Genomic DNA, 143031 nt, shown 5'->3' with positions numbered 1-143031 from the left:
TCTACGCTTAAAACCCACAGGAAGGGGGTGCAGACGTGGACTTGCGGATGACCTTTGCATAATATTGCAGAGGCAGGTGCATAAATAAGAATGAGTGATTTCTATTCTGATAGCGCAGAGAGACAGCTACGCTCTATCCAGCTGGGATCTTGTCCTTGGCTGGGAGTGTGCTGTTACAAATGAATTTGTTCCTTTTCTGCACTGTGTGTGCCAGGCTGATAAAAATATCCCCTGTCAGCTGTGTGCGTGAAGAGGGGAGGACTCACTACAAATGAGGCAGACCCCCTCACTGTCTTCTCCTCCTCACCAGCTCTCTCTATCTCTGAGAGCACTCCTCCTCCTCCTATTATGCTCTTGGTTTGGGGCTAGTTGGTTCAAGGCTGACTTCCTCTCACAGCCGCCACCACCACCACCACCACCACCACCACCACTGCACAATGTGTGTGTGTGTGAGTGTGTGTGTGGATGTCAAGTGGGTCCGGTGAATAGAGACAGCTCTTCATCACCATGGCTACATTATGAAGAATGAAAAAAAATGAGACAGAGAGAGGAACTGGGGGCGAAAGAGAAGAGAGGAAGCCAGGAGCCGACGATGTGGGGACTCAAGGACACAGAACAGAGGATGAGAGAAGTCCTGTCGCGGGGGGAAACTATAGTCTCCTGAAAATAGCTCAGCTGGTACTGCAGGTAGAAACGTAAAAGGGTCGTCTCACCTCTGAGCAAGTGGTTGTGGAGTTAGGCAGCCACATTATAACTACCATTTATAGGCTCAAGGATGTTAGAAAGCTGGGTACTTAACTGGTGTGCACGAGTCATGGTCAAAATAAATGAAGCGTGGCAAATAATATGAAAAAAAGAGGAGCTTTTGCAAACCAACATTTCTTGCATTTTTAGGACACTGTTATTCAAATTTAAATAAATTATTTTGACTAGTAGCCTATACTGGATTTTTCAAGAGACCTGTTCAAAAACTTAACACATACACTTTGTTAAAGCTCACAAAAGAAAATGTGATTTTCTAGGATAATTAAATAACTCAGAAATTAATTTGGTATTTCTTCAAATAAACACCAGGCTGAACTTAGACCTAAGCTAGAGTTAGTTGATGTGTAGCCGACTGGACCACTGTCAGTTAATTAGTGTGAACTCTTGTGAATTATTGCCACTGTTCACATCACGTATTTTTTGTGACATTACAGTAACCTTAACCTTTGAACTTTGATGTCTGTGCTAAATTTTCAGACATTGCCTCAAGGCAATCCTGAAATATTGAGTTAATGAGCTTGAAACATAAACCTGTGCAGACAGACAGATGGAAGAACAACCTGAAAGCATGGCGTCCCCCCAGCTGTCATCAACATAAAAATGTGTATCGACTGAAATGTGGCTGTAGGAGGTATAGCCTATGTGTCTGAATAAATGAGAACTCAACAGAAATGTGGTGGAAAAATATGCATTAAAAAATCTTTCTGTGCCTTTTACAAAATCCACAAAAAAAAAATTCAATCATCCAGATTTTGGAAAGTATAAGAGAAGTAAAGAGACGATGGATGAGCATGGTGCAAACTACTGATAGCAGGTGCAGCCAGGATCATAAACCCAGCTGCCCTGTAGCAGGACTTCCCAACAGAACAGAGGAACAGTGTCGACCAGGATGTAATATTTTTCCTGTTGGCCTTTCACAAAGCGAAACATTCATGTCCAGTCCTTGAATGAAAAATTGAAGGCAGCTGAACTCGGTGTGTGCTCTGTGATGGATCAGAAGAAGACAAAAAAAAGAGGGGAAAAAAAAGAAAAAAGCAGAGCAGGAAATTGCTTGTGTATTGTGTATTGTGAATTGTGTCTGTGTCGATAGCAATTGCGAGTTTACCTCAGATCTCCCTGGATTCATTCATTTGACTGTGAATTTGCACCGCGCACGACATGGTGCACAGCCGCTTGGTCTGCACAGATGGAGTCAATGTTGCAGTTTACAATTGGGTCGTTCCCAATTAGCATCAGATGGGAGTCAATGGGGGTTTTCCCTTGTGCACGTTCTGTGAACCACTGACACCAGTGAGAAAAAGTCAGCTGATCACATGGTTCCCCACTGTGAGACATTTAATCGCTCCATTGTCACGTTGCTAAGCATTATTTAGAGCAACGTGGTATAAAAATAGCAGAACAAGAAGATCTGCTTCTGAGACTAAGAGCTGCACTTTCTTTGTGAAACTAGAAAAGTTTCACAACACGAGATGGTCTGCATGGAGACAAGACTCTCGCTATCAAATTCAACTGTTGGCGTTTAACTTCATGCTTACTGCTGGACAGCTGACACTCCTGCTTGGCAGTGAAGGTGAGTACAAGAAGAAAATGCTGTTTTAAATGCTAATGCTGACAAAGCTGATATAATTTGGGTTAGAAAGCAGAAACCCCTCAAGCCAATATGATCAATTTTTAATTTTTGGTCTCCATAATTTCAAACCTCCACAGTTTTGGCAGCGAAACATTTAATAACATTCAACAGAAATGAGATGCCAGCTCTTGTGTGGACCAAGACTCCTCTGTGAGGGAGTGGATGCATTTAAAGCAGATACTTATTCCAACATTCATCACGTCCTTCTGTTCTGTCCCTTACACTTCCCTTCAGCTCTGCTGCCTTGTATCTCAGGATAATAAACGCAAGAAGAAATCCTGCCTCTCAGACTCTCTCATTCCTGATGCAAATCCACTTGTCGAAGATGAGAGCGCTGACTTTAGACCTAAAGCCAGGCTGTTGACATATGGATGCAGACAGCTAATTGCAGGCTAAACCAGGTGGAAAGGGAAAGAAGAAGTCCTACATCATTATCGTCATCATCATCACTCTCTGCCAGGTTTGGAGGAGAGAAAGACGGAGAGGGGAGCAGTCAGGAGAACAGTTTGTACAGTACATACATGCAGGATGTGTGTAACATCCAGATTCTTCCTTGGGAACAGAAACAAAAAAAACGTGTGCATCCCTGACTATAAACACGTCCTCAGTGTGTGTGTGTGTGTGTGTGTTAAAATACAATTTCTGCACCCAGCAACACACACAAACATCGGAGGATTAAACATATGTCCAGGGGACAGCTTTCTTGGCTAATTACAAATGCAAATAGTTCATCAGTTGCATTCTGCAGCTGCGCTCGTTGCTGCTGGACCGTGTTTCCTCCAGCTCCCATGGTGCAGAGGGTCGTCAGAATGCCAGACATGGATCAGCTTCACACCCCAACATCATTACATCCCAGCAACGATGCACGCCACACATTGTCCTGTCAAATCTAATGCACTGTCTTTTCTTTAAATTTATCCTTCCTGTCACTGTCACATCACACGCTCCCACTGAAAATATAAATAGTTCATAAGTTATGAACGACCATCATTTTCCAGCAATTGGCTCCATATCCTGAGGTGACGTTGTAATTCATTCATTAGTGTGCCATGACTCTGAATGGTACAATTAAAAAGAATAGAGGCTTCAGCAAAGTTTCTTCTATTGCAGATTTCAAATTTAATTGCTAAGCTTTTGGTCATGGACGTTTTTCAGACTGAAGAATGTCTGAATAAAGCTATGACTAAAAGCTTTGCAATAAAACATAAAATCTCCAATAGAGTAAGTGTAAAAAAAAAAAAAAAAAAGGCTTTATGCTCTTTAATTGTACTGCAGACTGCAGAATATCCTCCGGCACCTTTCTGAGACAGTTCGCAGTGGGTGGACGTTTTTCTAGTATTTATATAAGAACTCTGGCCATAACAGGAAGCGATGAAGACGGATGTGCATACAGACACAGAGCTAAGGAAAAACTGCAATCACCAAAGCACAGTCGTATGCGGCCCGACAACCAGAAAAGTTGCAGGAAATATAGCCACAATCTTTCTTTTTCCTGAGTTACAACATGAAGTGATGGTCATTAAATGCAGAAATGATTTGCAGAAATTACGATGTGGGAGTGAAGTTGACCTCGACACTGGTGTATAAATTCATGAGTTATGGCCAAAAGCTTTTTTTTTGTGAGGGCACAGTGACTTTCAGTTGTAACTTTTGGCCACAAAAAATCCTCATCAGTTCATCCTTGAGTCCAAGTGAACATTTGTGCCTAATTTGAAGGAATTCCTTCAAGGCGTTACGAAGACATAATGTTCACGTGGGAGCAACAGACAGACGGACGACCTGAAAACAAACTGCCTCTGGCCATGGCTGTCGCCGGCACGAGGCATAATGAGAGGGACCAATATGGTGCCCCAGTTGCATATATATGTAGTAATTCCACGTCTTATCCAGCACGTTAAGGATGTAGTGCACCCGCACTGGAAAAATGCCAAATTCAGTACGACCTACTACTGCCACCATGCATACTGATAAGAAAGAGCTGCTGACAGTCGGAGTAAAGTGTGAACATCTAAACTGAGGGATGAGCTCTGGACTTATAACACTTACAATGGCTCTGTTCCATTGAAGTGTCCTAGCTATGTGGGATACTGAATGTAATACCAGAGGTGGAACTGAGGAGATGGTAACACAGCTATTCCCGACGTGTAGTTCACAAATCAAAATATCTGTGAAAACACAAACTTGTCACCAAGTTTTCATTTTTTAAAATGTTGTTCCCAAGCTGCAGCTTGACTGGCGTCCCACACGGCTTGTTCCTTGTTAGTACAAAACAGTATACTACAGTGATCTCACTGATTCTTGTGCACTGTTTCTGCCAAAACAGTGTGCTGTCAACATTAGTACATGCCGTATTAACACATAGTAATTAGAACTGGGACGCCCTGCCAGTCTCACTTAGGAGCCTGTGCTGTTTGATCCTCAGCCAGCAGGGGGAGGTGTACCCAGGTCTGGTAGGAATAAATGTTCCAACCATGCATCAAGACTGTGAAAAAGTAATGATCCATCACTTCAAGGCTGAAGAGATAGCTGCATTAATTTAGAGAGTTGATTAATATCTCAGTCTTATCACTGAAATAGTAATAGTGGAAACTGTGTGTGCCCACAGTGACGTGTTTCTGTTCCTTCAGGTATCTGACTTTGCTGAGTCTTTGTTTTTTTGAAGTCAGAGTTTGGCCTTGAAAACGGTTATCATAAGTGGAGCTGTTATACTTTTGAAAGAACGAAATTGAAATTGCGCCGTATCCCATCGTGAGAAGAATGTGACATTTTATGATGAACTCATTATTTGCTGAAAGAACTGAAACCACCTTGAAATGCTGTCGGTCTCTAATATAAAACAGACGTCCATTTTTCCTCTGTGTGTTTGAAAAAGAAGAAAATCTTCCACAGATTGCTTCAAAAAAGTTGATTCATCTTAACATGCCTGTTCATTCACTCACAGCAAAGGAAGCTATGGTGAAAAAAGAAGAAGAGCAGAATGGATCCTTCCCATCTGTCCATGTGCGGCAGCGTTGCAGAGGTTGGGGAACTGCTCGCAGACCGTGGGATCCACAGATCAAAGACTGGTCTCCCGTCGAGCTCCACGGTCCCAAGGAACACAAGCCGCTATGGGCCAGAGCCAGCATCACATTTCCAGCTAATTAACTAAAACCCCTTTGACGCCATGTTATTTGCATTCCTAATATACAGCACTCAGTGTAATATCTGCCACACATATTAAATAAGAAGCGCTTGTGGGTTTGTCTAACAAGGCACCCCAGTGTTTTTTGCACAAATACATTTGTAATCAATTTAAAACATTGTGAGGGCGGCAGCACAGAGGAGCTGAATTACTCCATAAAAGGGGTGAATTTTACAACTTAATTAAGTGATCATTTGCTTGAACTTGCTGGGTGCACATGCTGAACTTTTGGTTTGTTTATTTTAATCCTGATTGGCATGTGGTTCCCTGCATTGTGTCTATTGTAGCACACACACACACACATACACACAGCTGTGCTACACACTGAAAAGACACACACCTTGCCCCGGTGAAGTTTCAAGTGCCCCACGGTGCAGCCCTCCAATCTCAGCACTCAACTGTAGTGAGAAAAGGGCTTGAATTATAAATCAAGGGGCTTTAAACGGCTATGTAGATTAGCAAGCAGTCGTGTTTGGTGTCCTCAATAATTAATGACTTGTTTGTACCAGAGTGGACTTTGCTTCTTTTTTTTTGTATGGCTCTCCGTGTCTGCAAACAAACACTCGCTGACATGCAATCAGGAGCTGTCAGGGTGTGAGGAAGGCTCCTGAAGAGTGCGGTGTAGGAACTGACATCACGACTAAAAGGTCAACGCTGCAAGAGATCATTCTCATAGTGTGTGAATATGTGTTTATTTTTATACTTGAGAAAAAAAACTCGCAGAATAAAGATGTTTTGCTTGTCATCGTGTCTTCGTGAGGCTAATTCGGGCTGTGACCTCAGATTTGTGGTTTTAAATTAGCATTTGGGTCGGCCGTGGAGTTCAGAGGGGCCAGAGTTAGAACAGCTTTGCTGTGTGTGTAGATGTGATCATGTACCCTCTGGCAGAGACAAATGTTAATTAAGTTTCAGCACTCTCTCAGCATATGGATCGCTCCCAGCCAACAGGATCAGCAGCCAGCTACAGCAGAATGACACCTGTACGGCAGTCTGTCACAACACAGCAGCTTTCATTAGCTGCTTGTGTACAACCTGCTCAAGGCTGGGAATGTTTGCGATGGCAGAAGATGTAGTCACGGAGCCAAATCGATGTCTGTGTGAAAAGGAGAGCCATTTTTTGTCTTGGTCCGTGCAAAAACAAGCAAGACCGAGCGGCATCTTAACAGCAATATAGCAGGATCTCGAGTTCAACATCACAGGTTTATAAAAAAACGAGGCTATTGTTTCGCTATCGTGTCATAAAAAACGTATGATAGACCTCTGCTCCTTATCTCAGCCCTCTGGCCCTCTCTCGGGGGCTGCCCAGAAACAGCCCTGTAAGCAAACTGAAGACAAGTGGGAGGATGAAATAGCATCTCGCCTCCCCCCACACCCTCCCCGCTGAGAAGCAAAATGATGAATTGTGTAAAATTATTTGGCACCTCTTATTAAAAAAGTCAGAGATTAAGCCGGCGACGCGAAAGGCGAGAAAGAGCTGATGCAGACAGAGCAGAGGAGGGCCCATTAGAGAAAAGCTCCCTGTCTGTCTGTCTGTCTGTCTACCTGACTGTCTGGTTGTCCGGTTGGGTGACACCTCGTCCCTTAATGAGCTGTCTGATGTCAAACAGGAGAAATACCAACACAATAAATTATCAGGCTCATCGCTTCCTGTTTGCCTCCACTCAGACACGGCTGAATAATCTTTCTATCTGGCCCCTCGCAACCATCCAGAATGAGATTCTGTCAAATCACATTCTACAATCCTCGGGCCCATTTGCATAACTACATACGATGTTTCCAGCCAAACTGGTGACATGTTTTTCTGCAGTTAATTAGATTTTAGAATTAGTTTTCCAAAAAAGAAAAAAGAAAAAAAGAAAGGAGGGGAAAGAAAAAAGAAAAAAGAAAAACAAGATGATTTCTCCTCTGCTTGGTCTTCTATTCCCATTTGGAAGTGACAAGATAAAATTGTGTATAAGGGTAATTGCGTGGCAGTGTTGGAATTAGAGCTAGAGAGAGAAGGTATTTTTGCAGTTAAGGAGCTAATACTCTATTTCCAATTTCGGTCTGTTTAGCATGCAGGCTCTGAACTGTTCCCTCTGACATGGCAAACCTCATTAAGATAGAGCAAACTAATTCACTTGAGGACGAAAGCTAATTCTTCATATCTTTTTTTCCCTCTTCTTCTTAGAGATATAGAGACAAACTGAAATTAGGTCTTAGGGGTATACACACTTGAAGGTAGAGCTCTTTTCCCGGCTCTTATCATAACACATTTACTGTAGATTAAAGTGGAGAAAAGGGGGAGAGGACGTAACCTTAAGCTACCTTTGAACTGGTGCTGTCAGAAATAGAGAGGAGGCGCAGCCTTTGTATGGCGAGCCCACACTGGACAGAACTGTCAGGAGCTTGGACATCTGAGCTGCATGGGATCAGTCCACTCATGTGTCTATTCCTGCTGATAAAGCACAGCTAACCTTTTATGAAGCAGAGGAGGAGGAGGAGGAGGAGGAGGAGGAGGAGGACAGGATGGAGAGAAAGAGAGGGGAGGAAAAATAGGAGGAGAAAGTGCCGACGCTGGGGCTGCAATGGGCAGACATCCATTAACCAAGCACTCAGCATGGGATATGGCATTTACCGAGAACAGCCAAATGTCATGGCAATTAATCAGGGCTTTGAATGCCAGCTGTATCAATACCCCTTGTACATGGTCATCATAGGCACATAGAAGGAAACATACACACTCACACCCACCCCTCAAAACAGACCTACACTTCCCTCTGTTTTCACAACATTGTGTAGATAACAGTACTGTGGGTTGTGTCTAACCTTAATATTATTTCAATGTCTCAAACTAGGACGCACACAGAGCGACGGAGTGAACGCATCACTTACACAATCACAGAGTAAGGCCTGGGAGATGGCACACATTTTGCTCTGCAGGGAGTTGCAAATTGCTTTTGAATAACCAAGGTCTAATTGACAGGAAAAGAATGCGCTGTCACTTTGCTGGTGCGTGTGTCATTAACACATTTTTCATTTTGTACATGCTCCAAGGCATTATTGTTTTGTTGGCCTCAATCCCTCCCCGGTGCAGTGAATATGTTTTAAAATGGTTGTGAGCTGAATGTTGTTAGCTACACAACGCTCCCCGAGGGGAACAAAACACAAGAACAATTGGCTCATTAGAAGCAGAAACACTTCAAACCACAATATGGCTGAACACACTCAGAGGAGAGACAAAGTCAGCGAGTGAGGAGCACAGATGGATGGATAGGAGGGAGGTGGGGAGGGGGGCAAAGGCACCCCAACAGAGGAGAGGAAACCTTGTGTTCAACACACGGCGAGCTCAGGGTGCACAAAAGGAATCTAATGCTGAGATGAAGTGAATTTATAATAATCTTGCACATGAAGAGGCAGAGGAGCAATGTGTTACACTCAATTAGATGGCAATCAGATTGTAATTTGTACTTCTTACAGCGACGTGGTATGTTTATAGTGAGTTTACCATATGGGAGTATTACACATACTTTTTAAATTAAATCAAACATTAATAAAAATAAAAAAAAGAAACACTTGGAGTGTCTGCTTACACATTTCGAAATTACAATTATTATATCTGAAGGGGATTATAATATTTCTAAAGTTTAGACTTAGTACAACATTTATATTTTGTGATAACAGTACTGGTGCTTTCTCAATATGACAGTGTGACACCGACATAAAATACACAGAGAAGTCTTAAAATATAAATGTTGCATTTACTGTATCAAATCCTGATAGTGGAAATGGTAAAGTCAAGTACTACACTGCTATAGGCCTACATACAATTAGCATGTAGTTCGTACTGCACAGAATTGTATAATTAACAGCTGGGGTAATGTAAAGCAGTGTTAACAACTCAAGTGCAAAGAGCATGGGTTACATCACAGATTTTACATCCCTGGTCAGTAAAGTCAAGGGATCTATTGTTACTTCAACTGATTGTTTTTGGCTTGCACAGATTTAAATGTCAACTTCATTTCCTTTTAGAGACATAAACAGTTGTCATTGCAGAAAAGGATTATATGAAACCAAACTTAAGACTAAACAGCATATAAAGTAAGTGACAGCATTAAAAATGTACAAAATAAATAGAGAGATTGTTTTTTGCATTGTAAAATTGCTCTTGTTATTGAAGTACTCTCCTACCTTGTGGATGCATAACTCCCAGCAGCTCAGCTCAGTTCCTCTGCGGCCGCTGCATCAGACAGAGCGTCTACACCTCAGTGTTTGTCACAGGATGTCTATGAAAAAAGGGCATTGTGTAAAGCAGAGAGTGAATGACCTTATTGTAACACAGATGTCCCGGTTACATCAAACAACTGTCCAAGCCATACACCTGACCGGTGCTGTGTCTCTGTGTGGCTCAAACACAAACACACACATACACACATGCACACACACTGAGACACTGAGAAAGGATCAGAGAAACAGTGGGAGTATTTTATGACAGACACCAGTCTGTCCTCGTCTCTGGCTGGATGTTTTGAGGCAGACTGGAAGAAGAAGGAGGCTAAAAGAGCTCCTGGGGTCTCTAATGTTTTGTTCAGAGATTAGAGAAATATTTTCCAGGACATATCATCTATAATTCATTCAAGTCTATTGAATCGCCAAACACCACTCACATCCTATTAATATCAGATTCACTGAGCAACAGTCTGATGAAAGTGCTGCTGCATGCGTTGCACATCTGCAAACATGAACACTTCACTTCATTGTAAGTCAAAGTCAAGAAATCCCAAACTGTTCTGCTGTATCTTCCTCTTCCTCTGACTTTACCTTTGAAAATATTAGACCTAAGTCTTGAATATGAAGCTGCAGCACCACTTCTGGATTTGTTTTGTTTAGCTTGTCTTCTCTGTCTCTGGCTCATAGACTGTAAAAAAACAAAAAAAACAAACAAACCAAAAAACCCCAAAAAAACCCAAAAAACAGGCTATTCCGCCTCCATCATAAACCTAACACACCTGATGCTCTTCAAATCTTTAATAAACAGTAGGCCTCACACAAAACCACACACCTGTGCCATATATCCTTACCTGAGGTGTCAGTCAAAACCTCCTGCTGCTCGGATTTGTCCTGTTAGCGACATCTACCGATAGTTAACGATTGGTCAACTCCTATGTGTTAATAAAAGTGCATGGGTTAACGCCGAGTTTTCGTGAGTTTGATAACTTTCGACAAAAAAAAAAAAAAGAAGTCAAGAATTAGCTAGCTTATTTCATACACGAGGTTTAGCCACTAGCGCATTGATACGTGAGTTGTTGTTCGGTTACAGGTGCAACCTAGGTTAGTTTGGTCAATTATGTTTCACGACGACCAGTCAGTTTGTAGTCTACCGGGTTTTTTACATTTTAGCAGGTAATAATTTTACTTTACATTTGCATGTTACAGTCTTAGCCCAGTATCAGGATGTCAAATCAATGTCAGTCATAATTATACTTTAAGTTATAGGCCCCATTTCTGTTTCTCGTGCAGTGACGATCAAAATCAATGCGCGCAGTGACTGTCTAACTGTCTATGAAGGCTAACTTACCGTGAATATATTAATTTAGGCTATTATTAGAAGAACTGTGGTTGAAATCCTAATGTAAAAACAAAACAAACCAAAAAACTATTTATACATTTTACAGTGACCGGTTTGACACACAAGAGGGCGCCACCATCTTGGATTATTTTCTCAAATAGCTCCAGGACCGACCTGCACTAGATTAGGTTCACCTGAGAGGACACAGGGAAAATGTGAGTAGCCTATACCTGCATTTCACCCCCGGAAAATGACTTCTCATTATTATGAAAGCTTGTTTAGGCTGCAGTTGACTGGATGAATTATAGATGTGAGGTGTGTGGGCTAATCTATGATAATAATTTAATCCCTTTACATCAATCAGAAACTCTTAGTGGAATTTCCTTGACATCCGCCTTTCCATCCTCCACTCTGTGTGAGCCGGTGAAAGTCGTAATTACACTATGTCAAAGCTGTATGTAGGCTATTTATATATTTATGTTGGGTATATCCATGTATTATTCAAGGGGGTCTTTTGGGATTCAAAAAAGTATTTCCTTGAAATTATCTATGGTGTTAGGAAGGAACAAACCTCTCTCAGTGCAAACTCCCCTTAAATCTCATTACAGTTTGCATTACGTGGGACAGAACATGAAAATATGCACTGGAGTAAGTAGTTTAACACCTTAATCGTAAGAGCAGACTGGGGAATATTATTAAAATCTGGTGTCAAAACTAAAGGGGGTTTAGAAATAATAGCATTAACAGATTTCCCCCCTAAAATCCCTTCATGTACCACATCTTTACTGATGACATTAACACAATAGTTAGAGCCAACCCGTCTATATAACTGCACCCAAAGGATGCTGCTTGCAGAAGTGAGGAATAAACAACAGCAGCATCCGTTTATGATTTGTATTCAGGTTACATTTATTGATTTTAACCTTGGGTAACAAAACCTCAGCTCAAAAAAGATTAGTATCATAAACACCGTCCATCAAGCCATTACAACCGCAAAGTAATAGGTTTAAATGAGACATGACAGTAGCATCTGACATCCTTCACCCTGGAGACCAGAGGGGGGGTAAAAAGTGGAGGAGGGTGGGCTGCTTAGATTACGTAAACTCATCCAAGAGCCATGGGAGAGCAGAGAGAGAGAGAGGAGTGCAGTAATAACCTGTGGATCACTTATCTCTGAGTCAACATCAAGGCTCTGTGTTTATTTTTCATTATTTCCCAGAGGCACTGAGCTCCTGGAAGAGAGGCCTCCTCGCTCGTACACATGAGCAGAGTCTCATCCACACACACACACACAACTCGACCCCAGCACTCCTATATTCAGTCATGAAAACTATTGTGACCGTGAAGGCCGAATGACAGCTTTGCCCTTTGGGTTTGCACGTTTTCTCAAGGTGATGTTAAAGCCCTGAAACAACAGCCCACACCCAGGAAGACGAGCCCATAATCTTTTTAAATATGTCTCTGGCTGTTGCTGTTGTGATAGAGCTGTTATTACAGGCATTACTGTGAGTTTGGCAAGTATCTCTCCTGGCAAATGTTTGCTTCACTGTCACGGCTCAGTGAGATCACGGACGTCAACAATAAGCGGATGATAGAAGATACATATATACATGCAGAGATGTATGATGGGATGCTTGAATTCACATGTTGAACTCACCGAATCAAAAGTAAGATGAGGCCAAGAGAGTGAAAGAGAAAGAGAGGGATTCAGTTGGAGAAGTTGAGAGAAAGGTTAAGTGGCACCTGCAGACAGCGGAGCATTCAGGACGTCATAACAACAGCCGTAAAAAAACGCTCTTAAGGCAGCTTGTAACAAACCAGGTTAACACAGTGGACTCGTTTACAACTGGGACTGATGCACAGTAAAAGCACTTTACGCAGTCAGTGAGGCTGACTGGTTTGGCATATGCTGCCTCACATGCACACACAGGCTCAGAAACACACTCACAGGGATTTTTTTGGAACAATGATCTTTATTTTGATATGATCCAGCTGAGTCAGTGCTAAGAAAACACATCACCTGTCACTGGAGCCGTTCTCGTCTGCTTCTACCTGACAAGGCATGACCTCTGATGTCACTCTTTCATTTTCACCTCACTCCCACAGTCAAGCCCAAAAACATTTGATCAAACGTATCGTATAAATTCCAACATGCTCACCCTTGATCACTTGAAAGACTGACCTTTTAAAAAGGCCACCTTTTGAAACTCTGCAAACACTGATCAAATATACTGCCTTTTTAAAATTCTTCTTAATTCTCACACATTGAAATTCTCCATTTGATGTTCTGCTGCAGGTATGAAAAAGTGTTTCAGTCAGGGTCACAGAAGGACTGGCTCGTGAGGCAACGGTGATCAAACAGTCTGAATAAATATCACATCATTATCTAAATCATTCTGTGCCCCTCTTAGATCACTAGAGATCACTATATTGCTATTAATAATTGTTCTGAATGGTGGAGTAAATATATTTTCGGCTCAGTCCTAACTACAGCAACCTGAGTTCATATCTGACCCATTATTTACATGTATTCTCTTCTCTCTCCTCAGCTTTCCAGTCGACCTCTGGCTGTCCGTCGCTTCTTCTTCTTCTTAAAGACAGCTCCTCGTTGCTTGTTTATACTGAACCCAAACATTGTAAAAGACAAAAACTGCAGTTCCTCTAATGGCTGGCTCCAAAGGTGAGTAAATCTTCATAAACTCTGTGTGTTAAAATACCCACCTTTACAGCAGAAATGTGTTTACAGCCTGACTAATAACTGGCTTTGCTGTGCAGTAACATATATAAGGGGAGTTGTGTGGAATACCCTATATGTAAGCACTAACTAGCAGGCATCTGTGTCTGCACCGCACTCACCATACCTGGCTTGTCATGCTGGCCTATAGCTACCTAATTAGTGAATAAGCCATGGGCTAGCCTTCAAGCAAGATTTGTGTGTGTGTGTGTGTGTGTGTGTGTGTGTGTAGCGCTACAGCCTTCAAGCAAAATGCCCAGCTGTGCTAACTGTGCTAACAGGAGTGGATGCTTACCACAGTGAGTAAACCTGCATGCACCAAAGTCTTAGCTACACAGATGGCCCATCTGTCTTTGCCCATTTGTTAAAATTTAGGTGGAGTCAGGCAGTGCCAACATGGCGACAGTGGAACCGCCCACTCTGACCTTACAAAACCACCACATCCATTTATATAGTACTGGATAAAAGCAACTTTTATTTCCCATGATTCTCATCAGTCCATTGCTTTGAAGACATTATCCTTAGGCGACTTGACAGAGAGTGCATTACAACCAGAGAGCACGATACATTGTATTGAGTTATCGCTGACAATTTGTCTCAATGGGCAACTTTGGCACAGCAACGCCAAAAAAAGAAAAAAAGAAAAAGAAAAACTCTTGCATCCTAAATTTAAAATTGATGGCATCACTGAGACTGTTAAGAAAGCATCAATATTAATCAGTCTTGATATTAGTTGAATTTGTCAAATCTGGTGACGCATGCAGCAATTCTCTCCAACTATTGCTGCGTAGTTGTTGTTTCTTCACGCCTCCATTTGTGAATTTATCACCACTTTATCAGCACTCGAATCATATGCACATCACTTCTCACCTACTGCGGCAGCCTCACTCCTATTCTTCATGCCTGATTTTATCGCCAGGCAGAATTGTGTTCTTAGCTCCCGGATAACACGGTGAGCCTGTATTTGCCTAAGTCAGAGTACAAACACAGCTCATACCAGTCTGGTGGCTGCACCACCTCTGCTGCTGAGCCTCACCCAGTGGGGCGTTGGACAGGCCGAGCTTGACAGTGGTGTTGCATCAGGAAGCCTGATGATTCACACACACTGTTGTGCCAATCGGCAGGTCTCAACACACAGCAACAGCGCACACGCCTAGGTAGCCCAGCTGGTGGCTCATTGTGCAACAACAGGTCACCAAAAACTTGAGGAGAAAACTCCTGAGTACAAAACACCCTCTATCCTAGAGCATTCGCCATTTATTGTGCAAGATATGGGTCTCACTAGGACAATATGATTCAGCACTTAGTCTTGAAACAACAAAATCCATTCAGCTGCCTCTCAGTCTGGTATACAGTAAATCACTTGGCATTAAGGTCTATTTGTGGCTGTCAATGGAGCAAAAATAAGTACGTCAGCAGCAGTTCTGACCCCTGCTGCATTGTTTGGAAATGTCAAAGAAGGCTTTTTATGATTCTCCTCTGAATAAAACTTTGGTTTTAGCTTAAGGTCTGTGACCAATAGGAGGTATTTTAGTCCGTCAGAGAAGAACTCCTTTTGTTTCTCACATCAGGCAGCGTCAACTTGGCACTTAAAGCAGTTTACGGAGAACTTTCAAACTCTGTGGCTCATGCAGAGCGGCGAACCTGTCTCCTCGACCTTTGTCGTGCGATACTCAAACTCTGCAGCTTTGACGCAGGTGAGAGCCATGTCACCGATTTGCACCTGTAATCTGAAGAACCGAGGTCACCTCTGGCGCTTCAGACTACTTGTTCTCTCTTTCATGCTAACTCCTGTTGTTGTATCCCCGTCGTAGCCATCCATATCTGTCCCGTGACAAAGAACCTCGGGTGGGAACCAGAGCCGACGCAGGTGGTGAGAGGATGTGCAAGGTTCAACCAGAGTGAAACGTGAGAGTGCGAGAGAGAGAAGACCGTTTAAAGTAGGAACACTGTTTGTTCTAATGGCTTCCAGAGAAGGCAAACACTAACCAGCGCTACCCAGATGTTTTCTTTCTTTCTTTACTTCTATCTAAAATGAATATTACCTTGTTTTACTCAAGTAGCTGGATAATTTGTTCCATTTGAGGGGAGGGGGGGAGACATTCAGGCGACAGTCAGGCGAGCAGCCGCACAGGTTCAGGCTTTGTTGCAGAGTATCACGTAGCCACTTTTACGACCTGTTTAACACCAGAGAGTTGAACGCAGCCATTTATCCCTCAGTGTATGACACGGTGTGAATGGGAATGGGTGAACACGGCAGTAAAAAAAAAAAAAAAAAAAAGCTCATGTTCATTGCTGTGAGAGGAAATCAGGCAACATGGAAAGAAAGAGAGGTCGCTGTTTGTCTGAAGTAAATTAGACTGACGCCTGCCTCTCTGGATCCTCTGACAGAGGTTGTTCCTGCTACAACTTTCCACTGTTGAAAAAGGGAGACACAATTTAGATCGTGTTCGTGTGCCAAGGGGAAACCCTGATGCATGAAGCAATTATAAGATTTAAAACAGCCATCATCAGCTGCAGTGGATCATTTGCATAAAAATCCATGAACCCATCATCTCAAACACAGAGTTTTCTAATGACCTCCCAAGAAGACCATCCAACCCACCAAAAACATAATTCATCTTACGAAGTCGAGTGCTTCATCCATCACTTTGTGTATGTGTCTCTTTACACATTATGGGCTCAAAGCTAACGACTGCTCTCGTATGTGATGTATATCACATAAGAGAAAACATTAACGTAAGACGCTTAATCTCTTCCTGCGAGAGAGACAAAGTGAGGGGAGAGAAAAGTGTTGTGTAGATGTGTATCTAGGTGTGTTTGTGTTGGAAGTGAGGAGGTAAAGGAAGGGAGGATGAAGCGCAGGAGTGTCAGATCGGACAGCTGTCTTCATCTTTACAAGGTCCTCAGCAGAGCGAGGAACATTTGTCCTGACAGGAGCCAACAGGAGCCACCGTTAAAAACCAAGGCTGTGTAAGAGAAAGAGAGAGAGAGAAAGTGAGTACGCTAGGTATCATGTTTATCGCGCTGATGTTTATTACGTGTGTCAGAGCCAATATGTTTATATGACCGCTCTTTGGCTCGGGAGCCTGATCCTCAATTCCTTGAAAGATCACTGGAGGGTCCCCCTGTGAACACTTAGGCTCCGGCTTTCAGAGGGAGAGGAATAACAATCCCCTCTATGATGTCTTCCACATGCGTTCCGTGACGTGCGTTCATTTTTTTTTCTGACTATTTTGCCCTTCATCAGATGTGTTGGAGGCTGGGTAAGAAAGAGAGAGGAGAGAGAGAGAGAGAGAGAGAGAGAGAGAGACAAGGGTGAAGGAAAGTGAGTGGGAGAGAGGAAAAAGTGAGAGCTGATCTTAAATTTCAACTGAGCCCCGGCAGCTACACAAACAGTGGATGGAGGTGGGAGGGGGGACAGAGCAGCTGAGGCAGAGGGATGGATGGATGGATGTGGATGTGGAGTGGGAAGAAGAAGGGAGGGGAGTGAGGCGCTCGGCAGAGCCACTCAGTCTAGACTCCAGATGTGCAGGCAGCAGCAGTGTGGCTGTTTTGGCCCCCACCAGGCAGCTCTGGGAGTATCCCCAGCACATGTCCCCACGCCGCCTGTAAATCAGCCCAGCCAGGCCTCAGGCTGCACCGCAGCCACAAAACCCCTCCGCCCGGACCCCCAAAACGGGCTGGCCAGCGACAGACGGACGCCGATGAGCCCGCTGTGCCGCGTTACGCCTGTAATAGTCTCCCTCACTGCCTATATGAGGCAGAAAAGTCCAAGTTTTAAAAGTTACCACCCTTTTCCATGTATACCTTTTTTTTTTTGCCTCTTGTTTTTTAAGTGTGTGTTTTGCACGCTCCTCTAAATGGACGTGATGCCCACCGCTGCACAGCTGCCTCCAGATCAGAGAGGAATGCAGCGTGGTGTCATAAACGCTGCCGTCTCCCCTGTTTTTGCGCCACCACAACTCGTCTGCCGCTCTGCTCCCTAGTCTCACTGGCACCAGGGCATTCCTTCAATAGCACACTGCTTCCCATACTTGACATCCACTCCAACATCCACAGAGCGCATTCACACAATTACAGATTCCTGCTGGATGTGAGTGTGTGTGTGTGTGTGTATGTGTGTATGTGTAATGCTTTCCCATCAGCGCTCAACACATAATTAGATGTTGGACTGGGAGGCACGGCCCATATATAGTAAGCAATGCAGACCACAAACATGCACTTAAAACCAGATTTCTTATTGTACTCCATCAAACCAGAATGAGCTATTTTGAATGGGAGAGGGGGGTTTCAATGGGTCACCGGGCAGCGTTTATCACATCCACGCAAGTCCACGCGAGCAGAGGGAGTGCAGCAGCAGGAGGAGGAGGCCTGTGTGTGTGTGTGTGTGTGTGTGTGTGTGTGTTTCCAAACCAATCCCGTGCTATTGTGCAAAGTGCTAAAGTCAACGCTTCACTCAGCTGTTCAAACAGGTAGCGTGGAAACATTGGTGCTGTGTTTAAGTTGATCAGGCTGCAGACATCCTCTGAACAAACAGGTGAGCGCAGAGAAAAAAAATGTGGAGGTCAGTGTATGTGTCTCTGTTTGTATATGTGTGTGTGTGTGTGTGTGTGTGTGTGTGTGTGTGTGTGTGTGTATGTGTGTACACTCAGCCGTGACTGTGGCCCTGTGAAAACAGGCTGCTTCCCCCTCTGTCCACTGTGTGTGTGTGTGTGTGTGTGTGTGTGTGTGTGTGTGTGTGTGTGTGTGTGTGAACAGGTGAGCAGGTCCCCATTTTTAGTCCAACCTGGAGACACAAACATAGTAACTGAAACACACACAAATACACCTATTCACACACTCTTACATACACAAATCCCAGCTGATCCTCCTAAATATACCCTGCTTGCTTACTCATGGTGAAACTCCAGTAGCGGCGACGTTCACACACTATCCTTCTCCATATGTATGTGTGTGTGTGTGTGTGTGCACTTTGTCGTTGTTCAAACACCTTGATTGTGTTGCTCCTCGTCTCGGGGATACAAAGGGAGGTTTCCCAGCATCAAGGCCCGCAGACCCTCAATGGGACGCTTCAGGACAAAACCAGCTGACAGTCTGAGGAATGCTCCTGGACATATGAGGTTAACTGGGCTTTAACCTCTGCACTGTGGGAGGGGAGCGCTGCCGAAACGCTGCGCAGACCTCCGACCGGACTGTAATCAGAAGCTTACATTAGACAATGAAGTGCACAAGACTCGACAACATGAGCGCGGTGAGATTTGTCGCCAGCAGTCTCTCGTTAGCACCAATGCCGAGCTTTCACGTGATGACAACAGACTAACTCAGAGGGATGTTTATGAGTCAGCAGGAATACTGTCAATGAAAAGAACATTTACCTTTATTAAGGCAAATCAAATATTCTCTGATTGCAGCTTCTGTCGTGATAGAGTTTGCCGTTTATATCCGCAAACTGAATATATTTAGATTTTCAAAAGAAACAATTTGAAGATGGCACCTCGGGATCTGGGCAATTGTGATCCTGTCAGTCAAGTAGCCCACAATATAAAAGTGGTTCTAGTAACAGCTGACCACGGCTTTAGGTTTTCACTTGTAGAGGGGTAGAAGTTTAACACAGTAACCCTGACTCAACATGCAGGTTTATCTTCGTCATAAATTATTATATATTTAAAAAATGTTCGGATTGTCAGAGCTGTGTTGGATTCTTTCCAAAGACCCTCTTGAAACTGCTACGTTCACACCTGAGATACAAGAAACCCTGGCTGGGACCAAATGATGAATTGCTTAATCCTAAAAATATCTGACAGATAATTTGATAATGAAAGTAATTTAATTTCAGGCCTTGGCAGCAGCTTCAGTATGAGGCAGCAGCCATGTTTGGTTCAGAGAGGAAGAGAGGGAAGGAGTTGAGGTGCACATCTTATACTCCACAGCCGCCGTTCTGTACCACAAGAGGGCCACCTACACCATCTAAGATCCTCCTGGGGTCCACAATAGATAGGAATCAGTGTGTCTAAGTGTGTATTTGCATGGATGTCTGTTAGCATGCATGCATGAGCAATCCTGAAGTTGGGGGGGGGGGATTTGCAAGAGACAAGGCAGTCAGTCAGAGGGCCCTGGGCTCTCCCAGTTAATTAGTAGCAGGGCCAGGCCACAAACAGGCCAGCAGCAGCAGCCGCCTGGCCAGCAGTCATCATGTGAAACGGCTGGAGGGGAGAGCGTCTTCCTGACGCTGCAGATAGAAGCGTTCAAAGAGCTTATCTCAGGCTGTCTGGCCTCACCTTATCTGATCTGACCCCGGCTCATACGCCTCCTGTTACACTATGTTTCATCTGGTGCAGTGTGTGGAAGCTGTTCCTGTGAGTGCGTGTGCAGGCATTTGAAGGCCCATGTGTGTGTTGGAATCTGGTTAAAAAGTTAAATGCTTGAATTGGATCTCAACCAGGCCAGTGTGAGGTCACCATCAGTTGTAACGCAGTTAAAAAGAAAAAAAAAGGAAAAAAGAAAAGAACAGGGCTAAGTGAGGCGGTTGCATATCAAATCAGCCACAGGTAATGTCACTGTTGCAAAGCAATCTGAAATCGTTTAAGTGTACATTTGTGCTGTGATTTATGGAGTGATTTATAGGAGAGTTACTCAGGCGAGCGCTGTGGCCTGAGCTGACTACATTCACAAGTGTGTTTTTGTTTAAGTGTGTAAGGGCCAGAGCTCAAGGAGCGCAGCAGAAATCTAGAAATCTAGTCTGATACGGTTAAATGTGGAGGGTAATGTAATCAGTAATCTGTGCAGAATTGTTTTCCTCAGACAGCCGTCTGTGCTGAGTGTGTACTCATCCTGCAGGTGACCGTTTATTTTCTATTATATGCTAACAAGCAGCGTCGCATCTTTCAAAATGTACCACTGCTCGGTAATTACGTAGCCGCTGTAAGCCTTTCTCTGCTGGCAACACACCGACTGTGGGCAGGGACGAACAATTCAGACACAATTTAGCTACAATGCTGCAGTAATTGTTGTTGCCCACTGTCTCCCCCAGGGGTGACCCCTCACTTCCCGAAACACAAACACATGCAGATACAGATACACACACTCACACACATTAACACACAGTGTTGACACAGCTTCAGCACTGCCCCCCCCCCCCCCTCCTCCACACACACACACACACACACACACACTCTCCTCTACACTATGACACCCCCCCCCCCCCCCCCCTTCTCTACTCCTCTTCCTCCCCTTTTGCCTTCTTGATCCCTCATCCCATCGTCCCTCCCTACACACACACACACACACACACACACAGTGCTGTTTGGTGGAGATCAGAAGCCCAGCTCGGAGGCCCCACACCTGGGCATGTTTGCGGAGGAAGCGGGCCCTGGGCGGGCTGCGCTCCATGCGCCTGTCGACTGGCTCCACCAAGTCTGGCCAGCTGTGCTCCTGGCCTGGCCTCGCGCTGTGGGGGCTGTGCAGCTGGGAAAGGCATGTTTCCCAAAAGAGGAGAAAAAAAGACAGAGAGGGGAGGAGGGAGGGAGGACACAGAGAAGAGAAAAAGAGAGAAAAAAAAGGGCTTTAGGTTATTTCGAGCTCATTACACATTCATCCCTGAGCTCTCCTAAAGCATCCCCTTTTATATGAAAAAAACATTCTAGGCTAAGCTGATTAATACCTTGGAAGTATTTGAATTCATTATTAGATGTTTTTATGGAATTGCCAAGCACGTTTCTGTGATTTGAAGCTAAAAATAAAAGTTTTGCAAGTCAAATAATCACATTAGAGCTCTTTTGTTTGTGTGACTGTATCAGCGTATTAGCACACATTTATCAACATACTTGTTTTCTCAGCTGAAAATGTTTCTTATGTGTACGATTCTTTGCTGAGTGTCATTGTAGATAAATAGGCCAGCTGGTAATACTTTGTATTCTTTCAAAAGCTGACACTGTCTCTCATGAAGTGTCAAAGAAATGAGAGAGAAACTGTAAACAACACATGCTTGAAAGCCTTTTTTTATGAAGTAGAAATATTTATTTTGAATTTGAAATGCTGGATGCCGGTGTGCGCCTCAGTGCGATGAGACGGTCCCTGGGATACAATGGACGCACTCAAAACTTTCACCGGTGTGAAGACATGACAAACAAACCATTGCGGCATTTGCTGTTTCAGATGTCACCTCTTCCTGTGTGTGTACTTAGCCCGCTGCCATGTGGAGCTCCCAGAGGCTGCCGGGCCCAGCAGTAGCTCAGGAAGTGGGGGACGTGTGGAGAGGGCCGCTGTGTACTCCTGTCACTCAGCACTCCAGGGAACGGCCAGCCTGACCGAGCCAGGCGGACCACGGCCAGGGATGGGGGATTCCGTCGGAACATGTCCAGGGCGCCGGCCTCGTCCTCCTCCCCCCTCTCCCTCCTACTCCCCCCTCCCTCCGCAAACCTCCATCCTGGAGAATGACTCCCAAGAACTACATCACCTTAATTATGATGGATTGAGAATGAGATTGTATCGGCGCTGCTGTTATTTTCATTGTGTGTGAGGAAAGCGAAAGTGCCACAGGTTGCTCTACATACAAGATACCGCTATCGATCTCCCCCCAGGTTCCTCCACTTGTTCTGAATCACTTGTCTGTTTTTAGGCGTTTGCAATGCATAGCTCAGATTCTAGACACCTTGATACAATCTGTGCAGATGTTAACGGAGGTGATATAAACCTTCAGCGCTTCAATAGGTATCCCTTGGGCTTGTTTGACTATAGGCCGAGTGTTAAGGTGAAACAACACTAGTTATCCAGTCCAGCTATTTATTGCCCCTGCAAGGTCATTCCCCTCAGAGAACCTCAAACATATGAGAGCGGCCGTGCAAACAGAGGTGCAACACACTAAACCCATTTGTCCGCCGCACAAAGCACAGAGCCCGCTGACACACAACGTGTTCTGTCTGGAAGGAGCACCATGTGTGAGCCACGTCCCTTCGGTTCAAAGGAGCCTCTCACAGTTTGGCCTATGTGCATGGGGGGGGGGGGGAGTCGAGGTGGCACACTGGCTCTCGGTGGGTCCATATAGCTTCACCTTAGGCTGCATTGGCCGGCACCCCAGGACCCCATACCTCCATCCCCAGGCTAGTCCTGCTCCGTGCTGCCCTCTCTCCTCTGGCCTGACCTCCGACCTCAGCCACACGGCCGCCACCAGTCGCCCAGGTGGCCAGATGGACATAAGGAGAGGAAATAGTGGGAAAAAAAGCTTCATTTTTTTTTCTTTTTAAAGGGATAGTTCACTCAAAACTGAAATTTCACTCATTATCTACTCACCCTCATGTCGACTAAGGGCTGGGAGAAGTTTCAGAGTTATCCGTGGCTTAGCAGTGCATGTCCATATAACGGTTGCAAATGGATACCAACTGTCTTCATGACAAAAAGACACACCAAAAAACATCCAAATACCTCCATGCTGCTCGTATGTAATGTCCGTCTTGTATTGAACCCCCGAAAAGCGAAATTGTCCCGAAAAATTGAGGTATTTGGATGTTTTTTGGTGTGTCTTTTTGTTACGAAGACAGTTGGTATCCATTTGCAACCGTTATATGGACATGCACTGTTCACAAATTTCAATTTTGGGTGAACTATCCCTTTAATGACACATATGTGAGATAAAAAATTGTTGCACTATTGCACAGTGAGAAAAAAAACACTCATGGATGATGGGTGATGTGTTGGAGGATGGGTTACACCAACGGCTCAGACAGAGCGGCGTCTGAAATCCAACTATATTTTCTCCTACACCTCCTACACTCCCGCTTCTTATGCGTCTTTTCGCTCTATCGCTCTCTGTTTCTCTAGTCTGTAGGCCTGTGTTTACTCACCCACTGAGGCCTCCTTCTAACAAGCTGTCTGTGCTCTGTCCTGCCTGCCCCATCACAGGAGCCTGCTCTCGGGCTTGGCGTACCGACTAGAGCCAGTCTCTGCTCGCTACCAGGGCCCGCACACCCACACCCACTACATTCCTCCACTCGCTGCCAGAGGGGAGGGCGAGGTGTTGGATGAGGTGAACATCAGCGCTAATGGATGGGACAGCCTGGTGCGATATTGCAAGATATTCCTCTCACCAGATCAGCAGGTATGAGGAGCTGCGCCTTGTGCCCCTGGTCTGATACCGTTAGGATGGATGGTATCTGTTAGGCTCATTTTCCTGTGACGTCGTGCTTCATAGGTCTTTTGCCCGTTCAAGAAGATGATTTATCTCTGGGGGATCAGATTCGCTTTGCATCATATCAAAAATAAACCTGCAGCTTAGCAGAGTAAATGGAAAAACAGTACGAGGGGGAAAGAATACCTCTGGAGACACGGGGAGAGAGAAAGAAAAAAAAATCCTGACAAAGGCAGAAAAAGAGAATTATCTCCCCAGCTGTCTGTGCATCAGGAAGTCTCTCCCAGAGAGTCAGCTCTGACCGGCCTGATCACAGAGGCAGCACAGGAAGTCCCACAAAAAGAAAAGGAAGTGAACACCAGCTCCAGGAAGTGAGTTTTTGCAGCTTCGGCTCCACGAAGTCTGGATCCTGAAGGGAGGGGAGGAGGGAGGAGGAAGGGAGGCAACTCCAGCTGAACACCAGAGTGTGAGAGAGGAGGAAAAAGAGAGGGAAAGACGCATAGAGAGGGGAGGGAGAGACAGATTAGGGCGTAGTGACGGCAGTGACAGCTGTCTCCATGCCGCCAGCTGTGTGTCATTTAGTGAGTGCTTATAAAAATGAGCCTGGCACCAGTGAGTGATGATGCTGATGCTGTGGCGCCAGGCGCTCCGCTTCAAATGACATTGGGTGCCACCACTGACTTCCTCTCAACCTACACACACATATACACACACACACACAAATGAGAGAGCACAAAACGCTCGATTCAGCACAAGTAAATGCAGGCTTGTGTTTGTGCAAGGCATATTTTCAGCTGCTCCTCTCCCTCTGTAGTCTCTTACAATAGAAAACTGAAATGTGTCTCCACCAAACATCTAATTACACAATACCGCGATTCAACAGTATCTGAGCAAGCACGGAGCACGTCAGGACAAACAGATTAGTGGCTCCCGTGACAACATCCTCCACCACGTCCCACTCACACACACACCTGTGTTCACACATTCTCTGACTAAGCCCCATCGCTTTGCATGTAAATAGAGTGAGTTGCTGTGGTGAGGAGGTGCTAACTTCCTCTGTGTTGCACCTGGACCGACTTCATCTGCATGAGGAGAGAGGGAGGGAGGGGGTGAGGGGGAGATACAGAGAGAAAAAAGAGAGGACATCAGAGGTGTTAATGGGTTAAAACCTGGTAATTGGGGGGTACTTAGTCGTCCATTGTCGTCGTCAGGTCCGAAGGACAACAGATGAAGCCTCATTTGGATTTCTTAGAGTTCACACGGCAGTAACACCTTTTTGATTCATATTGCAACCCAAGTACTTTTTGTCTTCACCCCAACTTGTCTTTACAACAGGTATACACTTATTATTTATGTATTGTGTATGCCATGTTGTATATACAGTATCATTGTTTTTGGTTAATATCTCATATCAAATCTGCTTCTTACTTTTATCTCCCTGCATCAGATCAACAATCACCTCACATGTCTGTTACAGTATTAACCACATTAAACAATTACAGACTGCGTCTTTACAACTGTAACATATATTTTCAGTGTACAGTATTTTAATGTGCGTCTATGTCATAAACATGCAGTCGTAAAACGCCGGCCAGCCTCGAAACCACATCTCAAAATGTGCTCTTTGAGAACGCTCCAAAATTGAAAGAACCACTTCAGCAGAGAGGCAGAAAATTGAATGACATGTAATAAGAAGGAACAGTTTGACTGTGCACAAACGCAGATAAGTTGAAATCATCACGCCTCAGCTCAGCCGATACGAGCTGTACTACAGTATCTTTGTGTCCTTTACCTCTGGTCCTGTTCATTCTTCCCCTGATAAATGATAGAGCAGAAAACCATATGCTCTCAGTTTACTATCAGCGGCTATCAGGGCCTTACAACAGTATCTACGAGGGCCCGGTCATGGTCAGACCGCAGTTCATCTAAAAACCCTTCAGGCTCACAACTGCTTTTCAGATGGGACTCTGGCATGTTGGAGTCAGCACAGGACACACAGTCATAACATTTGGGTTGGAGTCCTCCAAGCAGACATAATTCAGAACAGCTTTAAAAGCAAAAGCTGATAATATTCAAAATGACTGCTGTCATCATAGTCAAGAGAGTGAGTACTCTGGCTCGGGGCCAGACGACTCACTGCTCTATATTTGGGCATTTCTCCTGTCTTACAATGACTTCACCAACGCAATTTTAGCCCAGGCCCGTGTGTTGTTTCAGTCTCATTTTCAGTAAACTCTGTGATCACCTTGCCTTTGCGTTCCACAGGCCTTTCACTGGGAGCACAAAGAGAGAGAGGGGCATTAGTCCACAAGAAAAGCCCAGCTTTGGCTTCTTAAAGAAAGCAGAGGTTTAGCTCTTTCACTTCCACTGCATTGTTATGCTAAGGCCCAGCTTGGGAATAAGAGTGAACCATTAGCATCTGAAGAAGAGCCAACATCTGAGGGAAACATGTCTTTAAGGCCCCAAAGAAAAGAATCCATGCTGTCTCTCCCTCTCATTTTCTCATTCTCCAACTCACTCACTTGTTCCTCAACTCAACTCTCATTCCTTCGCCATTCGAAGGCCCATTCTCTTTTCTTTCAGTTTCTCCTGCTGGCTCTTTCGGCGCGAAGAGGGATAAGAGATGTATGTGTGTGTGTGTGTGTGTAGGTGGAGAGAGGGATTAGGAATTGAAATGCTTCACGAAACAATGAGTATAGCTCTTAACTCTATATCAAGCATGTTATATTCATTAAATGTTAATATCTGTCAATAAAGATACCATCCACCTGTCTGATGTAACCAAGACGACGCCTGCTTCACCTCCACATTTTGAAGCATTATAGCAACTTGAAGCAACGTTTTGCATAATCATGTCGGAGGTAGTTTCATGACTTTGACTGAGCAGTGTTTGAACATTTTCATTTTTAAGAACCCATGATACTGATTTGAGATCTGCCAATGTACAATAACGATATCATTATGACTTTAATCAGTTGTAGTGTGGCACTTCTTATATCCCTTTTCCATTTTTTATGATTAGCTGTTATTGTCAGGAGGGTTGATTCTGTTTAACAAGGGCGCAAATCTTGTCTTCATGAAAGACCCGGTGGCTGAAAAGCTTCTCATGTGGGTGTGAAGTTAATGTTCAAGGCTTGGGAGGCAGATGAAGAACTAGTGGCCTACTGGTATCAGTTCATATCGAGTATACAATACAATTCACAATACACACATTGCTGTAAGATTAGAAACTGACTCTGTGGCAATTTACTGATACAAGAAACACACTTATATTTTGACACTGACATAGAAACTGTACTTAATCTAGAACAGTCCTGTCACGGCTGATTCTGGATCAGTGTAATGAGGTCAGTGTTGCTGCAGATCCCTATGTGTTGTATCCCTATTGCATTAGAAGAATATAAGCACGTCAGGGGCAAAATAATTTATGAGCCTCTTGAATTAAATGCCATGGGACCAGGGTTTAGTTGATGACTCTGCTGCAGAGTTGTTTAATCACTCTAATGTCTATGATACTTAGCTTCTGTACTAAAATGCATTGTCAGGCAACGTCAACAAAATCAAGGCCCTGCAGATGTTGTGTGTCTCACGTGAGTGCAGACTAATCTGTCCAGAACAGTTGTGTTCCTGGATGAGTGAAACATTATGGCTTCCAAGTGCAAAAGTGACTTCATTTTCCTCACCGTCATGAGCTCAGGTTTGTTTTAAACAGTTTGAACGTTGGCCGTGTGTTGCTGTTGCAGAGCCGGAGCCGGTAAAAGCAGGAGGGGGGCAGCTGTGGGATGATTCACAGCCCCAGCACACATTCGTCATCCTGGGTGGGATCCCACAGACGCTCCCCCGGGTCACAACTGGACATGGAGCGGTGGATCGAATCCTGGAGAGAGAGACACTGATACTGTGAAGATAAACTAACACTGCAGGGCAAAGAGCAACAACTGAGAGAGCCAGAAACTGCTGAGTCACTTGAGTTTTCTGTGGCTGCTGAGGCGTCGGTGTCCTGCTCCCAGCTGGCTGTTGACAAGTACAGGAGCAAGCGATGAGCCGAGTGATAACAACAACACCATCAACAGCAGCAACTGTGAAGCCCGCTGCATGATAAACACATGACTCTGACAGGCAGGGCTTCTCGGTCAAGCCCTTCTAGCTGACTAAAGCTTCGGTGAAGCACACACAGCCATTTGAGGGGAAGGAGAAGAATGACTAAGTCGTGCACCTGCCTCTCTGTCAGAACAACACCGCCAGCGCACTGACAGGAGGGGAAGGGGGTGAGAGGGCTGCATGAAAAAAAGGAATTTCCAAGGACAGGGAAGATGTTGTGAAATCATATTGCGCATGTGGCCGGCACAGCTGCACAGGGAGTGAATCGCTCCATGTGTAACAGAATGAATCACCAGTAGAGTTCCTCAGAAGTCAGATCACACTTTCGTCTCTCTCTCTCTCTCTCTCTAGTTCTCTCTCTACCTCTCTCACACATTCCTCCCTCCTTGTTTTGCTCTCTGCTGTTTTCCATAGTACCGCGCCTTCCTTATCACAGGTGCAAATGGTGAAGTAAACTGACTAGATTATCCACATGTGCCATATATAAGATAACTCCCCAGCCTCCCATACTACACAGGTGCACTACGTATAGACACACACACACATATCAGCAATCACAATGAACAATGCTGAAGTCATCCAAAGTCTCTTCATCAGCATGACATCATGTGGCACATATAACACACACATGGCTCACACACTTCCTCCTCCTTCTTCTAACCCCGGCCACAGTCTAACACAGGTGGCCGACTGCAGCAGCCATAGCAGAATTCCTGCGCTGCTGTTAAGTGACATCTCCTCTGCAGAAGTGTCCTCATCCTCCTCCAGGAAAATCAGATGACTCACTAGGTTATTTACTTCAGATGGATTGCATTAGGGTTTTTATGTCACTGCTAATGGAAGAGGAATGCTTATGGGGGGCTGCTTGTACCAGTAAGTCTCCAGCGTATCACTGCAGATGGTATGAATTGTAATGTCATTATTTATTTTATTTTCCTCGCTGCTGCTGCTGCTGCTGCTGCAGCTCACTACAGGCCTGGCGGTCACACACTATTATTAAAATATCCCCCCTTATTGCATGAAATGATATAATATACAGCATCGAGTGTGCAATCAGAAATGGAGAGAAATGAATTGGAAGATCGTCTATAACCACCACACATTTCACAAACAGGAACAGATTAAATTCGCTGTGCTGTTGTGATCGGCGTCTCGATAGTGATCAATCTAAAGGAATTCAACCTCTAAATTCCACAGTGAATTATGGGATGATGGGAGGAGGAGGAGGGAGGAGGAAGAGGAGGAGGGGGGGGGCAGCTGATTGGGAGCAGCCTCTCATGAAGTGGAGAGGCTGCCGACATCTTTATCTGTGATGCTAAATTGACAGCTTTTGAATGCGTCTTTAATGCAAATTCAATGGCTAAATCCACCCGGAGCCCGGCTCGCTGTAGTGCCCTATAGGGCAGCAGTGTTATCCAGGGTCCCTAAGGACTGTCCAGTGCTGCTCTGTGTGGTCCAGCCCCCCCAGGAGTAGGGCTTGGGGATGGATGGGGTGGGGTGGGGGGCTCTGGGCCTCTGCCTCCCTCTCCTTCTTGTCCTCCTTTGATATCAGGAGTGCTGGAATGGAGGAGAAGCACTGGAGGGAAGGGGAGGGGAGGGGGTGCGCTGGGTCTCCCTAGTTGCCAAGCGAGCGCCATATGGGCAGCTCACTGGTGTTACTGGGGGCCCGGGGCAGTTCCCAGAATTCACATGATAATGAAGCCCGGGGCCATTCAGAGTGCTGGCCTAAAGCTGGGCCTAAGAGCTTTTGATAGCCCCCAGCAGCCTGTAGGCCTACCCACCCCGGGCCCAGCCAGCTTTCCTGCCAGGCCCAAACCACCTGTTTGATTTTCCCAGGGCCCTGCCACAGCAGAGGGAGAGGAGAGAAAGAGGGAGCAGAGAGGAGGAGGAGGAGGAGGAGGAGGGGAGGGGCAGCAAAGGAATGTCTCCCTCTTATTTTGTCACCGAGTGTGTACTTCCCATTCACTTCCTCTTTATAATCCTGCAGCCCTCCCCTCACGTGCACACACACACATACACGCTGTTGCATAAACACAGGCGTGCACGCGAACACACGCACCCGAGTATAACTTAGATGCACACACACACACAGACACACACACACACACCCCTGCTGACCCGCACACAGTCTATTTCCCCTTTTGTTAAAGCCCCTGAAACAATCCCAGGGAGAAGAATGAAGTTTAAAAGTAGGGCACCTTCTGCTGCAGCGAAGTTTCACACAAGCGTATTCCTGGAACAGGGTGAAAATCAGGGCGCTTGTCTTCGCTGTGAGTCTCTCAGCTCTATATGTGGGAACCAGAGGAGGGTTATCTTCAGCGGGCAGCCCGAGGGGACTGGGACACTGGCAGGAGAAGGACCTGGTGGAGGGGGGGGGGGTGCTATTGGTGGTGGATGAGAGGGTGATAGAGAGACTGGGGTGGATGAGGGGACAGCCAGGCGTGAGAGGAGAGGAGAGGAGAGGAGGGATGGGAGGGAGCAGCAGGGTAAGGGAAGCTTGTGGCACTTGCGGGGGGTCGATGTATGTTTACAAGAAGGGCGCATTCCTTCATCGTGAGAATGGCTGCTTGATGCACAGCAATAACACCGGCGGGACGGATGGACAGCCGGGGCAGATGGTCCCAGGCCTCTTTCCCTCTCTCTTTCTCGATAAACAAAGCTTCTGTCCTTGTTTTGTTGAACAGTGGAAGTGAACTTTCAAAGTCAGATTAAAGCAGAAGTAAGCGATCTGGTCGTTTTGGCTAACTTCTTGTCAGCCGCTGGAGTTAGCAGTCCTCGCTCTCGTCCCTACGTCACCACATTCACGCGCAACCCTTGGCTGCACACACAGAGAGGACCGCCCCTTTATGCCGTTCTCTCTCCTCATTGGATACAGGTTGTAGGATACAAGGAAAGTTTTCTCCTCGGCTCAGAGCAGAGCAGAGTGACTGACAGACCCGTGTTTCAGACCAAACACTCTATAAAAGTGATTGCTGTCGGAAGATATAACTATTTAAGACTTATATTAACACAAATATATCACTTACTTCTGCTTTAAGACTTATATTAACACAAACATTCCGCTTACTTCTGCTTTAATTCAGCCACGGGGTTTAAAAATGACAGCTCCAAATAAAAATGCTGATGGCATGTGCACTTTCCTCTCTGACGGGATTCTGCTGCTGGAATGATTCCTGTTGCGAAATCATGTGATGTGATCGCTGTAGCAAAAACATTTGACAGGAGGGAGCAGCGCAGGTGTGCAGGTGTGACGCTATAGTGTGTGTACTCTGCGGCCACTGCTAGTTCCCGGTGTGAAGGCGGGGCAGCGTTCCTACAGTTTAACCAGAAATGCTGCCTTGCTGGGGGCTAAACACCTGCGCTGCACTTACAGAGAAAAAAAGGTGGGGGTTGGTGGGGGCGCACCTTATCTGCTTGTGTTTACCCCCCCCCTCTTCCTCCTCCAAAACACACCTAACAGGGTCTCTAGTTACTGTAGTCCCCTGGCTGAGCTGTTTCTTTTAACACTTTATTCAGGTCAGGTGTACGTGGGGGACATCTGCATAGAAAACATTACAATGACGCCGCACTGTAGCTCTATTGACTGTGACAAGAATATGCACACCTACACCTGTTGCACCTGCGCTGCCTTCTGTAGACCACATGAATAGATAGCCACAGATTCCCACACCCACAAGTAAATTAACTTCCTCTTGCTGTTGCGCCCTCTATACAGCTTTGATAAATAGAAACAACAAACAAGGAGGGGAAACTCGAGCAGGCTCAGATCACAGCTGAGCCAGCAGAGACTGTTAAGGTGGGACTTTAGTGTCAAGAGCATCAGGAGAGAGAAACAAAAACTCCCCAAGGCCCAAATAACTTGATTATACCCGCTCCACAATCAAAACAAAAGTGGCAGGCCCAATCTGTTCACTGTCAATGGCGGCTCTCATTTGTCAAGCCCATCCAAGAGGTTGGTTCTCAGGCGACTTGCACAATGCCCAGTGACAAACAGGAGGGCTCTCCTTTTAGCCCTGCCTGCCACTGGGAAGCCCATCTGAAGTATTAATCTTTGGGTGGAAGAGTGGAGGAGAGGGCTCAGCCTGGCCCAGCCATTGTCCCCAGGCCTGGGCCCTCTGAATGGGGCTTTGTCAGCTCCCCAGCTGCCACTGTCCATGCTCCATCTTTGGGCTTTGGCTCCCATGTCCCCTGGCCGTGCTGACTGGACGCCTCCTTGCAGCTGTGGGGATGTGCAGGGTTTGTGTGTGTGTGTGTGTGTGTGTGTGAGAGAGAGAGAGAGAGAGAGGTCAGGTGACGGACCATTCGTCTCACACACACACACACACACAGAAACACACACAAATACGTGGCTCTACATAGGGTCTTCCTTGTCATTTCAAAGTGGTGGATTCAGTTGCCATGGAATCTGAAAAACAGCAGAATGAGTTCACGTGTTTGATAGATTAGTTTGGTTTCATGTTGAGACGCCATCATACATTTAATTTATCTGGTGAAAACATGTATTTAGAAAAATGGAATAATGGTCATTCTCACACTGATATTAATTTTTATCGCTCTTCTATCTTATTTGACAAAATCACAGAAATACTCTGAGGGACGTTTGTCATTGTTTATGTTGGATATTGATGAGGATCATTTCCCTTTCTTAGTCAGCTATGTGCTTAATTAAAATATGCACAGTGGGTATATATCCATCTAAATTAGCAAACAGTGGATGTAGAACAATGACATTACTGGAGCTGATCTGACGGTTTCCCAGAAGCATTTGCTTGTCCTCCCTCTCTTTGCTACAGCAGGGGGCAGCTGGAAGGCAGCAATCAGGCCTGTCCCCCATAGGCATCTTCTGGCTACCAGCTGGGAACAGCTGGCCTCCCCTTCTGCTGCTGGTGGACCTGGACCCCGCTGGAAGTCCCGGAAAGGAGAAGGCCTCATAGGATCTAACAAACAGGCAGCATTCACACATAGACAGGTTCTGCTAATGAAGAGGCCTCATTAGGCAACATTTACAGTTTCTATAGAGGTGCACCCATTGTTCCAGAGGGCGAGCTACAGCCATGGGGCTCCTCGAGACAATGGAGCACCTCATCAGGTTGTGTTGCGGGTTCCACCGTAAAGTCAGAGTCCGCTGCGTGGTGTCAGCGGCAAACTGTTGCTTAAGTGGAAAAAAAAAAGTAGAGGGAGGGGTGGAATAGTTGCTGGTGGTGCTGGGGGGGGTGATGAGCGGACGGAAAAGGGACTCGGGCGTTATTAGATTTGCAACAAGCCGTAACACTGTCTCCTATTGTGTATCCCTCCACCCCTGCCCTCCCCCAAGCCCCTGACCGTAGAGAACTCTATGCAGCATCCCCTCCTCCCCCTCCTCTTTCTCACCCAGCCCCACCCCAGCACCCCCCCACACCCCCAACTAAAGCTCTCTCACCAGGCAATTGCCACTGGAGTGGAAAGTATTCCAGAGCACAATGCCTATGCTCTCAATGGGTGCTTTAGCATGCCACCAGTGCGCTGTCACCAGCAGATGGGGAGCTAATTAGAAGCCATTAAAGGGCTTTGATAGTGTGTGTGGGAACCAGGCGGAGGGAGATGGCCACAGGGGTGTAGAGGAGGGGTGAGCTCTGGGTCCGGTGAATGCACACACACACACACACACACACATATACACATGTACACAAGTGATAGAGACCAAGCTGTCCTTGCGAGTCCACCAGGGGCCAAGGACACAGAGCAGAGGACACCTGTGGGGGCTTCAAGGGCCTCTGTGCTGCGAGGCTTCGCCACACACTAACTATCAGATGGAGATACTGTTCATGCAACCTGCCCTTGGTTCTCAGGCGGGAGGGAGGGAGGCATCCGTCCACCCACCGTCTCCTGCTGCTGCTGCTGCCCTGCACACAGGAAAAACACCCAACAGGCGGCGAGGCTCCAGTCCGTCTGCGCTGCTGCTGACACATCTCTGAACCAGGACTCCCACAGGAAGTGACTCCCAACCATGGGTCCTCAGTCATTACAGAGGCTGGGCTGCCCAGGGAGGTGCCAGGCCACGCCGAAGCACACCAGGAATCCGGGCGGAAACATACACAACACACACACACACACACACACACACACACACACACACACAGAAACAGTGACATACTGTGTTACAAACTCTCACATCCGGCACAAACTTCCTTCACTTGTACCTGTGACTGATGAGACTGTGAGTGTCACAAATCAATCACCACTCGGCCCAGGATAGATGTGACATTGTGGTGCGGTTAAAGCTTTTTTTGTTGTTGTATCTGACACCACACACACACACACACACACACACACACACACACACACACACACACACACACACACACACACACACACACACACACACACACACACACACCCCTCCCAGTCTCATATGAGCCTCCCCACACACCTGCACACAGGTGTGATCATTATCAAGCAAACAGGAAGAGCCTGACTGGGAACTGGAAACTAATCCCACAGCTGCGAGGAGATGGCCTGTGTGTGTGTGTGTGTGTGTGTGTGTGTGTGTGTGTGTGTGTGTGTGTGTGTGTGTGTGTGTGAGTAAAAATTGTTGAAAACTTGCATGTGGTGCTCTCCTCTCATTATCAAATTCCTCTCAGTTTCTTTTCAACAGTGTATCTCAATAATCATACTGAAGTAAAAAATCCTCTGTCTAAGAAACCATTTATTCTCCTCCACTATGATTGTGGTTTGGTCACTTTCATGTTTCAGGAAGTACTATGAGCGTTACTTATTGTCCCCACAGTAATAATAACATGCAGCAAAAGTGTGAAAGCATTGCTGGAATGTCCCATTTCCTTGAATGAATTCCTGCACCAACTTTTCCCCCCGTGGCTTCCTGTAGTGTGCTTTTGTAGATCTATTTGCTGAAGCGATAAAGAGGGCGTATTAGCTAATATGTTTCCCCTCCAGCAAATGGAAAAGTTTATACTAAAAAAAAAAAAAAAAAAATGCTACTGGGAAACGGTTTGTGTGCTGGCACAAATATAGCCAAGATACACAATGTCCTTAAAAAAAAAGAGAGAGAGAGAGTGAAAGAGAGAGAAGTGTTGTGTTTGCTGTTTGATGGATGCAGGATGTTGCAACAGTAGCTTGTCGCAGAAATAAAATACTAAGTGATAATCGGCTCACATATAACGAGTCCCTTGGGAAATTAATTGTGTGTCAGCGACGAAGGAGGGAATGGGAGCTGGGAGAGGGCACTGCCATTCTGTCAGTTAAAATCAGGAGCTAATATGTTTCACTTTTCTTTCCCCTCCTCTGCCTCATCCCTCTGTCTTCTCTCTCTCCCCTCGCCTTGATGTGCTGTAAACAGGCTAAAAAGGGCCCAGCTGTGTGGAGTTATTGTTGGTGTCAGTAGGAAGTGCTGATAGCTTTTGCAGCTGAACAAAAGCTGGATGAGGGGAGTGGAGGGGCGCTCCAGACACTGTGGCTCCAGCCTAGATTCTCTCCCACAATCCCTGCACCGCACTCCCATTGTTCTACCCACCCGGCCCTCCCTCCGCCCTGTCAGCTGCGACCTAGGACAGAGGGCAAAAAAAGAAAAGGGGGAAAAAAAGAAAGTTTAAAAAAAAAAAGTTTTTACAGGCTACTGCAACAGCTAGAAGAAACAGTCCCGGTGGTAGTTAACTTTGTTAAAAGAAAGCAACGCTGACGTTATCAGTGGGCTGGTATAACATCTGTTCGGATATTAGCAGTGGCTCTTTAAATAGCATTTATATTCAAATCTGAAGAGAAAAAGCTGTTTTTATTCCCTCGGGACAATGTGAAAGATGGTGCATTGTATTCATCTGTACAAATACCACAAAATTCATGTTGACTTATGTATAGCCTATTTGTATTTACAAAAATAAAATAGGAACAGTCACATTCTGCAGATCTTGGCCAATAAAAACAATTATAAGCACAACATAACATGTGGGGTTGTACAGTCGTGAAATGTTACTAATTACTTTTATTACTGTACTGACGCAGAGTTTGACCTACCCATGCTCCATTATTTATATGTTTTGCTACTTTAAATTTTAATTTCATTACATTTCAGAGGGGAAATGATGCACTTGTTGCTCTACCACATTTATGTCACAGCCAAAGTTTAACTACCCTCCAGTATGGAAAGTAGGAAAACTAGACTCACATTGCTACAATATAAAAGTACTGCTTGCACATTAATACTTTAGTATTCATCACGTACTAATATGATAAATTAACAATCATAGGGGTGATTGCTTTACAGGAGTTGCTGCTTTTACTTTTGATACTTTTAGTACAAGTTTCTGATTTTCCTTGGGATCAATAAATATCTATCTATCTATCTATCTATCTATCTATCTATCTAATTTATTCATTATTATAATAATTGATATATTATAATATAGCATTGCATTACTGTTGTTGCAACTATTATCACTGTTGCAGTAAAGTTGTGGAAAATACTTTTTTTCTGTGTTCTTTATTGGTTAATTTATTTGTGTTATTCATAAAACAAGTGTGTATAGCTACAGCTAAATAATCTATTTTAACACTTAAAACTATTTGACATATATCCCAACAAATAAAATGTAACAGAACAGATTGTAGCTACTTGTTCTGTATAGTTTCACAGCGACCACAGGTTTGTAGCTACAGCAGTGACAGCAGGCTGTGTGTGGGAATGCAGCAGTTATTTAGTGTTAAACGCGCTAACAGAATAATACGGAGCCCTCCTCCTCCTCCTCCTCCTCCTCCTCCTGCTCCTGCTCCTCCTCGGCGCTGTTAACCGGCTGACAGCGTCTGCTCTGCAGGTGCGGGGGGCGGTAATCCCATCCCGCTGCTTTTTAAGGTGATAAATGAAACGACAAAGCTCCGGGGCCGGTTTGTTCTCAGGGCTTCGAGTCCGCGCGCCACGCAGGTGAGCCGGAGAAGCCGCGGAGCGCGAGCTCTCTTGTTTGACGTCTCCATGGAGACCGCCCGAGCGGCGCCAGGCTGACAGGCGTCAAGGCTCCGATGAATGGGTGACGTCACCGCGCTGGCGCCTGCCAGTCTGCTCGGGCTTGTTTGGACAATCTGGGGGGAAGATCCAGAGCAGGGCGATGTGATCTGAGTGAGCACACAAGGCTGAGCACACACGGCAGAAACATGTGAAGGAATCCGTGAAGCTGCTGCTCTCACCGGGCTTCCTTTAGCACACACAGCCCGTGAAAAGCTCCGGGGAAAAGAGAGAGAGAGAGGGAAAAAAAAGCAGTTTGTGAGCATAAAAGATATAGTAGCTAGTGGTGGTTTTTCGTGTCGTTGGTGTGGGAATGAGAGCACAGCATGTTTTCCAAAACGATCACCAGTTTGCCCTCACATGGTAACGTTATTAGTCTAATGGTCTGATAAATTGAATAATCTGCTAATCTTCTTTGTGACTGAATTCCAACACAGTTCACAAAAAAGTTTTTTTGTTTTGTTTTGTTTTTTTCCCCGTTGAACCTCATCATCTTGAACTAATTTAAGTTAATAAAAAAAGTGAATCTTTTCCCAGAATTGTTTGGCCCCTGCTGTCTGTGTGATCGGTTGTCTAACTTTACTGTACTACTATTGTCGCCAACATCTGCAGCGCCATCCACAATTGTGAGAGGCAAATCTGGGGCACTGTGGTAGCCTAATTATCATTAGCCATTCATCCTATTCATCCTTTCCCATCCCACACACATTCTCACACTACATACAGAGGCATTCACCACCCCTTGACTGTCCCCAGGCAATCTACACCTGCAGAGTCCCCAAGCCATGGACAGCTGGATTCCCACATATTACCAATAAAAGACACACATTTGTTTCCATTTGTAACGCCATCCCTCAAACAGATTGTAAATCCCGATAACCAGGCGAGCGCAGCCATTGGCTGAAGGCGCGGTTTGGGACCGACCCATCAATACAAACGCAGCCATCTGATTGGCTCACCGCCTTCAAACAGGAGCACTCCGCTACGCCCCCTGCTCCTGCGCTGCTATAAACCGGAGGAGGTTTGCCCATGTGGATGTTGCAAACTGTCAACATTGCCTTGCTCACATCTCCAAGAGGAGGAAAAGCCTCGTTTTGTTCAACTTACTTCTGAACTTTTACCTTTTTCAATCCTGGAAACTACTCCAAGAACACTTATCAAGATGAAGGTTGTCGGATCTACCTGCGCCCTGAAGAGCAAGGTCGGCGGCGAGGACGTAATGCGATGCCTGTCCGAGCAGAGCCTGGCCATCTCCAAGTGCAAGATCCCGCTCCTGGACGAGCAGATGAGCGTCTTCCTGCAGGACATGAACAGCTGCTACAGCAAGCTGAAGGAGCTGGTGCCCACTCTGCCCACGAACAAGAAGGCCAGCAAAGTGGAGATCCTGCAGCACGTCATCGACTACATCTGGGACCTGCAGGTCGAGCTGGACGAGCCGGAGAAGAGTCGCCAGCACTCCGCCGGCAGCATCCCCCGCACGCCGCTGACCACCCTGAACGCAGAGATCGCCAGCATCACAGTTGAGGTAAATATCTCTTCACATGCTCTCATACATACACATGTCGCAGTGCAAGTTCTTTTTTTTTTTTTTGCATTTGAATATACCAAGATATGCAAAGCCCGTGCGTAAAAGTTGCCAAGTTCCCTTTGCGCACCGGGTTGTTGCTTGTTGCTGCTTTGCATTGCATCCTCCTATAGCAGATGTACTAATCATCCCTCTCTCTCTCTTCTTCCTTTCTCGCAGAATGGATGCTCAGATGACAGGATTATGTGCCGCTAAGAGCTGGTGGAGCATCGCACCGTGACCCCCAGAGCGAGCACCGCCAAGAACGAACAAGGCTTAATACCATGATGATGTGACTTTCTCGACCACATCGATTAAAAAAAACCTTGAACTGTGTAAGGGACGTTTCAAACTCCCACCGCTAAAAACAAAACAAAATAAAATAACGTTGTGTGGACGTCCTCCGGCGGCGAGGGGACAGACCTCTGCCAACTCACGGCTCTCGATTCATCAGAGGGTCCGGAGAGAAGAAGACCGGTAGTGTCCAGATAGAGAGAGACTGGGTTAGCCGAGGGACCAAGACAAGATCAGTGCAGCCAGCAGCCGCTCGTTGCTTGTAGAGTTTTTTTTTCCTAAAGAAAGCTAATGTTGCTGTCACGCTCTTTGTATTTTTTCGTGTAAACCATGTAGAGAATTCATCGTTTTGTAAAATGAAAAAAAGTAAAATTTCTCAGATTCTGAGCGACAAACTGTATTGTATATTACAATGCCTCATTATGTGAAGATATTGTTTTCTTACAATGTACTTTATTGGTGTTTTTATTAAAACAAGACAATTATTTTTGAACAAGAATCTTTCTGTGTCACTGTGTTTGTGTGAATGTGTGTGTGTGTGTGTGTGTGTGTGTGTGTGTGTGTGTGTGAGAGAGAGAGAGAGAGAGGGATAGAGAGGGGTGGTGTGTGTGTGTGTGATGTGTAGAATCACATCATACAGTGTTGATTTCTTTACATATAAAACAGCTGGGACTTAAAAGGCTTATTATGGGCTGTTATGGCCTTGTTACCATTGTGATTACCCACAGGCCTACTCCTATAGGCCTACATGTGAATAGCTTTACCTTGTAGCTGAGTAGCTTTTTGGAAGAGTGTAAAGTGGTTGTCACTTAAAAAACAAAAAAGTGCTACACCTGAAGCTGTTAAGTCATTCAGGTAACATAAAACCAAAGCTGGTGGTCAACATAATGGCTCACAGCCAGTTAAATTGGTAATTTGCCTCTCTATGGGTCATTAACGTATCACATTACCAGAGGAAGTCTCCCTTTAAATCGTCAGGTCCACACATCTTGACGAAAGGAGACAAGAGTTTGAAATAAAGTTAAATAAATGAATAAAATCATTGCAGTCATGACTCTAAAGACTGTAGTTGTGTTCAGGGCATTTACAAAGAGAGATTCGGTGATGTAAGGCGGTTTACTGACGATGAAAAATAAAATAAATAAATGAGATAAAAGTTAGTTTCACTTCATAAAACATCCATTTAAATGTGCTGTTTCGATGTGTAATCGCGTAAATCAACTGTTTTCTGGTCTCCACCGGCACCGCAGGGGTTAAAATTGCTTTGGCGAGGCGACTCGTTATAAGATTTATTCTGTCTCCCTGGTGCAATGTTTTTCCCATTTCCCTGCGGTGCGATGCGCACAGCTGCAGCCCCGGCGTGGCCAGTGTGTGATTGTGTTTGTGTGATAGCTTTGTGCCAAGGGCAGGGGAGGGCGGCGGGGCCCAGACTGAGCGGCGCCTCGGCACACCTGGGGAAGTTCAGGTTAAATAGCTCCACATTCCTCAACACACAGCTGATTGAAACATTAACAAACAGTAATCCAAGGGCCAGGCCGCAGATGGGCCGGGAACCACGCCAACACTGCGAGAGAGAGAAAGAGAGAAAGAGAGAGAGAAGAGTGAGTCGCTCTCGGGTAGAGATTCCCACACTACAGTCGTATGTTATAAGTTTACTATTAATATATACACTCCACTTTTTTTTTTTTTTTTTTTTTTTTAAATAGAAACATACTCAGCTCGAGCTGAGGGAAGTGTCAATAAGAATTTAAAATGAATTGTTTAACATGTAAAACTGCCTCAATGTTTCTCCAAATCATAATAGAGTTTCCTCTTTGAACCTTTAATCACTTGTAATTATCTATAAGGCAGATACAAATCTCTTATGTAATCTGCTTGAGCTGTGGAGACAATAAAGACCAGGCCACGGTGGTTTCTCCATTTAAAAAAGAAAAAAGAAAACTCTAAAAAAAAAAAAAATGTATTTTTACTCGTTATTTTATCACTTTATAACCATTTAATCCAATTTATATCTGCTTCACTCCAAATGATTGTTGTTACTTTAATCCCTGTCCATAAACATGAGTCAACCCTCAGCTCTCAGGTTTGTAGTCAGCGCCCCCTGGTGGTTTTACAGTGAACCGCAGCTTCTCTCACAGCGGCGACATCAGCAGCTGAGTGAGGCGATGGAGGTGTTGAAGAAGGGGAAATGTGTAGACAACAGCGCCGCCCTCTGGTGAAGGTTTATATAGCTCAAGTTCTGCATTTAAACATTTGATTGTACTCAGAGAAAGTACGATCAACTAAATAATAATGCATAATAATAATAACAATGCACTGTTAAATCTGTGGCATTAAAATTCAGCAATGATAATCTGATAATACAGAATGAAGCCTGTTTAAAAGCTTCCCACTAAAGCTCCATCAGCAATGGTGGAAATGTAGCCAAGTGTGCTTGCTTAAAATACCCAAGTACTGTACTTTATGGTTCAAACTGTTACTTCAGTGACTTCTTCATAGCCTATTATGTAGGAATTACACCAGACCATCATCAGAAACATGGACCACCAGACTAAAACACACCTTTAGTTTCATCTCTCAGATTCGGGGCCTGTCCTGTCTGATGAAGGTGGTTCATCATCCTCGATCCTGCTGCTGTGACATCTTCACCTGTCGCCTTCGTGTCTCATTATTATTTTTCTGAAGCGACAGAAATATTATATCAAATGTGAAGTGTGGAGGAAGAACATCAACTTCTATGGTAAACCTCCAAACATATTTACTAACATGAACTAGTGACTGTGTAGACCAGTGTTTACCTGTCTCCTGCTGTTGACCTTTCTTGTCTCATCTGAACTCGTCTTGGGAAGCACATGAACTCGTCTCTTAATGAGTTATGATGCTGATCTCTTCCTGACAGTAGCTGCTCTTCTCCTCTAACATTATTCTGTCTCCAATGTCTCACAAACTGCTGCAGATCATACACAGAGATGATACATCAGTGTCATTTTATCTGTTCACTTACTGGTCCTACCCCTTAAGGCTTAATATGCACATTCAGTTATTACTGTGGATGTATATCATTTATGCAATATCATAACTCAGAAATTATGATGTGATCATGTGAATATAGTAGAAGTTAAATATAAATTTAGTAGCTGAAAGTTTTGTCAACAGTTTAAAGTTTAAATGCAGCCTCTAAGTGAGAGTTTGCTGAAGCAGCTGCAGCTCAAAAAGCAGAAAGAACTGAACATCGTCTTGATTTTGCACTCGGAAACAAAAGCAGATAAAGCTTAATATTTTAAGAAATGAACATAATATCAAAAAGCTGCATAGCGTATCTGATGATCTCCAAAAAAAGAAAGCAAAGATTAGAGAAACGTGAAAACAAATGTGTGCGTCAGTGCCTTGTTTTTCTTTCATTAATCCTCTCACAGCCAAAAGATTTATCTTGTGATCCTTCAGGGCAGCTCAACCTTTGAGAAACAGTGATTAAAAAAATACCAAACTGTATATTAAGTAGTTAAAACCAGCTCCACCTCGGAAAGCTGCAACATGATCAGTATTAACATGAGTCACACGGCTGAATTAGTCATCACTGAAGTAAATTCTGCAAATTAAACATCTGCACAATAGTTGTTTTACAGTGTGATAACTAAAGTACCAGTTACAAACAGTTGGACCTACTTTTTCATAGTTTTTGGAAAATAAAGGATGTGAATTCTTCTTCCACCGTGTGCACTTGTTTTAGAAGTTAGTGCGGCGTACTGTGTGGGAGTTACAATAACCTGAAAGAAGCAAAGTTTTCTGCAACACCAAGCAGGGAGTGATATTGAATGATACTTTTCTTTCAACAGAAGAATATTAGATCTAAAAATGGAAGTGGATTATTTCTTCATAACCTGACAAGGCTGCAGCAGAGCTCATTTGTTTTGTTTGATAAGATGTGATTATTATGTCTACATTCACTGGCTGATATTGACTGTTACCAGACTGAGAACTGCACGAATGGCATTACATGCATTATAATTAGAGAACAAGAGTCAAGAGTGTTTAAATAGAAATTTGTATTTACATCAATATCAACATCAAAAGAAAAAAAAAACTGTAATATACATCCTGTAAAATGACAGCTTATCTTACCTCCACACAAGGAAAAACAAAAACAAACCAAATGATCTCTTGCCTCTGTTTGCACTTCATTCAAACTCTACAAAGTTCCTTTTTCCTGAAGTAACAAAATCTGGAGATAAAATGAAGTTGTTTCCTGAAAAATAGAAGAGAAATTGATATGTCTTCAAGTGGATTTCATTCCATTGGTATTTCTCTTTCACAGCAAAAACATGCTTTGTTTTTTTTTTTTCTGGATGTAAAAACTTTTCTGCTGCAGGGCTGAGACCCCCCAGTCCTCGTTTGCACTGCACTGATAGCTGATACACTTACAGTACATAACCATCATATGCCATTACAGATCAATGATATGTACCCATTTACCGTCAGAATAATATAACACATATCATAAAAAATGTACACCAGAAAACCTCAGAAACTATACAGAGATGTGGAAAAATATCTTTGGATTGCGCATGTTGAAAGGTAGATTCAGCGAGTTGAGAATAACAGTCAAAAGAAGATGCTGTGGATAAAATACACTCGACAGACACAAAGATGGTGGGAGGGAGAGAATTCTGCAAGGACCGGGCCTGTTGGTGAACCGAGGGGTGTGTTCCCGTCTTCACCATACTGCACACACACACACACACACACACACACGCACACATACACTCTTACACACCCATACACGCACACACACACACACAGCCAAACAAAACAAAAAGTTTACATAATCGACCGGCCGACAGAATCCACCGCCCCCATCTGCTAATAAAACCTCTGGTGGTGTGAAAGCTCAAACCTTCAACTCATCAGATCTTCGTCACAAGTAAAAAGTGCCTCGCTAAAACATGAAATACACGACTTCTGGGAAAAAAAAATAAAAATAAAAATACAGCATTAAGAAAAAGACAAACAGAGGAAAGGAAAACCCAAAACACACCTGTGTTTGCAAAGGCAAAAAAAGGAGGAAAGCAAAAATAACCAAATCAGTATTGACCTATGGGACACAAAAATACAACCAGGTCTCATACTTTGTGCAATAATGGGTCTTTAAAAAGCATGTCTGATATATTTTGTAGGATATTTACAATTCATATTCACAGAGGACATTTGAGACATCTAATACTGCAGTACCATTTGTTTGCTTAGAACAGGGTAATGACGCTCAGTTACAGTCTAAAGCATAGAGGCGAGAGTTATTGCTCCAATCTGCATAACATGGTAAAACTGTGCTTATAGCTTCCAATGACTTTAAGAATGAGGCGCATCCAAAGGATAAGAAAAGAAAAACAAAACAAAAAGAAACCCATTGTTGTGAAGGCATTGAATCTCTCGTAAGGCTGTAATGATGAAGAAATATTGCATCAATCTTTATTCCACGCAGAAGCCTCCAGGTAAAGTGCAGCCACAGCCAGTTGTACCGTAGTCCCGTTCTGCAGCCTGACTGTGACGCTGAATACTGCCCGACAGCTCCAGGTCATTCGCGTGAAAACACACAAACATGCGCGCAACACACACACACACACACACAGATATTTTGTGTTTGTGCGTAACCTACACAGGCTGAGGCTACAGCATGTGAGGCTTCGGTTGGTGATGAAACCTGATCCATGCTTGTCCTTGTAGCCGACTTCCTCAGGATGAGCAGAGCGTTGTGTTGAGTCTCCCGTGTCATGTTTTATGCTGGAGAACTCCCACTGTGTGTGTGTTTGTGTAGGTCCAGCTCCTCTCCTGGCCCCGGCGCTACAGATGAAAGGCTTCAGACTCTGCTGTCAGCCACAGGTCGTCAACAATACTTCTGCAGAGATGGAAAAACAGTCACATACTGTACATGTTAACACTTATTTGTTCAAATATAATGTCTGTATCTGTAGCAGATAACCAAATCACACAGAAATCAATATTTCAATGCAAATAAAAAAAAACATCTTGGAATTCCATACCTGTAAGATAACATCTACACATGCACACACGCATACACACTTAGGGTTTTATGGAGGCTTATGTAGGTTTTGTTGTTGTCACCTAACAACCACTGTGTATTGGAGTGTCTTATATATGTTCTTTGATTTAGGATGACGATTCATACCTATTGTTAAGATTTAATGTAAGTTTTCGTTGACTTGTCTTATCTTATTCATGTCTTGATTGTAAATGTATGTTTTAAATGAACTGTTTTTAAATGTGGACCCCAGTAAGGCTAGCAGTGCTCTAGAGCAATGGTTTGCAAAGTGGGGTCCGGGGACCCCCAGGGGACTTCTTCTTGAAATGTTACCACTTTTTTCTAGAATTTTTTAACTTTAATTTTTCACACCTTCTTTTAAATGATTATTATTTTCCTTTTTTTTTTTTTACCACTTTTTCTTTCTTTTTTTTCTTCTAGAATTTTTTTTTTTTGAGGAATTTTACCATTTTTTCTAGAAATGTTTCAACTTTTTTGGAGAAATTGTACCACATTTTTCCAGAAATATCTCTAATCTTTCCAAAAATTTCACACCTCATTTGAACGTACATTGACTAAGTAAATATTTGTGTATTTCTGGTGTTTGCTTCAAAATTTTGTCCAATGGGGGTCTGTGGTATAATTTGTGTCAATTTAGCTGTCGTTGGTGCTCTAGAGCAGTGGTTCCCAACCTTTTTCTTAAGGGACCCATATTTTTACCATTGAAAACTTTGGTGACCCCCCCCATGTAAAATAAAATAAAATAAGGAACATCATAACTTCTTTTACATGAAATACTTTATTATATTTCAGTAATTTAATAACAGCATGTAACAAACAATCAGGAGAACCTGTGTATGATTACAACATATTTCTTCAGAACTTGTACTTTTAAAAACATGTTCTGAAGAATATGTTGTAATTTTACACAGGTTTTTTCTCATTGTTCCATGCTGTTTTTCAAATTTATTGTGACTGATATTGCCCTGCTGTATATTATGTATTTAATGTTTTAAAACTGTTGATATTCAATCATCTATTGATATAGGCCTATAATTTATTTGTTTATCTATTTAAATACACGAATAAATGTTTAATGTGGCCCTTGAATTTAGTTGATTTTGTCACATATATGAATTAAATGCTTAGCCTACTCATTTATTTAACATTTTAATTACATTTAATTACAAACCCCTTAAAATCAAGAGGGCTTCGCGACCCCCCCTGGATCTTTGGCGCCCCCCTTGGGAGGTCCCGCCCCCCAGGTTGGGAACCACTGCTCTAGAGCACAGCTAATGGGAATTCTCACAAATAAACAATAAAAAAGTCTCTACAGAGTTTTACAACATCAGCTCAGTCTCACGTAAGCCCCCTGAAACAAACAGACAAACAATTAACTACCTGATCAGGTCCCATTGGCATTCTGCCCATTCCCATTGGGTTCATGCCCATTTGTCCTTGCATCTGTCCTGGCATTTGGCCCATCTGCCCTGCGCCGGCCCCACTGACTGGCCCGGGTCCGCCCATGGAGTTGTTCATCATCATCGGCCCAAACTGGCCCTGGCTGCCCTGCTGGGGGAACTGCTGCTGAGGGTATGAGCTGGAAGACAATGGAAATAGATTTTGACGTCAAGAAACAACACGCAGACAAGACTCCAGTTGAGTGTTGTGCTCAGAGAAGTCTGTTGTTACGTACTTGCTGCGTGGCATGGCGCCCTGAGGCCAGCCCTTCATCTCTCCAGATGGGTACATGGGTCCTCCCTGTGGGTTTCCCTGCATCCCCTGCATCATGGCGCTCTGAGGGGGGCCAGCCATTCGCCCTTGCATCATGTTTCCTGGTGGGCTGCTGCCCGGAGCCATGAACGACGGGTCCCCCTGCTGGTTAATTCCTGCAAGTACGACAACGATAGTGAGCAGCTGTAAATGTGGAACTTGAACATCCAGGTGGAAAAGAGACAGGCAGCCAACTCTGAGTCAGTCAACTCACCATAGTTACCTCCATAGTTGAATCCCTGCTGTCCAGGTTGGCTCAAGGGGGGGCCTCCCATGGGGGCGTCCATGCCTGCTGGTGCGGTGACATTTGGAGGAGGGCTGAAGCCTGCTGCTGCTGCCCCTTGTCCCTGCTGCTGCTGCTGTTGCTGCTGCTGCTGTTGCTGTTGCTGCTGCATCAGCATCATCATCCGCTGCCTCCTCATCTGCATGGTCATCATCTCGCGGCTGCGCTGAGCCATCATCTGAGCGTTAAGGAAACCAGGCTGTGGAGAAACATCAAGAATTTGACCTCCGTTCTTCAAGTGGTGACAAATAGACTGATTTTATTTAAAAGTGTCAAGTGAAAACACCTCATATCAGATGTGAGGATGAACTGACTACATACCTGACCACCCATGCCTGCTGGCTGCATGCCGGGTTGCATGCCGGGTTGCATACCAGGCTGCATGCCAGGCTGCATGCCAGGCTGCATGCCTGGACGCATGGCAGGGTTTCCTCCAGGGGCATTTTCCATCTTTATGCCTTGTCGGGTCTGGTTCATAAACTGCCGGAGGAGAAATGAGAAAGAGTTTGTTTATTTTGACTTTCATTCTTCACATAATTCACAAAAACAACCCACTCTTCCTAACGAACAAGGTGACCCGTGTTTTCTATAGACCAGTATTGCGGTCATATGATCTGTATTCCTCAGTGAGCTCACCTGCTGGCCTTGCAGTCTCTGCTGTAGCTGCAGTCGTAGAGGCTTGGTGGCCATCATGCGTGGTCTCATCATGTTTGCACGGGGGTTGCCCATGGCCCCCATACTGCCCATGCCAGGGAAGCCCCCTGCTTGGCCCATCTGATTCATCATGGGGTTGAAGCCACCAGGAGACTGACCTTGCATCGTGCTGCCTCCATAACCTCCCTGCATGCCCATGGAGGGGGGCCCTGGGGGCCCAGGGTAGCCCTGGCCGTACATGGGCTTTTGGTCGATGCCTATAGAGGAGTCCGGTCCTGGGAAAGGCTCCGATGGTGGCCGACCCTGACCTTGATCCTGGCCCTGCTGGTGACCTTCAGGTCCGTGGGTCTGGGGTAGAGAGAAGCTGCATGTGATGCCAGTTTGGACAGATTTCACCGTCATGCAAAGTTAACACATGGCTGACTAACACCACCAGAGCATAGACATAAAACACACACACATCCATTCAACAGCTGCATCAGTATCAAGCTTATGGTTTAGGTTTCAACAACAAGCTACAATGAACTGGAAGCTTAATAAGAACATTCACATTATGAACATTCAAGTTCAAACTTTTAAATGAGCTCACATCATATCACACCTAATTAAAATAAATTCATACAGTGATTTTGGACCATTTTCTCTGCTTTTTATTCTTACTGACTATGTGTTCACTCTACCATGTCATAAAATTCTGTTTTTATACTTTTCACTTGATTCAGCATCACCGTGCAGTTTAAGACTGATTTTCATTTGTGCCTCTGGTGCCAACACTGCTATTATCTAATAATGTCCTGTTAACAAAATCAATGTGATACATCATTCACACTGCTGCATGTCCTGTACCTGGCCCACTATTTCGGGGATGCCCAAGGCACGGTCTATTTCCTGTAGAGCCATGAGATCTGCGGTGTTAAGCAGAGAATCCAGCTGGTCCAGTAGTGCTCGTTCATCACTCGGGCCATCGCTGCTGGTCAGCGGCCCCAGCAGCTCATCCAGGGGGTGTGCAAACTGTTCCCTGAAGCAACAAATGACCCAGATGTTTAGTCACTTAAAGAATAGGAGGCTGTGATCGTAGACATGATTAATGTCAACTTCTGAATTTAGACTGAGCCCAGTAAGTTGGAAATAATGGGATGGGTTTAGGACCAGTGGTTTACCTGTTTGTGTTTGTCTGGGGTCTTTCCATTCCCATGGCAGAGTCTGGCCAGTTGGGGGACCGAGGTGGTGGTCCATGTCCACCAAATGGGCTCATACTCATACTGGCTTCATTGGTACCTGCAGATGAATTCACAGAAAAAAGGTTCAGATATGTACTTCACTTCATCACTTTATGAATCAAGCAGTTAGTTACACCAGAGATGTGTGACATGTGACGTACCCATATCCATGAGTTGCTGCTGCAGCATGGACCTGGGGTTTGCAGGTACGCTGTTGGAGCGGTTGATCATGGGTCCGCCGATCGGGCCAGAGCGCCCCATGCCTGGGTGACCTGGGCCGGACGCTGGGCTGCCGCTGGGCCTCGGCATCCCCCACTCCCCTGGTCCTGCCATGGGAGGGCGCTGGGGCATTCCCATACCTCTGCCCATACCTCCTGAACAACAAAAAACACCACCAACTTAGAGCATTTCATCAGTAAGCTTATCTATGTTGTGAAAAATCTGAACCCTAAGCTTTTATATTTCATGCCTATTCTGTGAGACCAAGTTGTACATAGAAAGCCAGGCTGTCTTGGGCCTGCAAAGAAGTAAGTGCTTAAATTACTTGGATGTCCTCTGGGTGGACAGACACCCATGCCTCCAGGAAAGCCGTTGGGTACGGGTCCGGATCGGATCGGAGCATCAATGTTCTCCTGTTTGACCAATGTGGGACAGGGGACATTTCTCCTCATCGCCAGCCCGCCTCCTACTGGTCCGTCTACACCCATGGGTTTAGCATCTGCGGACAAGGCTCTTTGATAGACACTACGTGGAGTTGGAGGCATGGGGCCTTTCTCCCCATCTGAAACACACACACACACAGTGCCAAGGAGAAGTTACATACCTTCGCACATTTAGGTTCAAAGAGTTGAATAAAAATTTCATACATATCATTGTATTACCGGTACATGCTTTGGATTTTCATGACCGACTTACCATGTAAATTGTCAGGCATGTTTCCTGGTTTATTCCCCACTTCCTTCCCTGCTCTGGAGTCTGGTTCGGGGTAGAAGCCAGAGTTTTTCCTTGGGACACCCAGAATGGTCTCCAAGGTCTCCGTCTGAACCACAGAGACAAAAGATTGATTAGAAAACAATCTAGTGGGTGTTTTACGTCTAACAACTTGGCTTTTTAGGAAAGAAAAAACAACTTACCTCATCGGATGGCTCCAGCTTGACCTTTCCCTCCATGCAGTGGGTGTCTGAGCTGGAGACCCCTGCCCCCTGAGCTCCTCTGGCCTCCAGCTCCTCCAGCTTTGGCTTGATATCACCACTTTCTTTAGAGTCGTCCTTGTTGAGGAGGTAGTGAAGGAGGGCGTGAGGCTTCTCCTTCTTCGGGCTGTGCTGCTCCTGTTTTGTTTCAGGCCCCCTGGCTCCTCCGGGGGCTGCAGGCCCAGGGTCCGAGTCCAAGTTGCTCTTCCCCGTGGCCTCGGCCGTGATGCGGGCCACCTCATCAGGAGTGTTTCCGTTCTGGAGGAGCTTGTGGAGGATCTTGTGCTTCTCCTGCAGCGACTGACTCGTTAAATGTCCTGCGCCAGCGGATGAGGACACAGCGCTGTGATTCCCACCCGTAGAGGAGGACACTCCCGTTGAGGAGGGGCTGGTGACGCCCCCTGCCCCGTCTTTAGCCTCGGATGTGGAGCTGGGTCCGGAGTTTGACGGGTGATTGGGTGGCACCAGATCATCTGTGGGGGAGGTGAGGAGCTGCAGGAGCTTCTTGTGGCATTTTGTGTCAGGGACCCGTCGATTGGGTTCTCCCCCGGTCGGGCCCGTCTCTCTGCTGGCCTGGCTGTCCGGCTTTTCGGGGGCGCCCTCATTGGTGGGGGTGTGCGGGTGTGGCTGCGACTGCTGCTGCTGCTCTCCGCCGGCCCCCAGTGAACTGCCGGGGCTCTTGGAGTCAGAGTAGGGAGGGAGGCCCGGTTTGCACGGTCCTGCTGACTGGTTGTTGGTGGAGTTGATACTTGGCGAGCTGTCGGGTTTGTGAGGGGGAGGAGAGGTGAGCGGCGAGGGCATCGGATTGCCCACTCCCTCACTGATGGCTTGGAGGGCATTTAAGGAGCTGCTGGAGAAGGTGGTGCCTCCACCTCCAGAGTTACCAGGGTGACTGGAGCTCATGGGAGAGTTCATACCTGCACAAATAAAATAAAAAGAGAGACATGTGAACAAACTATTATTTTTACTAGCAACATCTTCCCTTATCTTTATTTTTTTCCTTTATTTTTTTTTTTTAAATTTTGTTATTTCTCTACCTTGCACAAGGTATGTGATTATTATTTCTTTACTGTGCTTCAATTATTTGTTAGATCAAGGTGAGGTCATGTCATAAGCCTTTCAGGTTTCAGACCCCACCTGCACATTTCTTTTTTTCGTATCTTTCTAGATAGGAGATAGGAGAGATAAGTAAATGTTTTGTTCTATTTTATATGTGCAAATAAATGAAGTCTAAAAGTCTTGTGAATGAAAGAAGAAGCAGTTCATACCTACATCTAAATAACCTGCAAAGTCTTAAAAAAAAGTTTGGTTAGTACCTCCTGGAGAGAAGGGGCTGGCCATCTTGGGGCTTCCTCTGACTCTGGGTGAGCCCATAACGTTGTGTGGGGGGCCGTTAATTCCTGGACTAGCCTGAGGGGGACTTGTCATTCCCATCCCGTACCCTCCACCTCCAGGTCCACCTGCTCCACCTCCATGGAACTGACCCATCTGCTGGTGCTGGTGCTGGTGCGGGTGCTGGTGTGGATGTGGATGTGGATGTGGATGTGGATGCGGATGTGGATGTGGATGCTGGTGTGGGTGCGGGTGCTGCTGCTGCTGCTGCTGCTGCTGCTGCATGCCGTGATGGCCCATCTGATTCATCTGGTTCATCTGATTCATCTGGTTCATTGAGTTCATGGGGGAGTTCATTGGGTGCATGGAATTCATTTGATTCATCTGATTCATTTGACCCATGTTGTTCATCTGATGCATAGGATTCATCTGATTCATGGGATTCATTTGATTCATCTGGTTCATGGGATTCATGCGGTTGCCTCCAGCATATGGAGGCATTCCTCTCTGTGGCATGTTGCCCTGTTCGTTCATGCCGTAGCCCCTGTTCATCCCCATGCCCCCTCCTGGGCCCATGTTCATCTGTTGGTTGGGGTTGTTCACACCCATGTTTTGAGGCCTCATGCCTCCTCCTTGGTTTCCACGATAGCCATTCTGCTCCCTACAGGAAGACATGAAGAACACCAGTCAGACATTCATTAAAGTTTGGTTAATTCGTATTCTTGACAGTTTGAACTGGAAAGAGCATTTGCACCTTTGAAGCAAGTGAGTGGATAAGAAAGAGTGTGGTTCATTGGTGTTGGGATTCCTGCAGAGATCACTCCTGGTCTGGGCTGTGACTGGGGTGCCGTCAGCGAGCGAGAAACGATAGAGTGGGGTCTCAGCATGGCCGTTATGGAAAGCTGGAGCAGAAAGAAAATAATTCAAACCATCAAAAAATTTGCAGATAAAAAAAAAAAAATGCAGATAATGCGACAAAGCATGCAACAAAAAAACTGTGTCTTCTTGACTTCTTGACTTTTTCATTAAACAAGGAGTTCACTCTTCAAATCTAAGGCCTAGTCCATACGAGCCCGGGTATTTTTGAAACCGGAGTTTTGCTTCGCGTCCACACCAGTGGTGTAATAAAAACACTCCGTACACACGCAACCGTGGAATCCGCTACCAAGTGACGCAATGCACGTGTGGAAGGCTGTTTTAACCAATCAAAATACAGTGGAAACCGCTTGGATCAAAAGGCTTGGGACGGAATCATTTCTATACAAATGCTGTTTAAATAATTCGTTATCAAGAAATCCGCTTATAGTGTTCATTTTTGGTCATTTTATGGATGTAAACATGCGCAAAAACAATTTAAAAACTACGTGTTATTATAGCTTTATTTCACAGACTCCAAGTCCAACAATTAAATATTAATTAATTTAATAAAAACGTGTAGCCTATTTATTTTATTTTCGGCGATGTCCCTTTGACGTGCACTGCTGCAGCAGCCTGCACATGTTGCTGCGCTGTGTCTTGACTCTTGTGCTGTGTGTTGTTGTGCGCTGTGTTGTTGTGCTGTGTGCGTCACTGGCTGCTGAGCCACATGACTGTCTGTCGGTCATTCACTGGCCGTTGTGTTGTCTGTCAAAACATGGATGAATGAAACATATCCACTTTATATCGACCGCGGACGTCACGGATACATTTTCGGCTTTTGGCTGTTCCTCATCTCCGCATAGGCTCTTTTTATCACTACATGACAGCAGCGCGACCCCCCCTCCCGTCGTACCCGGGACATAGGCTATTGCCTGTTCATTCATGAAAATCATCCCGAAAAACTCTCAATCAAACAAGGTGGGGAATAAGAAACTGCAGCGCTACTGTAGTAGTTCTGTCATTTAAAAACACACCGCAGCGGCCCAGCTGATCTGTAGCGTCACTTGTTACTGTAAATGATGCTGTGTGGAAAACCAGCTGTGGTCTGTGATTGAGGGTGAGTTTGGAGCTGACAAGAGGATCGCCCTGACGACCGTTTCGTTATATTTTTCTCATCGAAAAACTATACAAATAGCCTAGCATTTAGATGATGTAAAAAAAATAAAATAAAAAAGTGATAAAAATCCACTTTGTCACCTCCATTTTTGCGAGCTCACCTGCAAACCGCTGCAAACAACCTCTGCAGCTGCAGTGTTTACATCAGCACGTGTGCAGCTATGACGTAAACGAGTAAAACAATCACGGTTGCAGTGTCCACACGCACCCGGTGAAACCAACCCCGGCCCAAAACCCCACCCTGGACTCCGGTTTCAAAAAACCACGGTTTCAGGGTTCCAAAAGCACGGTTGCATGTGGACAGGACATACAACCGGGAACATATGTTCACGGTTTCAAAAATACCCGGGCTCGTGTGGACTAGGCCTCACACTTTCACTACTGGTGCCCATAATAGTGGACCATAACGTCCGTGGCATGCAAAACAAGCCTAGTGTGTAAAGTATACATACCATCTTGGTAGTGACGTTTGTAGGACCAGGGTTGCCCCTCGCTGCATTTGAGAAACATCTGCATGCTGCGCCTCACCAGATCCTCCCAGCCTGGGCGCATGGTGGTGTGGAGCGAGGCGTGCTGTTCAATTTCAATCAGTTTACCTGGAACAGAAGATGAAAAGTTGAAATTAGCCAGAGAATGATTGATTAGTACTAGTTCATTAGTGGTGGGAAATAAAAAAAATAAGTTAAGAATAAGTTTAAGCAGAAGTAAGCGATCCGGTCACTTTGGCTAATGCTGCGTTCCAGGTAGGCTTTTGAAACCATAAATTACGGCTTCAAGTCACGACTCACGACTTAGTAGCGTTCCAGGCAACCCGTAAATCGTGTTTTTCCGACCTGTTTTACCTGTGAAAAGTGCACTATAACGGCCACTCGTAACTTCCGACCCGTGAACTCGTACCAGATCGAACTGGTACGACTTCACAGGTCAGAAAAACACGAGTTACGAGTTGCCTTGAACGCACCATAACTTCTTGTCAGCCGACGGAGTTAGCAGCCCCCGCCCTCGTCATGGATCTATTGGTCCTCGTCCCTACGTCACCACATTCAGGCGCATCCCTTGGCTGCACACACACAGCCCTTCACGCCGTTCTCTCTCCTCATTGGATAAAACTTGTAGGATACAAGAAAAGTTTTCTCCTCGGCTCAGAGCAGAGTGACTGAGAGACCCGTGTTTCGGTCGAAACACTCTATATAAGTGATTGCTGTCGGAAGATATAACTATTTAAGACTTATATTAACACAAAAATATCGCTTACTTCTGCTTTAATTTAGAGATTGCATGCTCATTTCAGGTTTAGGTAAAGTAAAGACGGCAAATCTAGGCAATTCTAACATTTATTCTTTAAATGGACAAAGTTTGTTTGACCTCAGGCCTTTCTGAGGTGATAAACCTGATGTCACATGTAAACAATAGTAACACACACAGGTCTGTAACATGTAACACAGTGGTAACTTACCAGACAGTTCATGGCGTGTGCTGAACCTCTCTGTTCTCTCTACTGCAGTGATGCGTCGTGCCACACAGATCATACAGGACTGCAAATCTGATGAAAGAGACAACATAACAATGTTAAGTTCAATTTCAACTACAATGGAGGAGAAACTGGACGTTTGATGTGTGACTATCACGTTAGAAGCGATAAGTAGGCACAAATACACACTATATGCAAGCAAAAAAAGACACTAAGTACAGTTAATGTGTTGTAAGTGTTGTGACATATTTTACCTGTTATAGTTTCTCTTATGTTCTATTACGAAACAACTTTTTACAAAACAAAAAACCTTTTAAAGCTGTTCATCATGATTTTTACCTTCTCCCTCCTCCATCATCGCCCGCGGCTGCGTGAGGGCAAAACACTGCATGGTCTCATAGCGCTGGCCTCCAGGCCTCTCCTCTGACAACCCATGACCATGACCAAAGTTCACCAGCATGCGACAGTTGAATGTGTGACTCTTCTGCCGGGGCGCATCTCCACCCCATGGTGCCCCGTTTGGAGCTGCAATCACAAAAAAAAAAAGATATTCAGAAACATGAATTTGTGAGTGTGTGAGAGTATGTATGTGCGTTCAGGTGATGAAATGTTCAATCATCCAGGTACATGGCTGTGAGTAGAGATTGAGTTGCATATGATCCTGAGTGTGTTTGTACCAACATGTGTATAAAGTCATAACTCACCATTGGACTTGGGTAGATTCTTGTGAAACTCCTCCCTGTCCTCATCGTGGATGATGTTGTATACGCTGGTGTTGATCAGCTCCTCCTGCTTGTACTGCAGGTACTGTGTCACATTGTCTGACACGAATACTATGCTGCCTTCTCGGTTCACCACAAACAGGAAACCGTCCAGGGCCTGAAAAGACACCAGGGCAACAAAATGTTGAGTCAACTGGAGGAAAGACTCGTTTCATTTCCTGTGAAGCAGCTGAGACTTTTCAAGAAAGCAATGACAGCAAACCACTGGTCAAGCATATGGAAGGGCAACTAATTGGTGTTGGTCTTTTGCCCCCACAGGAATTGTCCCCAAGCTGACCTGTAGCAGCAGCGGTCCCAGATGGTCCTTGTCAATGACCCCTTGACCAGTGGAGGACACATCCGCCTTCTGAACATCATCATCACTGCAAGAGCTTTTTCCTGAAGGACAGATAAAACACAAAGCGTTAGAAAGGAAGAGAATAGTAATTTTATAACAATCATATATGGATTTTTAATACTTTAAATATTGTGTGACATGACATGAAAAGCTATTATTCGAACAATTTTAAGGATCTGTGGTAAAATACGTGTTTTTTGGTATCTTTCTTGTATTTTATGCAACCAATGACATGCACAGCTGGCTGCTTCACTTACACAATGTTATGAAATACTTCTTCTGGCCACCGGGAGGCAGCACAAGTCATGGATGCATGGTTAGCATGCCTTTCTATTTTTAAAATCAGCATGTGTCTGAGGCTTTGTTAGATACCACTCACTCCGTGTAGCAGGGTCATCTGCGGTGCGAGACACTAAGCTAAATGACAAATAAGACTTCATGGGTGGACGTCGCTGCATTTCAAACTGAACTGGCTTCATGAGCAAACAGGACAGGAAAAAAAAAAAGACACAAAATAAATGACTGACAACTGAGGAGCTGATCCAAGACGCAAAGATGTGTAAACAGGGGGAGGGAAAGGTGTGTTAAATGGACAACAGAGTGAGAAGAAGAAGAAGAAGAAGAAGAAAAAAAAAAAAAGGCCCTCCATCATTCCTATCCTGTCACTATGGCAACCTGGCTGCACGACGCTGGGGCCAGCAGTAGCCAGCTGTGACCCTCTGGGTAGATTCCAGTATGATTGCTCTCTCTCCCTCTTCCTTACCCACTTAACCTCACAGATCTAATCTCGAACAAGCTGGAAGAAAATATCTTCCTTTGCGTATCTAATCAAGTCAAATCTGCAAAAATGATTGGAAAAGGGCCCGGGGAGGAGAGGAGGAGAGGAGGAGCGACGCTTTAAGGGGGCTGATTTCTGAGTCGCCAGTGTCGTTAGTCTCCCAGAGAGAAGCAGGTTTGGCACTAACTGATCCACGCAGCCACTGACAGCCTTGAGCCATGACCAACAAGGATTGGTCTCAATTACTGGTGTTCATTTACCCCCAGTGATACACACACACACACACACACACAGACACACACAGCCCAACTGGCCGTCGGTCTGATGCAGCCTGGCTATGAACCAAACGCACCACTTCATCGCTGGCATCATCTGTCCAGCAGCAGGGTACTCAGTGATGATTCAACTTTATTCACTGTTTACACCCCACAAACACAGATAAAGAACAACATTTATTTATTTTTTAAGCGGTTAAATTCTGATGAAATTCGTATGAAGTTCTGGTGAAATCCTAGTCGTATGGAGTGTGTGGTGGTAGTTGGTTTGCACAGCGGCGGTACCTTGCTCTTTGATTTGTCTGATCTGCCTCACGGTCTCCTTGAGGATGGCACATTTGTCAGGCTTGACGTTGAAGCTGTCGATGTTGGAGAGATTGGCAGAGATGAGCTCCGCCAGCTCCTCGATGTACTTGCTCTCCTGTTCCCTCCGACGCTTGTCACACCTGCTGGGGCGCCAAGGGGATTAGACATGTTGCCATGGCAACCTCACCTCCCTATGCCCCGTTCGTATGCAGGCCATACGGCGGCGGGGGCTCTGATGCTTCAATTATTATTTTTGCTTTCAGCGCAGACGGCGCACACTCACACTCACACTCACACTCACACTCACTCGCTCACACTCACACATGCACGCACCGGGGAGGTTGGGGTGTTTACGTGAGGCCGTGGAGGTGCAGGAAGTGACCTGATGCACTTGCTGACATTCACACACAAAAAAAAAACAACACAAAACAAAAAAACAGCAGCAGCCAAAGTGAACTGATACATAACAGAAATTACAGCACTCACCCTAAGCCTGGTGTGTCACAGGTGGACAGTTTACGTTTGCGGTCAGAGCACAGCGGCTCCAACGAGTTATCTCCTACGCCACTCATCTTCAGCACATATCAGCACCTGAAAGCACAGAGCCGCACATCATTTGTACATACACAGACACACACAAACACACAAAGACACGGACACAGGGGCAGTGGCACATGATCAAAGGGAACGGACTGAGAGCGCGGTTTTATACGCTCACATGTGATGTGTGTGGTAGAATCTAATGAAGAGATAAGCGTGGATTGGACTGTGCCTTCAGCTGACAGTTCTTCAAGTCCACTCTGAAATTACTCTTAATACAGACGAACCTTGAAAGCTTAGTGTCAAGTTAAGAGAAAAAAAAAAAAAAAAAATCAAACAAACTCCCCAAGCTACTGGGGTTATAAATGAAGTGACTTCCATGGGGAGAAAGAGTGGATTGTAGATTCCTACAGATTTATGAGTGTAGACTATCCAGTTAGCAAAAGCAGCCTTGGTTCCTTCTTAGTGCTTGATGGGAGTGAAATCTCATCTGTTCCACTGCGAGGAGCGACTGATGATGATGTAGTGATTTGGAGCCTCAGGGGAGATGGGTCATCCTGCGTTCAGCCAGCCTGCCCGCTAGAACGATACCACTCTTGCTAGCAGCGGAAGCACACACACACTCACACACACACACTCACATGCAGCGTATACAACCGTTTCCAGTACACTTGCATGTTTAGGCATGTCAAAGCACAGTCTGTAAAGAGAGACGGGTGTTCACAGCTACTGTCCCGAGATTCAGGCACAAGACATATTCATCAGCCTTCTGCGTCTACGTCGTTGAACTACCTGGCTGGTCCTACACAGCGGTTTGTGTAGCCTAAAACAATCCAGCCGTGGCTCCGGAGTAGAAATATCTCTCTTCCGCATTCCCCTTTCCTCTCCATTCTCCATACTCGCCTACATCTGCTCTTCCTTCCAATAGGTTTTAACTGCTACCCCCCCCCCCCCCCATACCATACCATACCATCCTCAGACAACCCCTCCCTTCTCTCCCTCCCACCATGGGTGTAGCAGTACTGTGGGCTGGGGACCCTGCCCTTATTTTCTTGCTCTGGCATTGCCCTGTGTCTGACCCCCTCAGAGTTCACGTTAGAGGAAACCTCTGCAGTCAGCCTCTAAGGTCACGGCTCTTTCCTATTCCCACCCAGAAACACACACACACACACACAAAGCTGTAGCGTCCGGCTGCTCCACCAGATTGTTTCTACTACTACAAGTCCATCCTGGACTTTGTGTTTTAAGAGGGGCTCGCATGTGCACACACACATACAAACACACACACACACACACACACACACACACACACATACAAACACACACACACACACACACACACACACACACAGGCAGACACAGAGTGAGCTCATTCCAGAGTGGAAAACTGTAGAACGGATGAGAACCATTATGCAACTACCGCTCCACAACAGCAGGCTAGGACATGCAGTCCAGTCACCCACCACCGCCACTATGACTAGAAGAGCACCGAGCCTCAGACGTACGCTCTGTGCCGTAAATCTGAAATCGCATGCTTCTTGTCCGTCTACCTTTCAGCACCCCTCTCTCAAAATCTGCCTGTCCTGCTCTGGCTGTGACTCCCCCCCCTCTCTCACTCTCCTTCTTGCTTCCTTCCTTCCTGGTTTCTGTCCTAAAGCTCACCTCTGCAGCAGTGGAGAAAGATGACATCAGCCCTCAGTCAGCCTCACATCCTGAAACGGACAAACAGCAGAGCTGGGGGCTGCTGGGAGTCTTTCTGAACACAGAGAATACACAGCAGAGTAGAAACTAGGATTTCTATCTACTCTAGTGATAGAGGCAAGTTGAAATCCAGAGTAAATGTAAATAGGTTTAAATGAATGCTTAAATCCAATTTTCTTGTAAAAGCCTCCTTGTTGCAAAACACAACTTTGTTTTCCTGGAATTTAGGTAACAGCACGGTACAATCTGCCACTCACTGATTGCACTGAAGGTTTTGAAAACTGACAACCCGAGTAGACAACACCTATAGAGCAGAGTGAGTCTGTGAGCAGCAGCCGACCAAAACCACAGATGAGTCTAAACAGGCCTGGCAGTATGCCACTGACCTGAATCAGCTTCATTTGACAATGTGAAACTTGCTCGGGGACAAGATGAGGTGTTGCGCAAACCATCAGGTTTGCAAACAGCAGCCACCAACGTGAGAAATATAACATCTCATGGTCAAATATAAAATGGGTTTGGGGTTATTGTTGTCCACCTGGAGAGTGTGTGTATTTAAGTGTGTATTATTCTTATACATTGACCACATGCTCACCTTGGCCAGTACAATCTCCTGTCAAGCTCCATTCAGGGTCTAGTGTCGTGTAAATGTCTTAACATCTCCTGAAAACAGAAAGAGAAAAGAGAAAGTTCAGTAACTTGATACACTCTCTGAATGTCGAAGCATGAGCTCTTGGAGGTTTTTACGTTCACAGAAAATCATGGGAAAAAACTGATTTCTAAAATTGCACAGGAAGCCACAGCAGAACACATCCTGTTTGTGTCCTCCCCTCAGCCCGATCCACTGCGTCATCACTTCCCTTTCCTGGAAATGTGGCCACTCATCCTCCCTATTTACATATTCTGTTTATCGGGCCTCTTTCCCCCCACCCCTGTCTTCCTGGTTGCTTCTTCTCACACCTTGTATGTTTACTGCTGCTTTCTGTAGCGTGACCGAAGGAAGAAGACAGTGTGCACATGACAGTGTTCTCACAGAGGTCAGAAAAATTCCTGAAAACATGTTATCTACCAACAATAAATGTAAATTGTGACTGGTCAAAGACCAGTCTTCACTGTGCACAAAGCTAATCAGCTCTTTCTTTGTTGCTCTGTCACTATTTATAGAACCAATGAAGCGACTGAGCACCTTTCTTTGCTGTGCTGTTTCTCTTGCTTTTCTTCCACAGGGGTTCAACTTTGAGAAGCATTTGTCAGACAACACACATGTGCCTTCATAAGCTTCAATACTTTAACCATCATATTCATAATCACAGGACAGAAGGCCCTCTGGTGTTTTCTGTTTTCTCATCATAGCAATTGGATGAGTTTTCATCATAGGAACAGAAATGAATCTCTATCCTGAGCTTGTCACTAACATCTGTGCCACAGTTTTTTTTTCCATTTCAAACCGGCAGTTACAATATTACACTCCAATATAACTTTTTGTGTACTTTTTTTATAGACACATTTTCATTTCAAGGGACCTGTCATAGGGCCCTGGCCCCACACACTGGGAGAGCCGTCAGTGTTTTGGTACAAGCTGCTCCAAAACCGCTGACCTTTAGCACCATCATCACATTGTCACAGATAAGCCTGTCAGATGTTCTTCCCCTCATGAAATATAATAATCACACAGCTCTAAACACAAAATCTTGATCATAATAATCTTTCAACATCGAGAATTTGAAACTGCTGCTGGTTTCTAAGAAGATAAACAAGAGATGCCATAAAAAAGCAAACTTGATAAGTGAATAAACAAGGAGTATTTTCTATTTGGAGGCTTGCTACATGCTCTATCCACAACTGGTGTGTGTGTGTGTGTGTGTGTACACGTGTGCGATCCTCCACTACAGACCACTGATCACATCAGTCCTAAACGCTGTGCTGCTACTGAGCTAATACTGCAGCTGAATAATTTAACAGAGAGAAAAAGAGAAAAACGCTCTCTTTCTGTCAACCGCCCGAACGCGATTTAATAATTCGAAGTCGACTTTTCTTTGACGCCTAAACCAAAAAAAGATGAAGACTTCACTGAAACCAGGGTGAAGACACAACATGTCACTCATTTTAAGCATCTATTACTAATGTTTAGGTCATTTTCATTCCTTAACTCTCATTGTTGAGATTATTGCTCCATCCTGCCCTTGTTGACTGACTGACACACACACGGGTACAAACACTCACCATCACATATGCACAGTTAACCCCTAGTAGTGAAGTGTGATGCAGATTAAGAGAGGTGAGCTTGAATCAAATGAATATAGACCACAGGAGGCGGAGGAGGAGTCGAGGCAGATTGAGCAGAATGAAGTGGGGGAGGAGGAAGAGGCACTGGGAGGGGGAGGGGAGGAGAGTGGTGACACAGCTCATCATGGACCTCAACAGAGCTGGGTATCATTCAGAAAAATGTAGATATTGGTAGCAATGCTAGTGACTTGACCTTGATACCATTATGAACTGGCCTTGTTTGATGCTTCTTCTTCTTCTGTTTCATTACAGCAACACTTTGTGAGTCTGGGACGAGTCGAATATCACATAATATTTATAAAATCATTAACATAGAATATCTTATTAATAAGATTATGGTCATCATTATCATCATCTATTTTGACAGAAAATTCTCTGTTTTCAGTGTAATGCCAATAACAAAACACTGGCTTGTAGATGAAATAAAAATATTTATGCTATTCTTCTTAAACAGTGTAATACAACGAGCTACACATGTCGAATGCTGAGTTGTGTTGATACACTGAAGCAACAGGAAGTGACGCTGTAAACTGCACCCAGAGGCCCTGACCAGATCTGGAGTTAATATGAATCTCAGGTGATCTGATCACAAGTGGACAGCGCTCAGGTGTGAATGCACTTCAGATCTGAGACCCAATCTGGTTTCTGAGGTGGTCGCGATTCTTTTAGCAGTCAGTACGTTCACATGCAGAGTTTAATCGAGCTATGCTCAAAATTCGATTTTGGCGTCTAATCGGACTTCTGTCCCTGTCCCAGTTTACATGCAACTGAGAAAAAAGGGGGGAACGTGTCCTCCTCCTCGACACCAGGTGGCGACGTGCGTCATTTCAGCGGGTTAATACGGCCCCTTTTCCAGTTGACCTATTAGCCAGGCGGTAGACCGGCATTTTCGAACAGACGGTTAATCGTACAGCTTTGTTCATCTCGTACGTAATGTGCGCGTTACTTATTGTGCAGATAAGGGGCACGCTATCCCTCATGGTCATGGTGATTTCGAGAGGCAGACAAGAACGCCGTAACACTACAACTGTAGCGACTTCAGCCAAAAGAGCCGCTGAGAGACTAAGCATGGGCCGGTTGTCAGACGCGCTATCAAAAAGAAACTCACTGAGATTCAGAACTAAAGATCAAAGTGTTTATTAACCAAACAAAATAGGTTAACTCATAATAAAGTGTACAAACTAAGGCAAAGTAATCCAGAAAATAGCGTAACTATAGCGGTCAACAAAAAGTACGGCAACCCACGCTCACCCCCTCTCTCTCTCTCTGAAACAAAGGAAAAGCAACAGGTGAACATAAGTGCTTAACCCCGCCCATAATGACGTGACCCGCTACTGAAATAATAACAAACTAAATCATATTCAAAATAAACAACACCAAAACAACCCTTAAACTTAACTAACAGAAAACCCAATTCATGGCTCCTACAACAACAATAGCTTCTGTGACCGGCTTTCTTGGATGTTTTTGTTCCGGGGTCTTATCCCAGCGCATGCGCACATGTGTTGTCCAGTTAAACTATACATGTCGGAGAAAGTCGAATTCCAATCGCATTATCTGGGTGTCTTAATCGGAGTTGGAGAACTCCGATATTAGTCGGATTAACGCGTAAACTTTACACACACTCAGTTGTCCAGTTTTAGTCGGATTGAGGCAGTGTTTTTCAACCTTGGGGTCGGGACCCCTCATGGGGTGGCCTGAAATGTCTACTAATTGATAAAAAAAAAAGATTACCAATAAAAATATTATTTTAAAAATTATGATTAAAAACACCACACACAATCTTAAACAACTGTATTCTTTACTTTCACTTTCTCAAATATAAGTCGAGTTCAAATAAAATGCACCATATAAAAATATCTGAGCTGACGCCCGATCACATGGGGGTCAGGGGGTCGCTGGAAATTTTCTTAAATGTCATGTAGGCCTACACGTACTGAGTGTGAACGCAAATGTGTCCTGAACCACATGACAGGACCACCCACTCTCCTAGAATTAGCCCTGTCACAGTTTCATTATGAACCGAAAATATATTTACACTTCCTCTATACCAAGTCACAACCGACACATTGACTGTGACTGTGACATATTGATTTACTATGTTTTTACCTTTTAACTATTTCAAATGGTTAAAACCATGACAGAGCTGCGACTGGATCGCCCAACACCCGTTTTTGAACAACATGAACATTTAAATCTTTGTCCGTTTTTAACAAACAGCCACATTGTTGATTGGAGAAAAACAACTTGCTGTGACATTGAAATACTGGCTCTGATTTGCAGCTGCAGTCTGCGCCTCTGTGGGAAAGTGGTTAACACCGTCACTGTGAGTTTTGAGACTGGCGGTGCTCATTCAACTGTAAAACCCGGCAGTTGTGAAGCTCATGAGATACTCAAATCAACATCTGATGGAGCCCGGGGCACTTGTACTTGTAATTACATGTGTGGCCATACTTTTCAATATTTCAGTGTTTTACTTCAGTGCTTCTTTTAACTTGTCAGCGAACGACAAACAACGTGACAATGAATTCACTTGTTTGACATTGATGCGACACTTGTATAATTAACCCTTTTTTGCGTGAGAGGGATGTTACATCCTCATACCTTCCAAACTACCTGCAAAAAAATGCAGCCACTCCCAGACCAACCATGTGTTACGTGCTGATCTATCACATGCTACGAAACTCTCCAATCAAGCATAACTGCAGTCATGAGGAAGAAATAGGTAAGCAATTCCACAGATACAGGACTATCTGATATTTTTATTTTCTCTGACTGATCCACCACACAGCTTAAATACCTGTGTGTGGAATAACTCTCCTCTTAAAATGGTGGATATAAGCTCAAGAGCCCATCACCCCTGCGGATCTCTAAGCAAATATTTGTCCTTTCACAGACGTAAGGCCGATGAGATGAGGTAAACTTTATGCTGGATGACATTTCATTTTACTGCATGCAGCATGCCATGTTCAGATATTTCATTTAATGGTGTAAGAAAACATGATTTCGATATAAAAAAAGGTGTTTGGCAAAAGGCCAGAACAGCAGCAGTGTCAGTCAGTCAGTCAGTCTGGCCCAGAATAGTGAGGAGGACATTCCTGCTCGGCCTGAAATAAAGCCTGCAATCTGAGCTCCCTGTGACAAAGAGCGGCAGGCCCAACAATAAACATCAACCCACCCAAAACAAAGAACAGACAAACTGGGCCCACATACACACAATTATAGACCCCCCCCCCTCCCCTTACTCTCCTCAAAACACACCCAAACTCAAAACTCATGGAGTCAAACTGTCCTGATTAAAGTCGTGTATGTGTCCGTGTGTGAGAGGAGAGAATGAGGAAGACAGAAATAAAGAGTTTGAGGGTTTTGTTTAAAACAAATAAAACTATAAACATCTGAAAAAGTAGTAAACAATGAAGCTACTGGATGTTAGATACTACAGGCATTTTACATCATTACTTCACTGCTCTCTCGCTCTCTCTCTCACACACACACACACACACTGCAGAAGCAAGGTAATAAAGTAACAAAAGGTGTCCACTAGAGTTGGGGACATCAAGTGCAAAAAGGAAACAAAAGGACAGAATTACTTCCTGTTTTTCTTCAAAGAAGCGATCCACCTCCTGCTGAGCATACAACCAGCTATACACTGGCTACAATTGGAGCTCACACCAACCCCAACCTCAATGTCTTCATTTAAAAACAAATCCTGGGTAATTGTGAAGCCATGTTCTTCCCACTACGGACCCTTCAGATGTGCTAAACTGCTTGGTTATGAAGAAAATCATACATTAATTCAAAAATATGCTCACAATAATTCAAAGTAGAGCTGCAACAATTAATCGAACAATAGCCTAATCGATTATTAAATTAATCGTCAACTATTTTGGTGATCGAATAATTGGTTTGAATAGTAAAAAAGTCCAAATTCTCTGAATTCAGTGTCTTAAATGTGAATATTTCTGGTTTCTTTGTTCCTTTGTGACAATAAACTGAGTATCTCTTTGGTTTGTGGACAAAACAAGACATTTGGGGACGTCATCTTGTGGTTTGGGAAACACTGATTGACATTTTTCAACATTTTTTAACATTTTATTGACCAAACAACTAATCATTTAATCGTTTTAAATAATTGACAGATTAATCGATAATGAAAATAATCGTTAGTTGCAGCCCTAATTCAAAGTGTTTGGATTTTTTGGACCACGAGTGTATTTTTCTCTCTTTACCACTTAATATTTGCAGGTTTCTGGTCTAATCCAGTCGTTTACGACAGGAACACAGTCACACCAACTGGAATCATATACAAAGAAGAAGGAAAAAAAGGCGATTAGGATACGTCGGCGCCTTAAGATAAACACACTCTTGTAATGTGAGCTACAGTTGGGCCCTTGGACCACAGCGTAGGAAGCGCTGCCTTTATAACTGGTTTGATGCATCGCAGGCATGTGTTGTTTACCAGTGTTGTACTGAATAAAATCCTGTGCTACAACAGTGAGCAGTTGACGGGCAGCATCCTGTGAAGCTTGTTAGCAACACTCGACTGAATTAATCTTGTGCAACTATCTGTGCCACAAAATGAATGAAGCACGACCTCTTCACCGTGGATTTGAGTCAGTGGCGTTTGGAAACTGGAAGTAGCTGAGTAATGTGGGTAGAAAGTTGTCACAACACCCTACATCTAAAAGGCTGTGACAAAGAAAAGGAAAATACTCATGGTCCTACTAAGAAATCATATTCACAGGCTACATAGCTAAACATGCTAAAATTAGTAGCTTAGCAAGTGGCTGGTTAACACCTCTGTAAATCCCCTCTGTGCACCTTCGCTCTTGTGCTTTCAGAGGGGAAATAAAAAAATACAATTAGACAGGAGGAGAGTTGAGCAAATGGCAATTGCAAATTTTCCCTCTTGGTGTTTTCTCTCCCTCAGTGAGTGACGCCACTAATGGTGAGACATGTGACAGATAAGATATGCAAGGCCATATTCAGAAGCACTGTGTCCTGGGCTGGCAGCAAGCAGGAAAAGAAAAGGAATTAACTTAAGCACAATTAAAGAAAGCTTGTCTTGACAAACTTCAGTTTGAGTGAATGAAAAGAAGCACATAAATACTTTTTTAAAGAAAGGGGGTCTGACTGTTAATGGTCATATGATGTCGGCCAAAAAAAAAAATCTACAAAAGATATTTGGACTGATCTCTGCACATTTTTTGAGATGGTTAAATAGCTCTAAACCAAAGCTAATTAACCGTGGCTAATGTTTCTGCTTACTTCGTATAATTTAGAACAAAATTTCACTTGGTTTAGCAGTCATCAATCATCATTATGTTTTGGGGATTCCCTCTCAATTCTGAGAGAAGATAACTTCCAGAAACAAACGTCTTTTTTTCATGGATTCATATGCAACCCAGTTGTTGTTGGTGAAACCATCTTATTGCTCTTCTCTTGCCAACTTGACACATGATTTCAATGAAACATGGGCCATTGGGACTTAACTGGTGCCAGAGGGTTTTGATGGCAAGATGCAGATTGCTGCCACACAATGAGACTCAAGGATGGGGATGAGGAGGACATATGTCGAGCATGTGTGTACAAGTGTGGATTTTAAAAAAGCGAAGTTGTAAATTGTTCAGAGAAAACCTCCAGTTAGATACCGCAGCAGCTGCAAAATTCCTGCAAAGCTCAAAAAACCAGACTGAACACACACACGTCCCATCGTTCGTCTGAACGCAAGATGTTTCTGTCACTTTGTTCCTCCGCGTATTTTTTATTGTGAAAGTTCATTGAAACCATGTCTGAGTTGTGAAACCATACCGCCAAAACTTTATAACTTTGTAATTTGTTTTACCAACTTCAGACATTTAAGCTCTTTTTCCCACATGCACAGCAAACCTGAACTCTTCTAGACATCACCCAGAGGAACTGTGTGTGTCTGTGTGTGAACGCAGATGTCCAAATCAGTTGAACAGGACCATAACCAGACTTTACCCCACCAGCAGCAGCATCCATGAACAAGACCCAAGTCTGTGTAATGTCCGACTGAGCCCTTATGCGACTAGAGCGCGTCACTGTCCCAAAAATTAACAGCGAGTGAGTGGGTGTGATGGTGACGTTTCTGTCCTCCTCTTCCTACACTCAGACGCCACTCCTCAACTCTACCAACAGAGTATTTCTAGTAGGTGAGAAAAAGCGTCTCACATGGACAGTCTCTGGTTGTGTGTGTAAACAAGCAGCTCCGGATGCGATTCTCCGGACAGTGTCTGGAGTTCCTGTGTGGAAAAAACGACTTCAGATCAGTTCCTTCAAATGGAAAGCCTCGACAAGCGCGACAGATTTAGAGTTAATATTAAAGTCACACAAGGAGCAGTTCACAGTGGAATAAAGCACACCTTTCAAAGCCGCAGTGGTGACGCAAATGTGAGAGCAGACTGAAACACACCCTCACAGACGCTTATTGAAGTTTGTGAAGCATTTCAGAAAAGCATCAATAAGAACCTGAAATCCAACCTAAAGGTTCAATTTAATTGACCAATCAGAGTCTGAAATATGGGAGAAAAAGGCTAACGTGTAAAAGGGTCAGCTTTGTTCGATACATGTGAGCAATTACCAAATCTAATAACCTGAGTCAGGCTCTAATTTAACAGATGGTAAAATAAATGTGGGGTTAATTATCAATAAATGAAAACACTTCTCAACCCATGTGTGACATAGTGTGCGATAAATTATATTATAACATATTAGATTAATTTCCTCTGACATGAAATTTTCAAGGGCACATAGCAAACAGGCAATGTGTGTAAAAAAAAAAAAAAAAAACATAACAAAACAGCTTTCTGTTCCAGCAGCTTCTTCCTCAAACTTATAGCGTACAAAATGTCCATAGATGAAATGTGGTCAGGGAGAGAAGGTAGTTCAAAGCAGAGGGAAAACTGCCTTCATAGGATTGCTTCTCTCCCCCTAGAAAAAACATCCCCCACCCTCGCCTGACGCACACAACGCACACAGAGCTCAGACAGGCTGTGTGTGCATCTCCCCATTTTTCTCACACAAACTGCAACGTGTAGAAAAACCGGGGAAAATAAATGAAGGTGGAAACAAAGAGGTGGCAGATTCCACTGTGTGTGTGTGTGTATGTGTGTCACACATGCATCTCCTATCCATCATTAATACGGACAAAGAACAGAGAGAAACAGGAAAAGGACCCACGCGGGGACAGATTGAACCACTGTACTGCTGCATCTCCAACAACCCCTTCATATTTTCCATAAGCTTGACACGTTGGTGTGTGTATATATATGTGTGTGTGTGTGTGTATAGAGAGGTGATAAGCGTGAGGAGGTCGTCGTCCAGAGGAGACCACAGTGACCACACAAAATGCAGGCGGCTGTGATCACACAGGGCTAATATTATGGAAATTAGTTCATTAATCAATGGCTAAACAGTCTTTTATCTGGGGAGCCAGAGCTCTGGGGCCTGATCAGCTTCCATGCTGCCCAGTCTGATAACACACACACACACACACACACACACACACACACACACACATCTTCGCTAGCAACTGATACAGATGCTGCAGGAAGACAAATCTCACAAAGCCACAGATAATTCAGTGTGAAGATATGTCATCCATTGTAATTACGTATTTGCCTTTTTTTCCCCCCTAAAGAAATGACCTCATGTTGATGTGAAGGCAGCGCTGGGATTTAAACTTTCTGAGACAGTTTCTGTGCCTGTGTACACGTTTCAACTGAGCCTCTCTCTGTAAAAACGGCAGATATTCATTTTCAGACCGCAGCGCTGCTCTGACGATTTTCTCTCTTCCCTCTCTCCCTCCCTCCCTTTCGCTCGCTCTTGTGTCTTTCTCTCCTCCCTCATTTCCCCCCTCCTCCTCGCCCCTCCGTCCCTGTTGGATTGGCGGAGTAAACACAGGAAGAGAGCGGGCTCTGTTCCACCACACCAGAGCTGGAGCTGGGCGTTCCTGCAGAGCTCCTGCGCCGGGGTCAAAAGTTTACTGTGGTTTTCATTTCACCTTTCCTCAGCCAATCACAGCGCCACACTGCAGTGGCTGAACTCTGACCCCCGCAAAGAATTCCACTCAAAAGATGGTCTGACGCCAGTTTCTGAACTGCACACCCCCATCTCCCATTTTTCCCCTTACTACTCCTTTTCCTTTCTTTCAACTGGCCAGTTTCATGTGTTGACAGAGCCTAGGTAAAAAAAAAAAAGATGAAAAAAAGAAATGAGGTATGAGGGGTAACAGAGAGCTGGAGCAGGACTGGGGTTTTCTCACTGCAATGCTTTTAAAAAAATGTTTTTAAGAAAACTACAAATAGGTGCTGTCCTCTGTCTCGATGTGATGAACCACAGCAGATGAACAAATAAAACAAACACAAACTGACTGAGAAATCACATAAAGATCATTTTATTTCTAACGTCTTAGTTTGCCCTCGTATCGAGCGTGTTCTACAGAGCTGGCCTCACATTCGGCCGCCACATGCTGCTCAGTTCTAGGTTAACACTATTAAAAGTGTGTTTAAATGACTTATGAGGACAGGCTGGATACAGGGGTCACAGGGACCAAGTGTTGAAAGACACACAGAGAGAGGGCAAACGGGGCAAAAAGAAGCGAGGAGCTCGGCTCACAACACTCAAGAATCTGTTTACGAGTCAAATCAGAGCTGCTCTGTCTGACGGCGCACACACACGCACTGACACACGCACTGACACACACACACGCACGCTGAACCATAATCCAACTGTGCGTTTGTTTTTGTCTTGGTGACACTGCACTCTGTTCCCATCTGCGGAGTGATTAAGCCTGCACTGCTAATCAAGGCCCTCACACTGTAAGGGAGTGGGGAAAGGCGGACACGCGGCGGTCCAAGCTTTTGACCGAACTAAATAACATCCAGGGCGACTGTTCCTGTTCCTGTAGACCCACGTACTACTCCAAATGAAATCAATTTTGATGGGTTCAGGGAGACTTTCAAGCTGTCAAACTGAAAGTACGAACAAAAGAAAATATACTGCAGTCAGTTCATTTTGTGGTGCTCTCGTGTGAGAGCCAGCGAAGAACTTGGACTGGACTCAACTCTCGTCAAATCAGAAATTCTCCTGTAGTAGTTCACATGTCAACAGATCGAGAGAGGTGAGAGTTTTGACAAACTGCTGCTGGGACCCCACGCAGTTACAAAATGCATCTAACTGGCTCAAGGCGTTTTATATTGACCGTTTAGCTAATTGGTAGTGAAGTGGCAAGAATACTAGAAGATTGTGTATTTTTGTGTTTTTTACTTCAAGTTTCAGGTATCTGTGTAAATACTGTGCAGCTTTATGCCAGATCGTGGTGTGTGTGTCGTTGACATTCAAACATCTTCCTCAAATTTGGAGTAACACCTGTCTGCAGGTGAAATAACTGTTATTTATTAGTTATTTCACCCCTATATACTGTGTCTCTCAGTTAGAGGAACTCAGGCCTCAGTATAAAAGTTTTAGCAGTTAAGTGTCTGTAGAACTGCTGTGAAACTATGACATTTTCCTAGAAAAATTATGCTGCATAATTTCATGGACCAAAATGTTTACACAGTGAGTCACATCTGTAGCATATTAAGCAAAATGCTGTATTTTCTACCCTACATGTCAAGATGTCTAAAGACCGAAAAACTCAATCACTGAATTCACACAAAACCTACAGGCAAATTTTTATATGAAAAAATGTCTGCTTTGAGTGTGTGGTAGATAATCATGCCTTTAAGCGTTTCAAGAAAAATTCATTAGTGCAATTCACCATGATGACACTGTGCATGTTGCATCCTACTCACGTGGGAAGCCAATGATAAATGGTGTAGGCCAGGGGTTCCCAACCTTTTCCAACTCAGGGCCCACTTGAAAATCTAAAAACTGTTTGCGGCCCACCTTCGTCCCTACAAACAATACATAGACAAAATGATGCATTTACATTTACATCTACATCTGTCATCGTGATAAAACAGGATCTCCTTCTATGGTTCTTGATGAATATTTAGCTTTTTAAAAAAAGTTTTATTGTTCTGACAGCTCACGACACGTCAGCTCAGGTGATGTGCAGTTTATTGTTTCACTTCACTGCTCCGACGCTACACCCCGTGCGTGTGCATCTGTGTACAGCGCTGACACACACACACTGTAACCCTGCATCTATAGGAGCCTTAGCGCATGTTCTTCACGCCGTAGATGAGCCAACATATGAGACGTGTTACTGCAGAATAAACAACACGAGCAGCTCCGTGTTTCCAGTCGGAGTTTTCTCCTCCACTTTCTTACCAAAGTATCATCAGGTCGCTCTGACTCCACGCTGCTCCTCACAGCAGCAGACATGATGCTGCTGGAGCACTGACCTGCTGCTCCACACGTTCACAGTCACTTTAGCTGCCACTTGCTCCACTTCCACTTATTTCCTCCCTCCTTACCAACTTCCTCAACATTTTCAACTTTCACTTTTTCCTTCTTCCCTTTAGCTGCTGCAGCCAAAACAAACTGTAGCTACACAATGGATGCGGTGTGTCAGACGGAGACTGACAGGCTGCTATCGAGTTAATTTCTGCACGGTGATATCGAGGAAACATGTCCATAGTCGATAATCGTAACCGCGGTCGCGATTAGAGATCGTTTTATCGCCCAGGCCTATATAAAATATATTTAGTGTCTTTTAAAAAGATTTTCACAAAAATCATACCATTTTGAAAATGATTTACAATATGATACCGTCGCGGCCCACAGGTGGGAATGACTGACGTAGGCTGTACTGCAAAACCAGCGTTGGTTATACTAATAATCATATAATGATAAGTGAAGCACTGAACCACTATTAGTATGTGAAGATTTTATGTGGGACAAAAAAAAATTAGAAAAGGTTAAACTTAAAGACAACCGAAAAGCTATTCTTAAGAAAGAAAACAATCAATTTTCTAATCAGCTGAAAACAGTGAGTTATCAGTGTGTAACTGTGAACCTTTATTCTGTATTGATCGTTTTGTAACACTACTTGTCATTACCATCAAAAACTTTACTGCAGCTTACCAAACTAGGTTGACTTGATCCACACACTTGTTCTGGTCTGCCACAGTGACTGGGATGTTGGCTGCCACATCTGTCAAAAACTCTACCATCTCCAAACTCGTAAATTGCTTTAAATGACATTTTCGCTTTCGTCCAATTTCAGGAGTAACCATGTGGAACAGGTTAGCAACAGGGTTGTAACTGTGGTGCTAATTGAACAGGGACCTTTTACTCCTATTTTAGTCATAGTGCCGTCGTATAGAATCACTTGTTCCAGTATAGCAATAGCAATCAGATGAGCATATATACTGTATATGCGCAACAAGGAGCCAGCCGGATGGAAACATGGCGAGCGCTTGCCAAAAGTAGAGGCATCCACATAGGAAAACACTGGATTTGGCTTTTTTTTTTGTTGGTGTTGTTTGGTATATGAACTCTGTCACTGGTGCAAAGCTTGATGTGATGTGGCAATGTCAGGAGGCAAGTGTTAGCTCGGCTATTCTGGGGACAACGGTAAGCTCCAGAGCAGCAACCTTTTGATTGGAGTGTTGCCTTAACGACAAGCCACATAAACAGGGGTGACGTCACCAGGCACAGTGAAGAGCAGTAATGGTGAAAGGAACATTTTCCACTTTATTCAGAAAGCAGGGGGGAAAAATAAGCCCAATTAAGAAGTAAGTGTTGCAGAAAAAAAGGAATACTAATAAATTATCTGACACATGCCTTGCCAGTGTTGACATGCTGTAGTATGTCTGGAGGTTTAATGATGGCGTGGAAGGTTGTCATTCACGACTTGACTTCTCTTTGAACTGAAGGCTGCAATAAAGCGCTTTTGGAAAATCAAAATTCTTTCTGGCACAGTGCTGAGAGCGCATGTCTGCAATACTCACTGCAATGTGTGCTAATTTCTTTCAATGAAAGAAACTTTCAAGTTGCAGGTGAAATGTAAGTCAAGAGACACGCGCAGTCCACCTTCGGTCCCTGCTCGCGTGGTCTCGTATCCTCTTACAACTTGCTGCAGCGCCATGCCAGCCACAGCTGCTTCTCAATCCAGACAGACCCAGAAACCACACCCTACTGCCACATAAGACCAACATCAAACAGTTTCATCTTGGAGATGTACAAACAGAAAGGGAGAAAACAATGTAAATATGGGAAATACAGGCAACCATCCATTTGATGCTGTTAAATTACACGTGGTGGAGTTGTGGGGTTGGAGAAGGTAGGTTTTATGAACATTTGGCGTGACGCTACTCGGCAGTGGTTGAAGTTAAAGTTTGTTGTTATTTTGGCTGCCAATTAACAATTTTGCCCGGGCAAATACACCTTTCCCAATTTTTCTTGACTTGCTAGAGGTTGCATTTAGATAAGACAAGAAAACATTTGGCCCCTGTCCCTGCCTAACGTTGGGGATAATGCTGTAGCAGTTGAGAAGTTCACCCAGAAATGACACTGTCACTTTTCTCTTCCCTTCTTCACTGCCTCTCTTTCTGCTTCTCTTTACGCTGAATAACAGACAGAGAGAGCATCTGGTAGCAGTTATCTCACAAACCAAACTTTTTTTCACCCTTGCTGTCTCTCTTCCAAAGCACTTTTTTTTTTTTTTTTTTTATAAAAGGGGGCCCTAAACAAAACACAAACAAGGTCTTTACAATGGTAAGAAAACTAGGCCAGGGAGCTACCCTCCCACTGGCTTGTTCAGGTGAACCCGTTTTACGAGCATTCTTCAGCTGGGGGAGCGAAAGTTAAAGGGGGAGTGCAAGTTAAAGAGGAAGGGCAAAGAGGGGAGGGGGGACAAAGCTCTTGGCACCCCCTTCCCTAATAAACCCTTGCCTTCGTCCAATCAACGAGGACTACAGAGAGTGAACTGTTCCAAATCCTTGCTGGTTATAAACTGGAATTGGGTGCAATGATTGCTTCAGGCTGCCCGTTTGGCTTTTAGAAGTGTGCATGGCTCACATATGGCTCAGCTAGCTAACACTTGGGTATTACCTCAGAGTTGAAGAAGAGGGGACCGAGGGATGAATGAGATGTGACTTCAAATACAGTCAAGAGTGCAAACTGCACCACTTGACTGGGGACCCAGCAGACTGGCTGTGGCCTCCTCTGAATAGTGAATAACAATCTGTTTTCAGCAGCTCTCATCTCATACTCTCACTCTTACTTGTTTGGGCGAAGTAGCTGTAAATATTTTAGCAGTGGAAACGCGACTGTCTTGTTGAGCAGAGTTTTCTATATTTAGCTCAAGGGGGTTAGGCAGGAAAGAAAAAAACAAAAAAGTTAACCTACCTGTTGAGTAGCACACCAGTACGTCAGCGAGGGGTAGTAGACATACTTTCACACAAACACGGAAGATCGCTGTCACTCTATGAGTGACCTTGAGATGCAAGGACTAAACAGGATGTTTTACACAGCTTGAGCCGACCACAGGAAACCTTTGTATTCTTTAACCTGGTTGTAAAACGGCCTCCAATGACAAGTCAGAGTCAAGTCTAACTGCCACAGAGCAGAGCTTCGGGAATCCTGTAAATATCCTGTAATTCTCTAACCTGACTTGGAGACCAGCCAAAGTAAATCCCATAAACAGTGTTGAAAAAAATGATTCCTTAAAGAGAGGAGATGTGCATTTTTTCCCAAAGAGCAAGCCCTTGGTGCAAGTTATCTGTAAGAGTGAACAACTCTGATGTTTTCCTTGACTAAAACTGACTTCTCAGGTTCAGTCATTGTCCAGAGTCGTCCTCTCACACGTGTCGCACACAACAGCACATTGTCTCTTAAGGCAGGCAATGACCACTGGTTTTCCAAATCAACTTAACTCACAAAGTCAATGCAGTTCCAAATTTGATTAGAAATAATATCAATCCAGTTACAGATATTTCAGCTACAATACCAATTTTGCTTGAATATGAATGAGATTCTCAGCGAACTAACACTTTAAACTTTTCTTCTCACTCATTATAAAAAAAATTTTAACATTAAGAATAGACCTCAGAGCAGTTCGTATTCAGCTTGTATTTAACCTAACCAAAAGTTTAGACACACATCTAAAACATTGAAAGGTAGGTGAGGTGTGTTTGTGTGACTGATGCACCTGGGTACAGTGTGCATCAGTCAGGACACAGCTGTGGAAATCTGTGTTTTGTTTACAACACATAGCACGTATGATAGAGATGTCATCAACATTGCCACTCGCCTGCTGTGAAATCTCCAGACAATGACCTGCTCTGTACATACAGGCTTTAATTCGATGCTACATTGACTTTGTACTCGTGGGGCTGGTAGTGTGTAGAGAGTAGACTGTTTAATGTCCGGTCCAACTGATCGGGACACTTGTGTTCTGACACACAACTCCTCGGGTAACGTCAAGATAAGTTGCATGTGTGAGAGCAGCTTAAGCCTGCACTCCTTGTACTACTGCCTGACAAAAAGGTACTAAGACCAAGGGGTCATATTTCAATTAGGTAAAACAATCAGGTTGTCCTTTGAACTCTACATATCATCGAGGGTCCTCTCTCAGAGCAGCTCATCTGCGCGGCTATTAATCTTAAAATTTGAATAGATACCATATGAACGATTGGCAGCTGCTAGAAACAAAACTTGTTATCTCTGTCTCTCTGTCTCACTTAAGGCACACAGACTGACGAAACACTAAAGGAATGCCATCTATTCAGCCATCAGTAACGCAAAAATGCAGCTTGACAAAGACTGACTAGAGACAGTTATCAAAAGTGGCTCTGCCACACAAAGGAGGCAAGCTCTCTGCTTATTCTTCCTCTCTGTCTCATACCAGTCAGTATTTAGAAGTAATTTTTAACACTGAGCCTAATTTGCAAAGCATATCTTTTTAATTAAGTGTACTAACACCAGAAAGTGGAGTTTGGACCTACTGTGCTTCCATATACATCTACAACAATACATATAGTGTTTACAAGACTGTGAGATGGAGAGACTGTGGCCAACTTTATCAAGTATCTAGGCTACATATCATTGAATAACTTCTTTGATCAGTCACTTCTAGTGTGTTACAAGACTCATTATCTGACATTCCCCCTCCTTAGATTTATTTAAATCTGTTTGATAACCATCTCACAAAGAATATGACAAGATGTGATTGCCAACATATTCAACATTTAATATAATGCTTAGAGTATTAGCTAAATGTTAGTATAATGCCACTAAATTTATGCTCATTTGATTATCAATCAGGGAATCTAACCACAGAGAGACTTCTCCCAGTCCCCCACAAAAAAAGTGATAAATTAATGAATTATTGAGAGCACAGGGGCCGGCAGACAAAGAACGAAAGCCATGCATCCCAGTCACTTCTTCACCCCATCTGCAGTCAAAGAATCCCCCCAAAGATTGATTCATTGTTAACGTCGGCTGACACCCTGTGTGAGGGAGAAAGAAAGTGGTAGATAAAGGGACAGAGAATGGGGGACAGGGGGCTCCATTTGCCAAGAATATGAGCAGAAGCAGCTCATTGGACAGGTTCCCACAGTGGTCATTCTGCCACTTACAAAAATACCACATACGTGGGCTTGAGTAATGGCATTCCATCAGACTCAAAATAAAGACAAGTTAGCTCATCTGACGGCTGAAGCCTGCCTGCAGCACTATTCTCCCAGCTACACGCCATTTACATAATGGTCGAAAGTTTCATAACATTTCATTTCTCTAACTGTCATTTAAATTCAATAAACAATTCAATATTATAAAAAAGAAGGAATCTAAAGGTTCTATTATTATTATAGAACGTTTTGTAATAATGCTGCTATAGAAATTTCAACAAATGTGATGCACTTGCAGTAGTACCACCTTCTGTCCAGTTCATCAGTCTGGAGACTGTGCTGCTCTCCCGTCATGTCTACATTTTTCCTATAATGGTTTTCTAGTTGTAGGATCTTGCCTTGCCCTTTTTCTCATCACTCTGATAGCAAAACATATCAGTATACTGTAGAACAGTGCTGTCCTAATAATGAATCAGAGCGTGTTATAACACAGCTTGTCCCATCTATGGCCATGGCTGCAAAAGTTGGTACACCTGTAGGAATTGTTTGCATGAACTTTCAAGACTTCATTTGCTTCCATTGCTGCAGAAAGTCTGAGTTCACTAACTTCTTAATCCTTGGAAAGGGCCTTAAAAAAGGAATTTAATTGACAGTTTTTGGTGTCCTAAATTGTTTTACAGCTCACCTGCGTAGATTTGAGCATCACACATCCTAATAAACAAATGGAAAAATGTGGGTGTGCAAAAACTTTTGACCAGCACTGTAAATTAATTGGCTATAAGAGAAACCAAAGCCCATTTAATAGGTGTCCTGCATTAAATCAATGAGGAGGAATATTCTTCCTAATGAGGCTAAAATAATTACAAGGACAAAAATACCATATGATTTCAGAAACTCTCACATGGAAATGAGCACTGAGCTGTAAATGCCTGCAAGTATTGGCAGGGATGGCCCCAGGCGAAGAGAGCGACAGCACACCTAGACCTCAACCGTTTCAGTGGAATGACTAACCTCGCTCCTCATTGTCTGCCTACACATGACCATGCGCTCAAAGAATGTCCTTCTACCACCTCCAAATCTGAGTGCTCAGCATGCACATTGAGAAGCAAGAGAGAAAGCAAACCTGGACTCTACCTGAACCCTACCAGCGTTCAACCCTCCGCTGCACTGAAACACATTCATCTCCTGCCACTAGTCTGCCTGCCTCTCTCAAACACACACACACACTCACACTCACACACACCTAAATATGATTTATCAGCAGTGAAAACCAACGTTCATCACAGTGTGATGGCCCATTTTACCAACCATTACAATCATGGATACATAATCTCTCTACAGCTATGCAAATAAATAACAGATGCTGTGGATTTTCCAGGGCAGCCACGTTGAGCTTCAAGTTTGATTGTCAGCACTGGGGAACTACTGATGAACTGGTAAATACACGGTAGTTTATCATGAGCTGCAACTCATCATAAATTTCCCCCCCATGCACCACGATAGTCTGCTGTGAAAAAGCAGCAGTATCTATAATCCTATACTGTATAACCTAACGCCAGATAAACTGGCCTGCTCCTATCTGTTAACATTGCTGGTGTGACAAATTACACGATAGAAAACTGACGTGTGTAACCCCCCTCTTCTACATTCATCGAGAAGCAATACATTATTTCTTCTTTTTTTTATCTTGATTTTTTTGTTTTCTTCTTTGCTGCACGAAACAACTCATGCAGTGCAACTATAACAACGAGAGGCTGTCTCTTGAACCGAAACTGTGCAAAAGCAAAGTCCAGACCAGTCTTGGTTATTAAAAAGAAAAAGATGTAGTAGTGACACAGTGTCCTCTCCCCAGAGCTGCTGTGCTGTTCAGTTCAGTTGTGTTGTGGACAATGAGCACAACTTAGCGGCGCTTGAGGGATAACATTAACGTTTTTGAAACTCAATCGAGTTCAGCGTCCGTCCACAAACTAGAGAGACTATTGCTGCTGCACCTCAGCGAGTCAGTCGGGGAGCCCGTGCCTCGTAAACTTTGTAGCTGCTAGCGGATAATGGAGACACCAACAAACACCGTAACCGTGTTAAGACTGGAGCACTGTCGCGACAGGGCTGATGGGAATTATCGCGATGGTCACACACACAAAAAAACAAAAACAGAAACATTTTCATAACAAATACAGACACAAGTAGTAAGGTGGTTCGTTGTATCACGGTAGCGTTATAAAACCACAGCCTGCTCGGAAGAAGCGGAGCAACACTACACTACTAACTGCCTCTGAGACGAATTAGCGCGTTCAAACACACAATAGCAGCCGTGTTCAAAAACTCGGTTATAACCAAATCGTAAAGCATTTGCAGTAGCAACAAAAAAAAAACTCACCGGCTTCGACGCTTTCATTGAGTGAAGCAGTTTCTTTTACGCCTCTACAAACTCTCCGCCATCTTCAGCAGGACGGTGTTTGTTTAAATGGGAAACACTCCCAGAGCGGAGGGAGCCAGCTTGTAGCGGAGCGCCGGGGCTTCTGGGTAATGTAGTTGCTTTCCCCCGGCGAGCCACATCAAACTGTTTGACACGTTCTGTAAATGAACTACACGTACACTAATACCCATAGGTGATATGAGTAGCAGTCACTGATATTATTAGAGGAGAGATTTAAAAATGTATTTATAGGCTGGCTATGACTTATCATAACCATGGTGAATCAGGTTGGTATGTTCTTTAGGATTTCTCATTAAAACGACCACATTTTAAATAGTAAAAATATTTTTTTTTTTGCATTACATAAATTATGTTGAAAAGCAGTTTAATTTGATTTAAGAGCAGCATGGACACATTTCATAGGTCCAGACTGATTTTGATATTTTTTTTTAAATGTTGTTTTGTTTTGCTTTGTGCAACTTCTATCAAAGTAGGTACAATGTAGGTTTTCCACTGTTGTTATTCTGGGAGATGTCAAATGTTTAGGTCTATAATGTGGCCTGACATATAGGGCCTACAGGAAAAAACTGACAAAGTAAAGATATTTCACAATCTGCACTGTTGAATAGAATATCCCACCCACTGCATCACATCTGACCTTTTAGTTCCTTGCAATTATACCAATTATAAAGTGCACTAACATATATGCAGAGTGGAGCGTGGAGCCATTTGTGGTGTCTGAACATGTCTGAGGATGGAGGAAACTGTTTCCATGGTGATTTCTCATACACACGAATGCTGAACTTTTGCTACTGTCGAGATGGGTCGGGTCCAGAAGAGATGGAGGGAGAATGGCAGGATACAGGTGAGGAGAGAGAAGAAGATGCAGTGTGCTGGTAAATATTCTTTCTTGCAGAACATAGCTCCCCACACAATCAGCATAAAAAACTTTTATGCAAAACAGAAATCTTCTTGCAGTTTTAGCTAAAGCAGCTGCTGATAAGGCAGTGAGGTTCATTACCACTGTTGGAACATTTTAATCTACTAATGAGCAATTCAAAACATTTAGTTAGTGTTGGCAAGGCATCGTGTATTTCCTTAAGTATTACACAGCTGGCAAACGTGAAAAATAAACGATTCATGCAATTATTCAAAATATTCATCCAAATCCTGATTGCAGATATACTAACCCAGGGTTTTGTATATTTCCTACTAATGGTTGGGAAGTCTTGATATGATTCCATGATGAAATAATCAAATTGTAAATGACCATGTGTGTGTTTTCTGTTTGTGTGTGCCTGTGAAAGAGCCTCAATTCCTTTCCATAGAGACCCAAGGAGGGGCCCCGTGGCCCTCTGTTTGTGCCCCTTCCCCCACAAAACATGGCAAACTGACCTCCCCCCTCAGTAAGTGTGAGACACTTTATCCCATCCCCGCTTGCCCTCTCCACTCTGAAAGGACAGAAGATAACAGTTTGAAAGGACAGGAGATAGCCCCATAATCATTAATGTATTCAGATGGGTTTACCTGCAAACAGCTAGCAGCATGCCTTTCTTTGTCCCAAACACATACCCATCCCCCAAATTCTCACGCTAAAAAAGAAAATAAAACAACAAGATGACAAGATTTTGTTTTGGTCGTTATGAGCTAAAATACAGAGGGACAGAGAACACTTTTCTGAGATTTTATTTTCAAACAGCTTTATACAATTGCATGAGTGACAGGTTAACAAAAGGTGTACAATCCATGATATTGTGTCAAATATTTACAAATTTAAGGTTAAGTGAAGACATAGGCTTACCGATTGATTAACCATCAGTAGTGTTTATTATTATTATTATGGATATTATTAATAATATGAATGTTATTATTAATAATAATATAAAGCAGTTTTACATGTGAAAAATACTGATATAATATTTCTGACTCTAAAACTCTAAAACACAATGAAAAGACACAAGGTTAGGCCTACTCCTATAGTTGTAACTGCATTGTGATTCAGCATATTATCCTTAGAATCTATAATAGGACAGAAACCATAGACATTTCCCTTTTAAAATACCCTGGATGACATGAACTACATTAACACACAACAACAATGTGTAGGCTACATCAGTAAAAGTAGCAGTTACATAAAGCCTATGGTTGATCAAAAACAGTGTAGCCTAGACCAAAGCCTCAAGCCACGGGTATAAACAGAAACTTTGCACAGCTTGGCTTTTCAATGAACAAATAGTGATAAAGCACCACAGCACTGAGGGAAAAAAACAAAAAACAAAAAACAAACCAAAAGCAAGGAAGAAGAGCTAAACAAAAACACATTTACCACTTTGACTGACTGCATGCGCCAGGAGGGTTTTCAAGCAGCTGGCCTGAACAGTGAAAGTCTGACTCGGGCGCCATCTTGGGGAGGTCGCGGGTCGTTACCAGTCGGCGGCCACTGGCAAAGGGGTCACCGTCGCTGTCTGGACACCAAACGGTACAGTGGAGATTGACAAATGTAACACGATATGATTTGGGAAAAATTAGGCCATTTTCATACGTTGTGTCGACAGAGTATTAATGTTATATCGTTAATTCAAGTCAGAAATGAAGCATATGTGTTTTACGACATCGTTATCTTAAGTTATCACTGCCGGGCTAGCTCTTAATTACCTTTAACTTGACTTATTAGCTAGTTAATGTTAACCATAAGCGTGTTATGCAAAGGTCAATTGGTGAGCATTGTGAACATGGCATCGTGCAGGAAACTCAAATTCAAATTCAACAAAATCCATTGAGCTAAAAAAAAAAAATTAGGAAACGTAAGTTAACGTTGCTCCCAGTTTATTTATTCTCAGTAATTTAATCACACGCATTTTAATTGTGCATGTATTTTCATCTAAAGTTACGCTAGCAGTGGAGCTAGATTAGCTAAACCACATAAGGCTAGTAGTTAGCGTCATTATTATTATTATCTGCTCACATTAAGTCGTTATTGACCCACACAAACGACAGCCCACGGAGCTCCTACTTTAAATTTTATTGCTTTAATATCACTTAGCGTCATGGCACCATCTTTATTGAGCTGCCATGTTTCTGTGGGGCCTACAATGTGCGCAAGGATTTACAATGTCTAACCCTAGCAGAGATGTCCAAACAAGGCTGCATAACCAAGGACAGGTTCACTTTTTGTCTGCTGGTTTGTGAAACAAGGCCTTCTTTTAAGACAAGCTTAGTTTTAAGACACGTTTTTCTGGTTGATATCCTATTCTAGCACAGGCTTACCAATTTATCAAAAATGTTGCTTATGCACCTCATCACCTGCTCTAAGGCCCTGAGAAGGTTTTTTTTTTTTTGCCCCTGGGGATCAAAGCAAAATTAGCCATTATCACCAAAAAGTGTCAATTGAATATTTTACCATCAGAAAACCTATTGTAGATCAGCCTAACGCAAACTATGAATATACAACAGAAGAATTTATTTCTGTCTGTTAAGTAAATCAAGCCCAAGTCCAGTTCACAAACCTTTACTATACAGGCTGCGGGGACAATAGATACCAAAAGATAACAATAGCTGTTATCTATGCAATATGCTCATGTGTTCAATATTGCACAGATGGACAAAAACTGGTCAGTTGAAGGCTGCAAAAATGTAGCCTGGTGCGAATAATGTGGACTCTGCTGAGGCAGCAGATGGTAGGGTCAGGGTTTGGCGTCAACATCAATCCCTGGACCCAACCTGCCTTATGCCAACACTTCAGAGTTGTGGTGGCGCTGGTCGTATAGTGGAGGGGGACTGTTTTCTTGGTACACTTTTGGTCCTTTAATGCCAATAAATCATTGTTTGAATGTCACAGACTCCTTGAGTACTGTTGATGACCATGTGCATCACATTACGGCCACGATTTACCATCTAATAATGGCCACATCCAGCATAATAAAGCACTGTGCTACAAAGCAACAGTCCTCTCAAAACAGTTTTATGATTGTGAAAATGAGATCATTGGATGTCAGTGGTGTCCTCAATCACCAGATCTGAATCCATTACAACAACTTTCTATTGTGGCAGAACATGATTGAGAGGCATGACTGTGCAGCGGACAGATATGCAGAAATTAAGTGATGCAATCATGGCACAATGAGAGTCTCAAAGGAAAATTTCCAACATGTTGAGGCGTCCATGCCACCAAGAAAAGAGACTGTTTTGAGAACAAACGCAGACCCTACCCAGTATCGTTATGGTGTTCCCAATAAAGTACTCTGAGTGTGTTTGAAGTGTGTGACAAAAGCCACAGATTATTGACATTTATGAGAAAAAAACAATGTGTCAGCTAACTTTTAAGGGAAAATAATAAGTAGATATGGCGAAAAATTGGGAAATATCAAAAGATATGCAATAAAGAAAAAACAAAGCTGCAAAATTAATGCAGAAATGTACTTACAAAGTAATGTGAGGTTCAGTACATTTTCATGCAAACTATGAAGTCTTGTAAAGATGTTGTTAAATCTCGCTCCATGGTGGAGCAATACAACAACAGAAGCCATTGTTTCTTTAACAGTATACTCTTGGCCTATCTGGAATCACATTGTAAACATGTGATCAAACCAGTTCAAAGGCCAGAGTCAGGCAAATCACTTGACTATGGTTTAGTTTGCTTTTTTTTTTGTAAAACACTGTCATCAAACCTTTAGAGGGCAAAGAAACAGTGCATTGAATTCAGTGACTATTTACTCAGTCAGACTGTTCCTTTTATTTCTTTCCCATGATGATTAGTTTAACTTGAGGGTGGGAACTAGTGAGACAAATTCCTCCATAAGCATACGGCCTCAGGTCTGAGCTTTATGTTCACATCTGCTGGCTACTCCTCATAGTTACACCACAGCCTGTTTCTATAATAGCACGATTATGAAACAAAAAGCTGTATATCGGCCTCTCCATAGCCGATACGTGTACAGTCAGTGCCTGATTATTTTGATCTGGGCCTAGCTCCTCTTGCTCTGAGTGCTGCGTTTCAGCTTGTCTGTGCTGAACAAAAGACAAGCAGCCAGGAAATGCACTGGCCAATCAGCAGCTGCCTTACATTTTGTCTGCACGCGTGGCCACTCTCAGTGTGCCTTCTATCAGAGCAGTGAGTTGGACAGCTTGGAGAGCCGTGGCTATGCTCTGAGCAGGGTGAGGGCTGACAGGGCTGTCCTCCATGTTTTAATAAGCATTGACATATCACACAGAGTTTTTAGCCATGCATCCACAGAGGTAAGCCCTATTTTGATTCTTTCACATATTCTGCTCTGTTGATAAGGCACCAGCCACTGTCTGTGATCCGTGCCTGAGTACTAATACATGTTTGTCTGACAGACTGGGGGAGGGGGAAGAGTATTTGTCACCCCAGAGCATAGAAGTGCAGTCTGAAAAGAGAGCATAGCATGGTACAGTTCAACAGACTGCCTCTGCAAAGTGGGTGGCTGTCTAGACACGTACAATAGCGGGCCACAGGTCAAGTGTAAGGTCACTGTATAGTCACTGAATGCTGACTGAGAAAACATGCTTTGTTTTGTCAAGATTAAAAGAGGACTGAGGTTTTGGAGCTTCCCCTTGGCCTGTGCTGTCAAGATGGCAGGCCTGGTGAGAGATCCAGGCGGGATGGGAGAGACAGGGAGCAGTGCAGAGGGGAGTCCCCAGAGGAATTAACAGATGGTAAACTGACAGCACAGCAAGTTTAATTTAGGCCTCAAACTGGCATGGGAGAGCAAGGCAGCAGGGCATAGATGTTAATTGTTTGCCAGACTAACATGGTGATGAGGGACACTGTAAACTGTCTAGTTGCATAATTTTGTTTCACCTCACCCAAATCTTGTTCCCCTCACCAAAAAAATGCCCCCTTCTTAGGTGGGTGGGAAAAAAAAACATCCTTTTTTACACCCCTAATCCAGTAAGCTGCTCGACAGTTTTCTAAAATGCCAATTATCTACAGACCAAGTATGCCGTAGCAGCTTATTTATCACAGGGTTGGAGGAATTGCCTGAACCTAATGGTGTGCACTGCCTCCCAGTGTTGTTCTCTGCTGCCGAGTGTCAGCCATTTTAGAGAGCTTCCCCTTTCTGTCCCTCTGCTCCAAGCACACTGGGTATTTGTATGTAAGAGAGAAGGAAAGAAGAAGGGAAGGACTTCCTCTGAAAAGGCTCTGCATAGAAACCTCATTTCATCAGAGAGGCTTGAGAACCTGTTTGAAGTCGACAAGGTTTGATTTAATTCTGTTTATATATACTAGTGGTGTTGGTGTTGGTTTTCTGTTTGCATGAATCAGATTAAAATCATTATTTGTTATGACTATTTGTTTCTGACAGACTTTCATTATTGTTATTTTATTCTTGAACATTTGATATATTGTAGATGGAATATGTGAGATTTGTTTTGTCAGTATTAGTGGATGATATCTGACAATGGCTTTGAATTAAATATATCAATGGGAACTATGGCCTGGGCATAATGGTGCACATAATGTTGCTTGACCAGGGTTCAGGAACTGCCTGCAGTCACTGAGACAGCAAATCCCCCCTCACTGTTTTGTGAATGGTGCTTGGTAATGCGTTTAATCCCCTCATTCCACTATGGTGTAGGCACACTTAAATCTGCATTACACCGACACACACAGCCTGTTTAGTTGGTGTCTTGTCTTTAGTATACCCACCAGCTGACCTTGGACTTGCCTTGATTATGTAGTTGGTGAGATTTGTTTCTGTTTTGAAGGATGGGTGGTACTTGATTCTTGTATCTGTGCTTTAAATATCTATTAAATTAAATGGCTGTAGTTGGTCATACAAAAAGATGGAAAGTCGTATTCATTTGCGTTATTCACATTTTTTTTCTAGCTCACAGTTGCTCACACTCAAATCTCTGGGCAGATATTGATTATCAGGCAGTACATGCTGAAAACAGAATTGGACAGAGAGGAAGAGGATTATGCCTTCCACACTGTTTGGGAGGCCTGTGACATTTCCAGCCTTGCCTGTCTTTGTGTCCACTATTAGGGCCCATGCTGCATATCAACATGCTGGCGTACATAATAAGCTGCATGTGGTCCTTTACAGCAGATTTGACTGATGCTGTGTGTACGTGTTGTGTGTGTGCGTGCGGTGCACACAGTGGTCAGAGAGAGAGAGAGAGAAAGAGAGAGAGAGACAGAGAGAGAGAGAGTCTTCAAAATGGACGCCATACACATAGACTGGCTGAGAGCACAGTGAGGGAGGGAATCTGATCCTCTCCCTGTCTCGCCCGTAGAGCTACGTTTTACATGTCTGATAAAAGGCACACAGCTGGTATGTTTCTGTATGGGGTTTTTTACCAGAGTGAAAGACTTGGTTTTCAGTGGGTTTTGTAGCAACAGCGAGGAGCAGTCCTCTCTGCATTGCAGCACTGTGGCTGAGGAGAGCGGGGAGAAGAGAGCCTGTGTGGCACACTGAGGCTGAGCACCCAATCAGGCACCTCCGTGTGGTGCTGGAGCCAATCGGCGGTCTGCAGCCGAGGTTAAAGATTGACAATTGCAGGAGAGAGCAGCAGGGAGAGAAGGCCTTCTGGGAAACCTGGACCCATCTTTTCCCTCATCCCCCAACGCCCTCAATAATTGAAAAAGATTAAAGAATAGGCTGAAGAGTCTGTATGTGAGTAAGGAAAAAGGTATGCTGTTGATTTACCTACATTGAAGCATGAATGTACTGGAAATGGTGGGTGTGGGAAGGGATGTTTTAGCAGGTTACAATAGACTGTATTGTGTGCTCTGTGCTCTTTGATTTTTTAAAAATGTTTGTGTCAGGATGAGCAGGATTGATTTTCCTTCTCGTCCCCTGGTCCACGTCTTTCTCTGTGCCTCTTGTTGCTGTATTTCCTGGCAAGGACAAGACAGGATGTTGCTGGGGTAGATTGTCTGAGGCTGTCCAGACAGGTTAGATGAGGAGGCCAGTAAAGCCATTTCACTGCACTCCTGCCTGTGTCTGCAGATTTGCTGTGTTTCTGCCTGTCATTTCATCCTTATTTACTGGCGGAGGAGGGGAGGGGAGGAGGGGGTGTGTGGGATTTGATGAGCAAAAATAATTGAAATGAAAGCAGCACATTTGTTTTCAGTGTATGACTGTTGTACCACACAGTACTTAAAAAATGATGCTTTGCTCAGGAGTGAGTGAAATGAAAATTGTCATAATTGAAGCCATCTGAACATTGAGGCCGATGCATCTGCTGTGGCGTCAGGGAAAATGGCAACAATAACAGGATCGACAACAGGGCGCCTGCAAACCAAGGTGAATCATGTAGAAGTGATACTGAGGAAAACCTGTTGGGCAGATTATGAATAAAAGGTGGTAAACACAGCACACAGTGGCTCTCATTCAAGGGAACATTTTCCTCCACAGAACTGGGGCTGTGATTATGCAATCCATTTTGATTTACTGTCTCTTAGTATGTGACTTACTCAATCACAATCATTTGAATGTTGTAAAAATAGCAGGACAGTCTTAGTTGTCATGTTGGACGTTCAGACTCTGTAGATTGTGTCAGTGTTTTTATGTTTACTATTTATAGACCTGTGGCCGGTGGAGACAGGAGCCTGCTCTTTATAATCTGAGAATGGCTGCGCATTGAGCTGCTATTGCTCTAGTATTGGTTAACTATTGAGGTTGTGATATTTTTAACAGATGGAATATGCGTATGTGTTGCCTTGATTGTTGATGTGGTTTTCTATGATGTAATTGTTGTATTATGAGTATTTTCAGCCATGATTGTTTTCATGCCGTCTTGTCCTACATTCTCTGCTCTTTTTATATAATTTGTTTGTTGTGAATTGCAACAACAAAAGAGGTTTTGTCAGCTGCAGCGATGTAATCACACTTTAAAAGGCATTTATCAGCACTCCAGGAAATTGTGTTTTAAAGACATTAATATAAACTTTTACAGAAGAGTTATGATGCATCTGTTCCCAGCTGGGTGTCCCATATTTAACCACAATTATATTAGTGTCGAAAGAGTGCCTGTTGGCAAAACTGGCCTTTCTTGTCTGAAACAACTTGGGGAATGTATTAAGGAGTAAATGCGACTAACAACTTGAGAATGTATTAAGGAGTAGATGAGACTGTCTAGCAGGGATGTATTACAGTCTTACAGTCTTAACACTGATCATAATGCGCAGCATTTCAAGGGTGTTTTCATACCTCTACACTTTCAGTGGAACAATATCAAATAACTTGTTTTTACCTAATAATAGACCTTCACTAATATATATTGGACATCTTCTGCTATAGGTTATATTTAAACCAAACCATTGATAATGATCTTTTCTGAATCAGTGTGGCAGAGGAAGAGGGAAAAGAGACGGCAGAAGGAATGGAGATCTCAACACGATCCAAAGGTAACATACCAGACAAGTTTGTTTTCAGATTGGTTGACAATCCTCTGTTTGATTTGTGAAGTGGTTTTATTCTGGTTTCCTGCTGTAAAGAGGCCATGAGTGATCTCTCTCTCTCTCTCTCTCTCTGGTTTGTGTAATCTCTGAGTTTTGTCTGGCAGTTTCAGACACGGCGTCAACAGAGCGCGTGGCCCCAAAACGAAAGATGCCGAGCCCGTCTCACTCGTCAAACGGTCACTCATCTGCTGAAACCTCCCCATGCCCAATGAAAAAGAAGAAGAAACCAGGTGCTGTGAGCAGCAGCAAAGACCAGGTAACAATCAAAGCAAAACTCAACAATCAAGATTTAAACAAAAGGGTCACACCTGCTCCAATCCCAAAAAACAGGATTATAGCTGCGATCACTCTGAGCTGATTGGTATTCATTGTTACACCTTGTAAAACTTTTTTCAATTTTTCATCATCAAGCAGTTGAGCTCATTAATGAGATATGTATAAACCAATATAGAGTTCAAAACAAGGCCATGAAATTGTCAGATGATCAGTAGACTTCAATACAAAGAACATGTTTCGCCTCTTTGCCAACAAGGTAGATGAGGTTTGCATGTGCACTAATATAATCTCCATCTTGGGATACAGCATTTGCATAAGTATTTGTCTGTTCCAGTATCAGGATGACTGATACTATTGATAACACAATCATAATAATCACCTTCTGCGGTGTTGAGTAAGTGGTTGGTTACGATCAGTAAATCATATTCTGTCAAAGGCTTGTATTCATTCATGGTAGGTTCACTGAGCAAGAACACCAGCTGTTGGTGACTGAGCAACTTCACTGTAGCTGACGTTCCTGCAATTAATTTTTTTTAACATTTAAATTGTCAAAGGGGAGATGTGTGTACTCTACATCCTTCTTAAATTACCCCTTCTGCCCTTGACTTTCAACCAGTACTTTACTGCTTGCTCATGGGATGGAGCAGAGTGATATTATATTATATTATTTCTACATCAGTAGCACCATCTGTTCTTTTGTGATACCGATGCAGTGGTGTTTGTCCCTTGTTCCAGAAATTTTAGCTCTGAACTTTTCTTTTTGGTACTTCTATATCTGAAACTCTTTGAATCATACTGTTAATTGCATATCTTTGTTATGAATTTGAATCATCACCCCATCAGGTCCTATGTATTTTAACAGTAGCACAATATACCATAGGTTATCTTGGGGTTCCAGCCTCTATCTGCTCTATTAGATCTAATTGTTGAGGTTTTTGAGGCGCAGTATGCTGTGAATTGTAAAACACTGTTTGACACTTTTAGGTAATATTGTTTGACTGCTGATAACAGAAGTTAATTGATTCAGATTATCACTCACCAATGGCAAATGTTTTTTTGTTTTAGCTATTTTAGTAACATTCTCAGCAATCTAACAGAATGACATAGTCATAACTTTTAACTTGTGTATTTTATGTCAATGCCTTGTTGGCTTTGTGCTTAAAGCAGTTCACAAATGCACACCAGGTAAATGATTTCTGGTATCGTACACTCGGCACATTAGGTTGTCCTTTGTAAATGATGAGCTGCCTGAGCTTCTGTCAGTTTAATCAAAGCTGTTCACATCGTTTACCCTCCTGCACATTGGAGATGGTTGTGTCCTCAATACAGACTGAAATCACAGGACTTAATCATATGACCTAGGATAAATAATATCCAAACTGTCTGTTCTTTCATCACAGAACTGAAAGCAATGTGATGCTGACTCTTAAAGCTCAATGGTTATACTATACCCACAACAGCAGTTGGTGTGTAACCCTTGCACAGTCTATGTTGTGTACCTCTTGACTTTAATGTACCTTTTGTTGATGTTGTGCATGTTTGCTTGGCTTTTCTAATCTCTGGCCTGATTTTGACCTTCCCCAACTTTGTGTTTCTTTTGCCTGCATTCCAGTCAGAACTAAGACATGGTCCCTTTTACTATGTGAAGCAGCCAGCACTCACCACAGACCCTGTTGATGTTGTACCGCAGGACGGCAGGAATGACTTCTACTGCTGGCTGTGCCACCGCGAGGGCCAGGTGCTCTGCTGTGAGCTCTGCCCCAGGGTGTACCATGCCAAGTGCCTCAAACTACCAGCCGAGCCCGAGGGCGACTGGTTCTGTCCGGAGTGTGAGGTACTCACCCAGGACTGTGCATAGTGTGTGGGTGTTGGAACGTACTGTATTTCAAAGCCTGCAGTCAAAACCTATTGTAATATTTGTGTAATTATGGGTTAATGGGATATAATCAACATGTTCAATTGTTTCCTCTCGATGTCTTTTAGAAAATAACAGTTGCCGAGTGCATAGAGACTCAGAGCAAAGCCATGATGATGCTAACTATAGACCAGCTGTCTTATCTACTAAAGTTTGCTCTTCAAAAGATGAAGCAACCAGGTGTAAGTATTCTGGGCCCTCTGTCTTTATAGGAAATTCATGCTACCAAGCTAATTATACAGTATTAGGGCTTTATCACAAATGGGTTATTCTGCTTATTCTCATTTAAATTTCTGCCTTTTCTAATTGGAAAACCTTTATCTTTGAAAATTGGCATGTGATTGTTTCTGGGCAGCCTTGATTTTAAGATTGCTTTTGCAACCAAAAGACACTCCTTTTTTCTTATCATCGTATTCCCATCAGTCGTGCAAGATAATATCTGCACCCTGATGTTTAATCTGTCTACATACAGTATCTGTCCAGCATGATCTATTATCGATTTGCATGTGCAAATTGTGTCTAATAACAGAACTAACAATCACAGTCATTGTGCTATGATGGGCCTGTCATGGCTGGAAACCATGAAGGTAAACATGCTAGCTGGTGGTGAGGATACAGCTGCCCCTCTCACTCTCTTTCAGGATCATCCCCGCTTGTCATCTCGCTCCCCCCATGCAGCTTCCACGCAGAGAAAGACTTTTAATTGGGTAATCAATTACACCACTAACAAGACCCCGTCATGATTTTCTCCTCCACTGGTTTTCCTCCTTTTGTTTGAAGCGGCTTTTAGAGTTTTAAGTAGTAGCATAGTGGTAGCATGTTGATGTGCGGTAGAGGGGAAGGTTGTGAAGCTGGAGACTTTTGTTTGCCCTCACTCTTTTTTCTTTGTACTCAATTTTATAGACTGAACCCTTCCAGAAACCTGTCTCTCTTGAACAACATCCAGATTATGCAGAGTACATTTTTCATCCTATGGACCTTTGCACACTTGAGAAGGTACAACAAATGTTTTTTTTGTTTGTTTTTTTTTGCAACGGTGAATGTAGAAGAATTGTACAATATGATAAATGAGCATCTTTTTATCTTTGCATTACAGAATATCAAAAAGAAAATGTATGGCTGCACAGAGGCCTTCTTGGCTGATGCAAAATGGATTTTGCACAACTGTATTATATACAATGGAGGTATGTTGTATATTCTTAACAGTATACGAAAATAATATTATTAAGCAAAGTGATATATAAATATATAAATTACCACTAATAAGAATATTTTCAAATACTGGTATAGATGAGGATATGTCACATAAATAATTATCATTATAATGCAATTCCACTGAAAGATAATTGGCAATAATGTTGAATTACAACTGTCTAGTCTATATTTGCAGAGTTTAACACAACACGCTCTTGTTTCAGGCAATCACAAACTGACAGCTACAGCTAAAGTCATAGTTAAAATCTGTGAACATGAGGTGAGTCTTTGTCAGTGAAAAGCTTATATCTAAGCCGAGCCCATACTTTATTTATAGTAGTAGAAATGTCTGCTGAAATGCATTTCAAACACATATTTATTCTTTTTTTTTGCAGATGAATGAGATTGAAGTTTGTCCAGAGTGTTATCTATCTGCTTGCCAAAAGAGAGACAACTGGTTTTGTGAGCCTTGTGTAAGCTAGTAGAGTAACTTGAAGTTTCTGTTGATGATTCCGCCAGATTGTTTAGCCATTCAAACATAAATCACTGGAATACATACACTTAGTTCCAGTGTTTTACTGTATGTCTGCAGAGTAACCCACACCCTCTAGTGTGGGCCAAACTGAAAGGATTTCCATTCTGGCCTGCTAAAGCTCTGCGGGACAAAGATGGACAGGTAGACGCTCGCTTCTTTGGTCAACATGACAGGTATCAGCCCTTTGTGCCTCGTTTATTTGGGATCAGTCACACTTTTAAAAAAAAGTTTTTTTAAAGTAACAATTACGATGTGATTTTCTTCAGGGCATGGGTTCCCTTAAACAATTGCTACCTCATGTCCAAAGAGATTCCATTCTCTGTAAAGAAGACCAAAAGCATCTTCAACAGTGCCATGCAAGAGATGGAGGTCTATGTGGAGAACATGAGGAAGAAGTTTGGGGTGTTTAACTATGCCCCCTTCAGGACACCCTACACTCCTGACAACAACTTCCAGATGCTGCTGGATCCCTCCAACCCCTCGTCCACTCCAGTCAAATCGGAGAAACAGGAGAAGATCAAGCTGAGCTTTGATATGACGGCGTCACCCAAGATCCCTTTGGCCAGGACCATGTTGTCTGGGACAGGGGTGGGAGGGGGCTCTGTTGGGCGACGTTTCCCCCTCAGCGACATGCCACGCTCCCCCATGAGCACCAACTCCTCCGCTCATACCGGCTCAGATGGGGAACAGGAGACAGCAGACAAAACGCAGACTAAAGCCTCAAACAGCCAGTACAGCACAGGAGAAGAGTCCATGGACTGTACAGGTATTCTACCAGACACAGTTCAATATAGCAACAAGCATGTGGTGTTAACGGGAGAAAAACTCATTTAAAAGTCAATGTTTCTGAACAGCCTCCCCCGCCCATCCTCGGCCTGGTCCTGCAGGCAGTTCATTGGACAGTCCCAAACCATTCCACTCGCAGGCTCCTGGCCTCTCCAAGCAGGAGAAGACGCCACAGACAGGAAGCATTTTGAACCTGAATCTAGGTGAGATTTCCATCTTATGTACGTAACATGCCTAAAACATCCGTTCTCTGTAAGTTAATGCAGAACACCATCGGACATGATTCACCTAGAAATGATCTATTATAATAATCAAAGAAATAAGATGCAGTATTTCTCTTGTGCACATGTTAGAGTTTGGATTTATGTACGTTGTGTTCTCTCAGACCGGAGCAAAGCAGAAATGGACCTAAAAGAGCTTAGTGAAACAGTCCAGCAGAAGCAAGGAGCCACGCCAGTCCTCACTTCTCCAAAAAGACAGATCAAGAGCCGCTTCCAGCTGAATCTGGACAAAACCATTGAGAGCTGCAAGGCACAGCTGGGTCAGTACAGAAGAAACTGGAAAATAGGAAAAGAAAATAGATCTTTTTAATGTATTTCTCTCCTAATGAAATATATTTTGGACACAATGTGTCTGTTTATGTGATGTGTTTCTTATCATAATAATGAGACTACCTCCAGTTGCACAACATGTTGAATAAACATGTAGCACCCTCCCCTCTCCTCTGCTTTGCAGGTATCGATGAGATCTCTGTGGATGTTTATAAAGGTGTTGAGCATAGTGACTCAGAGGACTCTGATAAATCTGACTCAAGTGACAGTGAGTATGCCAGTGATGACGAGCAAAAGACCAAGGATAGTCAGGACGCAGCACCAAACAATGAAGCCCAGAAGGACCCTCCCAAGACTCAAGTCAAAGACCAAGCTTTACCAAGCCAAGATAAGGAAGGTAAAGCTGATTCACTGATGGAATCTGAGACTGCAGCAGCCGACACTGCTTCAACAGCAACAGATGCTCCAACTAAAGAGAAAATGAGCTCTGATTCAGAAAAAGAGAGCCCAGAGAAGACCAAAGCACCCCCCGCATCACCTGCTGCCAGAGAGAAGTCTCAAGTGAAAGACGAAGCAAAGCAGCCTGTGCCAGTGGAGGACTCTGACTCTGAGAGGGAGCTGGTTATTGACCTCGGGGAGGAACAGGGAGGCAAGGCCATTAGGAGGAGCAAGAAAGAAACCACCAATGTTAAAGAGTCACCTACTGGTAAAACTGAAGGTAAGAGTTGTAATTTTCTCTGCTCATCCCGTGAGAAATAATCAAAAATATAAAGTCACTTTTCAGCATTTGTAATTCAGAAACTTTTAGTACAAATGGAACTGGTGAGTAATGAAGGCAATGTTTCCCTCAGGTAAAGCCCTGACCCCATCCACTGTCCCGTCTCAGAGCAGTGCAGCTCTGTCCACACCCTCCAGTGTTTCCACACAGTCCTCAATGGCCATTCCTGTCCCCATGGTCTCCTTCACTACTCCCTCCCCTGCAACCATAAGCCTCGCAACTGTTTCCAGCGCTACGGCAACAGCCCCCTCTTCCTCCTCCTCCTCCTCCTCTTTGGCCTCCCCAACTCCAGCTTTGAAGAAACAGCGCCCTCTGCTGCCCAGAGAGACGGTGCCGGTGGTGCAGAGAGCCGTGGTGTGGAATCCCACCGCCAAGTTTCAGACTTCCTCTCAGAAGTGGCACATGCAGAAGGTGCAGCGGCAGCAACAGAACCAGCAGCCTGCGGCGACCACCCAGGCTCAGGCGTCGTCACCCAGACAGGGCCAGACTCAGGCGCCGACCCAGACACAGGCTGGGAACGTCTCCACAGCAGTATCCTCATCTTCAGCACAGCAGTCCTCACAAAGCACGCGCTATCAGACCAGACAGGCTGTCAAAGGTACATAACATGGTTTTACTTACAAGTGTCCCTTTACTTAGAGCGTGGGCCATAGTGTGTACAGTATATATGTTGAATAAATCATTAGGTGCATGATTACCAGTTTGTACTCACAGTTACCCTTGTGCATGTGAAATACTTCATCAGTTGGTCTATTATGATGACTTAATGTTGTGGTTGGTGACAAATAAGGGTTGGCAATTCAAAAATATCTTTAAAAAAAGTTTTAAAAGCATCAGATTTAAATGTATATTTTGTATTCATACTGGTTTTATGTCATTTGAAATGACATCTGAACCAGTAAACAGTAAAACTGAATGTCCTGAAAATGTCAAATGGTGTAACCATAAAAGAATGATAAATATTGAATATTTGATCCACCTACAGAGGATTTAAGTGTACCTATGAACTTCTGAAAACATTGAATTTAAATTGCCTTTTTTGCTGTATTTACATTTTAATGCATTTAGGCAACACTGAGCAGGACATGTCCTAAAAACACTGGTTTTCTTCTAAATAATGTGAAAAATGATGTCAAATTTGTCAAGAAACATAGTGTTGCATTGCAAAAATTTGAGTCCAGATTTATTTTCCTGTATAAAGTCAGATTTTGGATTGACCCTAATACCATTATTTTATATCTAGCTGTTCAACAAAAAGACACTCCACTCGGCACATCCACATCCGCTGTCACCCTGGTATCCAGTAGTCCAGCATCTGTCGCCATGGTGGCAGCATCAAGCTTAGGCACAGCTGCTTCATCTTCTCCAGTGGCAACAGACCAGTATATCCCCACTGCTTCGGCGGATGTGGCTGCAGACATCGCCAAGTACACAAATAAAGTTAGTTTACATCTTCCCTGGGTCACTTAATAATGAGCTTTATTATGTTTTATGTTGAAACTCAAGCACTTACAGATCATTTTGTTTTTCTCATTAACTCTGACATGTATTGTGTTAGATTCGTTCCTTGCTTTCAAACTACACATTTTCAGTGCCACACTGAATGAATTTAATTTATGAGTTAAATGAATCTTGTCTATTCATATGGTATGTCGGTCTCTTCCTCAGATAATGGATGCAATCAAAGGTACAATGACCGAAATCTACAACGACCTGTCTAAGAGCACTTCAGGAAATACAATAGCAGAGGTAGGAGTTCACTTTCAGTCTTTCAGACACCAGCCGCTTTTACACAACCTGTTCAAGGCTGCAGTGTTGCACGTTTAATTTGCCTCCCTGTTCTGTATAAAACACCAAATGAGTGCCTTTATGCTGGCAGAGGAGATAATCACAGAGCTGGATTGACATCTATGTAAGAGGGAAAGGGAGCATGGCAGGGCAGACGCCAGCCTGTCGCTTTACACATCCGCCCTCAGATCCAGAACAGTGGCTAGCGATCTAAAAATCACACTCTGAGGGAACATGATGCTGACTTTGTATGGTTTAGTAAAACAAGCAGGGGCATCATGACACAGGGGCTTGTCAATGGCAATATAAACGTGTAAAAGGGCTACAGAGTACAATTCAGGTCAAAGCAGTGGCTATGCATATGAAACCGTTCCTTACCCAGCATGCCATGTGTTTTTTTCCGCACAGATAAGACGACTGAGAATCGAAATAGAAAAATTACAGTGGTTGCATCAACAAGAGCTGTCAGAGATGAAGCACAATCTTGGTGAGACTTGGGGAATGTGGAAAAAATACTTGACATGAAGACCTCATGAGTTCTACTTGGGCTCATTCATGTTCGTGTATTTCAATTTAGAGCTGACAATGGCAGAGATGAGGCAAAGTCTGGAGCAGGAGAGAGAGAGGTTGGTGACGGAGGTGAAGAAGCAGATGGAGCTGGAGAAGCAACAAGCAGTTGACGAGACAAAGAAGAAACAGTGGTGCGCTAACTGCAGGAAAGAGGCCATATTCTACTGCTGCTGGAACACCAGCTACTGCGATTACCCCTGTCAGCAAGCCCACTGGCCAGAGCACATGAAGTCCTGCACGCAGTCAGGTAACAGCACCTGTCATCTCCAACATGCCACCAATGACATTTACACAAACAAGGAAAGTTCTTAACTCTGTCTGGATGTCTCCTCTCCTTAGCTTGCCTGCATTATCACCAGCTATGTTACTGCTGACATTAATCTCTTACATTTTCATAGGTGTAATGCTCCTTTTCACTTTTGTTCTATTTGTAGCCACTGCCCCACAGCAAGAACCTGAGGCTGAGTCAACCGCAGACCTCCCAAACAAAGGGTTAGGTCAGACTAGCAGTGGCCCAAACTCTCTCAGAGACACGCCAGTCTCTGCACCACCAGAGAAAGACTGTGACGTGGAGAAGAGTGCTGACAGTGTTGCTGTCACTTTGTCATAACCCAGTTTACCATACTTGAAAATGTAAATGTATATATTGTTTTTTCACTACAAGCATATGTGCATGTATATTGTTGTGTTCAAGCGGTTATTAAGGGAGCAATCCAAATTATGTTTATTTTTATATTTTTGTTCGCCTTTCAGGGCTCACATACTGCCCCCAGTTCACGTGGTCTTTGAAGCATTTTAAATGTAGAAATGAGACTGGCAGCAGATAGTTAGTAACCACTAGAGGGGGTAGTTTAAAAAATGTATACTGCATATACATGCACTTTGTTGCAGTCTATAAAGCTGTCAGTATAAAGAGCAGTATCTTTAAGAGCATGCTTGAGTGTCGCAAACATACACATAGTGTGAAGGACAACAGTTTAACAGTTTCAAACTGCAAAAATGTAAACCATGTTAATGGACCACCTCAGTTTTAGATTAGAGGACTGTTGACGGAAATGTCTGTAAATTACTTATTTTGTATTCTATGTTAATTTATTTGTTATTCTAATGTTGCCTGCTGTATACTGCAAAGAAAATAACAAATACAAACGTTTTAAATGAGCTGTTTCTATGGATATACTGTGGTGTAATAGTTAAGCAAACTGCAATCTATAGTTTAGGCTTAGCTGTCGGTTAAGTACTTTAATGAGTTCTGAAATTAAAACATCAGATGATACAGTCTTGAAAATGTGCTGGTCACACACAACACTTAACTTATAGTTTTCATAGATAAATATCTCCATGTGTTGGATTGGTTTTTCCAAAGCCCATAGTTTGTAAGCTTGATGCTGACTTGTGATTTTTTCTAACTAAAGTTAAACTGCAGCACATTGCAATATTTGTTTATGTCGGAAGTCCTGAAGAAGGGGGTTATTGGGGCAATAGGCTAAGTACAGATTTAAGAAGGGTGTGTGTTGTGTGTTATTGTTGCCTGTGGTGCTCGCTCGGTGTTCCTCCTGGCCGGCGGGCGGCGCTGTGGCCGGGCGGAGCGGGTTGTGTAAACCGTCAGCCATCTGCCGCAGTCCGTCAGTCAGTAGCTCCAGCGGGAATGGAAAATGGAGGACTGACCGAGGAAAGAACGAGGGCATAATATCATCGGTATTTCTTGCGCGTAGGTGGGTAGAGTACAACAATTTAGTATTTTAGCAGCACCGCGTTTAGTTTTTGTGGAGATTCGTCCGTTCGTCCGGTTCTTTTGTCCCACTGTTGATGGTTTGTCCTCCTGCTCCAGGTTGTCCAAGGCGAGGATGGTCATGATGCGCCTGACGTTAAGTTAGCTAGCTTAGCTTAACGCGTTAACGTGTGTACAGTAAAAAAAAAACTACGCCAACCCGTTAGACTCTTGTTTGTCAGGTTGGATATGACTTGTTGCTGCTACTTGTCTCCTGTATACTCGGTTTGAAAAAGATTGCATGTTTTTTACTCTAAACAATAACCCCAACTGCTATATTATCTTCGGGGTGTACGCTGCGCTGCCGTTGACGTCGTCGACGCTCGTGGTGGCTAACGGCTAACGGCACGAGCCAGGCTTGCTAACTTAGCTGCAATAAATGCAAATTGTGGTTTGAAAAATTTAAACAATAAGTTACACGGCGACGAGGATCAAGAGATGAAACACTAAACGACACGCATTTTTGTCAGACATAGACACAGATATTTCAATTATACGATGATCGTAAGAGCTAACTGTTAACGGCAAATAAGCTAGCTGCCCGTTTGCGGCCATCATCATCATCATCATCATCATCGGCGGTGGTGGTGGATGTGCAGGTTTTTGTTTATTTTCCACTCTGGCGTAACGTTAGTTTGTTGTATAATGGTCTCTTTGGTTGCTGTCTGGTTTGTTTTCGTGCATGCATCCAGATCAGTTTTGACTTATAAACGCGTTACATTTTGTGACGCGTGGTTGTTCGGTCGGTGGCGCTAAGTTACGGCCGTGAGCAGCTTCCCTCTCTCCGTCCGTGTGTGTCGAGACATCCATCAATACACAACCTAACGTTAACTAGAAACGCTGCTGCATCACACGCGATACCGCTGATATCTACATGTCTCAAACTTGTTGTCATCTTCTTGTCTGATTGTGTAAATATTGCGTTTTTTTTTTTAAATTGATTTTCGGTCGGGGCCCCTCCCACCTCTCTTGGCAACAGTTTCCCTCTACGATTCACGTGGCACGGTATCGTGACCACTGGCACACCATTGGAGGAGCAATCCGCTTTAATCACCTCCAGTCTGGGCGGATTTTTTTTTTCTTCCATTAGAAAGGGTGCTGTGTGCTTGTCTTATCAATGCATCGATCATCGAGAGCAGTAGAAAAGTATATGCAAATGTTATGTTAGTAATTAAAGACACAGGAGTCTCTTTCTTAGCCTGAATTGCTAACATATATTTAGCTCCATCATGTGTTTTGCACCGTTAGCAATCGTTCCACTATGATTTCGTTAATTCATCCTTTTCGGGGTTACTTTTAATAACAGCAGAAAGACATCATCGCTGCACAATTTGCATTTAAGTCAGGTCTCACATTTGCTTGGTTTATTTGTTTTTGATTTCACGAAGTTTGCATTTTAAATGAGCACTTGAGGAATTTGTGAATACCGTATCCCAAGTAGTAAACATTTTGAATTCAAGAAAATGGATTTTGTCCACTTTCGTTATCATAGCTGATCCATAAGGTTGTTACCTCTTAACCTCTCTGTGCAGTGCACTTTGATCCTAACTTGTGTTTTCCTTTTTCTGGTGCTGGCAGATCCTTTAACTTTTACCATGACTGATGGTTGCTGCAGCAAAAACTTTGTGTAGCCTGAAGAAGCTCTCTGCCACCCACCGCTGATAAACTGCAGGTACAGACTTTTTTGATAATGGGCTCTTTATATGAAATGCATGTTTGTCCTCAGATAATTTTTAAGTACATAAACAAGGGCTTTGAATTGTGTTATTATTCCACAATAGTTTTGGTTTTAGGCCTGGTTGCTTTGAATTTGGTATTCCCAACTTTTTAATAATTAGTCTTAAAATTATTGACAGCAAACTAAATGTGCATATTTGTCAAGTTTAGTTTTTCCACTATAACACCCTAAATATTTAAAGATTAGACTGCAGTGGGTGTGCACATATTGTGACTATACACAGAAATGGAGACAGTCACTCCCCCCTGTAACATGATGCGTCAGCCATCAAGTTTTCACAGGGAAAATGTTGTTTATTACAATGTGCTATTGTGCAAGGCACTACACCAATTCAGACAAAACAACAATCCAGGTCTGTGTTTTTACAGACCAGTCAACATCAGGGAAGTAATATGATGTGACACGTTCTAAGAGGTTTTGCCTTGTTAAAAGACAAGAAGTCTTATCATATTTTTGGTTTAAAAATGTAAACATCTCTAAATAGTTTTACAAACCTGTCCAAAGACAACAAGAATGCCCTTTTGTAATTTTGATATTTGGGACAAATATGAAATAGTGCATAACAGTATCCGACATCTATACAATGTGCTCTTAGATTTAAGGCCAAAGATTTGTTTCTCCTCTTGTTCTACACACAGGTGATTAAATTACTGGCCACATTTTCATTAACCACACAGCACCGATTCCTTGTGCAATATATGGTGCATATAAACTTGAAATATTATATTTGTGACACTATTTTAGAATGAGAATCAGTGTACCTTCTGCAACACATAAAGCAATCCCAGCACTGGCTACGGAATTTTAAAAATGGCAGCCATGAGTGTTTTTCACATTATAAAGTGAAAAGAGTGTCTCACAGCTGGTCTCTTGTGCTTTTCTCTTAACTGTAGACATTCAGTTTGAAAGTAGCGATTGACTCCATCATCTATGGAGGAGAATGTGAGCCCTGAGCTCTCTCTAGCCTCTGAGCCAGAGAAGAGCCAGGACCGTATGGATAGCTGCTCTCAAGGTACCTTGGATGAGCTTCTTTACCTTTACCTTTACCTTTAAGGAGTGGGTGTGTTGTGGTAATGCTGGGCACAATTGTGGTGTCAGTTCGATGATATTTGAGTGATTTCAGATCAAATCCAAGTCGATCAGTTTCACATTTGTCTTGATTGATATGTGTGCTTTACAAAATCAATCAGTTTCTTGGCTTTATTTCCTTGGTTTCTTATGTTGCATTCTGGTTGTCATTGCATACCTCAAATTGATTTCTTACAACGTTATTTAATTATCTGTCCGCAGATGTTGGAGTAGGGGATAGCGAGCAGCTCGAATCAATTGACACTGAAAGTGAGAATGTGGCCACAAAGACTTTAGAGGAGCCAGATAAATCTTCCAAGGCCAACAGTGAAGTAAAAAAGACTTGGGGTTTCCGTCGGTCCACTGTCGCAAAGAGAGAAATGCCAGTGGAGGCAGCAACCAACAGCTCTGAAAGCCGCTGTCCTGTCCGCCGTAGCGGTAGGCAGTCCAAGCGTACGGACAAACTTGAGGAATTCCTCTTGACTGCCAAAAGAGGGTCAAGAAAGAGTGCCCCTCCCAGTCTGGAGAGTGGGGACCCCCCTTCTCAGACCCCAACGGATGCGGAGACCGCCTCAGAGGCTAGCTTCGATGGTAACGCTGACACCAAGGCTGTCGATGACAAGGTGGAGTCCCCAGAGAGGAGGACAAGAAGTAGTGCAAGGAAGCAGGCTCAAAGGAAAACTCGAGGCAGACAGACCAGAGGAGGCGGAGGATCCACAGTCAATGAGGACGGCAGCTCTGAGAATGAGGAGGACAGCAGAGACGGTGCCAAGAAAGACGAGCCACAAGATAACAACGGGGAGAAAATAGACGAAAAGAGTGAACCAAGTCCAGAAGATTTCCAGGTCACCAACACAACACAGCCTCAGCCAGAGCTGGTCTCTGAGAAGGAAGAGGTCGCCGAGGAGACGGACGAACACGGAAACAACGACGACAAAGCAGAAACGGAGACCGAGACCGGCGAGGACAGTGAAGACAAGCCTGCTGCACTGGTAGTAAAACGTGGACCAATAAGAACCTATGTCAATAAAAAGAGGGCAGCCAATAAGAAGGCCACTCCCGTTAAAGCTCCTATGCCTGTTAACAAGAGCACCACTCCTCCCAAGAGGGACGCCATGCCTAAAGTCGCCCCAGCTGCTGGAAAGCCCCGCAAGCCCCAGATGCAAGAGGACAATGACGACGAAGATGACGATGAAGATGATGAGGAGGACGACGATGAGAACGATTCCTCGACCTCTTCATCATCCATCGAGTCTGATGAGGGAGGATATGACCCCAATGCACTTTACTGCATCTGTCGCCAGAGACACAACAAAAGGTATTTTATCATGCTTAAACGTATTAGTTAGGTATCATCTATTATGAGTGCCACAAAGATGCAAGTGACATAGAAAAATAAAATACTGGTCTTAATTGTAATTCTATTATGACGTCGGTAGCTTCAACCACAGCTTCAGCTGTTTTTGTGATTTTCATTCTTAAATCTGAAATGATGAGTAAAAACCAGTAAGTTTGTGTTGAGTGTTAAAAGTGGAAAAGTGGCACTAGAAATGTCTTGTGCGCGCCAGGTTCATGATCTGCTGCGACCGCTGTGAGGAGTGGTTCCATGGAGACTGTGTGGGCATCACGGAGGCCCGCGGGCGTCTGATGGAGAGAAACGGGGAGGACTACATCTGCCCCAACTGCACCGCTAAGAAGAACCAGGTGGTCAGGCCGGCCACATCCATCCTCTCTACAAGTACAGAGGCCGGGAGGCTCAGAGCTGACATTAACCTGCAGACTTGTGGCGCTGCGACCTCTGCAGCTGCAGACAGAGCGAACGCGTGTGGAGCTGCTCTGGGCGGAGCTGCACCTCTGTCCTCCACAGGTTTTGGACCAGAAGAGAAGCCAACAGAGGATCTGGGCATCAAAGGCAGGATAGAGAAAGCCACCAATCCAACGGGGAAAAAGAAGATAAAGATCTTTCAGCCGGTAGGTCCCTGCAGCCGATCTTAACTTAAGTTTTTTAAATAACACCGTCTTTAGGCCCAGCCATCCACGATTGTCTGAATTTGTATACATATTGTTCCGTTGCACAGTACGTCATTCTGCATGTCAGGTTTTTGTCCTGATCATCAAAATGTAAAAAATGACTATAACATAAAATATGGACTCATTCACCAGTGCATCATAAACAGTTCATACTTGAACCAAACTGGAATTCATTTCACCACAGTCACAGAAAAAGGGCTTCAATGTGTGTGCAAAATGTGATTTATATTTATTTATTTATCCCCCAGTCAGTGATTAGACTACAATACCTCATTACGCAAACTGTTAGTGTTTTGAGTTCGTATGGCTGCTGCTCTTATATTTTGAAAATGTAGATAAGGAGCTGAACAAACACAGGCCTGTTTCATCCAGATCTGTTCTGTTGTTGCAATTATCACATAAACCAAATGGGTGAAAACTTGATATTAGCATAAGGAGGCCTACAAAAAAGTGGCGCACACATTTTCACAAGTCATCATTGTTGTCGTCAATAAAATTAATATTTAATGCAGAATTATGGCCATCTTGCAAAGTGACATATTTTATTGTGTACTGAACTGGAGCAGGCAATACAGCAGACAGCTGTACCCAAAGCAGACCAGAAGGTGACACCTGCGCTGGAGAAGAAGGCAGCCACCACAGCCCTGCCAGACACAGATGAGAAGGTGGCATCAAACGTGGAGGTGAAAACGACGCAGACAGCCGAGAAACAGCAGGAGAAGAGCGGGCAGAAGGCTGAGGAGGAGTCTTCACTTCCCAAATGTATCGGGCCTGGCTGTGAGAATAACGCCCAGCCAGACTCTGTGTACTGTGGAAACGACTGTATCCTGAGACACGCTGCAGCGGCCATGAAGTCCATCACTGACGTCAAAGAGCCTAAGCAGAAGGAAAAGGCCAAGGCTCAGAAAACCAAGTCTGCACCTAAGGTAACTTGGACCAGCTGAAATGATGGCCTTTGTCTGAATGTTAATAACTTTCTTTCAACGAGAAAACGGTTGTCTAGGGTTGGCTGATGTAACTTCCTTTTGTGTTGGAATATCGGTAACAGAAGTGGGGAGCTCTTTTTTAGACGTATTGAGCACTTGCCAAACGGCCTGTGTCATACTCAACATATTAGATTTCAGATTCTCATGTCTCGACAACAATTGGAGAAAGAATTTCCTCTCCTGCATTTCATTGTTTGTTGAATGTTGGTCTATTATTAGCGGGTCTTAGCAGTCTCAAGTATCCAGCCATATTGAATACATTAGTGTGGAGTGACCTTTGAAGACAAGCAATTTACTATTCTGTCGATGATTAACTTGAAACATGATATTCTAGAGTTTTTTTAACAAACATGCAGAAGTAGCTGCACCTGTGACTTTTTGTTTCAGTGTTTACTTTGCATTAGAGGAGACATGTTCATGTGTCTCTAACAATCATCACATTTTAGGTCGCGATAGTTACATATCCATGATTTTATTTGGTCATGTCATTTGGAAAAAAATATAATCCATTTTATCATTGGTTTTAGTTTAGTTGGTGACAAACTGCACATGTTGCATTTCAACAAAGTTATAAGAAATCTAGTTGTGACCAGATAAAATGGTTCAGTAGAATAAGTTGTTCAAGAAAAGAAAGTACGGTATTTAATAACATCTAGTGGTAATCTGCAGCTGCTGCTCTCTGGTATTGTTTGGCTGTTTGATAACACCAGACTGGCCAATATTTAATCCATGTAACCAGTCTGGGGGAAGGAGAGAGGGGCGGATTCATTTCACATCTCAAGGGTTTTCAGTCAAAATGTGTGAATGGCTCAGCTGGGGACCAGTCAGCTGACTGGAACAATGGAGTCATCCTTCCTACTGGATCTTGATGTGGACAAAACCACTGCATGCAGATTAAATTGACAAGTATTTTAAAATGTGAAGCAACAATGACAGTGAAAATGGTCTGGTCCTAAGGGGCTACTGATAGTGTTGTTGTGTTAGTGAGTAATTCTCTTATCAAAATTATTATGATAAGCATCTTTTTTATTGAACAACTATTACACCTGAATGAATATGGCTTCTGATGCTTCAACTGTGCAACACTTTGGTTACAAAGAGCCATCAAACTTTTCCAGCAGTTCCACCACCTGGATTTCCTGCATCATTTATGTTACAGATATTAGATTATTTCATATTCCAGACATAGCAAATGTAAACAGCTGACGTTATAACACCTGCATAGTGTTCTTGCTGTTACTGTTTTTACTTAATTGTTAAATTCTGTGCTCACATTGTGTATCTCTGCTTTGACAATATTAATGTAATGTCGCCTCTAAGACAACAAAGACTCCCCCATAAGATTCAATAGTCCAAACCTGGTTTTCTTCATATGTTGCTTGTGGAAATTATGGGTTGTTTGTTGCAAACCTGCCCCCTCAATGTGCATCTATAGTTGTTGTCTCATAAATCTGAAAAATGCAGGGGGCTGTGATTTTGAGCTTCAGAGAGATAGAGGAGTTAGGAAACAGTGATAAGGCTGGCAGTGAAGAGATATTTATATTCTAAATGAACTGAGCTCTTTCATCCTATCATCAGGTGATATGCTCACCTGTCACACGGTTTAAACTGCAACTACTATTTGGAAAAATGCCTGACAGTGTTGAACTTCCTCTGCAATGCAGTCTTGTGTGTTTGGCGGTGTCTGAAATTAAATGTTTGGTTCACTAGCTCAGTAAAATGCACACAGAAATGTGATAGACGGTGCATGTTACATAGGAAGGTGTCCAGATTTATTGAAGTTTATTAGCCAAATGCAAAGAAATGTGAGAGGCAACTAGTCAGAAACAGCTTCAGTTGTCGTTAGTTGTATCGTGCACAATGTACAGTGGTTACAAATGAGCAGAGGGAGAGCAGTCGGACCAAAGACCAGGGGTTACATTTTTTAGAAATTGTCGGCCCAAAAGATTTGTCTTGGCATTTGAAAGTTAATCCAGTGAATCTACTCTACTCAAATCAAGTATATCTGTGTTTTAGTGTTAATCAAAACCACAGTCATCAACTGCCCTCTCATCAACATCTGAATGTGTGTTTTTGTCTCGCCCAACCAGAGGAGCGCTGCTGGTGGGAAGAAGACACAGAAGAAGTCTCGGGAGGAATCGGACAGCGAGGAAGACCACAGTCCTGATCCAGACGAGGACGACGAAGACGAGCACGCTGTGGAACACCCGCCCCCGCCGGCCACTGCATCCTGGTCCAGCGACCATAATTACATTGCAGTAACACCAGAAAAGACTACACCCATATCACCAACAGTGTTAAACAAAAAGTGTATGTATCTCTTTGAAAGTCTGGGGCTGTTGTTGAAACCACATTGTTGTTTTTCCATTATAAATGTGGTTCCTGTCATGCTAACATAACTTAGAGATGAGCCGTACATTTTGGGGAAGAACATGAACTCATCTGTTCACTAGACTTTTGACTGCCTTGCCAAGTGTTGTGAGTCAAATGTCAAGGTTTTTGTTAGTCAGTGAAATGTTGGCAGCTGTGGAAAGGTAAGTGTCGTCTGTGGTGTTGGGTAAGTATTTAATAATGCAAAACATTTATTTTTAAAGGGGCACTCCATAAATTGCACACCATCTTATTAGTCACGGTGGAGTGCCTTTTTGAAAGCAGTTGTGTAATGTGTTGTGTGGCTCTGGGGGAGCTTTGTAAAGTCTGAAAAATTCCGCATTCACTTAGACACTTCAGTTTACGAGGCAGGCTTTCTGTCCACAATTTAGGGGCAGTAGTTTGAACGATGTTGGCTATTTACAGGCACAGAGGGTCCAACAAATGCATTATGGGGTTTGTAGGATCCAGCTTTTTTTGCATACTGCCGCTCACAGGTCAGAATAATTTGACCTCTGCTGCATTGATTCCAAATGTTCCTTTATTTATTGCGACTCACGTGACTTTCTACATTTTTTTAAAGTGCAATATTGATTTGGTAGAGTTACCCCTCTGAAAGTTAACAGTTAAAATAGAGTCCTGTAAATGAAAATCTATAAAGGAACATGTGGTAGAGATAAAAGGAGGGCAGTAATTTCAACCTCAGCTCTCAGCAGTCCGCAGTATTAGGGAGTGTGTGGCTGTGATGAATGGGATGGTGCCAGTGTGTGTTTAGAGCGTCTTTCCCGTCACCTGCTTTGTCTGTACAAGTCTCCACTTCCTGGGTTCATCACCTCAGCTGTTGGTCCTACCAAAAGGCCCCTCCCTCTCTTTCTACAGCAGGTAGGTGTTTCATAATTCCCCCATGGTACTGTGGACCAATGAAGCTAATATAGCTCATACTGAGCTGCTATCAGCTGTTCCGCACTGTTTTTCCTTCCTACCCTTAATTTTGTGGGTAACAAACTGACTTTTTCCAAAAGTTTTTGATTCATATTGAATATGATGCATCCTTTCTCGTGGGAAACTGGCTTTAAAATAAAAGGTGATTTAACAGATTTTTGGATGCCTCAATTGATTATGTGAGCAGTGTTGGCTTGCTGTAGGATGTCCTGACCAGGTCAGCTTAAAACAGCATATACAACTGATTGATCTGCACACATGGAGACGTTACCCTTCGAGAGCCCCCGGAAAAGGAAACTCCTAGCAGACCTCAGTGCAGTCAGACCAGACCAGACCAGACCACCTGAAGATAACGCAGTGGAGTTGAGGAAGGCCACGGCAGAAGATGGAAGCTGAGGACCAGGCCCGGGCACACAGATTCAGAAGAGGGACAACCACCGTCAAAGCTTTTCACACACATTTTGCACCTGATGAGATTTGGTTATATATTGTGGGGAACGTTTATTGCAATGCAAATGTGGACATTTTTCATTTTCTTTTACCTCTAAGAGGCTTTATGAGGATATTGACCTATGGGATAATGAATGCTAATGTAATGTGAATGCATTCTGTCAGGTCAGGTTGTTAGTTGTACCACTGACTGTTGTTGCTCATTCATAGCCAATATTTTGCTGAGATATTTGATTCGGTGACGACCTATCATCTGATGAAACCCTAGTTGAGTTTGGTTTGCGTTGAGTGTCAGTTCTGTTGCAATGACCATGCTTTATACATTCGAATGTGTATAGTTTTTGTGTCTCCAAGTGGAGTTTATGCATTAATTATTGCAGCATCAACAGGCAATTTGGACCTGACTTGGACCCATAGCATGTGCAGATGACAGATTGAAGAGAGATTAGACAAGCAGGAAGTGCATAGCCTCTTTATTATTGGTGCAAGTTGATATAATTTTTTACACATTTTATGTGAATATTGATGGTTTAATGTTTAATATCTAGTTGAATCATTTATTCAAATTCAAGAGCCATTAACAAGACTTGGGTCTGGTTGCCTTTGGGCTTTGGGGGTCAGAGTTGATCTCTTTTATCAGCTTGTGATAGTATTTGTAGAGGAGCTTGTGATATGAATGTATTATAGGTTTGTAGTTTTAGTTTGAGTAATTGATCATTAACTTGATTATTTCCAAATTACACGTGATTTATTATTGACTAAGTTTGTGCCAGCAGGGTTCTTGCAGGTTACAGGTTGTTTCTGTTTTAGTAGACAGTGACACAGGACGGGTAGACTACATAAACAAACTGGAATGTGGTTATTCTCCCTCACATTTAAGTGATAGAAGCTTGTAGTCCTTTTCTTAACACCTGATGCTGAGTTTGCTCAAGACTGCAGTGCAGTGGTTTCCTCTTTTTGTGGGTCCATGGGTTTTGAGAAGTACAATTTTTTTTCTTAAATGGACCTGCACCAACAGCACAGTGTATCTGTGTCACTGCTTCTAATAAAGAGGGACCATTTATCTCCCCCCTTGTCAACTTTGTGTTCATTTCAGATTTTTCACTGCTGTGTGTTCAATATCTGCAAAAGCCAATTACTGACATGTATTTATAGATCAAATGGGGAAGGGATTCATTATAGATTTGACTATTCGACATATAGTCTGATTTGAGAATTGAAGGTGGTCATCTGTAGTGTTTGAAAACTACTGGCACTTCACTATTCTTGCTGTATTTTTAAAATGTTGGATCTTGTTCTTGACTTTCAGCCCCTCCCAAAGAAGAGAAGCTGAGCGAGAAGGAGGAGAAAGAGAAGGAACCAGCCCCGACTCCTGAGAAACCTTCGCCAGCATCAACAACACCAGTCAAAGGCAACAAGAAATCTCCGGCCCCCAAAGCAGCCAAGGTTTCCCCGAAGGGCAGGAAGTCTTCTCCTCATACGACCAGCTCCAGGCCGTCAAGGCGAGCGGCAACACCCCCGAGTAAAACTTCAGCCAAGTCCAAGAAACCAGGCCCACCGCCCGCCTCGTCTCCCTACCCTCCAGGTCCGATCCACGTCACAGGAGCGTTGAGAGTCACCAAGTCCAACTTCACCATTCCTAAGAAGCAGCCACAACAAAAGGACCCTCCACCCCACAGTCACTCCTCCTCCTCATCCTCCTCTAGAGGCTCATCATCATCATCTTCTTCAGCTCCTTCCAGCCACTCGTCATCGTCTTCTAGATCCTCACATTCATCTGCACCGGTGCCTCCGGCGGCCCCCATGCCACCTCCACCCAACAACCAGATGAGACAGAACATCCGCCGCTCACTCACAGACATCCTTTATAAGAGGTGAGTGTCTTCAGCTCAGTTCAGAGATTCCCCTGTTTTTTTGTGTGTAAAATGCAGTAAATCCACGGCCAAACACATCCAAGCACTCAATGTATGTTGTATTCCTAACCATCAGGGTGAGCGACAGTGATGATCTGAAAATGACTGAGAGTGAGGTGGGAAGGCTGGCAGTCGGCATTGAGAAGGAAATGTTCAACCTCTGCCTGAGCACTGACAGCAAGTACAAGAACAAATACAGATCCCTCATGTTTAACCTGAAGGACCCCAAAAACAAAGTGAGTCAACACAAACATGCGGTCTTTATACAGTCTTTGTCTGCAGTTTTTGTGATTTTACTTACCGGTAGTGTAACTTATATTTAGATGTAAAAATAACCATGTTGTGTATTTGTCTCAGGGCCTGTTCTACAGAGTGGTGGGAGGGGAGGTTAGTCCCTTCAGGTTGGTGAGACTAAGTGCTGAAGAGCTGCTTTCCAAAGAGATATCTGAATGGAGGAAGCCTGATGCTGCTGAGGTAAATGTCACGTCCTGTGATTACACACCCAAGCACAAATCAACAACATGTGCCGTTGTGACGTTCAAAGAGCTACACAATGGGGATTAAAATGGTCTGTTTTTTTTTTTTTTTAAAACACTGTTGAATAGGGAGCTCATAATCGCTAAATATTTGATGGCTGTCTCCTCCAGGCTCAGTCTTCTGGTACAAGAGCCCATTCAGGACAGTCCAGACTGGGCAGCAGGCTGGACTCTAGCTCTCATAGCGTGGATATGGAGGACGCTCCACCAACATCTGATGCAGATGTATGTATTTCTGCCACCACTTCATCTCGCATGGCCACTGCTGCAGTAAGTGGTGGCACGCTGTGCTTTTCTTGCTTCAACCCTTTTTTTTTTCACCTTTGCATGTGATGCACAAACAAACTGTGAAATCTGGCTGAGACAGCAGCCAAGATGCCAGAGGTTGCTTATCTTGCCCACTGTCCTGTTTTTCACTGCACTTTCTTTCCTTCTCAAGCTTTTTCTATCTTCCTCGGTGGTTGGCACTAAACCAGCCCCAAAAACTACAAACACAGCAACACATAACACATTAGTGCACATTAAAGTAATCAGAAAGAACAGATCTGATTTAATTAATCAAATATTTGAATGATATCCTCTTTTCTGTGTCGTCAGGACCAAGACGAGTTGGGCTCCACTCCTTCAGCTTCAGCTCAGCCGTCTGGCGTTGAGGGCGGCGGTGGCAGCATGCCGGACATTTTCAGTAGCATGCTGAAAGACACCACATTAGAGCACAGGACTCATCTATTTGACCTCAACTGTAAAATATGCACAGGTAAAAAAAGAGGCTAAGACGGGGAGAAAGTAATTCAAAATTAATAATTTTGTAATTAAAAAATAACTGAGGTTTTTTTTTTTTTTTTTTACTTTGCCTTCTAGGTCAGAAGACTGAGGATGAAATAGCTGCTAAAAAACCCAAACTGAGCAAGAAGCCTGAACCTAAATCACCCAGACAAGAGCTGCATTCATCCCGGTCCGGTGAAGTCTCTCCTGTGGCTCAACCCCTGGTCCCTGCAGCCTACCCACACCAAGACCCCCTCACCTACCAACCCCACGTCCCTCCATCGCATCAGTCCAGCACAGAAGTACCTGAGCCACAGCAGCAGCAGCTTTACCAGGAGGATCTCAGCATGCTGGTACCTCCTGCCCAAACCCCTGCACCTGTTGCCCCGACCGTTTCCTCCGTCACCATCACCCGCAGAGATCCGCGCATGGCCAGGCACAGCTCCGGTGTGACCGTCACCTACACTGCTCCAGAAAAGCCCAGCAACACTTTGGCAGAACCACTTCCTCTGCCTGTTGTTGCTCCAGTGGAGATTGTACCCAAGGTGCCACTGCCAATGCCCCCAGCCTCACCATCTTCAGTGGCCGTCTCCAAATCAACTAAAACAAGGTGCTTAATATTTGTGTTTTGGTTATGTACTTCATTGTATTGAAAATGTATATGCCAGAGAAATGATGGGTCAGAGTTGTTGCTGTTTAAGATAAACTTGAGTACAGTTTTGAGATTTGACCTTTTTAGTTTTCTCTAAAAGAAGCCTGATTCTTGTTTTTACAGTACATCCGAGCCTCCACCCGAGGGTGAGACAGCAATTTTCCTCCATGGTCAAGAGAAGATCTGGAAAGGGTTCATCAACATGCAGTCGGTGGCCAAGTTTGTGACCAAGGCTTACCTGGTGTCAGGGTCCTTTGAACACCTGAAGGAGGTTAGTAATTTTTGCTGTATAAGTGTAGGAGCTCATATTTGATTCATTCTTTCAGACATCCTTGAATGAATAAAACACTCTTTTTCAATGAAAAAGTTTGATTCATAGTTGTGTCAATGTTATTCAGGATTTGCCGGACACCATTCATATTGGAGGACGGATATCTCCAGGCACAGTGTGGGACTATGTTGGCAAGTTGAAAACCTCGCTCTCCAAGGTTTGTTTGCACTAAGTTTAGCCTGTAGAGAAGTGTTGAACATTTTCTATTTAAAAGCCTTACATTACCTACATACTGTATTTATTTTCTTTCTCTCCTTTAATTAACCCTTTGCTCACAGGAGCTGTGTCTGATCCGTTTCCACCCAGCCACGGAGGAAGAGGAGGTGGCCTATGTCTCTCTCTTCTCTTACTTTAGCAGCAGGAAACGATTTGGTGTGGTGGCTAACAACAACCGCCGCATCAAAGACCTCTATCTCATCCCACTGGGCTCCAAGGACCCTTTACCCTCCAAACTATTACCGTTTGATGGGCCAGGTAAGCAGTCACAGGGATACACAAATATACCTCTGTGTGTAATTGTATTTGTCTTACTTGATTCCTGTTCTTTTGTGTCATTGATGTGTCTTTGTACTTGTGGTGAGTATATTTAGTGTCATGTTTTTTTTTTTTATTTAAACTACTGGTTGAAATGAGAGCTTCTTTGATTCATGGGTTTGTGCAGTAGGGGGCACTCACACTCCTTGTTGAGTCTCCTCTGGAAAACACCTCTGTGCATGTTCCAGCTGCTGTGCTCTCTGCTGTATATCTGACTTTGTATCACACATTTCTAATAAAGGAAGTTTGCATCGCAGGTTGGTGCCATTTGAGTCCAGTTTCAGCCTGTTGTTTCTTAACGCTTGGCTTCCAAATAAACAAAATTGAATACACATGTAATCAATAAGTAGTAACTAGTCATTCACTTTATATAATGATTCTGCTCATATGGTAACATGCAATGCAATATACCAGTGGGTTTAAACACCTTCTAAATGAAGAATGAGTACTTTGTGTGAACTTTGCAGCCAAATAGTGCAACACACTCAACAGTATCACATGGCAATTGCAGCTGTGGTAAGTGAAAGGGGCTCAAACATCTGCAGATCCACTTCTGCTTAGTGTGCTTCAGAGAAGAACCTGGTCTTTTTCTTTATCAACTTGAGTGGCTTCAGAAAAATGAAATCACACTTCTTGAATACACCATTTGTTTCTGGTAGCGATCCCACATCAAATATCAATAGGAATTAATTAATCCACCTGACTCTGGTCTTACTAGAACAATAATATAATACACCATCTGGTGCAATCTGAATTGTAGATTTATTGTGCCAACGTATGGGTGCTGTGAGTGATTTAGTAATTTTAGTCCATTATATCTGGCTGGATATCAACAAATAACTTCAATAACCCACAGGGACCTGCTGTTGACAAATGTACATTCACTAATGCCAGCATGTTCTTACTTTATAGTTGAATAAAAATGAATATAATACAAACAGGCCTAACAACACAATTGCCTTTGCAGTTAAAAGAACCTTGGTTTAATTTATAAAAACTTGCATGCTATGGGTTCATTCTGTGTCTATTCTTTTGAAGCTCTCATTTCACCTGGTTTCTTTTTGTCTATTTCTGTAGCAGATGTTTTAAATCTTGTATGGAAGTATTTTTCAAGATCGTTGTTTTGTCCATCTTACAGGGCTTGAACCAGCTCGCCCCAACCTCCTCCTGGGGTTGTTGATCTGCCAGAAGGACAGAAAGCGCGCAGGTGCTCCACTGGAATCTGAAGAGAAACGGTCCAAAACCAAAGATGCAGATGACGCTGGGCTTCCAAAGGTGTCGTCTTCTGCCAAAGCAGAAAGAAGCACACGACAGAGTCTAGAAATCCCCTTCAGCACAACTCCCCCAGGATCACCTCCATCCAGCTCCTCTGAGACCTCGAACAGCAATGCCACAGTCTCCTCGGTCCGTTCCTTCTTGTCCTCCCTTAAATCTCCGGCCACATCCACCACCACCGGCAAAGACTCCCCCTCCTCATCCAGTTCCTCCTCCGCAGCAACTGCCACCCCCCTTCAGACCATCCTCGACACCCTCTTTAAGAAGAAAAAGCATGACTCAGAAGTCAACTCTCCATCTGATCAGGAACTCTCCGTCCCACCGCCTACAATGCTGGACCCCATTGTGCAGCAGTTCGCACAGATTTCTAAAGAGAAAACAGTGGAGGAGGATGAAGATGACCGACCATACGACCCGGAGGAAGAGTATGACCCCGGTATGGGCTACAACATGCCCAAGAAGTCTGTTGAGATAGTGAGCAAACCTGTAGTCCCCAAGCAGCCCGAGGTGACTGCAAGTGAAGCTGATGATGTGGCGTATGACCCCGAGGACGACTCCATCTTTGATGATGTCCAACCTGTAGTATCAGTTCAGGCTAAAGCTGCGGCTGCTGATTGTTTAACCGATCCACAAAAAATCCTGGAGAGCCTGAAACAGATCGGAGACCAGACTTTCCAGAAACAGGTTGATAAGCCAGTCTCATCCACAGCAACACCTGGCGCTTCACTGACACTGCCAGACACACTTTTAGCTCAGCCCACGAAATCCCTTTTGGCCAATAGTCAACTACTGCAGCTTGGCAAGAAGGTTGAGGAACTCGTAAAGTCCTCTTCTGTTGCACCCTTAATCAACCAGAAGAGAGATCCTCGCCAGAGCAGAGATCCTCGTCAGGCTTCGGCTGGCAGGAAACCATCTGACGAACCAGAGGAGGAGGAGGAGGCGTCTCCTCAGTTGGCAGATGCTGCTCTTCCTTCAGAGCCTCAGCCGCCCAGTGTGGCTGAACTCCCAGACTCATCGCAAAGTGCAGAGACCTCAGTGCCTCAAGAAGAAGAAGAGGAAGAAGAGGTGAAAGCTGATACCCTCCCCTTCCTGGATTCAGACAAGACAGAGGTGTCGATTCCTTTGTTAGGAGAGGAGGTGGAACCTGATATGGAGGTCAACTACTTGGACGAGAAAGAAGTGAAAATCGAGGAACCAGAGCCAGTTAAGGCGGAAACAGAGATGGACAAGTATAGTATTTGGCCAAACGCTGCCAGTATTTTAAAAGTTAACGAAGACTCAGAGTATGAGGAGAACAGCCAAGATACACCATCTGGAGGCTTTTATAAGGAGCCTGACAACGCCTCCGCAGTGACGTCAGCAATCCCAGTTCTCACTCAGAGCACAGTGGCTGAGACCCAGTCCCATCACGGGTCACATCGCATGTCGGCGCCAGGCTTCGACAGTGAGTACAGACCCCCGGCCGACATCCCCCCTCGATCTAACTTCCCGCCCCATCCGCCACATCCGATGCAAGGACAAAACATGATACTGAGGCCTCCACCAATGTCTGTGCCACCACCCATACAAGGTCTTCCTCCAATGTCAGGGCCCCCTCCTATGCAGGGACCCCCTCCGCCCATCCACGTCCCTCCCCCCGTACGAGCCCCCCCCATGCAAGGCGAGAGTCAGCAGTACGGCCCCCCTCCAGCTTCATACCCTCCCTATCAGAACCAGTGGCCGGGAAACCAGCCTGCACCACAGCAGCAGCCTCTTCCCGGACCACCGCCTCAGAATATCATGGGTCCCCGAGGACCACCGCCACCATTCCCTCCAATTGGTCAGAGAGGCCCCCCTCCTCAAATGTTTGATCCCTCCATTCCCCCTCAACACATGGGGCAGCAAGGCCTGCCTCCGGCCCTCCCCCCACATCCTACTTTTGAAGGACAGAACACGTTGCCTCCACCGAGATTCGCGGGCCCACCGCCGCCTTTTAGCTTCCCTGGAAACAGAGGCCCCCCTCCGCCTTTCGCCGCGCCACCGCCTGGTCACTTTGAGACCAGGCTTCCTCCTCCGTCCCACTTTCCAGGACCCCGGGCCCCACCTCCATCTCAGTACGGTGACCTCGGTGGCCAGCCGCCGATGGGAGACCAACATCGAGGCCCCGTCGCAGAACACTACAACAAAGACCCCGCTAACTCTTTCAAACTGAACGTGGATCCGAATCCAAACGCACACCACATTTTTAAAGACAATCAGGGTCCCCCGCCTGTTTCATCATACCGGGGACCTCCGCCTAATCAGTATGAGGATAGAAGAGGCCCGCCTCCCAGTGGGGAAATGAGTGGGCAACATTTCAGTCAGCACAGCCAGTACGGGAGCTCCAGACCGCTTTCCTCGCCGCCACACAGAGGATCTTTCGACGAGCACCGAGGGCCTCCGCCTCAGGAGAATAGACCTCATGCTTCACAGCCTTTTGGAGGATCAGAGCGGTACCGCTTCGATAGGCTCTCAGACGAGGCTAGACCCATCCGTCATGGTGGGCCGCTGCTGCCAACTCCTCCGGAGGCTCCCATAGTGCCTCCAGGTCGCATAGGGGCCCACAGCCCAGACCTGCACAGGGACGACCTCTGGCGCCGCCACTCCCCCGACATGAGGAGGAGGAGCAGCAGCATCCAAGAGGACTCGGAGCCTCGCGGCGGGGATCGCTTCAGTCGCTTCGAAGGAGGGCACAGGGATCCTCCTGGTCCCCCGCCGCCCTCTGAAGAGAGACAGAGGGAGCTGTCCGAGGACCGCAGGAGGGAACGAGAGCGGGAGATCACCCACGCTGGCAGGCCGTCATGGGACAGGGGCCAGGGGAAGAGGTGGAGCCGAGAGCGGGAGTGGGACAGAGGCAGAGAAAGGGAACGGGAGCGAGAGCGTAGCCGAGAAAGAGAGCGCAGTAGAGGAAGGGAGGTCGAGAGGCACAGGGAGACGGAGACGGAGCGACACAGGGATCCAGAGCCAGACAAGAGGAGAGACCGGGAGAGAGATAGAGACAGAGAGCGAGAAAGGGAGAGGCCCCGGGAGAGAGAAACCGAAAGGAGGGACCACGACCGCGACAGAGCTAGAAACCGTGACAGAGAACGCGACCGCGACAGAGAGCGTGAGAGGGACAGAAGACGGGAGAGATCCAGAAGCAGAGACCGAGATCGTGAGCGAGATCGTGGGAAAGACCGGGGGGGCAGGGACCGGGACCGAGACAGAGACAGAGACAGGGAGAGGGACAGGGAAAGAGAGAGGGATAGGGACAGAGACCGGGACCGGGACAAAGACAGAGATCGGCGGGACAGGAGCAGAAGCCGAGACAAGAGAGAGGAGAGAAAGGACAGTAAACACGATACACCCAAGGAGACTGACAAAACTGCAGAGGGTGAAAAGAACATGTCCTAGTCTCTGTTTCATGGACACTACATCTCAGTTTAGAGACTCTTAACATCTTTCACCAGTTGACGTCATCACTGTAAATGCAGTATTTTGTTAAATTTCCACACTTGTGTTCCTACTTTGAAAAAAAAAAAAGTTTGACAATGTTTGTATTCTTTGTCATGTAAAGGTTTCTAAGTTTGTTTTATCACATTTGAGAGACAAAAACTGAAGGCCATCTGAGTTGCTTTTGTACCTGACGTATTAAGTAGGTCCTATTACATGTACCTTCCTCCATTCAAAGCTTTTTTTTAAAAGAAGAAAGAAAACAATAATGTAACGGATTAACACACATTTGCAATATGTAAATATGAATATATTTGTGTATATACTGATGTTTTTAATCATAACTTTTCTAAGTAGAGAAAATAAAAGCCATATATCTGAAATGGATAATGTGAAAGTGAAGGCAACACTGTTTATACACAAATGTGTGTTTATGTCGAGCAGCTTTGAACTAAAAGGCTTCAAATATCTACAGTATCCACCCCATCGATGGTTAATGAAATGTCCTCAGTTTGTTTCAGATCAACCAATTAAACCAGTTTGATGACACATGTCTTGTTGTAATACATGTTTTTATTAAGTAATGTGAATCTGTTTTTTGTATGCTTTTACACTGTGGTTCAGTTATACAAATTAACTCTGGGTGTTCAGACAGGTCAGTACCAATATACGTATATGCGTCAGGCTGCCGTAGTCCTTGACTTTTAAAATATCTACTTTAGCATAATGGAGCCACTAATTTTTATTTTGTAACCACAATTTTTAAACATTATGTTGTAAGCATCAAGTCTTAACTGCAACTCTAAAAAATATATAGCCTCACATCTGGCGGATGTTGCAGAAGTAAACTCAGGAAGGTGATTATATGTGCTTATATTTAAGCATTCCTGCTGTGTTTATTGTGATTGTACAGATTGACAGTAAGGTGAGGGAGAGGAGGGAGGACATGACATAAAACAAAGGGCCCAGGTCGGACTCAAACAGTAGGACATAGTGATCCTTTAATAATACATTATCACCAGGGCACAATGCCTTCATACTATTTAACCACCGGAGCATTGAACTACAGTTAGACATCAGCAAACCTGTTAAACATAACACGCAATGGTGTCTCCTGCCTCTAAAGCCTCGAGTACAACGCTGCCAGTACAGAACTACTAAATAAAATCAGATTAATATGCAGAGTGCTTTAATTTCACTGGGAATAAGCCAGTGAATCATATGAGGCAGTTTGTTATAAAACAAAATGATTAAAATATACTGGAAATGAAAAAACAGATTTTAATCAACCAGGAACAATTGCTCCAGCTTTATTATTCACAGTGATGATAACAAGTGATTCTTTGTTCTTAATGTGATCCACCCACCATTACCATAACATGACGGTTACATTTTTGTGAAAATCATTTTAAGATTTCTATAAACTGTTTTGAAGAAGATTAAAATCTCAATACAATTCTAAAAACCACACACACACACACACTGGTTTGTGTAAAGAAAAAAGAACTGGTGTATTAGAAAAGTGAAATTATCAAGTTTAGGTGCATGTGCTCCATTAGGTTATTCACCATAATTAACCCTGTCTTCTCCTGCTTTGACCCTGAGGTTGGATTCTGTCGATCATCTCTTTACTTTGGCAGATTTGCAGAAGTTTCTGTGGCCAGCTCTTCAACCGGTTGCTGTGAAGGCACGGCTGCTGTGACTGTTGCTCTACAGATGTGTCTCCACTCATCAGGTTGTCATCAGATCTAAAACACACTCTGCTTTGACAGTTTAATTTGTCAAATCCATGGGTTCATCTTCATCCTCACGCTGCTTCTGATCCAGATCCCAACCCGAGTCGTACTCACCACTATCTCTTTTACCATTCACTTCTCTGTCTGTCTCCGTCCCTGGCAGCTGTGACCACAGCATCTGGATTTTCCTTGGGCACCACACAAACTCATCTTTAGGTTCGTAATTCAGGTAGGCGAAGTTGAGGAGGCTCCTGCGCTGTTTCTTATCAAGGACAGCGAACAGGAAGTAGTTGAGGACGCTCTCTCTGACATTTGGAAGTTGTTCTTGGACCAGAGTCTCCTCCAGGAAGAAGCGGACCAGCGGGGCTTGGTAGTGGCGATATCCCAGAGTTCCCAGGCACTTCAGGATGCGGGTGATGCGCAGGTTGTTGTGAGTGCGACTGTAAATGTAAAAAAAAAAAAAAAGCTCAAATTTACTCCAAGATTTTCATGACATTTAAGGGAATCACACATTTTATTGAGAGTCAGAGATACTTCACCTGTTCAGGTTGGAAAATCTCTGTCTCCAGTTTGATGCTTTCTTGACTTCTCCCGTTTCCTTATCACGCAATTCGATACCATAGAAGTCCAACATGAGCTCGTATGACTTCAGCAGGTTTTCCCTTGCTTTGCTGTTACTGCAAAACTCCTGCATTAAAAGTAGAGTGTCTGTCAGGACACATTAAGCTTTTTTTTTTTTTTTAAATTACAAATTTAAATCTGGTATCCGTTGGTTTACCTCAATTTCCTCTTTTGTTAGTGTGCTGGCCTCATAGTTCATCCCTGGTTCCTGCAGGGGGAACAACCTTTTGAGAGGGAAATGTATGTTGTTAGAAATTTCACAAACAGTTACCTGAGCATGCTCTGTAACATTTTAGTCACACATTTCTGTAACTTACCACTGAATATAGGTGTGCACGCTCTCCAGTTTATTGTACTTCCCTTTCCAGGCATTGTGGAAGTCTTCTATGTAGAGACCTAATAGATAGAAATGTCCATCCAAAGGTTAATTAATGTAAAACTGAATATAGCCTATTGTTTGCTTAGACAGTTACACAAATAAAAAAAAACTCATCTCCTGCCTACCGTCAGGTATAGAAGGCCTTCGTCCGAGGTAGAAGTTCAGGTTTGACATCTCATCCTGCTCAACGAATGACACGAGAAATAAATCTTACAACTTCAGATACATATTTCAGTTTTATTTCAAATGATGTAGGCCTAGTGACTGTTATCAAAGAATATGCAAACAGTTAACATGTGTGAGATGATGTGTAGCCCACTTACAGAGGACTTCTCCTGTATCCAGGACTGCTGCCTGACCTGGAACTGTTGGGAATATACGAGAAATTAAACATGGCTTTAAATGAAGGCTCGGTCTGAGTATGAGTTATGATTAAATATGGGGCCGTGTGTGTGTGTGTAACTTACAGGGTAGTCATGTCTGTAGTTCTGCATGTCTCTTGCGGCATTTTCAAATCTGCTGAACTTGTACTGCTATAGAGACAAGAACTGAAGGTCAGATTATTTGACAGACATTTTGAAGTCACCTTTGCAAATAAACAGATAAAAAACTAGAAAAAACAGAGGGGAGGGTGAGTGCTGCAGAGGCCACAATGAAAAAAAGTATGAAAATGTAGAGTGGCTGAAGGTGCTCTTCAAGGGGAAAATAATCGAAATAAATTGAGAAAAAACTGACTGTCTGTGGAAGGATGGTAGTGCAGTCAAAAAAGAGCTCCCGAGGCACTCTTGAGGTGTAGCAGAGATTTTTAATAAATAAAAAAGGTATAAAGAAATGTTTTTTTTTTAAACAAAAAATAAACTGTACTTAACCCCCCTCCTCACATGATCTCACATGGTAGAGAGTGAGTGACACCCAGAGGCCGACAAAGCAACAGGAAGTGATTTCTGTGCAGGCCTCCACGCAGCCACCTGTCCCAGTGCTGTGCTTCGTCCCCCACGACCCCACCCCGACCCCCGGCCCTGTTTACTCACATTACTGGAGGCCCCTAGGCGCCTGCCCTTCCTGTGCGAGCTGCTCTCCTCCTCCTCGGTCTCCCAGGTTGAATCGTAGCCACAGTACAGCTCATCCGAGGTCTCCACCCGGTACTCCTCGCTGTTGAACTCATCCTCATCACCTTCCTCACCTTCCTCAGCTTCCTCGGCCTGTAGGTCGGAGCCTGCGGTCACGGTCACTATGCCCGTCTCCCGTGGGCCCTGTGGATCCTCCTCGACCCTGTTTTGGGGGTCGCTGGTCTGAGGTTTCTGCTGTGGGTCCTCAACCTCAGGCTCGGTGCGGCCGCCGGGCTCCCCCTCCCTCCAGCCTAACGCCAGCCGGACCCGCCGGGCGATGGGAGCGAGGACTCGGGTAAAGACGCACATGAAGAAACCCCGGGTCATGCGCCATAACCACTCGAGGAGATTACGGACTCGGTTGTTGAGGTACCAGGCCATGTTGAGCAGCAGCACCTGTCCCACCAAAGCCAGCAAGTCATCCACTCCCCGAGGCCCGAAGCGCTTTCACTTTCACTTTCCTGTTCAACAAAACAGAAACTTTACACACAACTGTTGACGCCCACCATGATTCATACAGAAGTCACGGGGTTTCATTTCTTTGGGATATAGCATCATCATCTTCATCATAAATATTATATTAGGCTATATTATATTGTATTATATCTATTATATTATATTCAGAGGTGGGTAGAGTAGCCAAATCAAACACACAAAAATATAATGGCAATGAAGATATTGCCAAAGAAGAACATTTAACAACTAAGACAATAGCCTAAATTACTTTTTTTTTTTTTTTACAAAGTAGCCTAACATAAACTAGAAAAAGCATTTCCAAAAATGGAAATGGTGTGAATGCTGAAAGCCATTGCTGAACCATGCTGAATTAGCTGAATAAATTGACAAAGACATGCGGAATGGCATACAAGAAACATGTCCAAGGAAGGAAATGAACCCACAACCTTCAGTACATCAGCCCACTGATCTAACCACTTCACCATAGTTACATTCAATGAGAGAAGAGTAAAAGAAATCCCTGTATAAGAGGCTCACTGACTTCTGAAGAGAGGTTGAGACTTTGATGAATGTGAGATTTTTCAATGATGCTTAAAAAAAAGAAAGAAAAGACTATAAATGAGCCATTAGAAGTTTGTCTACATATCAGAATTTGAATGAAGTCTCTAGCAGAAAGTATGACACGCTGAGTTTTTCTGCCTTCAAATTGCTGTGAACCAATGGCAGACGCAAATTGGCAGTTTCAGGGAGACTGGAGCTGGACTGGAGGCAGGAATCGAACCCATAACCTCATGATCAATAAACCTTTACTCTGCCACTTCGCCACAGAGAGCACACACATAAGCATGTTGTCATTGATCGTAATGTGATGATGTGCTGCAAACACTAGGAATGAATGAGTCTCTTAACGAACACCTCACACCCCGGTTGCTGACAGCTGGACATTGTACAATTACAGATTCAGCGCATATATGGGAGCAGGTCTTTAAAGTTCAAAGTGGCTGACACACTAACAAGACTGCTCAGGTGGGATTTGAACCAGTGACCTTGTGGTTGGATGTCAGGAACCTTATCCACTGGGCTATTCCAATACTCACGGTGAAGTAGAGGTTGAGACTTTGATGAATGTGAGATTTTTCAATGATGCTTTAAAAAAAGAGAAATGAGCCACAACAAGTAAGTAGAGGACTTTTTTGTGAAAATAGTGCAAGCAGTGATGACCATACAAATGTTTGACCAAGGTAGGAATCGAACCCACAATCTCATGGTCACTAGACTTTGACTTTGCCTCTAGGCCACAGTGTACACACAGTTGCAAAGACTGTTGTCTGTTGATGAGCTGCACTCTGTCTCACTCTGAAGTTAACGAGCCCACAGCTGCACCTGTTGGATACACACTATGTCAACACCAAGAAAGCTTGAGAGTCAAGCTTGAATGACTTACAATTAAAATTTCTGTGAATTTCAGGCTGAGAGCAGCAGTTTCAACATGAAGCAAGTTATCAGAAGTCAACAGAGGACGACTGGGAAAATAATTCACTATAATTGTTGTTGAGGCAAGATTTGAACCAGCAACCTTCAGGTCTCCAGACGCAACACACACCCATTATAAAGCTGAAAAAAAATCAGAAAAAGTTAAATATTTTAAAAAGTATAAATAGTTAAAAAGAGAAAAGTAATACCGATAAAGTTCAAAAAAAGCTGCACGTTTTGATATATGAATTGTTGAAATAGCACAAAGTATGAAGGACTAGAAGAAGACCGTAAAAAGGCGGAAGAAAATGGCCGAACCGAATAACAATAGTGTGAATGCTTCCAGCATTCACACTAATTAAGACAAATTCAGCCACAATAACTTACTATGATCTACGAACTGTCTGAGACAAATGCCAGAAACCAGGTATTTAAACCCAGGGTGGGTGGTCTATGATTGGTTTCTAGTGAAACCAAACTCACATGACCACACCCCCAAACTGGAGGGGTGGTCATGTGACTAGGAGCCACATGTCTCCAGGTGTGTATGGGGTTTAAACTTCCTGGGGAGGAAGAAGAATAAGATGACCTGGATGACTGAGAACCTTCACCAAAGACGGTCTATATTGAATATCTTTGCCTTCACGGACATTATCCACGACATACCAGGGCTGACGTCATCCTAATCATTTAGTAGCCGCAGTTTCTCAAATTTGATGTTTACCGCGGAGATTTTGTGTGCGCATGGCTCTGTCCGATTGGTTACACGGAGGCAAACGTCGCGAGTGGCTACAGTCTATGGTGGCTACAGTCTATGGTGGCTACATCTGATTGCTGAAACGCAGTCATGTGACATAGGCTTGGAAGTATCTCCATTAAAAAATAAACAATTTTCACATTGGATCGATAAGAAAAAGTAGCGAGTAGCGACCGGAATGTAGCTCAATGTGACGGAGTAAAAGTACTGCTTCTTCTGAAGAAGTAAAAGTAACAAGTATGCTGCATTGAAACTACTCTTATAAGTACAATTTATCCAAAAAGTTACTCAAGTAAATGTAACGGAGTAAATGTAGCGCGTTACTACCCACCTCTGGTTATATTATAGGCCTATATTACCTCTCAGGTCATTGTGCACAGTTAATGGTAATCTAATCAATTAGAATCCATTATAATTTTACCAAAACACTCCATTCATTTACACATTAATAGGCTAATTGTATAATCTGAATGCAGTTAAGGCGTTTTAAGGAGATGGAGCTGGGTAATTAACGTGATGTACTCACATATCTGACTACATCAGATATATATCAAGATATTTTAATGAATAATCTGTATGACTTAAGGCTTTGGCCAACATCTTTTCCTTCATTAAAACCCATTAAGGAATTATTTTTAAATGAAGGCTCAGTTATGGAGTTTTAACCTCTTAACGCGATAATTCACTGGAAATACCTCAAAGATATTACACTTAATTTACTTATTCCTTAATTAACCCCAAATGTAGGGTGGAGTCTTGAATGTGCATTAGGATATTACCGTTCATTAATTTATCCATCAGTTCAACTGAATATGGATTAAACCTATTAAAGTCAGAGTACTAAAAGTATCTCCGACTCCTGATGCAGACCAGAAGCCCAACCTTATAACACCATCATTGGATTATTAATGGAGTGAGAGCTACAGAATATCTTTATTTATAGCCTGTTAAATTCATGTTTTACTTTTCACCTTTTCAAATCAGTATATTCACCAAGGCCAGATGACTCCACACATGTCTATTAATCTTAGCCTAAGTGTAGATTTATTTGATGGTCTTTAATCAAGAGAGAGTTTGACTTTGTTACCTGAAATAATAACATCAGCTGTTTGCATTGTCTCATTGCTATGATTCAGCAACTATACTGTTTTTGTGTCATTTTGTTAGTTGCATGTTAAATAAAACGCTGTTGGAAGGTGCTGGTGCCATATGTGCTGCTACTTTCAGTAAATAATAACATCTGGATCATTATCTTAACACTATAAATATGTGTGATTCTTCACATCAAGACACTTACACCATTAGGCATAACATTGACATTAACACATGACCATTACCAGGTCAAGTAAAAAACACAGAATAACACTTCATCATGACACTTGGGTGGGATATATTAAGCAGCAAATTAACATTTTGACCTCAAAGTTGATGTGTTCGAAGCAGGAAAGATGGGCAAGCAAAAGGATTTGAGTGGTTTTGACAAGGGCCAAACTGTGACGGCTAGACGACTGGGTCAGAGCATCTCAGTGGTCAGTATCAAAAGTGGTCCAACAAAGAAACAGAGGTGAACCTTGGGTGGTCAAGGCTCACTGATACATGTGTGGTTGGATCCAACAGACGAGCAATTGTTGCTCAAATTTCTGAAGAAATTAATGCTGGTTCTGATAGAAAGGTGTCAGGATACACAGAGCATCACAGCTTGTTGTGTATTTGGCAGCAAAAGGGGGAACAACACAGTATTAGGCAGGTGGTCCTAATGCTATGCCTGGTGAATGGTGCACATTATTACCTTAGGAGAAACAGGTGGATATATCAAACAAAGCTCAGTCTCTTCCAGTATTTGGGAAAATAATACAAAATCCCTGTGACTGGCTCTGTCCCAAACCTGACTGAGCTCCTCCATGTTCCTGGTCCACGCTCCATCCCTGATCCCTCCACTAAGTTTGGTACAAATCACTTCAGCACTCTGTGTAATCCTGCAGGCAGACAAACAAACCAAACAATCTCCTTGGTCTATGTGTATAATAGTTAGATAAAGATGTTAGGTGTTGTTTCAGGGATAAATTGCAGATTATTTGAGAGCACTGTCATTTCAGCGTTAAGTCCAGGAGTCAAGGTGACTAACTGCTGCACTAAAATCACAACTTAGCCTTTGTTGGTCAAATACAGACTTTCTATATAGGTCAAATTTTGTGTGCATGTAACAAAGGAACCTAATGGTAGTATTTAAAACACTTTTTTTCTAAATCTGTCCTTTGCTTTCAGTATTTGAATTTTCTCTTAATTTATTGAAACCTCATCCCATCCATCCATCCATCCATCCATCCATCCATCCATGCATCCATCTCCAGGTGCTACAGTTAAACACTATCACTTCAGGTCCATATGATAAACCACACATTCCACACATTTCTTTTTTCTGTCGGCACACTCATTCTCACACCACAGACTCTCCCTGCAGGTGACGTAGGGGAATTTAAGACCACGTCGCTGCCCTTTTGGCTAATAAGGCTCAAAGGACTGCTCACATTAGTTGCAAAGTTCAAACCTGTTCCCCCCACCATGACACTGAAAAGACACTTACCTCAAAGTAAAGTTTTTATTTATTTATCAGACATGCATTTTTTATTTTCATGACTAAAGAAACACCACCTCCCTCCACTAGATGATCATCATAATGGCTGTATTCATCTCCATCGCAGTCACCTGCTGTTATCAGTGTAAAGATAGCATCATGTTTGCAGTATATTCCCCAGCCTCCTTTTTAGTGGGTATGGCACTTGGACAGATGAGTCTCGACTCCAGTCAGTGGACATCCTGCTCTTAATGTCTTCCTGTGCAAGATAAAGGGAATGTATGAAGCAGCCTGTAGAACAAGGAGAGATGAGATGAGCACATCAGATAATACAGCATCATTACTTCATGGATAGAGAGCTGTTGTTAAACCACAGGGCCCTTATTAAAAAGTCACTAACCCTTCACAGTGATTACACTGTTTGCTGCTGAAGTGATGTTTCTGCGTGTGGCTATAACATTATTTTGTTAGCATTTATTTCCTACACACAATGTGAGATATGCATAAGGAACTGATCATGAATAATACCGATGAAGGCGCAGTGTGCTTTATTGAGTGGACTCTGGCGAGGCTATTATCTCTCATGGACTCCTCTCAAAAGGAGATAATTGCTCTTACTGCCAGTGGAGAAAATCAAGACTTGTCTGCATGCTACACTGTTAACATCTGCTCGGCAATAGATTCATTTGTGCTTACTAAAGCGGGATAAGGTCCTGTACTGTCTCTGGAAGATAAAAAAAACCACTACTGTAGAGATAGCCATATGTTCTGTAGGGAGTAGAGGCAATAAATGTGGATTTTAATGACAGATCTCAGGCTCTTTATGGCCTGGTTACGGCTTGAATAAGCTCCACAAATTGGACGTAGATGGGAACCTCATGCAGGATACGAAACTGAAATAACTTGCAACATGGAGTTGCAGCAGCCAGCCCATTTTCCTGTTGCTCTGCTGTGAACCCAATTAGCATGACACTGAACAAAAAACTCAGCAGATGTCCCTGAAAACCACCACAAACCAGGATCCTGTGTAGTTGCACTGATACATACCCGCAAATCATTCCCCGCTGTCTCTCTCGCCCAGTCCCTGTGTTGGACTTAGTTAATGACGACGGCTCGGCGGATCACTCAGCGACTAAGTGTGCTTGATAAAGGTCAGTGCTGCCACCAGCTAATGCTTCATCGCTCAGAGCAATACTTTAGCCGAGTGTATTGTGAATACTCCACACATGAACGCTTCACAGGGCAAAATAATCAGGGGAGTAGAGTCTGGAAAGGCCAGCTGTTTCTGCTGTGCTTCTGTGTGGCAGCCACCACAGACACAACACACACAAACACTCTGACACTTGTGTATCCCAACCCTTCAAACACAGGAGCAGCGATGAACATCTTGGAGAAAGTTTGTAGTAGAAGAAATACTCAGGAAAAATGGGATAATGTTCAGTAAAAATGCAGGACGGAAACTTTTTCTGAATATTTTTCTGTTGCTTAAAAGACAAACTCACTATAAAATTTGTTAAATCAATAATCTTAATGTCAAGAATATGAACATGTGATAAATGAAAAGAGAAGCCTTCATGGATGGAGTGGAGAAACACAAACACAAATGCACTGGATGGTACAAATAAACAATTAAAAATCCAATCATGCTCTGTAACAGGTATGGAAAATGCTGAACAGACTCAGTTGATTCTGATTTTGTATCAAGATCGAAATCTGAAAATCTCTCAGTGACTTTGAAGGAAGGTTCGTTGTTGGACGGAGTCAGAAATTGCAACCAACAGCACATTAGATGACCATGATGTTGGTGTGATTATGTAAAGAAAAACAGAAGAACAGCATGTGATCAGACTGTGTTAGCAAAAACAGCTATATTATAATGGAAAAACAATAAAAACAAGATATGCAGAAGACAGTAACATGCTCACATGAGTTTTGTGTGACACAAACTTGCTACAGAAAATTTGCAGGGCTGAAAGTTTGACCCCTACAACGAGGGGGTTCAGTTGCAGGGATGGTTTGGGTCCACTTGTCCCCTCAGAGTGAAAGGTCTATGAGTCTGTTTATCATAATCTTTATTCAGAATTTGTGGCAATACTGTTATACATTTTAAATAACCTTATGCTTTGATTTTTTTACATTTTATTTGACAGTTTATGTTTGGGTTCAAGTCTTCAAATTAAAATTCTCTCGCTTTGAATCTGTGAATATAAACACTTTTTATTTCAAAAGTTTAACCTTCTGACACAAGATTTCTCTTCTATTAAAAAGTGAGATTGCTCTCATTGTACATACAGTGACAACCTACGCATTACACTACTGTAATTTATGTTCTGCACCATGATCAGCCTCCATACAAGTTTCAATGAGGCTGAGACTGAATGTAAAAGCCACCTCTAGTTTCAAAAGGCGCAGACATCATTCTGCACAGTGAAGGTCAAATATACAAGTAAGAATAAAAGCATTATGAGAGGGATTGTGAGTGCACCTGCAAACACCTTTACAGGTGCTAATAAGATCCAGCAGAGTGTTACAGCTCAGGTAACTTAATGGAGGACACGGGAAGTTTGGAGTCATCTTACCTAATCAACACCTCTGTGATAACCTGACCGGGCTTGGCGGGCTAATAGTTTCCACACTCAATCAACCTAAATACCTACATACCCGAGCAGGCCATGGGGGCCTCAGCACATCAGCTCCCTGAAGATGGATGGACTCCTCTGTGCGTCTGTGTCTCTGAGCAGCAGCAGCTCCCTCCCTCCCTCCCCTGCCTCCCTCCGCTCCGCGCGCACTCCGGAGTTGAGGATGAAGACGCAGAACATCAGGACCCTCTCTCTCATCCCCTGCATTATCCTCTACCTGCTCATCGGAGCCGCCGTCTTCGACGCCCTGGAATCGGAGAGCGAGAGCTCGAGGAGGAAGGCGCTGGAGCAGAAGCTGAACGCGCTGAAGAAGAAGTACGGCTTCACGGAGGAAGACTACCGGGAGGTGGAGAGGGTGGTGCTGCTGTCGGAGCCGCACCGGGCCGGGAGGCAGTGGAAGTTCGCCGGCTCTTTTTACTTTGCCATCACTGTTATCACCACCATTGGCAAGTATAGACCACAGCAGTGCACTGTTTGTCCATGTGAGATTGTTGTCGTGTGTGTGTGTGTGTGTGTGTGTGTGTGTGTGTGTGTGTGTGTGTGTGTGTGTGTTTTCGTGCTCTTTTAGTTAAGATGGGAGTCATTGGTCCAAGAGTAAGGGGCCACACTGAAGAAGAACTTGCATAATTTGCCACTGAATAGGAACTTGTGAACAGACAGAAAGTTATTCAGCTACTTCACCAAAAATCTCAACATGGCCCCTATATAGGACTCAAAAACTCAAAGACTGTAAAAAGTTTATAATTTTCTTTTTTCATAGAAAACAGATTCTGTTGTCAGCACTGATTTCACAGAAGTTAACAGGGATTCCTGTAAAGACAATGTAGGCTATGCATGACAAAAAGTTTTCACTTCCTATTTGCTACATCCATTCAAATGAATATCCACATTATATTTATTCAAAACTGTCATATTATGTGAAAACATCTTGGCCAAACTTGTGAGCAGGCGCATGGTCACATTGTTGTGATAACTGTCAACGTGATTGACAGACTCCTGCGAGATTTATGGTTGAAGCAAAATTTTAGTAAAATTTTGTTAAAACGTGGTTGGAATACATTGTGCGTAGAGATGGAGAGCAGAGACGTGTGTTACATTGCAGGGCTGCAGGAGGACTTTAAAGGAGACATATTATGCCCCTTTTCCACAAATTATAATAGTTTCCAGGTGTCTTAAAGACATGTCTGTGACATGCTTTGCTCAAAATACCCCAAGGATCAAATATCACAGCTCTCTTTTCATACTCTCAAAACAGCCCTGTTCAGAACAGCTGGTTTCAGTGCCTGTCCCTTTAAATGCAAATAAACCACTGCTTGCCCCGCCCCACCCCTTCAACCGGTCCCAGGTAGGGGTGGGGTTATGCAAATTAAAAACCTAGTTACATCACTAGAAGGCAATTGAGGGAACAGATTGTAAAACCACATGAATTTCAACCTAGGTAGCCTGCACATTACAGACTTTTTTGTCAATTCTCACATTTTGGGGGCAAGACAAACACCCATGTTAAAGAGCCTTCAAAAAGTGATATTTCCGTAATATGTCCCCTTTAACATTTAAATGGCCTTTTAAATACTGTTTCCTATTTGAAAACTGGTCATTAATATCATCCACTTTTAAGATGACCACAGTCCCTGTAAAGAAACTACAGTCACCTGCTCTGATGAAAGAGTTTGACCAGTGTAAAGATGATCAAACGAGTGGAGTATCACTTTATTACTTTCTACCAGTTATGTTTAGGTTTTGGTTACTGCGTTAACTCTGTAAAAATACATTCAATACAATCTGCCAACAAACAATCAAACATTTTAAACATCTCTATTACTCAAGCAGGGCCGGCACAGAGGTTCTCCAGATTCCTCCCATAGCTGAAAGTCATGCACACAAGATTTATTATTATCATTTTGGCCCTATGATAGACTGACAATCTGTAGGAGGTGTACCCCGCCCTTGCCCTACATAAACTGGGATTAGCTCCAGCAACCCTGCATGGATAAGTGGTGTAGCTATAGGGAATTACCCCGATACATGTGCAGTCGTGTTTCAAGACAGGTCACCTGCTGATAATAATAATTACATGGGATTTTTACAAAAGCCTCATCACTTGACCAGTGAACCAGAACAAAATAACACTGAAAGCTTTTCCCCTTCATAATCTCACATTTCCTGGTCAGTTATTTAACGCTCTACAGAGCCACAGTCAACTGAAAGGTGTTTTTTTTTTCTTTTCTACAACAAAGCAGTGATAAACAAATAAGACCTGACCTTTAAGTTGGGAGGCATAATAACCTTCATTTATTGTCATTGGTCCATACAAATACAAGCATTTGTTTCTTGCTTCAGCTTGAGCAGAAGTCTCTGTGAAAGCAGCTGTGTGGGTGTGCAGAACATCAAGAGCCTGAGCTGTCATTATGTTGCCTTACAGTGTAATGTACGTGATTATGTGGATACCTGTGTGTTCTGTCTCCAGGTTAGCTGTCCACCCACTTTATCATTTTCTTGGTGCAATAATGAATTTTTTTGTCCAAAAGAAGAAAAAAATAACAAAACAAGCAGACAGATGTTTGATTCTCTTCACCATCTGGTTGCTATCTTGGTTCCTGGTTGATATCCAGGTAGGACACTGCGGTTTTATTGGAAGCTTCTCTTTCTGGAAATGTTGACCTTATAGGGTTAATGAGAACATCTCAGGCATCGAGCTAAAAAGCTCTCCACAGCTGCCGAGTCTGGTGATAATTCTCCATGAAAGCCCATGGAGCCATATTACAGCCAAATTACCCATCATAAACTCACTTGGCTGGTGGAAGTGTTTGAGCCCTTACCTAAAGGAGCTATTTGTACGTTTTTTTTCTATCGCTACATAGCCCCAACATTAACATTAACAGCTGTTTACTTAGCAGTCTAGAAGAAACGTTGCAAGTTAAGTATCAATTTCCATCCATTTGCTCACTGAGCGCTTTCCCCAGCAGCGACGCCAAGCGTAACTCTCGTCTATTCTACTCAAGTGGAACATGCCCGTTTTGTCACTTTCCAATAGTGTTGCTCAGAGGTCATATTATAACCCTCTAAATGATAAAGTTAATGACAGTTGGCTCTTGTGGCGCCAGAAAACTTACAAATAGCTTCTTTAAAGACTTGAGAGTTGACTTCACTGGGTGACTTTTGAGTATCTTAGCATTGTGTGCAACGTCTGGTATACATTTTTTTTTGATGCCTGAGAAAATTAACCAGCACATATACTTGACACTATCTGACCTGCAATATACTGTGACTTTGTAGGTTATGGCCACGTTACTCCTCGCACTGATGCTGGCAAGGCCTTCTGTATGTTTTACGCACTCCTGGGCATTCCTCTGACACTGGTCATGTTCCAGAGCCTGGGCGAGAGGATCAATACTTTGGTCCGCTACCTCCTGCGAAGAGCCAAGCAGGGCCTGGGGCTGCAGAAGACCGAGGTCTCCATGGGGAACATGGTCCTGGTGGGGCTGCTGTCCTGCATGAGCACTCTGTGTATCGGTGCTGCAGCTTTCTCTCATTTTGAGGACTGGACCTACTTCAACGCCTACTACTACTGCTTCATCACGCTCACTACCATTGGCTTTGGGGATTTCGTAGCGCTGCAGAAGAAAGATGCTCTCCAGAGGCGACCCCCCTATGTGGCCTTCAGTTTTATGTACATTTTGGTTGGGTTGACAGTCGTTGGAGCTTTTCTTAACCTGGTGGTCCTGAGGTTCCTCACTGTCAGCTCAGATGAGCCCGATGAAAGACTCGAGGCGGGGGCAGAGCAGCAGAGCCCACAGCCTAAAGACACACAGGGGGATAGGGAGGTGTCGGACGCTGAGGCAGAAACTGCTGAGCCGGAACATAAAGACAGAGAAGACGGACACAGCAGCCGCGGCAACTTGAGCCTGCCGATGGAGGGGGGGACAAGCTGTACTAACCTCCTCCCCTCTCCTGCAGAGGATCGCAAACTTATTATGCCTGAACACAGAGAGCACACTCAGATCTGGGAACCCAGCAGACTCAGAGCCTTGTTCGCCTGTATTTGCTGTGACTTGGACATTTGCAACAACAGCCCCTCTCCATCTCACTGTGACCGGGAGCGCGGCCACAGCAATCCCGTCTTCTACAACTCCATCTCCTACCGAGTGGACCAGGCCTCGTGCAGCTCCTGCACCGCGTCGTCACAGGCCTCCCCCAGCAGCGTGGCCCTCTGCCTGGCCGAGAACAACGCTCACACCAGGAGAAAGTCGTGCTAGCACGGTGAACTCAAGAGTTAAAGTCTCACCGCAGAGCTCCTCTGATTTTCTGCTTGGTGGAACAAATTGCCCTTTAAGTCATGAATGTAGCATTATTTGTGATCAGATAAAATGTAGCATATTATAAAAATCACACAGTTTCTAATGTATTTTTCTACATCAATGATAACTGCTTATCGAAAAATGCATAAAAAAAATAAAGTATGTGAGATATATACATATTTAAATATAAACCCATCGTTTTCATCTTTACTGTGCCAGTTCCTATAGAAATAGGAAGTGTGTGATCAGATGCTCTAAAATATGTGAATAATTTTCGTGTCAGACTTTCTGCAGTGTTGTCACCTGTGATCCTCAGTTATTTCCAGTCAGTAATCATAGCCGTCTTCTAATAGGAACGTACACTCTGTCGCTCTGCCTGGTTCCCTTGGAAACGCTTCCCAACCCATTGCTTAGTGCAGCGGAAAACTGGAGACGGACACGTACAGTACATTGAAGGCAGCATCCAGTTAAAAGTGTGATTTCCAGTCTGTGTCCTCCGTGATGAATGAGTGTGTCAGCAAAGAGCGGATTATGAGCCGTTGCACTAAAATGGTGGCAAATTAGAAACGTCTCCAAATGAGTGTTTAATTGCTTTCTTAGATGTGCGGTTGACTCACACATTTCTATTATTCAAATTAGATTTTCAATACAAACCACTGAGACAAAGAACAAATGTATCTTTAATCCTACTTTTGAAGTATCTTAAATAGAAAACCAGTGTTTGTTTAATATAGAAAATATGCCATTTATTCATTTAAAAACTTAAAGGGGTAGTTCAACAAATATATGTGTAAAGGTCAGTTTACATAGAAACCTACTGAGCCTTGTATAATATCACTTGTGACACTGGAGGAGCTTTTAAAAGTCTGAAAAAATAACATTGATGATGCCATCAGGGCTTGAGACTTAAGTGTATGGAGCAAACAACCTGCAGTACAAACATTGTTGAACAAGGTGGGCATCTATCTAGACATTTTGCTTCAGTTTTGACCACTCCTCTTCTAATAGGCCTCTGGTGTGTACCCCAACTGATTTCGTATTGGTTGATTAAAACTTAATGTAGTGGCACAGGTTCAACGAAAAGACTTTTTTCGACAGGTTGTCCAGGCATCTTTATATGCAGCCTCACGTTTTTCTTATCCTGTGTTTTTACTTTTACTCTGCAGGGTGACACAGCGTTCAGTTTTTTTTTTTTTAGATTGCTGACCTCAATTAAAATAACTCAGTTAAGAACTCCCTAATCAGGCACTTTTTTTTTTACCTGACATTTGATGATGCCTACTTAAAAACCTGGAGGAAGACCAGGGGGTTTCAAAGCACGCCCTGCCCTGCAGAACACCACTGAGAAAAGACTCTGAAGCTCCAGGAGTGCTGCTCTGTAGCTGATTGTTCAATCAGCATAAAGTTCACCGCTGGCAGCTTCCCATGATGACTTCATTTGAAATTACAATTTTTTTTTCATCTCCTTGCGTTAATATTTCAATAATCTGTAGTTGACCTGTACTCTGACCTCCCTGTGGAGGGCCAACAGGGGGGATCACTGAAGTTTTGCATCTGATCATGCTACTAAGAGAAACCTCTGCCGTAAACTACCAGTGATGTGCATCTACATAATTTCTCCTCGTTCCCATTTCCCACACTAGGGAGCAGCATTGGTCTACGTAAAACACAATGCCCACTTCTACCAGGTTTGAAACACTACACAGATACATTTGGTAAAAACGTTTATGTGGTAAAGTTTTGTCTTTTTTAATAGCAGAAATCCCTCACATAGTCATCGTTCCTGTGTTTGTTTGTTCATTCACAGCACAGAAAATATCACTTTGTCCTTAGAGAGATTTACTCCTGCGTGCCATCAGTGTTGTGTGTGGAATTAAAGTATGACAGCAGGAATTAGTTTTCCTCTGACAGCATGAACCATGACACAGATTACCTCTGTGGGAATAGATGTTCGGGGACTTGATAAGTGAGCACAAGCTTTTCAGCCGAGCGTACAGACATGTATCAGCCTCCAGCATTATCGGCTCTGATTTAGAAAGATATTTGTGAACCAGCAGAAAGGAGACATCTTAACAATGTCTCAGCCTCGTGTCTGCGTGGCATAAAAATCACTGTTTTGTGAGTGATGAAAGCTGCTGTCTCATTTGCATAATTACCCCATTAATATTGCTGATGGCGCTTCGCTTTATTCTGTTATGATGCTTCAGATGCCTGCGCATATCTGTGACTGTCACTGCTCCAATACTCTGAGCCTAAAAGTATCTACACAGACCACTGGTCAAATACCACAACACAGACAAGGCAAACGACGGCATAAAATGAATTAGACATGCAGAATGAGAAGCTTTACTCCTTCACAGGGACCTTTGTGTGATGATTTTCTGTTATGTTACCTCATGCGTGACTGTGGCAAAGCGCTGCACGCACATTTTGTGTATTTCCTAGCCTGTGGTTGTGGCTCTGTGAGTGACAATCCACTGAGCTGTTTTCTATGAAGATTCAAAGAAAGGTGAAGTGGTATTTATGAGCATATAATGAAAGTTTTTACAGGTGGTGAGCTGCAGGGGGTGGTAGTGATCTTTGTAACACATGCGCTTTTCAGCATGTAAGATACTTCAGGTGAGTCCAGTTTCCACTCACAAACTCAAACATGAAGACTCACACATCACACATCTGCTCACATTTATGAAAATGCAGCCCTGTGGGAAGTTCACTCATTTTGGGATTAAGGGTTGTTTTTTTGTCGATGAATCCTCACCAAGGTCCCTCTATAATCTCTGCTGAGGTAACTGAACATGATGATCCTCAGCTCTGACTTATAATTCACAATGTTAATATCCACAGAACAATGCTTTAGTTTATTAAAAAACGACGGTTACCTTCTATTTACCTCACTGTTCATTGATTACAGTGTTGAATTTCATTATCAAAGCAACACACACATGTTTATCCCTAGTTACACTGTGGTTGTTCAGGGCTGAGAGAGTGGGTGAATAATTGATTATATTGCAGGATATTTCTCTTTGTGAACACACCCTGTTAAGTCATTACTGTGCCATGTTGAGGGGTCTTTCATATGCTGTCGCATGGTGGGGGATACAAGATTAAATTGGAAACGAGCCGCCGGTTCAAGCAGAGTGCAATTCAACTTTTTCTAAAGGGTAAATAGCATTAATATGGCAGAAATATGGGCAGGAGGTTCATAATAGCAGCTGCATGCAAATGAAGTATTTATGAATGAACAAATAAACTGAACCAACTCGGGTGCCATGTTTTGATTATGGAGTAATATGTTTGTCTGTGTGTGCACTGTATTTACAGTCTCTCAGGAGGAGCTGGAAGATTATTTTGATTTTCTTGGATGCAAAAGCGCATCCTGTGTGGCTCAGAGTGAACACAATGAAGGATTATGGAACTAAAAACAAGTGTCATATTTATTCAGATTGATTAAATAAGTAGAAATTAGGATTCAGTCGGAGAGCACTGAGAAAACAGACATTAATAGAAGTTCATTGGTGGGGTAATTGCTCATTAGTTTTAATTTCCAGCCAATTTGCTGCTTGTGTCGAACAGTGTGAAAACAGTGGTTTTTAGTCGGAGGTTGTCTTCTCCAATCAGACGCTGTGTTTGACAAATTACGTCTCTTTGACATCCAGAGTCAAAGAGAGCACCCTGCTTGGATTAGATGAAATCTTAAGAGGAGAATCTGAATCACTCCGTAATCAATAGGCCAACGGGTCTGCAACAATGACACTGAATGTGATGAGTGAAATCACAAAATGAGAATCGTGCAAAGTGAATAATACCACTCTCTGTTTGTCGGTGTCACCCCGGAGGAGCTACAACTCAGCCTTCAAGTGTCCACATTAGTGCGATTGGCTTTTATTGGTCAAACATTACAGTCTCAATGTTCCGTCTTCTTCTCATTTAAATAATGAAAATTGTGCCTCTGAATTTATGTCCTGCTCCAACAGAAGCTAAGGAGTTTGCCAAACTATAATGAGTTAAATACATGTATTTTTTTTCAGCCACACTAGCTGCTTGGCTCCGGGGGATGGTGAGTCCACCACTTTGGTTCAAAGTAACATACTGTGTCTTTACAACTACTGAATGGCTTTACTGCAAAGGCCCAAGGTTACCAGAGAATTAATGAATTTTACTGTGTCCTTAACTTTTCATGCAGCACCATCATCATTTTTAATTTCTTTATGGCAAAAACACCTGCAGGACTGATGACATTTCCAGCAGTCTCAATTTCTGTTTAGGGCTAACTATAATGTTAAATGCTATCAGGCTAAGTAAGTTCACACAGCTAAACGCTAGCATGTTAGCACTGTCACTATAAGGAGGCTAATAGTGTTCAGCTCTGTACAGGAACACAGTCACACAGTTGTCTGTGTGGATCTAACCCTTTAGTTATATCTCAGATAATTCTGACTTTGAGGTCAGTGGTGAGGCTGTAAATATGAGACGGGGACAGTGAAGATGAATAAAGCAGGATAAAAGCAGAGTATCCTCTGACGCATATCACTCCCTGTGATTTAGTCTGTTGTCTGAGGCAGAGGATGTTAAGTTATCAAGGTTGTTGTCCATTTCCTCCTCAGCTGTGCCATTTAACAAGACAACGGCTTCTGTGTGCAGCTTCCTGTCTAAACAGAGGCTCCCAGATAAGAGGAGATAGGAGATAGGAGAGAGGAAGGGAGGGAGGGACAGAGAGAGAGAGAGGGAGAGAATCAGTGTTGAAGTGAAGTTCTTACTCTCCATGGACAATATATCCCAAGCAAGGCTGTGGCCAGTGGCAGATTAATGTCTGTGTGAAAGTGTCTTCATTGGGTCTGAGTGCTCCGCTGTTGGAGGACAGGTTGTGAAATTAATGGCACACAAAAGTCTCAGCAATGAAGAACAAAACAGAAGCTGCGTTTTAAAAGATACATCACTGTGAGATGAGGATATTTGTCCATTTTAACAGAATCTATGGCCGGTGGCGCAGGTCACACTTATCTCCTGTCCAGCAGTGCCATGTTTTTCTTATTATGTGCGGCTCCAACATAGAACTTGCACGAAATGCGTTTCCTCCTGTAAGTAAGACCAATTCACAAAGTTGCTGTCGGGGCAGAATTTGAATGAGTGAGATAAGGCCACAGAGGAAAACGCAACACAATGGCCACTGGATAACAAATGCTCCCTTTTTTTTATTTTTAGATGTGCTGTGCAGGCGAGGGAAAGAAAAGAGGACCCTCATAAAGAATAGTTCCCATTGGAGATATGAAACCCGATTTATTCATAGTTCTTCGGCTCAGAACTGTAAAAGATTGACAGCGGAGTGATTTGCCACATCTGTTAATCTTCCTAAATGAGCAAGTCGTCAGATCTTTGCCACAGCCCCTGCACTAAATAATTCAGTACACTGCACTTCAGTTTTATTCCATTTTTATCTTTTTTCTCCCTGTCAGCTCTCAGGAGCACAAATCATTGCTACTGTATCAACAGGCACTGCTCTTTTTTTTCATATATAACCATGCTCATTAGGAGAGGCATTTTGAAAGTATGTAATACCAACAAAGAGCAGTGGCAAAAAAATGGCAACCTTCATTTAGCCATTTAAGCCTTTGTCCGCACAGTGACATAAAAAAGATGCATTTTACTGATGGCTCCTCCAGTGTGTGCATGTCTTCCTCTTTTATGACCTTACTGAGTCTCACAGCCAATTAAAGCAATCACCTTTTTTCTTCTTCTGTGGAACATTTTGTTGTCCACCGTAAACAGGGTTGTTTTATCTGCACTGGGAGATATCAGTGATGTCCACAGCGACATCTGAGAATTTCCAGCCTGGTGAGATGGTTTCTTTTGAAAAATCACATCTGTTTATCGCAGCACCATTTCCCGCCTCCAGTGCTCTCCCTTTTTTTTTTTTTTTTCCATTCGCAGATATAATGATTTTAATATTCCATTGACTGTGTCTTTGCTGGTCTGCTGAGCAGGAAGCAGACGTTTCCATCAGCGGAGCTGCGCCTGGCATTCATCATCAAAGGTCTGCCCAGGAAACAGACAGCTTTACACTCATCTGCATCTGCTTGGTATGCCAACTGGGTGAACATCCCCATCATTCTACCCACACTGTTATTTCTGATTAGCATATAATGCATCAATTACTTCACTTTCACTAAACAGAAAAGCTACCACAAGTTTTGTTTCCAAGGCAACTATGAAGAGTGCTGGCGGCAGAAGTAAATTAGTTTGGCAGTGAAAGTTGGATTGCTATGGCAAGAGCCAAATAAGGGCCAACAATTGTTGTCCGTCACAGCCGATCTGAACATATGGAATGAGATAAGGAAGTGTACTGAACTAAACCCACCCACACACACATTTAGAAATACCACATACCGCATTGTGTGGTATTTCTCTTCTCTCACATCATTCCCTTCAGCCAAAATACCTGGGACCATCAAGTCCTCAAAACGCCCACACTACAAGTCCACAACTCCAGAAAAGACACACAACAACATATCTTAGACACCATAGTGACATTTCCACATTTAAAAACAGCACTATTTTTGCACATTGCATACTATATATAATAACACATTTCATCCCACTTTACAGATGTGACTTGCAGGTTATTCTCAGCCCTTGTTCCCAGCAGCTGTCTCCACTTAGGAGCAGGTTTTATATAAATACTCTTTAATTATGTTCTCTATGTTTTATTGTATCACTTATCAGCATCTAATTACCCAATTATCATAATATTTCTGGTATGAAAAGAATAAAACATAAACAAAACTTAGTCGGCTGCAGCCCACTGTATATCACAAGTGTATAAAAATATCACAGAACAATAACCAACCTATTTCCAATTTGTGTGATTGAACAACACACTTCAAAGCGAAGGACTGGGTAATGAGCATAAGCACAGTCATGCAACAAGGAGACTTAGACTTTATCCAAATGAAGGCAACATGAATTACCTGCTTTTGTGATTAACCAGTAATCTCTGGAAGAAAGGAAGATAAGTACAAAAACACCACTTCATTGTGTCTTTCAGGATTAAAATACATAGACTTTTCCTTTTGGTATTGCTTCAATCCATTTTTATGTTTCTGAAAGTGCGCTTAAAAAAATTACAATTTAAATCATTTGTGTGAGAGAAATGTGAAAATATGTGATTTGCAGATCTGACACCAGCAGAAACCAGTTTAGGCAAATGATAAGACACGTCCTTTTGTTCTGATATGTGTTTCTTATGCGCTTCCTTTGCCTTTGATTCTTCAGGTTTGCTGTCCCTGGAGGAACACGGAGAACTGCTGTGCGTACAATTAATTCACGCACCTGAAGTCTTCCTCCCTTCATATGACTTCTTACTATTCCCTCTCTCTTCTTAGCGACGCTATAGCGGGGGGTAGTTGGGTGCTGGATGTGACACCTGGTTGGTAGTGTCCACAGTCTGCCCATGAACAAGACACTGAGTTTCCAAAGAGGCATCAAAAATGCCGTTCGAAGTCTCTGAAGGTTGAGTCTGGGTCAGTTCTGGTGACCCCTGATTTCCTCTATCATAACTGCATGATCAAAATGTCAGCTTTCAGTCCACTGTAAGACATCTCACAGTCAAATGAGCAGATTAGCATTAAATTTACTGAGCACATCTCTGCTTCTAAGGGATAAAACCTCCTTTGATTTAAATGACTTCTTGACCTTTCTTCCATCACCACCCTCAGGATAAATTTTAGCTTTATAACCTTGCTACTGGCAATCATATTGAGTCGGTATCAGGAGGCATCGGGAGATGTTTCTTTGTACAGTGAAATTAGACTCGTGCTTTTAAATTACTGTCGAATCTCTGTAAAAGGAAGACCTGGTGTTACAGGTTGTTGCAGCTGCTTTGAGCACAGATTTTTAATGGCAGGCTAACATCTGTGTTTTTGTATTGGGGAGCCTTCAAATATGATAATATTAATGTTCTTGGGTTATAGTACTCATTACATTTCTCTTTGCCCCCTGACATCTATTTTTAATGCAGTGCTTATGCTTCAATGAGAGTCGTTAGAGAAGTTTTGGACAGTTTTAGCTGCTATTGGTTAGGTGCACATAACATGCAGGACACTATTATGTATCCAGATTTTAATGAGATGCTAAATAAATGGTGAAAGTCACGGTATACATCTATAATAAATGAGCTGCTTGGATTTAACCCAGTTTCCTTTTGGACACAGACATGTAGATATTCTTTGAACTTTATCCTTATAATACATACCCTCTTTCACATCCCGTATATATAGGCTAGTGAGATGTTGTTAATTCTTGTAGTAAAATTATTCATTATAATGCACAAACTTCCTAATTCAAGGGCAGAGGTTACTAATTTATACGTTCAAGGGATCATTAGTTATTCTTCTTTTTTTCTTCCCATGGCACTGGCCAGGCTTTGTGTAACTGCCAGTGTATTGTTCATTCAGTCCAACACTTT

The 143031-nt window shown here is 43.6% G+C and overlaps 7 protein-coding genes and 1 long non-coding RNA gene across 32 annotated transcripts in view; 4 read left to right on the top strand and 4 right to left on the bottom strand.

The window, feature by feature from the left end:
• Positions 1–9763, bottom strand: part of sulf2a (sulfatase 2a) — a 45330-nt gene extending 35567 nt beyond the window's left edge. Inside the window, exon 1 of the mRNA XM_085776258.1 lies at positions 9747–9763. The gene's annotated coding sequence lies outside the window, so the exon portion shown is untranslated. The remainder of the gene's footprint in view (positions 1–9746) is intronic.
• A 21443-nt stretch (positions 9764–31206) lies between these two features.
• LOC146987188 (uncharacterized) lies at positions 31207–38012 on the bottom strand. The gene is made up of 3 exons (XR_015035838.1): positions 37799–38012; positions 32820–37151; positions 31207–32490 (listed from the first exon to the last, which is right to left on the bottom strand). It is a non-coding gene; the product is annotated as an uncharacterized LOC146987188 (long non-coding RNA).
• Positions 38013–38111: 99 nt separating this feature from the next.
• Positions 38112–39431, top strand: id1 (inhibitor of DNA binding 1, HLH protein). The gene is made up of 2 exons (XM_085776254.1): positions 38112–38599; positions 38819–39431. The coding sequence occupies exons 1-2, from the start codon at positions 38237–38239 to the stop codon at positions 38852–38854; spliced, it is 399 nt and encodes a 132-aa protein (XP_085632380.1). The 5' UTR covers positions 38112–38236; the 3' UTR covers positions 38855–39431.
• Positions 39432–42963: 3532 nt separating this feature from the next.
• Positions 42964–79986, bottom strand: ncoa3 (nuclear receptor coactivator 3). 7 transcript variants are annotated; one of them, XM_085776252.1, is made up of 24 exons: positions 79854–79986; positions 60241–60308; positions 57891–57995; positions 57384–57544; positions 55986–56086; positions 55631–55805; positions 55266–55451; positions 54912–54998; positions 53908–54051; positions 52176–52323; positions 51406–52082; positions 50033–51006; positions 49815–49938; positions 49444–49680; positions 49061–49273; positions 48840–48957; positions 48526–48697; positions 47662–48027; positions 47400–47505; positions 47347–47363; positions 46957–47224; positions 46666–46858; positions 46371–46569; positions 42964–44825 (listed from the first exon to the last, which is right to left on the bottom strand). In XM_085776252.1, exons 3-24 carry the CDS (start codon positions 57974–57976, stop codon positions 44814–44816), a joined length of 4764 nt encoding a protein of 1587 aa, XP_085632378.1. In that variant the 5' UTR covers positions 57977–57995; positions 60241–60308; positions 79854–79986; the 3' UTR covers positions 42964–44813. The 7 variants fall into 7 exon arrangements, with proteins under 7 accessions (XP_085632378.1, XP_085632379.1, XP_085632374.1 ...); XM_085776253.1 differs by having other exon boundaries at positions 47412–47505; XM_085776248.1 differs by adding an exon at positions 71750–71851 and having other exon boundaries at positions 47347–47505; positions 79854–79973.
• Positions 79987–82219: 2233 nt separating this feature from the next.
• On the top strand, positions 82220–98876 carry zmynd8 (zinc finger, MYND-type containing 8). Of its 13 annotated transcripts, XM_085776234.1 has the most exons (22): positions 85040–85127; positions 85991–86112; positions 89207–89268; positions 89427–89578; positions 91211–91432; positions 91582–91695; positions 92155–92220; positions 92417–92509; positions 92610–92697; positions 92932–92987; positions 93103–93180; positions 93300–93415; positions 93509–94008; positions 94097–94231; positions 94414–94569; positions 94764–95297; positions 95431–95955; positions 96601–96797; positions 97026–97106; positions 97554–97632; positions 97723–97962; positions 98150–98876. In XM_085776234.1, exons 3-22 carry the CDS (start codon positions 89244–89246, stop codon positions 98323–98325), a joined length of 3633 nt encoding a protein of 1210 aa, XP_085632360.1. In that variant the 5' UTR covers positions 85040–85127; positions 85991–86112; positions 89207–89243; the 3' UTR covers positions 98326–98876. The 13 variants fall into 13 exon arrangements, with proteins under 13 accessions (XP_085632357.1, XP_085632355.1, XP_085632359.1 ...); XM_085776231.1 differs by lacking the exons at positions 85040–85127; positions 85991–86112 and adding an exon at positions 82220–82371 and having other exon boundaries at positions 91289–91432; XM_085776229.1 differs by lacking the exons at positions 85040–85127; positions 85991–86112 and adding an exon at positions 82220–82371.
• Positions 98877–99349: 473 nt separating this feature from the next.
• Positions 99350–119076, top strand: dido1 (death inducer-obliterator 1). Of its 5 annotated transcripts, none has more exons than XM_085776225.1 (17): positions 99350–99430; positions 101065–101158; positions 102118–102236; positions 102515–103610; positions 103861–104263; positions 104890–105249; positions 107400–107619; positions 110381–110945; positions 111061–111220; positions 111342–111458; positions 111632–111745; positions 112118–112277; positions 112382–112895; positions 113061–113208; positions 113336–113425; positions 113547–113742; positions 114941–119076. In XM_085776225.1, the coding sequence occupies exons 3-17, from the start codon at positions 102155–102157 to the stop codon at positions 118486–118488; spliced, it is 7773 nt and encodes a 2590-aa protein (XP_085632351.1). In that variant the 5' UTR covers positions 99350–99430; positions 101065–101158; positions 102118–102154; the 3' UTR covers positions 118489–119076. The 5 variants fall into 5 exon arrangements, with proteins under 5 accessions (XP_085632351.1, XP_085632349.1, XP_085632350.1 ...); XM_085776223.1 differs by having other exon boundaries at positions 111632–111790; XM_085776224.1 differs by having other exon boundaries at positions 99350–99434; positions 111632–111790.
• Positions 119077–120041: 965 nt separating this feature from the next.
• Positions 120042–122831, bottom strand: LOC146987183 (opioid growth factor receptor-like). 3 transcript variants are annotated; one of them, XM_085776242.1, is made up of 8 exons: positions 122295–122831; positions 121731–121796; positions 121587–121628; positions 121389–121446; positions 121202–121280; positions 121042–121108; positions 120803–120951; positions 120042–120703 (listed from the first exon to the last, which is right to left on the bottom strand). In XM_085776242.1, the coding sequence occupies exons 1-8, from the start codon at positions 122751–122753 to the stop codon at positions 120301–120303; spliced, it is 1323 nt and encodes a 440-aa protein (XP_085632368.1). In that variant the 5' UTR covers positions 122754–122831; the 3' UTR covers positions 120042–120300. The 3 variants fall into 3 exon arrangements, with proteins under 3 accessions (XP_085632368.1, XP_085632369.1, XP_085632372.1); XM_085776243.1 differs by having other exon boundaries at positions 121389–121443; XM_085776246.1 differs by having other exon boundaries at positions 121731–121793.
• A 7579-nt stretch (positions 122832–130410) lies between these two features.
• LOC146987182 (potassium channel subfamily K member 15-like) lies at positions 130411–134703 on the top strand. Its single transcript, XM_085778011.1, has 2 exons — positions 130411–130718; positions 133549–134703. Exons 1-2 carry the CDS (start codon positions 130436–130438, stop codon positions 134526–134528), a joined length of 1263 nt encoding a protein of 420 aa, XP_085634137.1. The 5' UTR covers positions 130411–130435; the 3' UTR covers positions 134529–134703.
• The last annotated feature ends 8328 nt before the right edge of the window (positions 134704–143031 follow it).

The sequence above is a fragment of the Trachurus japonicus genome, chromosome 5 (genome assembly GCF_045865225.1).
Source record: "Trachurus japonicus isolate A0001 chromosome 5, Traja_1.0".
Classification (NCBI taxonomy): Eukaryota; Metazoa; Chordata; class Actinopteri; order Carangiformes; family Carangidae; genus Trachurus; species Trachurus japonicus.
Note: the sequence above shows the minus strand (reverse complement) of the source record. Positions and strands in the feature narration are given on the sequence as shown.

Bases quoted from the DNA above. Each gene is read 5' to 3' on its own strand.
- ncoa3 (XM_085776247.1), bottom strand. From the start codon at position 57,976: ATGAGTGGCGTAGGAGATAACTCGTTGGAGCCGCTGTGCTCTGACCGC. The intron at 57,545-57,890 runs GTGAGTGCTGTA...GCGCCCCAGCAG, and splicing joins TGTGACACACCAGGCTTAGG to GTGTGACAAGCGTCGGAGGG. The intron at 46,570-46,665 runs GTACGTAACAAC...ATTGTCTTCCAG, and splicing joins GGCGCCATGCCACGCAGCAA to CTCATACCCTCAGCAGCAGT.
- dido1 (XM_085776223.1), top strand. From the start codon at position 102,155: ATGGAGGAGAATGTGAGCCCTGAGCTCTCTCTAGCCTCTGAGCCAGAG. The intron at 110,946-111,060 runs GTGAGTGTCTTC...CCTAACCATCAG, and splicing joins ACAGACATCCTTTATAAGAG to GGTGAGCGACAGTGATGATC. The intron at 112,278-112,381 runs GTAAAAAAAGAG...TTTGCCTTCTAG, and splicing joins CAACTGTAAAATATGCACAG to GTCAGAAGACTGAGGATGAA.
- id1 (XM_085776254.1), top strand. From the start codon at position 38,237: ATGAAGGTTGTCGGATCTACCTGCGCCCTGAAGAGCAAGGTCGGCGGC. The intron at 38,600-38,818 runs GTAAATATCTCT...CCTTTCTCGCAG, and splicing joins TCGCCAGCATCACAGTTGAG to AATGGATGCTCAGATGACAG.
- LOC146987182 (XM_085778011.1), top strand. From the start codon at position 130,436: ATGAAGACGCAGAACATCAGGACCCTCTCTCTCATCCCCTGCATTATC. The intron at 130,719-133,548 runs GCAAGTATAGAC...GTGACTTTGTAG, and splicing joins CACTGTTATCACCACCATTG to GTTATGGCCACGTTACTCCT.
- zmynd8 (XM_085776229.1), top strand. From the start codon at position 82,235: ATGCGCCAGGAGGGTTTTCAAGCAGCTGGCCTGAACAGTGAAAGTCTG. The intron at 89,579-91,210 runs GTAACAATCAAA...CCTGCATTCCAG, and splicing joins TGAGCAGCAGCAAAGACCAG to TCAGAACTAAGACATGGTCC. The intron at 95,298-95,430 runs GTAAGAGTTGTA...TGTTTCCCTCAG, and splicing joins ACCTACTGGTAAAACTGAAG to GTAAAGCCCTGACCCCATCC.
- LOC146987183 (XM_085776242.1), bottom strand. From the start codon at position 122,753: ATGGCCTGGTACCTCAACAACCGAGTCCGTAATCTCCTCGAGTGGTTA. The intron at 121,797-122,294 runs GTGAGTAAACAG...TTGTCTCTATAG, and splicing joins GCCTAGGGGCCTCCAGTAAT to CAGTACAAGTTCAGCAGATT. The intron at 120,952-121,041 runs GTAAACCAACGG...CTTTTAATGCAG, and splicing joins TAACAAAAGAGGAAATTGAG to GAGTTTTGCAGTAACAGCAA.